This window comes from Delphinus delphis, chromosome 6 (assembly GCF_949987515.2).
Source record: "Delphinus delphis chromosome 6, mDelDel1.2, whole genome shotgun sequence".
NCBI classification, from domain to species: domain Eukaryota; kingdom Metazoa; phylum Chordata; class Mammalia; order Artiodactyla; family Delphinidae; genus Delphinus; species Delphinus delphis.
In genome coordinates, this window is record NC_082688.1 from 100,171,939 (window position 1) to 100,308,174 (window position 136,236).

A 136,236-nucleotide genomic window follows, 5' to 3' on the forward strand; every position below is an offset into this window, starting at 1 on the left:
GAGGAGAATAGTGTACCTATCACCCAGTTTCAATAATGATCTGCATTTTGCCAATCTTGTTTCACCTGTAATTCCTCACTTCTCCCCTCCCCAACATATTTTAGAGCAAATCTAAGACATCATGCCATTTCATCCATACACACTTTAGTATGAAAAAACAGATGAAAAACGTAACTACAGTAACAATAGACACACCGGAAAAGTAAGAACAGTCCTTCATATCGTCTAGTACCCAGGCTGTATTCAGATTTCCCTGATTTTATCAAATATGTCCAATAGTAAATTGGTTTGTCCAAATCTGCTCTACAAAGGCCCATCTCTTGCATTTGATTGACAAGTCTTTTCTTAGCATTAGTAGTTCTTTTGTTTTCTTGGGTTTTTTTTTTTTTTTCATGTATTAGAGTTTTGGTTTGTAAAGTTCTTTTGTGGGTGGTTTTTCCTCTTTCTTTGAGCTCACTCATCCTTGCCTGGTGTTTCTGTGCTTGCCTGCCCCAGGACACCCAGTTAAGAGCCAGGTTTTTTCTTGGCAGCTAAGAGCCATGTCGTTCCTGGGGATACCATTGACCCAGTTGGCTAGCAGGTGGCTTGCCCAAGGAATTCTTCACAAGGCAACATCTTTGGTCTTTTACCTTCCGGAAAAAGCCATAGATAGCTCCTTGGGGTGGTCAAATGTAGCTTTATTCTGTGTAACTGCATAAATGGGGACACTCCCCCTCTATCCCTAGCTTTACGTGGTTGGGCGGCTTTGATCACCTCCTCGCATGGGGCACTTTTATTCCTTTTTAATCCACGTGGACTGAAACCCCAGAAGCCTCTGCTGGTTTCCAGACCAGAACCCAGCTGGCTCGTAGCCTCAGCCACGAGCACGAGCATTCCCTGCACGGTGTTCCCCAGGCACAGTGACCATGTTTTGAGCACAGCTATGTCTTTCCCATCTACATGCTTTTATAAAACAATACCAAGTTGCTTGGAAGTCCGCTCACGTGATGTTCCACCTTAGGGAACATCAGGTACTGGGAGATCTTTTTTACTCATTCATTCATTCAACAAATGATTATTGAATGCCCACCAGGTGCCAAGCATTGTGCTTCTCTTCCTGTAACTCCTCCTGGCTTCTGCCTCTCCACGAAGCTGCAAGCGCTTCTGTGCTCCTTGGCCTCAGGGAGGTTGGTCTTTCAAAGCCTGGGCAGATACTGCCTGCTAGTCACTGACCTTCCTGAATTCTGTTCTCCTAGAGTTTGAGCACCTTTAGGAGATCCTACTAGGAGTCCCGGAGAGGAGAGGGGATCGTATTTGCAGGAGAAAGAGTAGAGGAAATTTGGGGAAACAGAAAAGAGATGGGGTCTGTGGATCCTAGCATCAGTGAGGACCCATCCCCCAAGTCATTGGCAAGACTTCAAAGGAAATGGGTTGTGTGTTTCACCGGGGGAGGCTGGATGCAGGCCCCAGGTTTCTAGTCTCAGCATAGATTCCTATGCCCCGTCCATGACACAGGAGCAGAGAGCCACCCAGAATCCACGGGACCACTATGGGCTTAGACAGTGAGGGTCTTAGAGGCAACCACTTCCAGTAGGTTCCATGTGAAAGTAACCAGAGTGAAAAAAATCTCAACTGGTTATAGTTCTTAAACACAGACAAGACAGAGCAGCCAGAAAAGAGCCAGAGGGGGCTTCCCTGGTGGCGCAGTGGTTGAGAGTCCGCCTGCCGATGCAGGGGACACGGGTTCGAGCCCCAGTCTGGGAAGATCCCACATGCCGCGGACTGGCTGGACCTGTGAGCCATGGCCGCTGAGCCTGCGCGTCCAGAGCCTGTGCTCCTCAACGGGAGAGGCCACAACAGTGAGAGGCCCAAGTACCGCAAAAAAAAAAAGAAAAGAAAAAGAAAAGAGCCAGAGGAAGAGCATCGTAGGCAGAGGGAACAGCCATTGCCAAGCTCTTGAGTCAGGAGAGAACTTGTAATGGAGGAACAGAAAGGAGGCCAGCATGGCTGGGATGTAATGGACAAGGAGAAGGGTACCCGGTAGTGAGGTGAAGTTATGCTAAGGTGAGGCATTTCAAGCACCCAGGGCACAAAGCTTAAGGCGGCACTTGCTCTCAGGTTCATGGCTCCCTGCCTCAGCCTAGTCCAGGCCTGGAGAAGGGCAGATCACTTAGAGCCTGGTAATAAGTTATTTTAATACATTGGGGAGCCATTCAAGGATTTTATGCGGTGGAGAGAATGATGTGATTAGGTTCACCTTTTGACAGATCACTCTGGTAACTTGTTATGGGAGAGCTTCAAGACAATCCCACAAAAGGGGACTGAGGACCATGGCCCTGTCATTACCAAGTCTTAATATTCATTTTTCCTCCTGTCCCTCAGACCCCATTGTGGCAACAGGCTCTGATGTGTGGTGGTGCTTGGGCCTGGGGAAGAGAGATCTGGCTTTGGAGGTGGGTGTGTAAACATCTGCAAAGTCACGTCAGGTAAGGATCCCTGGCAGGAGCTTGGGGGCTGAGATGAGGACAGGCCTGAGCCCCGCAGCTCACGGGCCAGACCTCCCCGCAATCCCAAACCCCATCTGAATTCCTGTTACTCTGGCCCTTTAAGAAAGGAGCTAGAACTCAGGCTAGCCTGAGGCTATGGTCTCCTGGGAACCAAAGGACAACAAAGGCATCAGAGATTTGGGGGATAAGGACAGATGCCAATCTGGTAGAGCAGGACTGGGAGTGGATTTCTCATTTCTTTCTTCCTCTGGCCCCGCCATCACCTCTTCCAGCCCTGGCTCTTCTCCACACATTCTTGCTTACAGGAGTTTCTTAGTTGATTCTCTTGAATTTTTAGGTGAAAAAAAAAAAAATCAAATATTCTGCAAACAGTGATACTTTGGTCTCATCAAATTTCCAAACTTTCCAGTTTTTCTTTCATTCTTTCACCAAGTTGCTTTGGTGCTTGCATCTGCAAGCCACTTGAATTTTTTCTTTGTATTCTACCTATATAGAGTTTTTTTTTTTTCAATGCCCAGAGAAAATAATTTTACCACCATCTGTATCAGGCATCTAGCTATCTAGCTATCTATTTCTGGAATTCAGTAAACTAATCTGTAGATTCACATTTTTCTTTGTTTCAAAAAAATTTTGTTGCATTTTTTTTTCTGTTCCAATAGCTTTGTTTCCTTCCTCAGGTTTATTAATTAACCATGTGTTGCATCTACAATGCAGATTTCTGTATTTATATTTTCTGTAACTGTTTTAATCTCTCTGGTTTTTCTTGGAACTCCATGTAGTTTTGTGTAGAGTTTTCTATGTCTGAGACTGGCTTTTAATTCATAAAAGATTTCTTATAGTTATTTAGATTTTAAGTTGTATTAGTTTATGAAAGTAACATTGAAATATCTAGCTTTCATTAAGTTTTAAAATTTAATTTATAAATATTGTCATGTTATTAATGTATCTAATATACTTTCTAGAAAATGAAAACAACTTTGATTAACTCAAAATGACAGAACAAATTTATTTCTCTTATACATCTGGTTCCACTTTTACTCATATTTATGAAGTTATTAAACATTTAATTTGCATTTTATAAATTCGATATATTTGATTTTCCATTTTCATTAGTTGCAAACATCTCTTTAAATTTTTATTTTTTTGGCCACGCCACGTGGCTTGCGGGATCTTAATTCCCTGACCAGGGATTGAACCCAGGCCACGGCAGTGAAAGGACCGAGTCCTAACCACTGGACTGCCAGGGAATTCCCTAATTACAAATGCTTATTGAGCAGGTTGTAGAGTCACCTGCAATTATAAGAAATAATACAGGGAGATCCCATGTACCCTTTATCTAGTTTCATTCAATGGCAACAATTATTGTACAATATCACAACCAGAGTACTGACATTGATAAAATCTACCTATCTTATTCAATTTTCTCAATTTTACTTATACTGGTGTGTGTGTATTTAGTTATATATAACGGTATTATATGTGTAGGTTCTCATGTCCAACACCACAGTCAAGATGTAGAACACAAGGATTCCTCTTACAGTTCTTTTTAGTTACACTCATCTCCCTCCCACCTCCTCTCCCCTCTTCACCTTTTGTTCCCCACTTCAACTGCTAATTTGTTCTCTGTTTCTAAAATTGTGTCATTTCAAAAAGTTTATATAAATGAAATAGACTAAGTAACATTTTAGGATTAGATTTTTTTTTCTTTTTTTTTTTTTGCGGTACGCGGGCCTCTCACTGTTGTGGCCTCTCCCGTTGCGGAGCACAGGCTCTGGACGCGCAGGCTCAGCGGCCATGGCTCACAGGCCCAGCCACTCTGCGGCATGTGGGATCTTCCCATACTGGGGCACGAACCCGTGTCCCCTGCATTGGCAGGCAGACTCTCAACCACTGTGCCACCAGGGAAGCCCTAAATTGAATATTCTTAAACTTAACCTTAAACCTGGAGAGACCAGTTGGCTAGCTCATGCAAGCTGAGGTTACTGGTAGACAGTTTAATACCTGTAATACCATCTCAGGTTGCTTAGAGTGAGGAGATGTGAAATTGGGACGTAGACTCCAGAGCTGTGGGTGACCCCGGTGATCCTACCCATAGCAAGGAAAGGCGCACTGGATGGTAATTTAGGGTCACTATGGTAGCAGGGGACTCTAGGTCCTTCCCTTCAGATGGGACTGTTTGCAACCCCCTGTCCCCTGCATGCAGTCCTTTCATCGTCACTCAATCATTCCTCCTGTTTCAGGTAACACTACAGCACACACACAGCATGCGTTTCTAACTGATGGGATTCGTCTAGTTTGTTTAATGCCTGACTTCTGTGTCTGGCTATTGGCCACAGCATCAATTCTCATGACATTCTAAAGATGGAAGATCTTAGTCGGGGGTGTTCAGGAGCATGGACGTGACAGTCAGGCTACATCTGGATTAGAGTGAGTTCCAACTCTGCACGTAGTAGCTGGTTCCTTGGCTAAACCTCAGGTTATTCCCCTGCAATAAGGGTAACCATCTCCATCTGAAGGGGCTGCTGCAAAAATTAAATTCATGCCATTTATATGGCAAACTTTGTGTAAAGAGTAGTTATCTTCATTTTCATAAGGCTTTACTCTTTGTCACTGATTCATTTTCAACTTTGTTGACTCCAGTGTTTGCTGCTTCTGTGATGAACATGATTGCCTCTTTTATGTCTTTCTATCCCTCTGACAGTTCACTTTCATGTCATTGTTGGTTTATCCATTGTGACATGGAAATCAGGCTTTCTTTGATTTCCCTGGGAATGTGAAGTAGTTATTAACTGAAATTTCTTCTCTTTTCTCAAGAGAACTTTCCAATATACCCTTATCCTCTTTTTCCTATTATGCTTTCTTTGTTGTTGTTTGTTTTTGCTGTAGAAATTCTGCATATCCTGCTGCTTTTTGTTCTGTTTGTTTATCTCTGACTGGGACCCATTCAACGCTCACCTGGTATTTGTCCCCAAAGCCTGTGGGTGGATGTGCCTTGATTTCCTTCCCCATTTATCTTGGCATCTCTTGGTAACCTCCACCCACAAGTGGAGGCCTTCGTGCTGATACTTTTTTTTCTGTTCAGCCTCCAAGTTATCTGAAGAGGGTGTGGTGGAAACTGGGTTCATGGGCAGCTTTCCTCTGACAGCTTTGTTTCTGAGTCTCTCTGAATGTGCTGAAGTCCTCTCTCACGGCCCAGCTCTCAAGGCTTGTGTCCTGGGTTTTTGGTTGGTTCCTTCATTTTGGGGAGAGATGGCCACTCTGCTGAGAAAGTTGGGCCTTTGTTTTCTAAGTAGAAGCATATCCTTCCAGGTCATGTGTGGTCCATGGCTGCTTGGTGGTCTTGCCTCTCAGCCTCACCCTAACCCTAACCGCCCATCATGGAAGCCTGGTCAGATAAATGGTACCATTGTGTGCCCCCTCGGCGTTCTCTCAGGCTTAATTCCACTTCAGTTAAGCCAGTGTGGAGTGTGGGTGGGGCTGGTGGAGTCAGAATCCAAATGGGTGTCCCTATTCTTCCTGCTGCCTTTTGCCCTCTACACCCCCAGGGGCCGGATGCCCCTCCAGGCCGGAGGCTGGGGCAGGGGACCTGTTAGGCCTTCAGAATCTCTTCTTACAACCAGGGCTGAAAAGGAGACTCATGACTCACCTCCCTGAGTTCTCTTTGCACTTGGTGTTGTCTTTATTCTAGATCCTTTTTATTCTTTTTTTTTTTTTTTGCCGTACGCGGGCCTCTCACTGCTGTGGCCTCTCCCGTTGCGGAGCACAGGCTCCGGACGCACAGGCCCAGCGGCCATGGCTCACGGGCCCAGCCGCTCCGCGTCATGTGGGATCTTCCCGGACCGGGGCACGAACCCGCATCCCCTGCATCGGCAGGCGGAATCTCAACCACTGCGCCACCAGGGAAGCCCAAGATCCTTTTTATTCTTGAAAAACTATCCAGAAAGATAGTTTTTGTAAATGTGATATAATACCACCATCTTTTTAAAGAAATACTCTGGAAAAAACTGTAAGAGAGCAAAATGCATCTTAATTTTTCTTCATTTTTCTGTTCCCAGCTTTTCCTACCTGGCCTTTTGAGGGACACTCTCCCTGTGGCCTTGCCCATAGCCTACTGCAGGGCCCACTCAGACTGTCCCACCCCTGTACTAAAACCTGGGTCTTCAATGCTGTTAACTCAGGGGCCCGCTTGATTCAGGATGATAAAAGGCTTACATTTCAGCACCTTTCAGGGAAGAGGAGGATTTCAACCCTGGTCTCCTAGATTATAATAGCCCATCCTACACTGTCTGATGGGAAGTATTTCAAATCGTATTTAAGGTGGTGGGTGCTGGAGTCATTTTTAGATGTAGCAAGGTAGTATAATTTGATGGCCTGCAAATCACAATTCTAGTGTCTACCCCGCCCTGTTACCCAAAGGCTAGTACACCTTGTCAGTGACCCTTTGGTGTGAGTTGGACCTCTTTGCAGGTTCCATAAATAAGGGTCAAGGAAGGGCAGCGGTGGTCAAAGGGTGATGAAATTCTTGGTGTCCAGAAACTTCCTATTTATTCCTCTTTTACGTTCCTAGGGAGGGGAACAATGAACCGGAAAATCTGGTATCCCCACGACCTAGCATATAGGAGCCACCTCAAAGTATTTGCCAAATTTAATTGATCCTAGGAGACAGTGTGCTCTCCGGGGCAAACCAATCAAGAACACGCCTCTGTCGTTGCTGCCATGCCTCCTCCGGGCCGCATGGTGGCGCTGCGCCTCCGCCGAGGTCCGCGGCGCGGACTCCAGGGCGCGCAGGCTTCTGGGGACCCTCAGAGCTGCGGCGGCGACGCGCTGGGCGCCTGCGGTGAGTGCGGCCGGCGGGCCTGGGGGCGGGTCGCCCCGCTTGCTGGCTCGCGGCAGGCCTAGCGCTACCGCCGGGCCTCTCGCTTACGGGCCGGGGAGTGTCGATCGCGTCGGCTGAGCAGGCCCGAGGCGGCGGCGCGCGAGCCCGGGGACAGCGAAAGCGAGCGCAGCTGGGGCCGGGAGACCCCTAGCTGCCCCACTACTGCCCTGCCTGGCGACCCTCGCCACGTCCCTTCCCCGCCTCGGAGCCCGGCTCCTCTCCGATAGGAGAGGCCTTGGCCTTGGTCTAGGGTGGGCCCGGGAGGCGCTCTGATCGCGGCCGTGTCCGTTGCCCCGCAGGTTCTCCCACCTGTCACCCTGGCCCTTCTCTGCTTGGACGGCGTCTTCCTCTCCTCAGCCGAGAATGACTTCGTGCACCGCATCCAGGAGGAGCTGGACCGCTTCCTGCTGCAGAAGCAGCTGTCAAAGTAAGCTGGTGTGATGGTGGCGTCGGGCCCTGGGCTGCTGAAAAGGTCAGGGTTCGCCCAGAGCCTCCTGTGCCCCTTTGCCCAGTGGTGCATCCAAAGTAACGGGCTCGCAGCTGGCTCTGACCTTGGCCTTTAGGTTTAATAATCTGCTCTCAGGCCTCTCCCAGCTGCATCTTTCTTTTTTAAAAAATTTTTAATTATCTATTTTATACATATTAGTGTATATATGTCAATCCCAATCTCCCAGTTCGTATCCCGCGCCCCCCCCCCGGTGTCTCTACATGTGTGTTCGTTCTCTACATGTGTGTCTTTATTTCTGCCTTGCAAACTGGTTCATCTGTACCATTTTTCTAGATTACACATATATACATTAATATACGATATTTGTTTTTCTCTTTCTGACTTAATTCACTCTGTATGACAGTCTCTAGATCCATCCACGCCTCTACAAATGACCCAATTTCACTCCTTTTATGGCTGAGTAATATTCCATTGTATATATGTATCACATCTTCTTTATCCATTCGTCTGTTGATGGGCATTTAGGTTGCTTCCATGACCTGGTAAATGGTGCTGCAATGAACATTGGGGTGCATGTGTCTTTTTGAATTATGGTTTTCTCAGGGTATATGCCCAGTAGTGGGATTGCTGGGTCATATGGTAATTCTATTTTTAGTTTTTTAAGGACCCTCCATACCGTTCTCCATAGTGACTGTGTCAATTTACATTCCCACCAACAGTGCAAGAGGGTTCCCTTCTTGCCACACCCTCTCCAGCATTTATTGTCTGTAGATTTTCTGATGATACCCATTCTAACTGGTGTGAGGTGATACCTCATTGTAGTTTTGATTTGCATTTCTCTAATAATTAGTGATGTTGAGCAGCTTTTCATGTGCCTCTTGGCCATCTGTATGTCTCGGAGAAATGCCTATTTAGTTCTTCTGCCCATTTTTGGATTGGGTTGTTTGTTTTTTTAATATTGAGCTGCATGAGCTGTTTATATATTTTGGAGATTAATCCTTTGTCCGTTGATTCATTTGCAAATATTTTCTCCCATTCTGAGGGTTGTCTTTTCGCCTTGTTTACGGCTTCCTTTGCTTTGCAAAAGCTTTTAAGTTTCATTAGGTCCCATATGTTTATTATTGTTTTTATTTCCATTACTCTAGGAGATGGGTCAGAAAAGATCTTGCTGTGATTTATGTCAAAGAGTGTTCTTCCTATGTTTTCTTCTAAGAGTTTTATAGTGTCTGGTCTTACATTTAGGTCTTTAATCAATTTTGAGTTTATTTTTGTGTATGGTGTTAGGGAGTGTTCTAATTTCATTCTTTTACGTGTAGCTGTCCAGTTTTCCCAGCACCACTTATTGAAGAGACTGTCTTTTCTCCATTGTATATCCTTGCCTCCTTTGTCATAGGTTAGTTGACCATAGGTGTGTGGGTTTATCTCTGGGCTTTCTATCCTGTTCCATTGATTTATATTTCTGTTTTTGTGCCAAGACAGTAATATTGTCTTGATTACTGTAGCTTTGTAGTATAGTCTGAAGCCAGCTGCACCGTTCACTTGTAACCCTGAGCATCACCCGAGACCGAAGGGGCCCAGCACTGGAAGGGGAGTGGGGCCAGTAGCTCCCTGTCGTAACCTCTATCGGCAGGTCCTTTGCAGTCAGCCTGGGACCCGAGGGGGCAGAGGGAGCCTAGTGTTTAAGCCACAGTTAAACCGGGAGTGGACTCGGTGGGGCTCAGGCCGGGGGGCTGCACCTGGAGCCCCTGCTCAGCACCCCTTCCCGTTGCTCCCCAGGGTCCTTCTCTTCCCCCCACTCTCCAGTCGCCTCCGGTACTTGATCCACAGGACAGCAGAGAATTTTGATCTTTTGAGCAGCTTCTCTGTTGGGGAGGGCTGGAGGAGGAGGACGGTCATCTGTCACGTGGACATCAGGTGTGTATCCTGCCTCCTTGGAGGCCCCTCAGCAGCTGTTTGAGCGGGGGGCGGGCGTTGGGGGCTGGTCGGTTGAGCTGGTCAGTGTCTAAGAGGGAACCAGGGCCGGGAGGCCCCAGGCCACCACCTGTGTCCCCAGCCTCAGGGGCTTAGAGTCAGTGCTGCTTTCTGCTCCAGCAGCGGAGTAGATGTGCATTGTCTGTGGAATTCCTTTAGCAAATTCAGCTTATGCACGCTGGGCCAAAAGAGAGAAAGAGAGCGTGGTTTAAACAGCGAAGGTGTCTGCCCAGCGTTGCTCTCAGTGAGCTTGTGCCCCGCAGAGGCCACGGAACGTGCGAGTACATCTGGGCTTTCACTCACCTGTTTCCACGTGCCTCTTGCAGGATCTTATCATGATGACTATGATCCTAGCTTTGAAAGTTACATATTTTTTTAATAACGCAGTTCCTAAATGCTAGTACGCACCTTACCCTGTGAGTAAGCGAAGACTCGGCGCTCTCATATTCGGTTTATAACACTGGAGGGAGAGCTGACTGCTTCGGGCCTGTTCAGGGCATCCAGCCTCCACTCTGATGCCTTGTTAAGGTGTTCTTGAGGGTCATTTTGGCTTTGGTTTTTGCCCAAGGCTGACTTGAGAGCCTCGTGCCTGAATGGCAGGTCGCTCCAGTAAACCATTTTCCTTGGGGCCCAAACACCGCCCTGATCACCGCCTGCTCCTGCTGCAGGTTACCCGGTTCAGATGGGCTCTCTGGCCCCTGCCGCCCTCCTGCTTCCCACCCTAGCAAGTACCGAGGTCCGAGGTCCACCTCAAGCCAGGGAGCGGCTGCTGGTCCCCGAGGAGCGCGGGCCGGCCGGTGGCATCGTGGACGCAAGCCGGACCAGGCTTTGTATGTGCCCCGGGCGCTGCGCAGGCGAGAAGAATGGGCGCCCCTCCCGGCCCCAGGGCTTCAGGGAGATGCTCCAGCTGGCGGGCTCCCAGAAGAGCCCGATGATATCCGTGCCGGGGACCCCACCTCCGATCAGGAACTTCCTGTGTTGGCGACTCAGGCAGCAGAGGTCCGAAAAGGCCGTAGCAAAAGTGAGAATGAGTCACTGCCAGACCCAGTGGCCACTGAGTCCCCAGGGCCAGAGGATCACTCAGGGACGGGAGACAGGTCGGAGTCGGACACACAGCCTGGGCCCGGTCTGCAGCCAGACTTGGAAGACGGGAGTGGGAGTGAGCTGGAGAGGAGCCTGGTGGCAGAGAAGGAAGAGGACGAGGTGGAAGAGGAGGGGCCGGGCAGCTGCTCCGAGGAGGACGATTACAGTGAGCTGCTGCAGGAGGTGATGAGGCTCTTAAGCCCGGAAAAGGGAGGGCGGAAGTGAGGTGGGTGTAGTCGAGGGTGGATGGGGGCCGAGGGTCATGGTGTGGAGGGGTGGGGGGGGGGGGCGGGTGCTGGCTGAGCAGGCCTGGGTGTTGGGTGATAGGGGTCCCTTAGGAGATGTGCGGGGAGGGACCCAGGGGCCTTGCCCACAGGAGTCAGGACTGACATGCAGAGGGCAGGAGGCTCAGGGTCTGGGATCAGGGGTGTGGAATTCGGTCCCAGCTCAATCATGTAGGTGCTATTCGACTGTGGGCAAGTCATTTGGCTTTTCTTAGTCTCAGTTTCCTCATCTGAAAAAATAGCAGGTAATGATACACACTGCCCAAGGTAACATAGATGTGCACATGTTACAGAATGTACTGCAGATGTTGGTCATGAAAATCACTCTTCTGCCTGAAGCTTTGTCTTACAGATCTTGTACCCTTGGAACTGTGTGTCATGTGTCCGCCCCTGAGCCTGGCCGCGGTGTCAGTTGGGAGGGCGGGCATCCTGTATCGCTATTTTACAGATGAAGGATGGACGCCAGAAAGCCTTGCTTATTATCACATCATTAATGAGAGAAGGAAAGATCCTGGGCCTGCCCAGCTCTGTGATTCACTGATGGCAACTTGGGGCAAAATTACTTAATTCGTTGACTCAGCTTACCCATCTGTAAAGTGGGCCTATAGAATAGGGTTTTCGGGATTCTGTGAAACATGATGTGTGTCCGTGCCAGTCACCCAGTGGGGACTCCCCTAAAACTCACGCTTCTCCATCTTCTGGCCCAGTCTGCCATCCTGCTGTCTTTCCCAGACCCCTACCCGGGGTGCTCACCTCCCTATCTACCCAGAAGCCTGCAGGACTCTCAGCGTGTGATTTTGAGAGCAGTCATTTGGAGTCATGTGTGTCAGAGCTCCCCTCGCTAAAGGGTCTGATCTCTCCCAGATAACGGACAACCTGACCGAGAAGGAGATTCAAGTAGAGAAGATCCACATGGACACGTCCTCCTTCGCAGAGGAGCTGCCTGGAGAGAAGGATTTTGCCCACGTGGTGGAGATCTATGACTTTGAGCCGGCGCTCAAGACCGAGGACCTGCTGGCAGCCTTTTCCGAGTTCCAGTGAGAGGCTTCGGGGAGGTGGGGAGGAGGGGGTGCCCAACTTCTGGAGAGGAGCCAGGACAGCCCTTTGTTGTGGGGGACAGTTGCCTGCCCCTCCCCCGGTGCCCAGTGATCTAGAAGGAAAGGCAGAAAGTGGACGTGGTTGCTCTGGGCTCCATCCTCCTGGGCAGTTGGCTTGCTGGCCATGACTTTGTGGAGGAGGAGAGCTGAGGTTTCGGTTGCAGACACTCTCCAGAGGCCCGAGACCTGGTCCTGCTGGCACTGGGCAGCAGATCTCCGTCCCGGTCCCCCCACACCCACGTGGTGGCCAGGACCCAGCGGGCCCCCTGCCTCCCCTGCTCCACGAGCAGCCACCCGTCGGTCAGTCAGCAGGATGGGGCCATTTCCAGGCAGGAACTATTCCTGGGGTGAACTGGGCTTGAGCGGCCCTGGGGCAGGGTCTGGTGGAGATGGGAGATGGGGATATAGTGAGAGAAAGATTTCTCTTGTTTCCCCGAATTCCTTGGATCCAAATCCAATCTCTTCTCCTTTTTTCTTTTTCTTTCTCCAAATGCTCATTTTCTTTTCTCCAGTCCCCCTTCTCTTTTCCTCCTTAGGCTTTAAAAACATCCCTTTCTTCAGGGCCCCCTTTCTGACTGCGTCCCGCACAGCCTCCCCTTCCCTCCCCAAGCCTGAGCTGGTGGACAGCTCGAGGGGCTCATCAGCTCTCCACCCCTGAGGGCGGAGCCAGACCGGGGCCACTGGTGGTTTCCTTGGCCGGCGTGGCGGTGCCACGGAGAAGCCGTGGGCCCTGGGACTGCTCTGGCTTCCCACGGGACCCAGACTCAGGGGTGCTTTCCTGAGCAGCAGAAAGAAAGTCGAACAGGGGCACTTGCATTGACACGCTTGTATTAGGTCCTGTGCCCACCACACAAACCCTTTGCCTCCAGCCTCGGACCCCATGCCCTTGGCCTGGCGTGACGGCACCCGTGAGGAGCCCCCTTCGCCCTTGGCATTGTGTTCTACGAGCTTTGCATCCTGGCTTCCTCAGTTCTAGGAGTGGGGGCCCATCCGACCACGGGGCTGGTGTCTCTTTCTGAGGCGGACTGTCTGGTCTTCAGAGGAAGTCTGCGCCCGACGGCCGTCTCCTTCCCAGAGGAGACGGAACTAGTCTTGGGCTCAGAGTGTTTGAGGGTTGGAGGTGGGAGGGCACTTCCTGTAGCAGGAGGGCTTTTGCCCATTTGCTCGCCTCATCACTCTGTCTCTTCCCTGGCAGAGACAAGGGGTTCAAGATCCAGTGGGTGGACGACACACACGCGCTCGGGGTCTTTCCCTGCCTGGTTTCAGGTGAGGCGGGCCCTCCTCTGATTGCCGTTGGGGAGGGCGGGAGCCTAGGTTTCCCTAGGTGGGGATCCCCCAGGTCAGGGTGCAGGCTACCCTGAGCCGGCGGACTGGCAGGGTGTCTCCCAGACCCTCCAGAAGTCCTGGGGGGCAGAGCAGGAGCCGGGCCAGGAAGCTCACGGCCTCGCCTGTTCATCTTTGTGCCTTCAGTTCGGAGGTTTCAGATTCAGGTGACCTTTACTGAGCATGTAGGGCCAAGCCCTACGGACTAACACATACTAAATGAAAGCATATGAAGGCGCCATGTTTTATTTTTATAAATTTATTTATTTTATTTTAGGCTGTGTTGGGTCTTCATTGCTGTGTGCGGGCTTTCTCTAGTTGCGGTGAGCGGGGGCTGCTCTTCGTTGCCGTGCGTGGGCTCTAGGCGCGTGGGCTTCAGTAGTTGTGGCGAGCAGGCTCAGTAGCTGTGGCTCGCAGGCTCTAGAGCGCAGGCTCAGTAGTTGTGGCACACGGGCTTAGTTGCTCCGCGGCATGTGGGATCTTCACGGACCAGGGCTCGAACCCGTGTCCACTGCCTTGGCAGGAGGATTCTTAACCACTGCGCCACCAGGGAAGTCCCGAAGGTGCCATTTTTATAGGTCAAAAGCATTCAAATACGGCAATTTCATACGGTTTGAGCAGATGCGTCTCATTCCGTTTTCATTACAGCGCCAAGAAGTAGGTCAGGTGACCCCTATTTCACAGATGGGGAGACTGAGTTCCCTGGATGTCAGTGTGTGGTCAGGGTTACTAAGACTCTTGGCGTCAGAGCTGGGGAGGCCAGCCAGCCTCCTGGCTGTAGCCCCGGACGGTGCCCGTCCTCCGTCTTGGCCACTTTCCGGAGCTGCCCCTGCCACGCCACTGCTCAGTTGGGGTGTATTTGTAAAGAGTTGGTACCCCGCCGCCCTTGGCTGGGTTCTCACAACAACAGCTTCTGAACACAGAGCTGGGAGTGACCATGGCCGGGGTGGGCCCAGTTCTCAGGAGAGCCTGGGGTTTCAGGGAAGGGGGGCAGTGTCTAGGGAGCAAGAGGACTGGGGCGAGGTAGGGGCGTCAACCCCAGGGAGGGAGCCACTGAAAGGGGGGGGGGCAGGGGGAGGCCCAGAGGCTTTCTGGTCCGCGGAAAGGAGGAACAGTGGGCTAGGCGTGGCCACGGCTGCCTTCCGGGCTCCACCAAGCTGTGGGGCACGGGCGGCCACGTCCTGGCCCCAGTTTCCTCATCCCTACGGCGGCTTGGACCCGAAGCCCCTCCCAGCTCTGACCTGCTGTGTCTGTTAAGTGGCCTGAGTGCTCCAAGACCTGGCACAGCTTGGGGCAGTGAGGGCACGTGCCCTGGGAGGGTCTCGAGTCGGGGAAGGGTGGCGTTTGTTTTAAGCTCCCGGGCTTTGGAAGGCGGGGGCCTGCGCCTCCTGACGTCAGAACTGTAGGCTCCCGCGGCTCCCGACCAGCCGGGGCAGGAACGTAGAAGCTGGGCTCCGAGCGGGCTGTGCACCTGAGAGCGTGGGTGGCCCCGTGCAGGTCTGCGGGCTCGGGGGGCGAGGCCAGCTCATGGGGCAGCCCTGTCCCTGAGCTCTGAATGGGTGTACAGAGCAGCTGCGTGGGCCTCGGGGTGACACTCGTGCTCCTGGGTCCTGCGGAGGCCTCAGCAGGAGGAAGAGGGCATGGCTCCAGATCTGTTGTCTTTCCACAGCTGCTGAGGCCCTGACCAGGGATTTCTCCACACTCAAGATCCGGCCCCTGACGCAGGGAACCAAGCAGTCCAAGCTGAAGGCCCTGCAGAGGCCAAGTAAGGGAGCCTGTGGTCTGGGTGGGAGGGCTGTGCGCGTGTTCGGTTGGGCGGGGCGGGCCCTTCCCTCCGATTCCCTCCCCTCTTCAGTTCTCTGCTTTAGGGCTCCTGGGCTGCAGTGGCCAGTGGGGTGCTTCTCCCCACCCCAGGGGGGCCCCTCAGCAGTGCTGTCTGCCAGCTGCTCTGTCCCGGGCTTGCCCTCCGCTCACACCTCTTGTGCTGTGGCTCAGGGGGAAGCTTGGTCTTTCTGTGCGGCCGTGGAAGCCGTGTTTTGCTGTAGGGTAAAAAGCTTGGGCTTCCGTGTGATCCTGGCTCTGGTAACTTCTGTAAGTTGGCCTTGAGCAAGTCACCTAACGTCTGCGACATAAGCACTGGGGTGAATAAGAAAGCCTGGCACACGTGCCCGCAGCGGTGAGGGGCACACAGGAGATGCCGTATAAGTGACATCTCCTCCCCTTTCCTCTCCTCCTTCCAGAAGCGCGAGGGGCGCCTTAGAGGCCGGTTTTCCATGGCTGCAAAGCAGTGGCTGCAAAACTGGCCTGGGAGAAGCCTGCCGAGGCCGTCCACATTCTTGTGGGTTACGTGGGCTTTGTCCCAGACTCCTTGGGGACAATAAACATCCTGTCTGTTGACCCAAGAGCTCCAGGTGTCCCATCCTGATTTGCTTTCCCTAGGGGTAGACAGGATTAACACTGCCGCCACAGAGAAACAGGAAGGGCGCAGAGAGGTGATAGGATTAGTCAGGACCCCACAGGGGGCCTGGAGCCCTAGGCGGCCCCCTCTCACCAGCATCTGGTCCTGCTCTAATGGCCTCTGAGGCCGCTGTGTTGCTGGGAGGAGAGGCCATAGCCTTGAATTCAAGTCCGCACCCCATGGGGCTTTCCTTTTAGAGCTTCTGCGTCTGGCAAAGGAGAGACCACAGACAAACACAGCCGTGGCCCGGAGGCTGGTGGCCCGGGCCCTGGGGCTCCAACACAGAAAGAAAGAGCGGCCCGCCGTGGAGCCTTCCCCGACCCTGAGGCCCTGAGAGGCCCAGGCGGCTTGGATTGGCGCCCCCCGACCCCCTCGTCAGCTGGGGCCCCAACACCGCAAGCCTTTACACGCACCAGAGCAGCCCTGAGCCATCCTTGGGGCGTCACTGTGGGGCATGGGGGGCTTTACCTTGATCTAGTTCCAGAAGTTGAGAAAAAAATAAAAATGTAAGAATTGTTAACGTGATTGCTTCAAAATGGGATGGTCTGCCGCTGGACACTAGGGGGCGCTGTTCGCTTCCCATTTGAGACCTGCTCTCCTCACTCTAGTTGACTGGGCTCGAGGATCCAGCTGGGCCTCGAAGGCATTTTTGCGCAGAGCCTGCCCAGCTTGGGGGTGCAGGTTACACCTGTTGTGTGACACATGCCCAGTCTCCCCCAGAGCAGCTGTGGGCTATTGGCAGTGCTGCGGGCACCCCCCCTTTGGACTGGTCCCAGTGTTACCAGTGGTGTGGGTTACACGGGTGGGGGTGGGGGGGTGTCCTTGCGGAAATAAACACGAACAAGCCAAGAGGCGAAATCTGAAATGCCCGCCGAGGTCTCTCCCCTCCCTGGAACGGCGGGGAGGGCAGCTTTGTGCGGACAAGGCCCCAGCACACTCATCTTTCCGGTTTGGGCAGAGTTGGTGCCGAGCGGTCCTGCCTGGCGCGCTGAGGTCATCGTGGACCCCTCGATTTGCTGGGCCACAGCGTGCTATGACACAAGGGGGAGCTCTGCGCCTGGGGGGAGAGTGGCTGGCTCGGGGTCCACCCTTACTGTACCCCGGGGACCCATGATCTACTTGACTCCCCCTCCCCCAGAGCCTGAGACTTAAGTCTAGGTGTCCCATCTGGTCCTCACACAACCACCGTGGCCCTGACACATTTCACTAAAACACAAGAGCTGAAGAAAGGCTGAGGCCTCTGTTTCTGTGGATTTTCCTGACCTCCTTAGACCGCGGCTCTCGGCAGGAGTTGCCCTTCCTCTGTGGTGTGCGTTGAACGAGGCCCCTGAGGCCACGCCGGACGGGAGGGGCCCAGGAACTCAACGTCCCTGCAGGAGAGCACATGTCAGGGTGCCAAGCTCCCTGACTGCCGACTAGGGAAAGGAGCTCTGCTGCTCAGGGGCTGCGTGCAGAGGCCCAAATGAAATACACATGCAGGTCATAAATCTTTTATTCCAAGTTTCAAGTATGTGTAAGTGTCTGTGGTGACACATGGCGATCGGTAAGTGTCCTCATCACCCAGGACCCTGGTTATAGCACCGTTGAATCAGTTACAGAACTGGAAGGACAGAAAGAGAAGTCACTTACACAGGCGGGCTGCTTTTCTTCTGAGCTATACTTTCAAAGGCCCAGATGCCCAATATGAAATGCCACTAAATTTGTGTTTCAAAGTCTGTGAAAATAGAATATAATAATAGTATCTTGAAAAATAAGAGGACACGGGGGTGTGTGGGGGAGAGAAGTACCAGCTCTGAGCTCACTGAATCAGAAGATGTGTGGCAGCATTACTTATATGTGTGGATAGAATAGAGGCAGTTTGTTTAATTGGAAGAGAAGTCTAGCTACTCCAGTTGGCTGGAAACGACCTAAGAGGAGGAGAAATGGGATTCATCCAGACCTCCTCGGGTTGATCACTCACGTTGCCAGCATGTAACTTGAGAAGAAAATGGCCCCATGTTATCTGTGGTGAGCCAGGCAGGTGGTGAGACTCGGAGTGGACTGTGCTTAGGATGGGACAAGCTGGTGACAACCTGTGCGCTGGGGTCCTGGACAGGATGGCTCTCCGTTGGCACTGCTCCCACAGCCCCGTGGACAAGCCCCAGCCCCAGAGGCCTTCCCAGCCTGCAGGTGTCAGGAACACGCCTTCCTCGCCTTCCTCCTGAGCCTGGCCGGGGCTGCAGGGGGTCAAGACAGGCGGGCCGGGCTGGATGAAGGGGAGCAGGGCGAGGCTGTCGGTCGTTGGGGAAGATGCACTGTGGCCCAAAGGCAGGAGGTGACCATGTCACTGCTTTACCGCGTGGAGAGCTGGTTATTTATGAGTCCACTGAAGTGTTCAAACTTTTTTTCTGTCTCTTCACTGAAGGAACCACCTGAAGGGTGGGCATCAGGGAGACAAGAGTTTGGCAAACCGGATGCACAGGTCACAGGGTCCCTGGGCCACCACCCTCCTCGGGCGGCCACCTCTATGTGACACCCCCAGGGCAGCGACAGGTGCTGGCCATCTCTAGGGCCAGGCCCATGTCAGCTGCTCTGTCAAAGTCGAGTGAAGGAGCGACTAAATCTAGTGCTTTTCGTTTTCTCCTCCACCGAGAGCGAGGCCATCACTTTTCCCGCTCAGCCTCCCCTTTTGGAACCCAGGTTGTATAACGCGAGGAAAAGCTTCTTTACTGGCAACCAGAAGCCACAGTGGTTGACTAGCTTCTAGCTCTCGACAGGAAAACGATACAGAGCCTGCAAATTGCTGGTGCCCCCATTTTTGAGGTCTCATGCGTAATGAGGTGGTAGCCTCAGCTCCAGCCCTGAAATAGCTTTGGGGTCTATGCTGGGCCGGCCCGGTTTCTGCCCCGTCCTTTCTCCTTAGCCGGAGCTGGCTATGAAAACCCGGTCTCCATCCAGGCCTGTGGTGTCTACAGTGTCCTTCCTGCGTGTGGAAACGTGAGGCTGGCCCCATTCCCTGAAGTCTTCACCCAAGTTAGGAAGCTGCTCTGGCTCCTGGAGAAAGTGGGGCAGCTCTTGCCTGTCTCCTGGAGTTGGGCTGCGGCGTGGGGGGCCTGGCGGGCCTGAGGCGCTGTGCTCCCCAGGGGGGCCCGGGGGCCTTACCTATGTGGCAGTTGTACATCCAGATGCGGTGGCCGTCATAGCGGGTCCTGCACTTCATGATGTTATTGGTGTAGTCGGACTCCGCCACCTCGTAGTTGGGGTTGATGACGACCTGGGGGAGAGTCTGGTTGGAGGGGGTCCCGCCCCGGCCACCCTCCGTCCCAGGCCCAGCTGAGATGCTGAGACCAGGCCTGCCCCCTGCAAGCATGGCCGGTGCTGTGTTCCAGAAGCAGCCCGGTGGGCGCAGAGCTGGTCGGAGATGAGGTCGGGGGGAGGGGGGCGCGCAGAGGAGGGTGAGGCCTGGAGGAGTGAGACCTCCGCGCACCTCTGTCTGTCTCAGTGTAATTCACACACACACACACACACACACACACACACAGTCATACCCCATCCTGGGTGCGCTGGGAGGTCTGGTACAGAGGCAGGAGCTGGGGCCTGGGGAGGCCACGGAACGGCTGTTGAAGGCGCCAGAAGGGAGCCGGGGAGTAGGATGTGCTGGGAGGGGTGGGGGCAAGGCCCGGGCGCTGTGGGGAGTTGGAGGGGGGCTGCCCTGGGTGCTGGAGACGACACTGCTCCCGGCGGTGTGACATTGGACATGTCCCTTCTGCTCTCCAGGCCTCGGTTTGCTCTAGGGGACCCCCAAGCCCTTCCCGCTCACCAGTGCAGGGCCTGGGCTCTCGGGGAGACTGGGCCTGCTTGTCCCCCTTCCTCTGCATCATCCGAGGAAAGAGGGCACAGCCCAAAGGAGCAGGGGCAGGAAGACCGTCATTTTGAGGGGGCTTCTGAGAGCGGACAGAAAAGGGGGATTTGGGGTGAGGAACCCAGAGGAGAAAGGGGAGGGAGGGGGAGGGGGAGGGGAGGGACAGAAGCTGGGCCTGGGGCTGTGGGCGAAGGTATGGAGGACACAATGGAGGCTTTTCCCGAGGGCCCTGCCACATGTGGAAGGGCTGAGAGCCCAGGGAGACAAGGGGGGCAGTGCTGCCCTAGGTCAGTGTGATGGGGGAGGGGTAGCCTGCTAGTTAAGGCACATTCTGTAGGTTTGGGGCCCTCAGGACCTTTCCCTCCAGAAGGGCCTGGATGTGACCCTTTAGTAGGCTGGTTGGGCCCTGCCAGAGCTGCTGTGGGAAACGGGCCAGTGGGAGCCCCCAGCCCTGCATCCTGGCCAGTGCAGGCCATGCTGGGGGCCCCAGGCTACCACCGTGACTCTGTGTCTCTAGGTAAGGCTGGTCAATGTCCCGCTCTGGGGTGACCTTACTTTTCTTTGATCTCTTTTCTACCGGACAACCTTAGCTGTCCCCTGCCCCAGCCCATGTCCAGGATGGACAAACCCCCTGCACCAAGGCCCAGGCAGCCCCTTGCCCATGGACAGCCATGCCCTGAGGGAGCCCACCCAGGTGTCCCTGTGGGGTGACCGTGTGGGTAGTAGGGGCTATCAGAGCCTGCTTGACCCACTTGGGTGCACAGTCCCATCAGACTCTCAGATATATGGTTTCCAATCTCGTGGGGATCACTGGCTTTAGTTCCTTAGACAAAGGACCTGCTGTGGTTTACAACAGCGAAGATGTGGAAGCAACCTAAGTGTTCATCAACAGGTGACTGGATAGAGACGTGGTACATATATACACAATGGACTACTACTCTGCCGGAAAAAAGAATGACATTTTGCAACTTTCCACAACATGGATGGACTTGGTGGGTATTATGCTTAGTGACATAAGTCAGAGAAAGAAAAATACTGCATGTTATCACTTCTATGTAGAATCTAAAAAAATAAAACAAACTAGTGAACATAACAAAAAAGAAAGACCCACAGATACAGAGAGGAAGCTAATGGTTACCAGTGGGGAGAGGGAAGGGGCCAGGCGGGGGTACAAACTACTGTGTAGGAAATAAATAAGCTACAAGGAAGGATACATTGTACAGCTCGGGGAATCGAGCCAATATTTTCTAATAACTATAAATGGAGTATAAGCTAGAAAAATATTGAATCACTATGTTGGACACCTGAAACTAATGTAATACGGTAAATCAACTATACCTCAATTTTTAAAAACTTGAAAAAAAAACCCACAAACAAATGAAAAATAAATAAATTGGCAGTGGCCGTGGCAACCTTATATTGAAAAAAAAAGATCTGCTGTGGATCCAGGAACCTAGTAACCTAGTAACGCATTGAGCCCTGCCTCTGAGACTCTGCGTACAGGCCCCTCCGGATGGAACGCCACCTCCTCCCCGGCCTGGCTTTCTCCTGCCGGGAGAGTACTGGTGCCTGCACTTGGGTCCACGTGGGAATGGAGAGAACCGGTGACTCAGGCCGGGGCTCTCACACGGCTAAAGCTCCACATCTATCACAAGGGACAGTCTTTTCCATGAACAAGCCCCTAATGAGTTAATTTGCTACTTGTCTAGTTTAGGAGTCGAGAACACAGCATACGGAGTCATGTGACCTGGGTTGGCCTGGCTGTGAAATGTGAGTAATGGTAACACTCATCCCTGGGGGATTACATGAGACCATGGGTTCACAGGGTGTAGGCAGGTTCTGGCCCATCACCGATCTTCAAGGAGCCGCAGTTATTAAATAGACGTTGTCAGAATACACGATGCTACACGTCCCCCAGGCAAAGGGACAGCAGACCTCAAGCATACACCACCACGCATGGAGTACGTGCACAGACACAGATATTCAGTTTTTTAAATAGAAAGCACTCTGCTCTTCGGTCGGTCCTCTCCAAGTCTGCGGTTCTGGGCTTGTGGGTGGAAAAACGCTTGGCTGTCTGATTTTCAGTCTCTGAAATTGACCAGGGAAACTTTCAAAACCCCTCTGTGGTCACTTCCCTGCAGGTGTTGGTTCCTCCCAGGACTGTCTATAGGGTGGGGACCGTGACTGGGCCCTGCGCTGGTTGAATGCCCCCTTAGGAAAGCTTTCAATACAGCTTTCTGGTCGCCCACTTGCCACCCAACCATCAAGCTTGAAAGCAAGACGGGTGGGGATGTGGGAAAAATGAGAAGGCGAAACGAAGCCTCCACAGGCAGGAGTGCATCTGTGCCCCAGAAGGGGAGATGGTGGGGATACAGTGCCCCTTGGCCCCTCCACCAGTCAGGGCCCTGGCTGGAGCCTGCAGCTATATGCGGGAAGGTGGGAGGCCAAGCCCTCTTAGTTCCTCCTCAGGGCGGGCCTTCCCCCTGGACAGCGCATGTGGAAGTCCCGGGAAGTCTCCACTCAAACAGTCACTGGAAAGGCTATCTCTAGTCCCTAACAGCCTACCATTATAGATTCATTTCTTTGCATTGAAAATTGCCCCCTCTGCAGATCCTCTCCTATGGGGCAAACGTTTCTGGGAGAGGCAAGTCACAAACACTTGGGAGTGAATGGCTCTTTGTGCGACTGCTTTTAGCCTTAACAGCACAGAGCAAGGCAGGGTGAGGGCGCTGGGAGAGATGGGGTGGAGGTGAAAGTACAGCTCCAAAGGACACAAGAGGTGTAGGTCACCTTAGAGTCTGTGCACAAATTCCCGGCCTGAGGACCAAATCTGGCCTTCAGATGCATCTTGATTTGCAAGCACCAGGTGTCAACAATTGATGTCTCAGGAGGTCTGCAGTTCCCCACCGGTCTGCATATCTCACATACCTAGGTTACCTGGGTGACAGCGACAGCCTCCGGGCGTAGGACTCTGTGCACTTTAGATGGCCTGGCCTCCATGCGTTTTCTGCCTGGGCACCATCAGAAGGAGGCTACCCACCCACTTGCTAAGGCAGAGACACCTCCTCCCATCAGCGGGGGCCCGGAGCCCCTTCTCATGCCCCTCACCTGGAACAGGTAGTCTCCAGGGGGCACGTCGGTGATGTCGACCCACTGGCAGTCGATATCATGGCGGTACATGTCCCAGCAGCCCATGGTGATGCCCTGCTCGCCGAAGTTGGCACACTCATAACTCTTCTGGATGTCTGAAGGCAGGGGCAGAGGGAAGCCCAGTCACCACGCACCCATGACCCCTCTGCCGGAAGAGGCTTCCTCTGCCATCTGTGCCACCCTGCCCACAAAGGGCCCCGAGCAGCCCTGCTGGGTGGGTGACATCCCCAGACCCCACCCTCAGCATCTCTCTGTTCTCCCAGGCCGACAACCTTGGCTTCACCTGGGCTCGGCAGCCCATCCCTTCCGTGCTCTCCATTTGATGGAATCCCTCCCTCTTTCCCTACCCACAACCCACTGCTCCCTCCTCCACGAAGCCTTCCCTGGCCACTCTGGCCCACCTCGGCCTCTCCAAGGACTATCAGCCTAGGCATGAAGCGTGTGCTTATCTGGGTACGTTTTTGGTGTTTATTGTTGAGCTTGATGCTGGGGTCATCTTGTCTCCCTCTGGGGAATCTGCACTTGGATGTGGACTCAGGTCTGGCTTGTTTCTCTGACCCTTCCTGGGTCAGTCCATTGTCTGGCGTATGGTAGGTGCTCAAAACCCATCTGCTGTGTGATTTCCTGGTATGTCAGGGGCCACGTCAACCACTGACAATTCGCACCCATTTACCGAGAGGCTGCCTCATCTGGGCGCTACTCTAAGCTCCGGCCATGCTGACAAGGGTCATCGAGTCTCCCCTGGGAGAGCCTGGTCAGGCCAGGATGGCAGGTGCGCGCACAGGTGGTCACGGTGCAGGCGTGGCAGCTGACTAGGGGTGTGAGCGCGGTGGAGAGGGTCTGGGAACCTCAGAGTGAGGGTTTAACTTGAACCTGGAGGTAAGAACCAGTGTGGCGGGGCACTTGTGTTGGGACCCAGGGAGAAAAGGCTGTAGCAGCCAGAGTGGGAGGGGACTGCGTGTCAGGTTCAAGGGTTTGGGCCTTACCCGGGAGGCCACGTGGACCCACCAGTGCCCGTCAGCATAACTCTGGGGACCCAGATGCCTTTACAGCCAGGCTTTGCCTAACCCCCAGCCCCAGGCTATAGTCATGGGATCCCCACTGAGGAAGGTCGCGGGGAGAGTCAGCAGTGGCCAGGGTGACACAGAGACCTGTGCCCGGCCTCGGCTTCCAGCCGGGTGAGTGCACGTGAGTCCCTCCGAAACTTCCCAGCACCATCTTGCCCCGCCAGAGATACCTCCTTCACATTCTGTGTCCTCCAAGCAGAAGCTGGCCTTGTGGCCCTCTGCCACCTTGGTACCATTGAGGTTTAGCAGGTCGTAGTGGGTGAACACCTCCATGCTGTGGTAGTGCCTGGGGGCGAGAGAGGGGGCCTGGATGTCAGTCTCTGGAGTGACGGCCGCCTGCAAGCGATGGCCCAGCTGGCGATTTCCCACTGGGGGCACCATGGGCAGAGCAGTGTGGTCCAAAGTGGCGGCCAGTGGGAGAGGAGTGGGCAGCAACAGGGCATTAGGAAAGGGGGGGTGGAGCTAATAACCATGGTGCTTATGTGGGCTCTGGAGGGACACAGCCCCCTCACCTCCCCAGGCCTCAGTTCTCTCATCACCTAAGTGGGAATAATGACACACGTAATGCACAGGATGTCGTGGAGAATAGTAAGATGAACTGATGAGCAGAGGGCCCGGCATCAATAATAAGCTCAATAAATTAGGACATTTTCAGTAAATGTGTGTAACATCTTCCGGGGTGCTAAAGTGGCTATCACAGCCCATGCCTGCTTGAGACATTTTCTGCAGACAAATGCAAGTCACTCTTCCCTGTCTTTTGAAAACCTTTAAGGTGGGAGTGTGGTCGGGAGGGAGGGAGGGAGACTGCAGAGGGGGAGGAGGGGTGGGAAGGGCAGGGGCTGATGAGTGGGACCCACGCGTGCCCTGAACCAGGCGGCGGAGGCCGAAGTCTGTGCTCCTGGCATCGAGTAAATAAAAAAGGAGGCGAAAAGAGGGCTCTTAGGCCCTGTGGGAGGGAGAGGATGGCAGGCACACCCTGCGGGCCCTGGAAAGGAGTAGAGGGGGAGAGAGTCTGTACACCCCCGTGGCTCTTCCCTCGGCTGAGTGTTTACCTAATGGTGTGCCAATCGGTCACTTGGCAGGAATTGAGAACAGATGCGGATTCTTGGAAAGGCCTGTGTTTGGTGCAGAATAAACAAGGGAAACAGCTGCCGCATGTTGCCCTGGGGCCTTCCTAAAGCTCTCGGTGGCCAGGCCCGTCCTAAGCTGCTACACATGTATCACAAGCGGCTGCAACGCACTTATCTCTGTCATTACAGGGACATTTGGAAAATGGGGAAAAACGGAGGAACAAGGTACCAAGGCTTGGGGAACAGAATCACATGTTTCATTTCCATGCGAGCCGAGTTCCCTCTGCAGGAAAGAGGGAATGATAGCACGATCCCCCATCAGGGGTTCTGTGAGGATGCCGTAGGAGAAATCACAGAAATACCTAACACGGGGCTTGGAACAGAGCAGCACTTGGTATCTGTCAACCCTCTGCTTACTACCACTACTCCCAGGAGTGATGGAGTCGTGTTTAATTACTGCCACCACCATTACCATGGCTACGATTATCGCCAGGCCCGGACAGCAGCTTCCCCGCCTCCCGGGCCCTCAGGTGGTCGGCTTCAGGCTCCCCCCGCTGGATCGGGAGCAGAAGAGGACAGAGGGAAGAGGGGAATTAAAAGGATAGGTTTTCAGGGGCTTCCCTGGTGGCACAGTGGTTGAGAGTCTGCCTGCCGATGCAGGGGACACGGGTTCGTGCCCCGGTCCGGGAAGATCCCACATGCCGCGGAGCGGCTGGACCTGTGAGCCATGGCCGCTGAGCCTGCGCGTCCGGAGCCTGTGCTCCGCAACGGGAGAGGCCACAACAGTGGCCGCAGAAAAAAAAAAAAAAAAAAGGACAGGTTTTCAGAGAGGAAATCAGAGGCTCTTTTCCCTTCTTCCTGTGTTGGGCTTGTGCTAAAAAAAAATGTCAGAAGTTCCTAAGTTGGGCTTTTCCCAGGTCACTCATGTTTCTGGGTAAAAGAATGCTGAGCCAGGGGCCCACAGGGAACGGTCACAAGGATGCATTTTGTGGCAGTTGAAGGGATGACTCTGAAAGAGTCTATTTTGGCTTCTTGAAAGAGCAAGGTGAGACATGAGGTCTGACTCATCGCCTAAAACATGTCTGCCTCTTTCAGAGACGGGTTTATGTTGTCATGTTTGCTGGCTGGAAAGACTGAAGAGGAATAGGTTTACGTTCCGTTGTCTAAACAAAATTCAGACAGAGTCCACAGATGGACTCTTGTAAGGCTGACCTTCTCCCGCTCCCCTGGCTTCCTGCAGACTCGATTTAAGAGTCGTCTTCCTCAGCTCCTCAGTTTTTCCCCTGTGGATATCGGGAGGGAAGCAGCTGGTTTGGAGCCTCCCCATGCTAGCTAGCTGAGGTCCGGGAGCCTCTGTGCTTTACCGCTGGGGCAAATGTGGACATCAGCCCCGGGGCCACGTTTCCCTCCCAGCTGGTTGGCTGTGGAGCCCAGGGGCACCCACCTTCCACCACCCACACACACATCCCAGGGGGTATGGATCGTGGCTGCTGGGAAGGTGATCAGGAGAAATTTCCTCTTTTCAGGCTGAGTGTCCTGAACTTTGGAAGTCTAAGAGGGGGCCTGATCCATGGGATAAAGATAGGGAAACTCCGATTTGCAAAGAAATTCCAGAAGTCTAAGGAGGGAGAGAACACCTGACACTAGAGGGAGGTCATCGTAATCTGGATGAGAGGAAGGACAGCTTTCTACCGTGAGACTGCAGATCACGTATTCTAGGACACTGTACTAGCCGAGGCAGGAGGTGCTGGGTGGACACGTGGATGACACAGCTAGTCCAGAGCAAGAAGGGAGGTTTGGGTATATTCTGTTACCCTAGGTCATCTCGGGCCCAAACAAAACTTTCGATCTGAGCATCAGTGTGCGTTGTAGGGATGTTTCACTCTTTTTCGTTTCCCACACCAGCCACGCGTCTTCCGGTGCCTCCAGGATGGAGAGTCGTGGCCGGCACTCAGTCATGGTTGGGAAAAGGCTCCCATCCCCATTTCAGAGAAATCTGGGGGTGTGTTCCAGCCTCAGGAGGTGTGGCCACAAAGGGCAGGGTCCCTTCTGCTTGCTCTGCCCCGCCCTCCTCATGTGCTAGGCAGCCCCTGGCTGGAACAAAGCCCCACGGGCTGGATGAGGGCCTAAAATTGGCTCACAGAGGCCGCACCGAATCTGTGGGGCTCTGACCTGATACGGGGGCTGCTCCGCACACGGTAGGGGGTGGGGCAGAATGAAGGAAAGTCCCCCCTTTGTACCCGGGCCATCCCTGACCGGAGGGCTGGCACCTGTGCTGGCTGTCACCTCCCTGCCACTCCAGCTCCCAGCTCCTCTCCCGGGCTTCCCCAAGATGTGAGGGGCAGGGAGACTGAGCCCTGGGACAGAGCAGGGGCTGAGAGCCAGGAGACGCCGGGTTGCTCTGTGCCCAGCTGTCAAAGCTGTAACATCGTGTGCCAGGGGAGCAGGTGTGGTCCCACTCCCTGAGACACAAGAAGCAGGACGGGGACCCCCATCCCGGGCCCAGAAGGGAGAGAATACCTGACACTAGAGGGCTTGTGCTAAAAAAAATCATCAACCAAGGGCCAGGTATATGAGAGAGAATGGTGCAGGGCGTTTCCCTCTAGGTCTGGCTGGGGAGGAGACTCCTAAGGGGGCCGTTCTTTGTTTCATCTTAGGGCTGTCAAAGAACATAGCTCTGTTCCTCATCATCGTATCAAGTAAACTGGGAGCTATCGTTTTCCCCATACACACTACTCTGAGCCAGGGTTCTTTTTTTTTTTTTTTTTTTTTCTTTTGCGGTACGCGGGCCTCTCACTGTTGTGGCCTCTCCCGTTGCGGAGCACAGCCTCTGGACGCGCAGGCTCAGCGGCTATGGCTCACGGGCCCAGCCGCTCCGCGGCATGTGGGATCTTCCCAGACCGGGGCACGAACCCGTGTCCCCTGCATCGGCAGGCGGACTCTCAACCACTGTGCCACCAGGGAAGCCCTGAGCCAGGGTTCTTAATTCTGGCTCCACAGATGGGCTTCAGCATCTGTAAATCTGCTGAAATAGGACATTAAATCGAGAAATAATTTTTTTGAGTGGAGGACGGGCCAGCTTTCATCACACTCCCAAAGAGACCCAACGGAGATTCGGGCCAGGATTCCTGTTGAAAGGTCCTCCCTGCAGCTCTGGAGGCCAGGGGTGGAGAGTTTCTTAAACCCTCTGGGGTCCTTATGGTCAGAGGTTCTCAGCCATGGTCCAGGAGGTCCAGGCCTGAAGGAACATATGCTTAGCCAGTATGTTCTTTCCCACCCGTCCCTCCCAAACCATTGATTGCAACATCTATAAACAAAGAAAGAAAACAGAACACAGGAAAAGCTGGGGTAGGGGTGGGGAGGACGGGGTCAGCGTTCCTGGAGCACCAGATGAGAAGAAACACTTCCATGACGTCGCCACGTGTATTCTTAGGGAAAAGACCATTCCTTGGAGGGCAAGCCTAGGTCACAGGGAGACTCCTACCATGTGATGTCTGGGGGGAGTGCCACATGCAGGGCAGAGATGCAATTACCCTCTACTTGTAGGCCCACAGGGCAGCACTTCCGCCATGTATTCTCTGAAGGAAATCAGGCACCCATATGTCATGGATTTAATTTTACTCTCTGACTTCCTCCCTGCAGAAGACCTCCATGCTTCCATATAAAGATCAAAACTTTTTTGGCTAATTAGGACTTTTAGGACATACGGATAGTAATTACAGTTGACCATTGAACAATGCCGAGGTTAGGGGCACGGGGCCCCTGTGAAGTTGAAAATCCAAGTACTGCTATCACTGCCTCAGAAACAAAGGAGTTGATAAATGACTCACCCGAGGGCAGGAAGCTGAAACCGTTTGGATAGATTCGGGACTCAAGCTCTAATTCTTTTGATTCCACGTATTGTAATCTCTAATCAGACATAAACTTTTCCCCACACTGAGTTAATTTAAAAGCTGTATAGGGTTTCCCTGGTGGCGCAGTGGTTAAGAAACTGCTTGCCAACTCAGGGGACACGGGTTCGAGCCCGGTTCGGGAAGATCCCACATGTCGTGTAGCAACTAAGCCCATGCGCCACAACTACTGAGCCTGTGCTCTAGAGCCCGTGAGCCACAACTACCGAGCCCGCGTGCCACAACTACTGAAGCCCACGCACCTAGAGCCCGTGCTCTGCAATAAGAGAAGCCACCGCAGTGGCTTGCCTGCACACCGCAACGAAGAGTAGCCCCTGCTCGCCGCAACTAGAGAAAGCCCATGTGCAGCAACGAAGACCCAACGCAGCCCAAAATAAATAAATTAAATAAATTATTTTAAAAAAGCTGTATAATGAAAATGCATATAGTGAGGTACAATATGTATCGAAAACAATCCACGTGTAAGTGGACCCGTGCAGTTCAAACCCGTGTTGTTCAAGGGTCAACTATAAAGGAATATCAGCTCCCCTGAGTCCTACCATACTCCTTTTATTTATTTATTTATTTGGCTGTGCCTGGTCTTAGTTGTGGCGTCCGGGATCTTTAGTTGTGACATGCATGTGGGATCTTCCCCGACCAGGGATTGAACCCGGGCCCCCAGCATTGGGAGCACAGAGTCTTGGCTACTGGACCACCAGGGAAGCCCTCCACAGTCCTTTCTTTTGAAATGGGTTAAACAACTCTATCCCCAAACAGATTCGAATGTGACTAGGCCATAAGTTATGACATGAAAAAGCCGCACAACACAGATTTCTGATGAAGATTGGGCGGAGGTACCAGGCAGAACGCAGGCTTGGGAGTCAGAGAGGCCCCGAGTCGGGGTCCCTGCTCCACGACTTCACCTGGGGCTAGTCCCATGAACGCAGAGCCGCCGTTTCCAGACTCAGGAAAACGAGGGTCCCCTGCTCTGGCACTTAGAAGGGGCTCAGTAGATGTTAGTTCATACGTCCCTAACTGTGATCACATCTTAGAGCTGGAAGGATGCCTGGTGGTCAGCCAGACCGGGGCCTCTCAGACTGCTGTGCACACAGTCCCCTGGTGACCTGTTAACACGCAGATTCTGCTGTGAGTCAGCCAAGGACACTGGATTCAGCACTGACTGCAGAGGCTGCCAGCCCGCCGGCCCCGCTCTGAGAAGCAGGGACCTGGTGCACAAGCTCCTGATTCTGAGCACAGAGACCACACTCCCCGTGCCCAAGTCTGTGGCCCCTCACGGTGGGGGGCGGGGCGTGGCTGCCGGGTTGAATGGCAGGGGTCTCCCTCCCTTCATTTTCAAAACTGTACTCACTCTGCTCCCTCTACCTGCCCAGCTCAGGTCTGAGCAGGAAAATGAGAACCATTACTGGCAGCCGGTTCAGGATGAGGGTAGGAATCAAGGCAAAGGGACAGAAAGAAGGGGGAAGGCAGGGAGATGAACAGGGAGGCTTCTGTTGGCTCCAGCTAGGGCTGGCTCTGGGATTGCACTCTGTTCTTGTCCACGATTTACAGAGCACTGGGAACAGAGCCACAGACTGAGGGCTGGAAGGGGTATTAGCAGTCCCGGCTGACGTGGCCCAGCTGGCCTGAAATCATGCAACTGGTTAGAGGCACAGCTGGGTCGAGAGACCATGCCTCATGACTCCTGGCCTAGAACTCCTGTCTCCACACCCACCGCCTTCGTAGAGATGTTTAAAACTTATACTGGTACTTAAAGTACACTCCTAAACGAATTCAGAATCCAACAACTGCAAAACCCCAAGCACCCTGCAGAGCGCGAACTTGCTGTGGACACACTTGAAAACTGTCGACTGAGGGTCAATGGAGGGGCACGGGGTTCTCAAAACAAAGTTTGTCTCCAAACGGTAGAGACTTTGGAGCCGAGAGAGAGCGGACTCGGGGAAGAGGAGGTGGGCCAGGGCCCCCCGGGAAGAGAGAATGGCATCTGCAAATGTGGGAGGCCAGGGAGCCATCCCTCCACCTGGGGAGAACCCCACCCCCGGGACCGTGTGGCCTCTCGGCTCTCCCTAAGTGACCCTGTGATTCTGAACCCCATCTGGGTGCCTCGGGCTGGCGCAGCCTATGGCGCTGGCAGGGAGGGTTCACCTGTGGCAGTCATGCCAGATCCACGCGTGGCGGCCGTTCTTGGGTCGGAAGTCAGACTGGCCATTGTTGTGGATCTGGGAGGAGAAGCGCAAGAGCCGCCGGTAGCCCGTGGTGGGGTTGGTGTTGGCGGCCGAGGCCGCGAGGCAGTTCTCCTCCATGGCGCACTGAAGCATGAACATGGGCCGGTCCTCCAGGTAGGTGCTCTGCTGCACGATCTCTGCGTTGAGGACCAGGTCGGGGGCAGCTGGGAAGGCAGACACAGGATTCAGACAAGGTCAGAGACCCCTCACCCCTTCCTGAGTAGGTTCCGTCTGATTCCTGAGCTGGCACTAGCCTCCATCCCTGCTCGAGCCTCACTGTCTAGAACTGGCTCCTGGTGTCCCCCCTCCAGGTCACCTTCCTTGTGGATCGCTGCCCCCAATTCCTCTCCCCCTTCTCTGAGAGTCCTCCTGGATGCCTCTGCAGATCCCAGTGCATGTACGCAAAATATGGACAGTTGTTCAACGTGGGTAATGGGTGCACGAGGCTTCGTTATATTATCTTCTCTCCTTTTGAGTGGCTTGAGATTTTCCATAATAAAAAGCCTTACAAAAACAATGAAATGGTGCTATGCAGAGAGGGAACACTCTTAATACCTGGGTCTGATTCTTCTGGGAATGATACAAATGTATTTTCCACCATGTGTAATACTGTATGTAGATTTATAGTCTGCTAATACTGTTTCCCTTAAAACAGAACTTGACATATTCCTTTGTTAATAAATATCCATTACCACATCCATTTCACGGCTCCATAATATTTATTCATAACCCTATCCCGTACTTTTAGACACAAGGGTTGCCTGAAACCTTCCAGTTAAAGATGAAGCTGTGATAAACATCCTGTAGCAAATCTGTGTATGTAACTTTATTTCTTTAGAACATATTTCTATAAATGAACCTGCTGGGGGGCAGGGTTGCATACTTTCCAGGCTCTGATGTATATCAGGTTCTACCAGTTTCCACTCGCACTCGTTGCTCTACATGAGAGTTCTCCCCCAGGTACCTCTTTTAAAACAAGCTTGGGGACTTCCCTGGTGGCGCAATGGTTAAGAATCCACCTGCCAATGCAGGGGACACGGGTTTGATCCCTGGTCTGGGAAGATCCCACACACCGCAGAGCAACTAAGCCCGTGTGCCACAACTACTGAGCCTGAGCTCTAGAGCCTGCGAGCCACAACTACTGAGACGGTGCGCCACAACTACTGAAGCCCGCGCGCCTAGAGCCCGTGCTCCGCAACAAGAGAAGCCACTGCAATGAGAAGCCCACGCACCGCAACGAACAGTAGCTGCCGCTCGCCGCGACTAGAGAAAGCCCGCGTGCAGCAACGAAGACCCAATGCAGCCAAAAATAATTTAATTAATTAAAAAACAAAACAAAACAAGCCTGACTTACTCAATTAGTGCGTTGCACATAGCAGGTGTTACAAAAAAAAATCACCAATGGCTATAATCTATGTTTGCTAAACAATTGTATTAGAAGGATTAGCTTCTTTACCAAAGGATTAACTGAATTTTTCCTTTAAAAGTGAGACTGTATTGACCAAAGGATTAACTGTAAGTTTCCCTTTAAAAGTGAGATTGCATTGAACATTTCTATGTACTTCAGTTCACAAAAATGTTGTATGTGAACCATTTACAGGACCCATCCATCTTTTATTTCCTGACAGGTTGCTTGTAAATTTCTGAAGTGGGTGTCATCTGTGAGCTTGGCTGCGCTCAAGTTCACCAATGCCCGGACCACTCCTCGCTTGTCTGCATCTCCTTCCCATGGTCCCCAGGCTGCACGTGGAGCCCAGTAGATTCTCAGTGATGGGGCCCCGCCGCCTCTAGAGAGCAAACCTACCTGCAGGGACTGGGTGTGGAACTGCAAGGGAGTGAAAGGGCACTCAAATGGGATGAGGGGTAGGGAGGCTCCCATCTGCTGAGAACGATTTCCTCTTGGAGGGCACAGACTGGGATGCAGCATTGCGGGCCCTGTGTCCTGGGCACACCTTTTTTTTTTTTTTTTTGCGGTACGCGGGCCTCTCCCTGTTGTGGCCTCTCCCGTTGCGGAGCACAGGCTCCGGACGCGCAGGCTCAGCGGCCATGGCTCACAGGCCCAGCCGCTCTGCGGCATGTGGGATCTTCACGGACCGGGGCACGAACCCGTGTCCCCTGCATCGGCAGGCGGACTCTCAACCACTGCACCACCAGGGAAGCCCGACACCTTTTCTGAGGGTGTTGTGGTCTCTTATTCATTGTCTGCACACTAGTCAGTACTCACTGGACAGCCCCTCAGCTTCCCTCTGAGCTGGGCAGAGGGGTCTCCACCGGCCCCTCCTCTTTCCGAGAGGAGGCCGGCCCTCCCTCCAGCTCAGGAGTCTTAAGGTAACATGGTCTAACTTAGCGGGTAGCTGGCTTTCAGCACCTGCCATGGAATGGGGCCTTGACCTCCCTAACGCCCAAAACATCCCCCAGAAGCTCACCCGAGGCGCGCGCTCATCCACCCGTCTATCAAGTATTACAGCGAGCACTGCGCTCGCCTCTCTGGACAGTGCTAACAAGGAAGATCTTAGATGATGGCAGCAGAGACAGACAGAGCACATATTAATTACTTCATTATAATTGTGACCAGAGCTCGAAGGAGAAATACGCGGCGTTTTGGGAATTATAGCAGGGGACCCAATATGGGGAGGGGTCAGGAAAGACTTCCTTGGAGGCCGTTGCATTTTAGTTGTTCCATGGAGGATGAGCAGAGGTTAGAGGGAACTGCTCTAAGACGCTAATCTCAGTAGCACATGCCAGGCCCCTGAGGCACGAAGGAGGACCAAGGCCTGCGTGTACTGAGGAGGGGTGGGCAGGGAAGGCGGCTTGATTGAGGCTGGACAACACGTGCCTGTGCAAGACCCTGCGTTCACTTAAGTCGGTGGGAAAGCTTGGACGGGGCTGGAACATGAGGCAGCACAAGCGGGGGACAAGCACTGACCCTGGCTTCAGGGAAGGGAAGCAATGGGAGGTCCCAGGGAGGAGCCTCTGTGGCAACACGGTGTACAGGATGGACAGTGGGATGCAAGAAGGTAAAGGGAGTTGAGAAACTCTGGAAAGGTAAAAATCCAGATGGCTCAACTCTGGGGGGTATGATGAGGAAGACAGAGTGATATCAGGGAGAACTTCCAGGTTTAGGCTGTAGTTGCTTGGATGAGAAAAAGTAATTACAAAGGGTTGCCTGAAGAATATACTTTCTCTTTCTGAATAAAGTATTAAGCCAGATCAGTGTTCCTGGCCCCAATAACTTTTGCCCCTCTGCAGACTCTGACTGATACCTTCAGTCCAAGCTGAGGGGTTCTCTGAGCAATAGCCCCATGAAAGTCAATTTTTGCCTGCCGTGAGGATGTGGCGGGCATTGTTGATCTCATAACTCTCAGTCTCATAATGAGAAGTTCCTTTTGATCTCAGTATCTAGAATAGTGGACTTCTCTTTGACTCATGGGTTTGTTTCTATTGCATACTGTGAATTATATTAATGACCAGGTTTCCCTCTTCCCTTTGGCTGCTAGGAAGCTCACTGTATAATTACAATAGTAAATGTATATGAGTCTATAGCAGTAAATGTATAGGACTGTATAGTACATATTTTTTATTAACCTCTCTCGGCACCATTTTGAGCCACTACCTTTTTGCCAATACCTACTTTTTTAAAAATCTGCTTTAATCTTATGCTACCTTGAATTTTATTTAGGTTTACATTATCTTAATTTCCTTTTGGAAAAAATGATATATTATAAACATAAATAAATCATTAAGCTAAGAAAAGTCTCCTGATGAGGGTGAGACCCCTTTGCTTGGATGCTCTCCCCTTGGAGGGCTGGTAAGGGTGGTCACTTCACTCTCTCCTCTCAGACAGGATGCGACAGCTTATGACGTCTGCCCAGAGAAGCTCGCACTGGAGTTGAGAGTCCTGCCTTACAAGGGTTAGGAGATGTTGAGTGGGTCTAACAGGGGTTGATGGGAGAAGTGACTGAGTTCAAGTTTCATCTTCTCCCTAGTTCTCCGTGATGGTTAACAACAGTGCATCACTGTTTCTTAAGTGCTTGCATTTGTTGTCACAACAACAATCTAATTTCCAGTTTCTAGGAAAAGCAACAAAGACTGTGGATGACAGCCGTTAACTAACTTTGCCAAGATCAGCTAATAGTGGCAGGCAGGGTCTGGTCTGGAGTTCTCTGGCCAGACTCCAGGCCTCTCCTACCTCCCAGATTCACAAGGGAATCATATGATAAGGCAAGGACGGGGGGGATCCAGAGAATAACATGCCTGCAGCGCTGTCAATGGGTCCTCTCAGCATGGAAGGGAACATACTGAGATGGTCATTCTGAATCCTGGCTGGGGTGGGGGAGGGGTGGGGGAGGAGTGGGATGGGCTTCCCTTCTACATTGTCAAGGTCTCTAGGATTCCCAGGGAGTCACCAGGAGGCTGAATCACCCCCAGGGTGTGAAAACAGGCAGGAAATGATCTTTCTTTTTCTTTTGGCCACACCGCACACAGCATGTGGGATCTTAGTTCCCTGACCAGGGATCGAACCCGTGCCCCTTGCATTGGGAGCATGGAGTCTTAACCACTGAACCGCCAGGGAAGTCCTAGGAAATTATGTGTGGAGCAGGGCGGAAGGAAGGAAGCTGACACTCATCGAGCACTTAGCGTGTGCTTCACCTGTTAACCCAGAAGCATGTTCCCCAGAAGAACAAGTTCTTAGTCACTAAATTCGCCTAAGGCCACTTAAATAATCTACAATGACCCGGCCTTTGAACCCAAGGCTCCCAGACTCCCAAGTCCTCCCTCCTGCCTTCCTCTCCACTGTCATCGGGCAAGATTCCAGGGTGCGGGTAGTTCCTCTTGACCCCGACTCTTCCACTTAACACGAATCCATCTCTGCTTTCCTCTTTTGCTCGGCTCATAACAGATGCCTCAGAGCCTTGCAAGGAATCATCAGTGAGACTCTGATCCCCTACTGGAGCCTGGCAGGGAGGGTGGGCTATGACACCCAGGAGCTCTCACTTTCTGAGCAGGCAACTCCAGCCCCGTGCTGTACCCCGCCCTCGGGGCAGGCCACGTCCTCTCCATCGTGGCGGCAGTGCGCCAGGGACAGCTCCGTTCCTGAGCACTTCACTCCGCTCATGACCACCTTGTTGGCGTTGATATTTCCGTGCCAATACCAGGTCTCCTGGATGAATCAACAACAACAACAAAATGGGCGGTACGTCACCTAGAATTGTCATTTTCCCATATTCTATCAAATTTCAGCCTCACAAAAGTCCCAAGCCTTTACGATCCCATTATTCAGTGGAGACAGCCAAGGCACAAAGAGTCACTTACCCAAGTCATGCAGGCTGTTGGTGGCGGTGCGAGTGAGACCCTCACACTGGATTCTGCTCCTCCCCCCTTCTGGAAAGCACGGCTAAGGGTCTGTTCAATGCTGTGTATCAGGAATGGCAGCTCATGCTGCCCACTCCCTCTCCCTGAGCCCGGGGCAGACATTACTAATCAATCACAGCACTCTCCTCTAAGCCTGACTGTGCTCTCAGAATCCTTCTCAACACAGCTCCAGGAATACACTACCAATTGATCAGAATTGGCAGGAGAGAAGAAATCTATTCACATACGTCAATAGTTCCACGTTCATAAATCTCATTGGTTCTGTTTCTCTAAAGAACCTGACTACACACCCTTATCCTCTAGAGAGAAAACTGGGGCCTCAGGAAGGGATAGGGCTTGCAATCAGGGGCAGATTTGGGACTGATATCAGGGGCAGGCCCGTTCACAGCCTCAGCTGTGAGGCCCAGGTGTCTTAGGAACGAGCCGACGGGGAACAAAAACAGTTGGACAGCCACTCTGTTGTAATGGGCACTGTTTTTCGACTCTCCTTGAAGAACCGGAGAGCACCCTAGCTTGTCATAAGCAGTATTAGCAGAAACATTACATGGCCCTGCGAAGCCAGGCTCCCAGAGGGCCCTGGGTACCAGAGGCCTGCCCCTTCTGGATGCCCAGCACCTGCCCTGGGCCCTGGGCAGCCCCCAGCAGGCAGTCAGGCTCAGCAAGGCTGCCCGAGTTCTCCCACGTCCCTTCCTAAGAAACCCCTTTCCCGAGCAGGCCACCTGGGCACAGAGGCTGAAATCAGGGTTAGCAAAGCAGGATGGGGGAGCTTCAGACATTTTCTTGTTCTGGGAGAAGCTGAAGGAGAGTGTTTAGAGCCAGGATATTGAGGACCTGGGACTCTTCATTCCATGTCACGGGGAGGCATAGAAGGGTGGCCGCTTTGCCCCAGATCACTGTGCAGCCGGCTGGTAGGGCTCCGGTTGGGAACAGACCCGGGGCCTCCTGGCTCCTGCTTCTCCGGCCCCCAGCCTCTTTCTGACAATGTTCTCCCATAGGATAGGGTCCAGAAAGCAATGATTTTGTCTTTCTTCTGACAGGGGGCAGGAGCTTAACTGCCCTCAGCTGAGTCCCTCTCTTTAAGGAAGGGCCGGTGGGGAGGAGGGTGCAGTGGCTGTGAAAGGGCCCTGGACAAGGCTTGGGGATTTACCAGCCAACCAAGGAGAGGATGCCTGGACGTCGACACCGTGGGGAAGCATGTTCTGGGTGAGCTAAGGCGTCTGGGGTGTTGGGCTGGGCGGTCTTCACTGCCCCACAGGACTGAGTGGCTTCTGTCTGCAAAAGGCACATCGGGATGGCCCGGGAGGAGCCCTTGGCATAGTGTGAATCCCGGCACACAGAGCTGAGACCGTGAAACCAGAGTCCAGAGAGCACATGACCCACCCAAGGACTCAGGACTGTGGAGAGCAGCGTGGGAGCCGGGATAAGGCTCTTCCTCTGAGTCCATGGCTCTCTGTCTCCTGGGGCTCATGGAAGATGGGGACTGACGAGAGATGGGCAGGATCAGACTGGATGGAGGGTTCAAGGCCCTCAAGGATTTCTCACCTGGAAGGCGTTGCTGGCAAACCCCAGGCCCAGCTGCCGGCAGACCACCATGGCCTCCACGATGCCCCAGTTCTCGCCGCACACTGTCCCCCACACGAGGGACCCGTTCCTCTCCACCAGCACCTCCACTCGGCCCTCATAGGGGTTTCGGCCCCCGTTCAGGCGCAGCTGTGGAGAGAAAGGGAGGCAAGATCGCCACGAGGGGAAGGCAGGCTGATGCCCCTCCGTACTGCCCTCAGTCCCCATTTCCCCAAGGCAGGGGGTCCTGCCTGCGACACAGATCCCGCAGCATCGCTGAGAGCCTACTGTGTGCCGCAGGCATCGTGCCCAGCATGGTCTTCTGTATTCGGCCCCCCTCCCCCACCGCACCGCAGGCATCCTGGGGCCCTAGAAGCCTGTGCAGCTGGGGAGGCCCACGGATCCCTCTGAACAGCACAGCAGAATCTGCTTCTGCTGCCCATGTGCCCACCAGGGGGGCTGCTCTTAGATCAGACACTTGGAAGGTTGCCGCCAGAGGCCTTAAAACGGTAGAATCCCCTGACTCTTTCCTGGACCCTTTTCTCCTCGCCACACCTCCTGCCCCCGGGTTCCAGATCCTGAGGCCATCTCCTCCCACGGCGTCCCCCGCTGTCCTCCCCCGCAGAACTCTCTTCTGAGACCCATACAGCCAGCTGCCTGTCCCACCGGGCACCTCGGAGACCCCAGATCTAACTTGTCCTCTTTTCTCTCTCCACCTAAAGCTGTGCTCTACCTCCCCCTCGTTCCCTATTTCAGCTAAAGCCACTACCGTCTGTCCCAGGGGCAGCACACCGTGTAGCGTGAAAGCAGGCATCACAATAGGTAAATGATAGGACACAGCTGTGTGCCCATAGAACCCTATATACACAAATAGGCAGAGGGATGGGTTTGGACTGCAAGCTGCAGTTTGCCGATCCCGAACCTATTCCGTTAGACAAGCCAGAAACCTGGGTGCAATCCTCAGCATCGCCTTCTCCCTCATCCCCCCACATCCCGTCAGAATCTTCCTCCGTAGATTTTATCTCCCAAGTCTCTCTCTGACATGCCCTCCTCCCTCCAGCTCCATCCATCCTTACCCTCTCGTCCCAGGCACCATCACCTCTCACCTGAACCAGCCCTCCCCACCTCCTGTTGCCTCTCCTCTTGCCTTCACTGACCCATTCTCCACGCGGAGGCCAGAGTGACGTTTGAAAAACACCCAAGCGCATTCCTCCCCTAGAACACGTCCATGGTTTCCCATTGCTCCACTACTCCCCTCTGCATCTTAATCACGTGTCTCTCTCCTCCCTGTTCTCCGACCTCCAAGGGCACGGCCTTCTTTCAGTTTCCATGGCTACCTAACTTTCTTGACCATGTCACACCGTAAGTCTCATTTCACACTGAAGCCTATTATATACAGAAGCCCTTTGGCCTGGCTGGTCCCACTCATCTTTCCAATCCTAGACCCAAGGGCGCTTCCCTCCGGTGGGGGTCAGTGCCCACTTACACAGTCTATCACTCCCTCTACATCTCCTTCCTAGCATTCTTGACAATTATAGTCAAGCTAATTCACAATTTAACGTCTGTCTCCTCTGCTAGATTTTAAGTGCCAAAGAGCAGAGCTGTATTTGTCTGGTTTACTGGACGATCAATAACTAAGACAGCACCTCCCACATGTTAGGTATATGCCAAGACTATTTTTGGAATGGATGAATACACGATCAGTCTTACGGAGTGAAAGCGTGGACCAACTTAAGTGAGCCCAAGCAGGGAGATCTGGAATTTGGGGAAGGGTTCTGAAACTGTAGCCTTTCATCCAGATACCTTACCCTGCTTTCCTTTATGCTTCTAACAATTCATTCCTTTGAGATAAGGTATAACACTTCCAGGAATCCTCAACTGTTTGTTTACCCGTCCTTAGCAACGGCACGACACCTCAGTCACAGGTCTCACAGGTCGTAATTCTTACGGACTTGGGGGCTGGGAGGGTCACCGAGGTCAGCCGACAGACAGACAAGCCGAGGGCAGACATGATACTCGATCTACCTGCCACGGTTGTTGAGCGGATGCATAAATGAGGTAGTTCATGTAAAGTGCTCAAACAGGGCCTGGCACCAAGTGAGTGCCAAGAACTATCAGACATCCTCACAGCAATGATCATCGTTAGGGTGGGAGTCCCAGCAGAAAGCAAGCCTCTCTTCAGGGGAGCTAGAAGAGGTCAGAGCAGGCAGGAAGGGGGCTGGCCTTCGGGAGGCAGACATTTGTCTTCCTGGGTAGCTCTGGGCTGAAGGAAACCCCGATGAAGCTGGACACTGGACACTGGATATGCATTGTACATCAGCCATGACTAACACATCTTTGGATCTATGTAAAAACACAAACAGATGATGGGAAGAGCCATCAAGAAAGTCCTAGAAGAAGGGCTTCCCTGGTGGCGCAGCGGTTGAGGGTCCGCCTGCCGATGCAGGGGACACGGGTTCGTGCCCCGGTCCGGGAAGATCCCACATGCCGCGGAGCGGCTGGGCCCGTGAGCCATGGCCGCTGAGCCTGCGCGCCCGGAGGCTGTGCTCCGCAACGGGAGAGGCCACAACAGTGAGAGGCCCGCATTAAAAAAAAAAAAAAAAAGGAAGTCCTAGAAGGGCCTGAAGTTCAGCAGGGGGCAAGTCACCCAGCTCCAACATGCAGGGGAAGGCCAGCAGCCCTTGGGCAGGGTGCGCCTTCAACCCATCCGGGATATCTCTAGAGGTAATTTCAAGCCATCCCCTCTGCTTATTTGAGTCCTAATACAGGCCTGTATTGTACCATATACTTCCTTTATGTGCTAACTGAACTCTGCCAGTAATGCTGGCACCTTCTGAGAGATGAAATGAATTGTGCGTAGTTCACAGGATCCATTCATTCATCCGGTATTTATTGAGCGTTTACTATATGACAGGCCCAGTGCTTAGTGCTGGGAAATTCACAGGCAGACTTTCAGAGCGCTTATCGTGTCTCTAGAGGCCCTGTGCAAGCCCTTTATGGACATTCGGTCCTCACAGCACCCCTAGGAGGCAGCAGTACCATGTCATCCAAATTTCACAGATAAGAAAGGAGAGTCTCAGATACAGTGTCTCTTAACCATCATGCTAGACCACCTCCAAACCATGCACGTAAGCCCCCTTCTCCAGGGGTGCCTTTGTCCCAAAGCAGGGACCACCAAGCCAGAACTGGGGACCGACTCACAGTCAGGACGGAGAATGGAGCACTGCTGCTGGGAGGTTGGGGCTCTGAAGCCTGGGCTTATGTTCTGAGGCTTTTCCTGTCCACTGGGGTCAGACTGAGCCCTGAGGTTTAGGATACTCACTAAGGCACCCAATTTTGTGCCTTGTGCAAACCATCTCCGGTCGCCTCTGAGTCGCTACAGCCTTGGCAAGGAGCGGTCTGCCAGCCCCCCACGCGTGTCCCCTCTCCCCACCCGCCTGGCGCCCTGAGTCTCCGGCCTCCTGGCCCGAGGACACTCTGTGTCCTGGATAGACAGACAGTGGGGACTGTGATGGCGACTGCAGGCCTCTCCTCTCGGCCTCAGGCTGAGCCCTCTAACAGCTTGTGTCCTGATTGAGGAGCCTTGAGCCTCCCTTCTCTTTGGGAGGTCCAAGTCCTTTCCCCTTTCCCTCGGTGTGCTTTCTAGAATCTCACCGCCGAGCCTGGTGACGCTGCAGGCCGGCACATGGATGCACCCTGGGGAGGTGGAGGCCGTGAGTGAGGACCCCTCCCGTGGGCCAGGTTGGCACTGAAGTTCGGAACGCCAGTGGGCAGTGATGATTAAAAGCAGAATGACGATCGGTTCAAGATGTCGGAGTAGAAGGACGTGCTCTCACTCCCTCTCGTGAGAGCACCGGAATCACAACTAACTGCTGAACAATCATCGACAGGAAGACACTGGAACTCACCAAAAAAGATACCCCATATCCAAAGACAAAGGAGAAGCCACAGTGAGATGGTAGGAGGGGCACAATCACAATAAAATCAAATCCCATAACTGCTGGGTGGGTGACTCACAAACTGGAGAACAATTCCACAGAAGTCCACCCACTGGAGTGAAGGTTCTGAGCCCAATGTCAGGCTTCCCAACCCGGGCGTCCGGCAATGGGAGGAGGAATTCCTAGGGATTCAGACTTCAAAGTCTAGTGGGACTTGATTGCAGGACTTTGACAGGACTGGGGGAAACAGAGACTTCACTCTTGGAGGGCACACACAAAGCAGTGTGTGCATCGGGACCCAGGGGAAGGAGCAGTGACCCCATAGGAGACTGAACCAGACCTACCTGCTAGTGTTGGAGGGTCTCCTACAGAGGCGGTGTCGGGGGGCGGGGTGGCTGTGTCTCACTCTGAGGACAAGGACACTGCCAGCAGAAGATTTGGGAAGTACTCCTTGGCGTGAGTCCTCCCAGAGTCCACCATTAGCCCCACCAAAGAGCTGTGTAGGCTCCAGTGTTGGGTCACCTCAGGCCAAACAACCAACAGGGAGGGAACCCAGCGCCACCCATTAGCAGACAAGTGGATTAAAGTTTTACTGAGCTCTGCCCACCACAGCAACAGCCAGCTCTACCCACCACCAGTCCCTCCCATCAGGAAACTTGCACAAGCCTCTTAGACAGCCTCATCCACCAGACGGCAGACAGTAGAAACAAGAACTACAATCCTGCAGCCTGTGGAACAAAAACCACATTCACAGAAAGACAGACAAGATGAAAAGGCAGAGGGCTATGTACCAGATGAAGGAACAAGATAAAACCCCAGAAAAACAACTAAATGAAGCGGAGACAGGAAACCTTACAGAAAAAGAATTCAGAATAATGGTAGTGAAGATGATCCAGGACCTTGGAAAAAGAATGGAGGCAAAGATCGAGAAGATGCAAGAAATGTTTAACAAAGAACTAGAAGAATTATAAAACAAACAAACAGAGATGAACAATACAATAACAAATGAAAAATACACTAGAAGGAATCAACAGTAGAATAACTGAGGCAGAAGAACGGGTAAGTGACCTGGAGACAGAATGGTGGAATTCACTGCCGCGGAACAGAATTAAAAAAAAGAAATGAAGACAGCCTAAGAGACCTCTGGGACAACACTAAACACAATGACATTCACATTATAGGGGTCCCAGAAGGAGAAGAGAGAGAGAAAGGACCCGAGAAAATATTTGAAGAGATTATAGCCGAAAACTTCCCTACATTGGGAAAGGAAATAGCCACCCAAGTCCAGGAAGCACAGAGAGTCCCAGGCAGGATAAACCCAAGGAGAAACACGCCGAGACACATAGTAATCAAATTGACAGAAATTAAAGACAAAGAAAAATTATTGAAAGCAACAAGGGAAAAACAACAAATAACATACAAGGGAACTTCCTTAAGGTTAACAGCTAATTTCTCAGCAGAAACTCTACAAGCCATAAGGGAGTGGCATGATATATTTAAAGTGATGAAAGGGAAGAATCTATAACCAAGATTACTCTACCCCACAAGGATCTCATTTAGATTCGACGGAGAAATCAAAAGCTTTACAGACAAGAAAAAGCTAAGAGAATTAAGCACCACCAAACGAGCTCTTCAACAAATCAAAAGGAACTTCACTAAGTGGGAAACACAAGAGAAGAAAAGGACCTACAAAAACAAACCCACTGAGCCTGCGCGTCTGGAGCCTGTGCTCCGCAACGGGGGAGGCCGCAGTAGTGAGAGGCCCGCGCACCGCGATGAAGAGTGGCCCCCACTTGCCGCAACTGGAGAAAGCCCTCGCACGGAAATGAAGACCCAACACAGCCATAAATAAATAATTGTTATGGGTTTGCTTTTTTTTTTTTAATTTTAAGGAAATGGTAATAGGAACATACATATCGATAATTACCTTAAACATGAAAGGATTCAATGCTCCAACCAAAAGACACAGGCTCGCTCAATGGATACAAGAACAAGACCCATCTATGTGCTGTCTACTGAAGAGACCCACTTCAGACCTAGGGACACATAGAGTCTGAAAGTGAGGGGATGGAAGAAGACATTCTTTGCAAATGGTAATCAAAAGAAAGCTGGAGCAGCAATACTCATATCAGTTAAAATAGACTTTAAAATAAAGAATGTTACAAGAGACAAGGAAGGACACTACACAGATCAAGGGATCAAGCCAAGAAGAAGATATAACAATTATAAATATATATGCGCCCAACATAGGAGCACCTCAGTACATAAGGCAACTGCTAACAGCTCTAAAAGAGGAAATCAACAGTAACACAATAATCGTGGGGACTTTAACACCTCACTTACACCAATGGACAGATCATCCAAACAGAAAATTAATAAGGAAACACAAGCTTTAAATGACACAATAAACCAGACAGATTTAATTGATATTTATAGGACATTCCATCCAAAAACAGCAGATTACACTTTCTTCAAAAGTGTGCACAGAACATTCTCCAGGATAGATCACATCTTGGGTCACAAATCAAGCCTCAGTAAATTTAAGAAAACTGAAATCATATCAAGCATCTTTTCTGACCACAACGCTTTGAGATTAGAAATCAATTACAGGGAAAAAAAAAGGTAAAATACACAAACACATGGAGGCTAAACAATACGTTACTAAATAACCAAGAGATCACTGAAGAAATCAAAGAGGAAATCAAAAAATACCTAGAGACAAATGACAATGAAAACAGGACTATCCAAAACCTATGGGATGCAGCAAAAGCAGTTCTAAGAGGGAAGTTTATAGCTATACAAGCCTACCTCAAGAAACAAGAAAAATCTCAAACAATCTAACCTTACACCTAAAGGAACTAGAGAAAGAAGAACAAACAAAATCCAAAGTTAGTAGAAGGAAAGTAATCATGAAGATCAGAGCAGAAATAAATGAAATAGAAACAAAGAAAACAATAACAAAGATCAATAAAACTAAAAGCTGGTTCTTTGAGAAGGTAAACAAAATAAATAAACCATTAGCCAGACTCATCAAGAAAAAGAGGGAGAAGACTCAAATCAATGAAAAAGGAGAAGTTACAACAGACACCGCAGAAATACAAAGCATCCTAAGAGACTGCTACAAGCAACCCTATGCCAATAAAATGGACACCCTGGGAGAAATAGACAAACTCTTAGAAAGGTATAACCTTCCAAGACTGAACCAGGAAGAAACAGAAAATATGAACTGATCAATCACAAGTAATGAAATTGAAACCGTGATTAAAATTCTTCCAGCAAACAAAACTCCAGGATCAGATGGCTTCACAGGTGAATTCCATCAAACATTTAGAGAAGAGCTAACACCCATCCTTCTCAAATGCTTTCAAAAAATTGCAGAGGAAGGAAAACTCCCAAACGCATTATGTGAGGCCACCATCACCCTGATACCAAAACCAGACAAAGATACTACAAAAAAAGAAAATTACAGACCAATATCACTGATGAACAAAGATGCAAAAATCCTCACCAAAATACTAGCAAACAGAATCCAACAACACATTAAAAGAATCATACACCATGATCAAGTGGGATTTATCCCAGGGATGCAAGGATTCTTTAATATATGCAAATCAATCAATGTGATACACCATATTAACAAATGGAAGAATAAAAACCATATGATCATCTCAGTAGATGCAGAAAAAGCTTTTGACAAAATTCAACACCCATTTATGATAAAAACTCTCCAGAAAGTAGGCATAGAGGGAACCCACCTCAACATAATAAAGGCCATATATGACAAACACAGCAAACACCATTCTCAATGGTGAAAAACTGGAAGCATTTCCTCGAAGATCAGGAATGAGACAAGGATGTCCACGCTCACCACTGTTATTCAACATAGTTTTGGAAGTCCCAGCCACAGCAATCAGAGAAGGAAAGAAATAAAAGGAATACAAATTGGAAAAGAAGAAGTAAAGCTGTCACTGTGTGCAGATGACATGATACTATATAGAGAGAATCCTAAAGATGCCACCAGAAAACTACTAGAGCTAATCAATGAATCTGGTAAAGTTGCAGGATACAAAATTAATGCACAGAAATCTCTTGCATTCCTATACACTAATGATGAAAAATCTGAAAGAGAAATTAAGGAAACACTCCCATTTACAACTGCAACAAAAAGAATAAAATACCTAGGAATAAACCTACCTAGGGAGACAAAAGACTTGTATGCAGAAAACTATAAGACACTGATGAAAGAAATTAAAGATGATATAAACAGATGGAGAGATATACCATGTTCCTGGATTGGAAGAATCAATATTGTGAAAATGACTATACTATCCAAAGCAATCTACAGATTCAATGCAATCCCTATCAAATTACCAATGACATTTTTTACAGAACTAGAACAAAAAATCTTAAAATTTGTATGGAGACACAAAAGACCCCGAATAGCCAAAGCAGTCTTGAGGGAAAAAAACGGAGCTGGAGGAATCAGACTCCCTGACTTCAGACTATACTACAAAGCTACAGTAATCAAGACAATATGGTATTGGCACAAAAACAGAAATATAGATCAATGGAACAGGATAGAAAGCTCAGAGATAAACCCACACACCTATGGTCAACTAATCTATGACAAAGGAGGCAAGGATATACAATGGAGAAAAGACAGTCTCTTCAATAAGTGGTGTTAGGAAAATTGGGCAGCTACACGTAAAAGAATGAAATTAGAACACTCCCTAACACCATACACAGAAATAAACTCAAAATGGATTAGAGACCTAAATGTAAGACCAGACACTATAAAACTCTTAGAGGAAAACATAGGAAGAACATTCTTTGACGTAAATCACAGAAAGATCTTTTTTGACCCACCTCCTAGAGTAATGGAAGTAAAAATAAACAAATGGGACCTAATGAAACTTAAAAGTTTTGCAAAGGAAAGGAAACTGTAAACAAGGTGAAAAGACAACCCTCAGAATGGAAGAAAATATTTGCAAACGAATCAATGGACAAAGGATTAATCTCCAAAATATATAAACAGGTCATGCAGCTCAATATTAAAAAACAAGCAACCCAATCCAAAAATGGGCAGAAGACCTAAATAGACATTTCTCCAAAGAAGACATACAGATGGCCAAGAAGCACATGAAAAGCTGCTCAACATCACTAATTATTAGAGAAATGCAAATCAAAACTACAATGAGGTGTCACCTCACACCATTTATTATGGGCATCGTCAGAAAATCTACAAACAACAAATGCTGGAGATGGTGTGGAGAAAAGGGAACCCTCTTGCACTGTTGGTGCAAATGTAAATTGATACAGCCACTATGGAGAACAGTATGGAGGATCATTAGAAAACTAAAAATAGAATTACCATATGACCCAGCAATCCCACTACTGGGCATATACCCAGGGAAAACCATAATTCAAAAAGACACATGCACCCCCATGTTCACTGCAGCAGTATTTACAATAGCCAGGTCATGGAAGCAACCTACATGCCCATCGACAGATGAATGGATAAAGAAGATGTGGTACATATCTACAATGGAATATTACACAGCCATAAAAAGGAACGAAATTGGGGCATCTGTAGAGACGTGGATGGATCTAGAGACTGTCATACAGAGTGAATTAAGTCAGAAAGAGAAAAAGAAATATCGTGTACTAACGCATATATGTGGAACTTAGAAAAATGGTACAGATGAACCAGTTTGCAGGGCAGAAATAGAGGCACAGATGTAGAGAACAAACGTATGGACACCAAGGGGAGGAAGTGGTGGGGGTGGGGTGGGGAGATTGGGACTGAAATATATACACTAATATGTATAAAATGGGTAACTAATAAGAACCCGCTGTACAAAAAAAAATAATTTAAAAAAAAAGCAGAATAAGTTTTGATTGGGTTTATCATTATTTTTTATCTCCCTACAGACTGTGCCCTGTGTTACTAACTGCACTGGGGGCTGATAGCTACCTCCGCTACCCCCTTCATAGGCCACTGCCCCCCCAAACTGACTTCATTTTGTTGCCCCAAGGTCAGTGAAAGATGAAGATGGGGGAGCCTAAAGAACCCACAGTTCACACTTTGTCCCACTACCAGAGAGCAGTGGGGCCCCAAGATTAAGTCTCAGTGTGAAGGCTCCTGTCTCAAGGGCTCTCTCTGGGAGGGTCCCTGTCCTTTGTCCAACACTGCCTGTGCAGCCAGAGTTTGTTGGCTGTGTGTTCTTGTCCTAGGTTTTAGGGCCAACAGAAGTCTGAGAGGCTCTTGCTAAAGAATGTGGCTGCACAGTTACTCCAGGGCAAGGAAAACTTGGAGTCACCAGTGGCGAGCTGGGGCCTCTCCTTGAAGCACTTCCAAAAGCTCCAAGCTGTGGCCGTGCGTCCAAGGCTAAGCAAGCCTGGAGCAGCCTCCGTAACAGGGAGCAGGGTTCCATCACCCCGGGAGGAATCCAGGCACCTCAAGATGCATTGGAGGCCTTTTCTCATTTTCTAGAAAACTGTGGAGGGAACAAAAGAGGCCAGCCATGAAGTTCAAATTCAGCCCAGGACACAACTCTCTATTTCCAGGGCCCCTGTCCTGGGTGTCCCATTCTGGAAGCAGCCTGGCTCAATGCTCTGACTCTACCAGCATTGGTGGAACCCCAAGAGGCCTCGGGGTCAGCCAGGAGCCTCTGGCCTGCACCCTCTCCACCTCATTACCTTTCAAGGATGCCAGGAGAGGTCAATCCTCCTCCACTGTTTTTTTTAAAAACAACCCAAGGTATTTCTTTTTTCCTATTCCTTTGATTCTCGGTGGCAGCAGTATGGGGTTTGAAAGAAGGGAGCAAAGTGCAGGCACCTGAAGTTTTCTGAGCGTGAATAGGGAAAACAAAACACCCACTTCCAGCCAGTGGGGCATGGTGAGGCCGCCCTGTGTTTTGATAACGTTGTGGTTCACCAGTCCCACACCTATTTTTGGAGGTGGCGGGTAGGAAGTGAGGTAACGCAACCCAGATGTTAACATGAAAGCAAGCACGGGCATTCTCCAACTCACATTCCACATGTGGGCTTGGTCCTGCTACCCAGTCAGGGCCAGGCTCACAGTTCAGAAGGGAACTGAGGTCAGCAAAGGTGCCAGGGCCCCTGCGTGGATTAGCTCGCCTGGTAAACCCACCTGCCAGTCCCAGAGCCTCCCTGCCTTGGCGTCTCACCCCAGCAATGAAAGAAACGCAGCTCTGCTGTGGCTGGATGGACAAAACCACCCGGTTCCAAGTCTCTGAGTTTTATTAGTCATTCAATAGAGAAGTCAATTTCCTAATGAACTGCGGGCTGGAAGGGAAGCTAGGAATCACCTCTCTCACCTCTTTATTTTCTGAGGAGAAACTGAACCCTTAAAGAGATTAATTAAGGAATCAGCTAGTGCGTGATTGTCATGAACTGACTTGTGTCACCCCCCAAATTCATATGCTGAAGCCCTAACCCCCACGTTAGTCCAAATGTGACTCACTTGGAGGTAGGGCCTTTCAAGAGGTAACTAAGGTTAAATGAGATCATATGGATGGGCCCTAATCCAATAGGACTGGTTTCCTTAGACGAGAAAGAGTCACCAGGGTTGTGTGTGCACGGAGGAAAGGCCATGTGAGGACACAGTGAGAAGGCGGCCATCTGCAAGCCAAGGGGAGAGGCCTCAAGAGAAACCAACCCTGCCAACACCTTGATCTTGGACTTCCAGCCTCCAGACTATAAGAATATCAATTTTCATTGTTTAAGCCACCCAGTCTGTGGTATTTTGCTATGGCAGCCCCAGAAAGCTAACACAGTGATAAAGCTTGGGAGTCTCGATTTTTCTGCTCAGCGGCGTTACCAATGCCCTTGGGAGCCCCAAGGCAGGCCCTGCAGAAGCCTGGCACACTGCCATGGGAGACGGCCCATACAGCCCACGGGGATTTCTTTCAGAGGTGACATCCTTCTTTTCCTTCCCGGGGGATAGAAATGGCAGATCCAGGTGTACAACTCTCCCATGCCCTGTGCTTGGGCACTGGGCTCGTCTTTTAGAGGCTGGAGGGCCCACGAAAGGGTGAGGGCTGTTTGTGCTGCGAGTGTGGTGCCCCACTGGCATGACTGGCCACATGGGCAAGCTCAGCGCCACCCACCATAAAACCCTTCTGGAAAACTTCACTTTCTTTGGCCTAGGTCTTTCCTTTGCGTTGCAAACCCCATTCCACCCAAGTCCGATCTGTCTGAAGAGGACGGTGCCCCAGCATACGGGGACTCTTGGCACGTCAGCTTTTATGGCTCTGTTACGGCCTTCCTGGAACGCTGCTCAGCAATTACAGAGGGCGAGCCCTCCCTGCAGCTGTGGGGCTGTGGCCCACGCTCCCGCTTACCCCCAAGCAAATGCCTGGCTTGGCTGGGTTCACATTTTTGGCCCCATTGGGCGGTGAACTGTTGTGGCTGACCAATCCAGTAGTGCCTTTGACATGCTGGTGCCAAGGTCAAGAATCACCGTCAGAGCAGGCACCTGGCTGGGGAGCCACTCTGTACCCTGATGTGTCTGCATTTGCTCATTAAAAAAATAAGCCTTCAAGAAGTTCTTCCAATGAGCCAGCCCTGTACCAAATTCATGGTTTAGTGAAGAGCATTAAATAGGGTTTACCAGGCCTTTTTGTAGGATTGGATAGACGACCTCCTGGCAAAGAGGAGTTCATCCTGTTGGCTACCCCTGTGGGAAAGGTCACCCACACGAGGGGACACGATGCAGGTTTTTAGAGACGCCATCTCAGGAAGGGAGGGATGTGTCTCGGACATAACGCTGTAAAGGTTCCCTTTTCTTTCCCTCTGGAAGCCAACATACAGTCTTCGGTCCCCAGATACTATCTGTGTTGTGCTTAGATCTGTGTGATTCGCGGACCTGCTGTAATGTGGTTCCTCTGGGTTCTTGGAAAGGGCTTTTGCCAAGGGCACCACAGGTGCTGTACACCTTGAATCCCTCGCAGGAAGGATTGAGTTACAGTCACCCTGTATGTCCAGCCCCAGTGCAGGGCGTGGCGCACAGTGGATCCCCAGCATCTGCCAGTAAGGCCCGTAGAGCTCATCCACGTGTCTCTTCATTTCGCTCCTCCTCTCACTGTTGGAGACGGTCACCAACAGTGAGAGCAGCAGAGCCTGACAACTTTCTGAGCTCATCATCAGAGCACCCTTCTACCACCTGTTGGAAAGCTTTAGCCTGAGGCCATCTGGTCTACATTTTCTGGGGCTTCAGTGACCAAAATATAACAGAGTTCGCTCTGGGAGTCCAGGCTCCTTACCCTTTTCTGGAAGCCCATGGCGGGGATGTTACATCTCACACCAGCATCTTCTTCATGGTTGCAGCCCTGAGACTCAGCATTGAACTTGCAGTCTATGATGGACTTCTCATTCCCGGTGCACTCGATTTCATTGAGGTGGATGGGTCCTATCCCTGGGGATGGAAAATGCACATAGGCTATGAAAGCTTCTAGGATGGGAAAGAAAGTTCCAGACAATAAGAACATGCCTCTCCCATCCTCAAAATCCTCCCAACCACCTCCTATAATCAGCTCGATGACCCAGGCCTCTTCTACCTGGAGAGAATTTTTTCTTGTCTTGGGAATCATTTCTTCCATGAGAAGAAACAAAAGTTGCTACTAGCTTGTGTGACCCTGACCAACTCACTCAGCCTCTCTGAATATCGTTTTCTCACTGAAATAAAGGGGTTGGACTAGAGGACAACATTCCATGCACTGATGAATCCGAAAGGGGTGACTGTCACTGTGTAGTCAGGCTCCCCGCAGGAAAGAGATGGCATTCTCAAATTGGATGATCTGAGTTAGAGAAAGAGATTTTAAAAATAAAGTTATGGACAGAGCGTGGGGAAATCACAGTGGACAGTCCAGTACTTGTGGGCTAATAATCCTGGGGTACAGAGGCCACCCCCAGGCCTGCAGGAGTAAAAGGAGGTGCCAATATCTGTCCCAGGAGAGCAAAAAAGCCATGTGGGGAGGCCACCTTTGAAGAGCCGTTACCCTCCGTGGAGGGACACAGTGGCCCACAAGGAGAGTAAAGACCTGACCCCTCCACTCTCCCCACCTCCAGTCTCCCCCAGGGCTCTCAGCTGGCCACACCCAAGCCTGCCTCCCAGGACCCTGGACCATGTGGGCAAGGCAGAGAGTGGAGCCGTAAGGGCAGACGGAAGACATTCAGCAAGGACCTCTAGTGTGCACGCGGGAAGCTTCCCTTACAGGCACCGGGGTCACAGGGGGAGCCTCCCACTGCTGGGGAGAGGAAATTCTGTCTGTCCGGCATTCAGCTCAGCTCAGCTCACAGATCCACCTCTCCTCTGTCTAGCCCATCAAGATGGATCCAAGTCCAGTTCTTTCCGGGAGCTCCTGACTGCCTGGAAGCCCACCTTGGACCCTGTCTTGCCCTGCATTCTCCTCTCTCTCCTGGTCCTTGCCACCCTCCTCTGGTTCGGGTCGGTCCCTCAGCACCCAAACGTGCTAAAATCTCCCATCTTTACAACGACCCTCCCCTGATCCTACACCTCCCTCTGGCCTGTCACGTTCCTTCCCTTCAGGGAGAACTTCTTGAAAGACTCATCTGCTTTTGTCCTTTCTCATTCCAGCAGGAGGGCCTTCTCCAGCCTGTTTTTCCGCCAGCACCTCCCCATCTCAGGAAGTGGTACCTCCATGCACCTGGCCGTTCTCAGCAGAACCCAGAGGCACCGTCTCCTCCTCCTTTATCACAGACAAGCAATCCTTCACCATGTTCTGTTCGCTCCCCGCAAATCTCAGTGCTTTCCATTTCTGCCACCACGACACTAGTCCAACCCTGTCATCTCCCAGTAGGATGAATGAAATAGCCTGTAGTCTCCCTCCGGCTTTCTTAGTCCAAAATATTTGCCACGCACAGCCCAAGAGATCTTGAATCATGTCACCCCCTGTCTTAAACCCCTGTGATGGCTTCTCACTGCACTTCAGGGTAAAATCCACAGTCCCCAAATGGTCCGACCAGAGATAGGCCTCCACTTAGCATTCCAGCTTTGCCTGCTCCTCCCTAGCTCGGCCACACCAGCCTCCCTTTGGCTGTTCCATTGAGCCAAGCATTTCCCTCCGCCTGGACCTTCTTCCTCCTCAGCAGCAAACTCCTGCTCATCCTTCAGGGCTCAGCTTTGATGCCACTTTGACGGCACAACCTTTCTGAGCCGCATCTAAGCTGGGTCCCCTCGGGTAGCCTCCACTGAGCACTCTGCTTCGCACTGCACTCAAGCGCCTCCCTGTTCAATGTCTGTCTGCTTCCCCACTGGGTTGGAGGCCCCACGAGGGCAGGCACTATGTCTGTGTGCCTTGTGAATTCCCAACAAGAGCCTGGCAAACAGGAAGTGTTGCAAGCAGCATCTGAATGGATGTCCTTGGCTTCACTAAGTCCCTGCTGACGTCAGCCTCTGTGCCAGGTGCTGGGGACCCACAGAGGAATTAAGGCAGGCCCTGCCGTGACAAGCTCACGGTTAGTGCCTGGGGGAGGCAGACACTTACACAAAGACTTGTAATATCATGTGGTAAATGATAAAGATGGAGGTGACTTCGGGTGCTTTGGAGTCCAAAGGAGGGACCCCCGGCTCTTGGTTTCTGGAGACACCTGGTATCTAGGCTCACTGAGCCCCAAAATTAAATTCCAGGAGCAACCCACTGTGACAGGTAAGAGCCAAGTTTCCATTTCCTTGGAAATTCATAAATGATGAAGCTTCCAATTCCTTGGAATTTTATAAAATTTATAAAAACACATCGGTCACTGTGGCTGGAAATACCAAGGACTCTGAGCGGAAAGGCTATGCAAAATACAGATCCCCAACAGAGACTCTGAAGCAAGCAGAGCCTCAGCTCATGAATTAAGATGGGCTCAGAAACACAGAGCAACCTTGGATTTGAGTATCCAGTTAGAACAGTGGCTTGTTTGATGATTGTGAGGAGAGTGATGATGGTGATAATGGCAATGATGACAGTGATGATGGTACTGGCGGTAATGATGACGGTGTTGGTGGTGGTGGTGATGATGGTGGTGATGGTGATGATGATGATGGTGATGGTGGTGATGGTGATGATGATGATGATGGTGATGGTGATGATGATGATGATGGTGATGGTGGTGATGGTGATGATGGTGATGGTAGTGATGGTGGTGATGGTGATGATGATGGTGGTGATGATGATGACTCCATGTCCAACCTGCTAGAACGATGTTATGGACTTGGGACCCACAACTCTGCAGGTTGCCGTCAGATCTTGAAGATCACAGTAGAATAGACTAGGACAACGCACAGCCTTTTGCATGTTATAAAGGTAAGCATTGTTTCCAGAGACTTGTTTCGGCTTTACTTGCATGTGCTGGCAGTATTTCTGATGGGCGGTTTCAAGCAAAAGGGTTTGAAAGGCACTGCTCTGGAGCTGCCCCATCCAGCGCAGCAGCTGCCACCTTGCCGAGCCCTTGGAATGTGGTCAGTCCAGACCAAGATGGGCCGTAAGTGCAAAACGCATCCTACATTTCAGAGAGTCAGTACCCTACCTGTGAACTATCTCATCAAGAGCATTTATATTGATTACATGTTGAAATCATAATGTTTTGGAAATATTATATATAATATTAAGGAAAATAGATTATTAAAATGAATTTCATCTGTTTCTTTTTTTTTTTTTTGCAGTACGCGGGCCCCTCACCGCTGTGGCCTCTCCCATTGCGGAGCACAGGCTCCAGACTGCAGGCTCAGCGGCCATGGCTCACGGGCCCAGCCGCTCCGCGGCATGTGGGATCTTCCCGGACCGGGGCATGAACCCGCGTCCCCTGCATCGGCAGGCGGACTCCCAACCACTGCGCCACCAGGGAAGCCCCATCTGTTTCTTTTTATTTGTTCTTTACATGGCTACTAGAAAATGTTAACATCACATATGTGGCTCACATTATATGTCTGTTGGACAGCGTGGGTCTGGAGTGTTGGAATTTCTTTACCAAGTGTTTGTTCAGCTCACCCTACTTATGCAACTGGAACTAATTCATTCATTCCTTCCTTTTTTTTTTTGGCCACACCGCGAGGCTTGTGGGATCCTTTAGTTCCCCGACCAGGGATCCAACCCGTGGCCCCTGCAGTGGAAGCGCGGAGTCCTAACCACTGGACTGCTAGGGAATTCCCTCATTCATTCATTCCTGATAAAATGAATGTCCCCAGAAGATTATGAGCCAGGCATGGTGGGAGCCAGTTGTGTGAACAGACAGCTGGAGTTCAGATGTGTACAGGGGATCTCAGAACACAAAGCACAGTGCCTGACTCTGACCTAACATCCATGCTGGTGATAAGAACAGGTCTCAGAATCCCAGGAGGCTGGACAGACAGAACCTCAGACACCGTGAATCCAGGGAAGGATCTGAGACCCAGAAGGTTGCTCAAGCTCACCGAGCATGTAGGTGGCAGGGCCAGGACCAGGACTCAGACTGCCCGCCCCTCAGCACTTGCCCTTTCACTACCCTCGCTGTGGGTGTGGTAACTTGGTCCACCAGCTAGAGGCAGGGCTGAGGATGGACCCTGACTGTTCTGTGGCTTGACATCAAATGTGGACTTTTCCCTTTCTGCCTACCAGAGTTGACCTGCCCAATGTGGCAGGAGATGATAAATCATCCAATGGTTCTTTCAAGGACAGCACTGAAAATGCCAAATGTCTCTTTCTCCCAGAGTCCCGTGGGCCCTGGGAAAATTCTGGCTGCTCTGGGCAGTGAAATAATTAGGTCAAATAGCACACACCCATGATAAATGGAATGTTTATGTCATCTGGGGCTTGTTTCCTCCTCAGAATGAGTGGTCTTTGTCCTGCAGGCCTGGGGAGACCACAAACCAACACATTACCTAATTAGTACAATGGACTGTGGGAATATTCGAGATTCAAGGGAACCGCAAAGAGCTCACCACGACAGGGGAGGAGAAAGATTGTCACCGGGTCACTGACGGCTGGCACGAAGCAACGTTCTAGTCCACCCTAGACCCTCAAACTTCAGTAGACCCCAGGAAGCTTGCAGGGATTGGAGGTAGAGATGCTCTGAATGTGAGCAGGCTGAGACAGGTGGGTAGAAGGGAGAAGCGCACATCTGAGAGTTAGAGGACTCGAGTTTCAATCTTTCTCTGCCACTAACTACAGGTGTGACCTCAGGCTCGCTCTCCAGAGCCTCAGATTCCTCATCTGTTGTACGAGATGACCTCTGAGTTCTTCTGTAGCAGCGCCATCTATGATTCCAAGACTGTCTCTAGGGTCCACTGGGCTGTTATTTCCTCCAGGTTGTGGCCAATGACCTCACCATACTCCTTTCTGTGGGGTGATGGTGTTATTCCTGACAGTGTGGAGACATCCTCTCCTCACGGGATAGGACAGCCCACCCTCGTCTGCAGCCCACTCTCCTCCCTCCCCACCCCCTGCCAACCACGGCAGCCCCTGGTCTGCAGCAGCCTCCCTGGGGGTCAACACTGAAAAGACTCCTGCAGATGACTGGTTTCCTTTGCTCAACACACAAAGTCCCCCTGGGTGGGGTGAGGTGGGGCGCTGGACGCTCGCTGGGCTGCAGAGTCTGTTTGGGGCAAAGACTCCACCCTCTGCAGGACCAGGGCTGGCACAGGGCAGTGGTCTTCATGGGGGTCGGGAGGGGAAGTTATCTGTTGTGTTGCCATGTCATGTTGACAACATTCCTCTCAACAGGGTGACCTGCTTGAAAGCCTCCTATACTCTTGTTCTTTGCTCAAAGGAAAGATTTGTTTGAGACACTTAATAAAAACCAGGCCCCTTCTTTTGTTAGCATCTCATGACATTGGGAGCAGGGCATCCTGTTCCCAGTCTCTGGCGGCAGGGAGAGAATGTTTGTGGTGCTAACTCAGGGTGGAAAAGTAAGATGACATGCAGGATTCTTTTGTGCCCGGGGTGGTCCATAGCCTCATGAATTCTGAGGTCTTCTCCTGGGGGAAGGACCTGGAAATTCCAGCTTTTTCAGCGGGGCTGTGGGGAGTATTGGGTTAGGAGTTGGGTAGACCTCCATTAGAATATTCACTGGGTGCTAATATGCTGTCTCATCTTGGTCGTTTACTTCCTTCTCTGGGTCTCAGCTTCCAAATCCATAAAATGGGCACTCAATATTCCCTAAGGCCCTTCCAGCTCCAACTGCCTGGGGAGAGGCCTGGGATTGTCTAACAGAGCAGCAGCTGCTGGCGGGAGGAGGCAAAGCAGGAAGAGCCTGGAAAGAATGAGGCCAGCCAGCCCCCACTGGGCTCCCCATGTGACACTTTCCGTGAAGAGAGCCCACAGAACGTCCTCCCCACGCCTTACCTTGCCCCAGCCGGGAGCCTGTGATGGCCTCTTTGGCGCTCCCGAAGCCCAGCTCTCTGCAGACCACGCTGGCGGACACCAGGTCCCACTTGTCGTCGCAGACGGTACCCCATTCTCCGTTCTTGAGCACCTCCACGCGGCCCTCCCCGACATTGGCACCTCCTCTCAACCGCACCAGGGGTTGCTGAAGAGACACATGGTCCTGCTGAGCGCAGCTCACTCCCCTCCTTTCCCAACCCCTCCCCACTCCCGGGACCCAGGCTAGGAGCTGACAGTGCTCGATCTGCGTGTGTGCCCGCGGAGGGGTGGAGGCGCGCATGCTCACTCTGCGTGGTCGGCTCGGCGGTGCGCTCCCTTTGCAGCCTTCTCGTGGACCTTTCGTCCTGGGCCACTGGGAAGCCCATCAGGGACCCTCATCAGCTGATCACCCCACCCCATACTTGCTCGACGACCTTAACACCAACACTTCCCTCCACCCCCTCACTCCAGAAGCTCAAGCTTCAGAGCTACAGAAAGAACCTCCTACCCCCAAAGTCTGCAGACTCCAAATGGATCATAATTCTATCCTGCTTGTAACAGCGTGCTGTGGTCTAGCCCCGGGGGAGATTCCAGGGCGCTAAACGGACCAACCACAAGGATCCTGCTCTGCAGGCGGATGAGAGGCAGGAGAGAGAAGACGGAGAGTGAGCGGGCGGGGCCCCACTGAGGCGGCCAAGACTTGGGGATGGGCCGTGGCAAGGGGGTGGGGAGCCTCCCACTGGTGACGTCCCACATCGGTCCTGCAGCTGGGCTCGTGACCAGTCATCACTCCGGCTCCGCCACTCCGATTCTACTCCACGTCTAGATCAGCCCAACTCTTCAGAAGATGCAGCCCCACCAGATATGCAGAGAGTAGGTGGTTATAGTTTAGTTATGCCTACTTGCTCACTGACAGCCTGGAAGCCTTAGCACCTTATGGGGCTTATTTAATTGCACAGGAGTAAGACCTACTCTCCAGCAGCATCTTAATCCCGTTGGATTACACCTTACAAGATGGGAGACGGGTCATTTGACTCCATCTGCCCACATATCCTGCTTTGCATCCGTTTCTGTGCATGTGTGTGTGTGTGTGTGTGTGCGTGTGCGTGTGCGTGTGTGTGTGTGTGTGTGCTGGGGTGGGGAACTCAGAAGGCTGTGAGGCTCTGAGTTATTGCTGATGCCATTTGATTCAATACAGAAGGAGTAAGGGGTGACTGTGCAGCCCTTCTATGTGTGTTGGATCAGACCAGAGTCATTGTTCTACTCTGGCCTGTGCAGTCCACAGCCCCGGACTCCCTTCATCGCACCCACTGATGGTCTGGACGAGGCAGCCCTGGCTGGAGGTGGTGTTTTCAAGCATTAACATACAGCAGTCATCTCGAGGGCCAAGGCATCAAACAAGAGCCTGTGTCTCCAACCTCCAGCCAAGGTCCCCACCCAGATTTACAGACCTCAGGGACAGACCCTGGCACTAGAGGGAGAAGAAAAGAGGGACAGGGAGGGGTGCAAAACCCACACTGGCTTCGAAAAACTTTAGTCTAGCTTTAGAAAACAAGACAAATACAACTGCTGGCCCCAGCCCCTGACTGTTGCAGAACTGTGACCTCTCCCTTCCCCCATTTCCTTTCCTAAGCTCTCTAGCTGGATGTCAGGGTCCCCCTCCCATGGAGCGGGCCATCCGTGACTCAGGCGTAAGGCAGAGTCCCAGATAACCTTACCCTATCTGGCAGAGGCCAGGATGAGTCAGCTGGCCCTGGAGGAAAGAAAGAAACCAAGGGAAAATGTGATGTAAGCCTTTCTTGCTCTTTTTTTTGGAACTGGTTTGGTATGAGTTTGATTCCTTTGCTTTCAACCACACAGTAAGAGGAATTCCAAAACAGTAGGACTTGGTATTCTGGATGACACATGAGGAAAGCTCAGGGGCTCAGGCTGAGGCTGTAGAAAGGATGTGGCTGTCAAAGCACGTGGCAGTGGGAGGGAAGTGAGGGGCTGCAGGCATGCCTCTGTGGCCTGGCTGCACACGTGTGATGTGTGGTCAGGTCTCTGCAGTTTGGAGGCCCTGGTGGGGACGGAGGGGGGACGGGGCTGGCTTCCGGACGGAAGTGCCAGGAAGACACCCCAAAGAGTTCCCACACCCTCCGGTTGATGCCTGGGCTCGCTGTGTTCACTCCGCTCCTTTTGTTTAAGGGTTCTTCTTTTGTCCAAATATGCCACCCCAGCCTGGGAGGGGGCACCCAGTGTGGCTTATTGGCTCCTGCCCGGGTTTCTGGATCCCACTGGAAGAGTGTTATCAGCCCCTGTCCAAGAGCAGGTCATTAGATGTTGATGGACAGGAGAGATTGGAGAGGGCAGGGGGGTAGATAGCGGGAGAGACATTGAGAAGGGACAGTAGACACGGAATGAGGCTGCCTCGGCTTGGGGAGGGGTTGCTACTCCTGCCTTCCACTCCATCCCCCCTACCTGGACCCACCTGACACACCATCTGCCCCCTTCAGAGTTTACTCTCTCGTCTTACCCCTAATGTGGTCGGAGCTGACTTGGAACCTGTCCTGGCCCAGGGGACCGATTGCCAAGTAATTCGGTTTCGTCTGATACAGGGAATCAATCCCTACTAAATGATTAGCTCTCTTTCCTAACCATCCCTCTGCTCTTTCCAGGTGCTCTTCCCACCCACCGGCCCGTATTAGCAGTTTTCAGAGTATGCAAATCACAGAGACACTTTGTGGATATATGAAAAGAGGAACGTAGGAAATAGAAAAGCTGCCTAATGATTGTCAGGGGAAGACAGAATAGTGCACTTTCTCGTCTTCAGAGGATGTGTCAAGCCTGCCAATGGTTGGGCTAGTTCGCTTGTCCTAAGGAATCAGCCAGTTGAAGCGGGGATGTAATTGATGTGAACAGACGTACACTGACATCTCTTGAATACACCCACACGCACACACACTGGCTGGTTCACAAACGTATAACGTGATAACGGGTACAGATAACACAGACGTGGGGATGGCACGTTTCCATTTACTATCACGGTGACAGCTTTTAAAAATGGTGACCCTTCCTGTTGCAGAATAAGCCAAAGCTCGTTGGAAAGTTGCTGATTTCAAGTGCTTTTGACGGTTGGATCGTTTTTCCAAAGGCTCCAGGATGCTTGATTCCTCTGGGAATTGTGCAGGAGCCCCAGGTGGCCACCCCCACCCTTCATGCGGTCCACACGGAGCCTGTGACGTCAGTAATGAGTCATGTTCCTCTCCAGTGTATCTGTCCCCCACAAAGGGGACGCTGGCCTCAGAACAGAGCAGTAGTGGAAGGACAGATAGGGGTGTTAATGATTAGGGGCAGGGGCTCAGCTTCTTGTCACACCCTAGAGGTGGCATCTATCGGAGAGGCTGGCCCTGACGGGTGTCCTCTGCCTTCCTGCCCTCTAGAAAAGTGGTCTTCGTTTCCTTGCTGTCTCTTGGGGGTCCCTCTCTGCTCCCTTAACCACCAGACCTCCCCCTCAGGTGCCAAGTGGCCAAATCACCTGCCCCATCCTCACCTCTGGCTTGTAGGCTTTCCGGAATCTTGAGGGTCCATCAGGGCTGAAGACCTGGCCAGGCACACAACTCACCACGGCCGGCAGCCCGTTCTCACAGGTGACATTCTTGACGGGGTCCAGCGACACCTGAGGACCCAGCCTGCAGCTGGAGATGTGGGCCTCCGTGCCTGTGCAGTCCATGGAGAACGGCCAATAGCGCTGCTTCTTGCGGGCGGCAAACATTCTGCAGAAGGTAAGACAGGGCAGGTGACCAAGGCATCATGGTGCCCACCCCTCCCTTCTTCCACAACTGGGCATTGGACCAGCCATTGTGCCAGCTGCTGGGGATCTGGTGGTGGAACCAGAGAGGCATGGTCCCTGCTCTTGGGATTCAGTCCTACTCCAGACAGAGCTCTGCAGGGTGCACCTGCCAGCACTCACTGAACACTTGGTCATGCTGGGCCCGCGCTGGGCACTGCGGAGCAGGACCCGGAAGGGCAGTGGTGGCCTCCTGCCCACAGGAAGCTCACATTCTAGAAGACAAGGGACTAACCGAGTGTAGTGAGATAATACTAAGGTCTACAAATACAAAATGCAGAAAGGGATCTAAGAGAGACAAATACAATGGAATATTAGCCATAAAAAAAGAATGACATATTGCCATTTGCAGCAACATGGATGGACCTAGAGATTACCATACTAAGTGAAGTAAGTCAGAAAGAGAAAGACAAGATGTTATGGAAAAACCCAAACGAAATTTTTGGCCAACCCAATATTATATGGTATCACTTATATGTGGAATCTAAACAAATAATACAAATGAACTCATATACAAAACAGAAACAGACTCAACGGACATAGAAAACAAACTTATGGTTACCAAAGGGGCAAGGGGGGAGGGATAAATTACGATTTGGGATTAACAGATACACACGACTATATATAAAGTAGATAAAAAACAAGGACCTACTGTATAGCACAGGGAACTATATTCAGTATGCTGTCATAACCTATAATGGAAAATAATCTTCAGTTTTATATGTATATATGAAGAAAAGAAAAGTTATATATAAATATATATAAAAGAATATATATATAACTGAACCACTTCGTTGTACACCTGAAACTAACACAATATTGTGAATCAACTATACGTCAATAGATGAATAAATAAATAAATAAATAAAAGAGATGGGACCCCTGGTCCCAGGAAACCCCTCAGTCCTGGGCAATCAGAAGGGTTGGTCACCCAAATTCTTCAGATATCTTCAGCATGCTGTCTTGTTGTCCCCTGCCTTTATTTCCCTTTGTCAATTAGCAGGACAATTTGCGTGTAAAACTCTCTCCCACTGATAGAAAAAATTAAAGATGTGACTCCAACGAGAAGCAATGAGAAGAGACTTAAATTACCCCCTCTGCTGAATCAAAGTAGACTTGGTTTCGTCATGGAAATTATAATGGTGATGAAACGCAGCCACAGACCACATCAAATCTTCACCCAGTTTGATCTGCTCTTCTTTTTCTAGTTTCTTAGAGTGAAAGCTGATGTCATTGATTTGATACCTTTCTTCTTTTCCAGTACAGGAGTATACATTTCCCTCTAAGTACTACTTTAGCTATATTCCACATATTTTGAGATACTGTGTTTTCATTTTAATTCAGGCCAAAATACTTTTTAATTTACCTTTTGATTACCTTTAGGACAGAAGGGTTATTTAGAACTGGGCATACAGTTTCCAGTACTTGGGAATTTTCTAGATATCTTTCTGTTATTGATTTCTAACATAATTCCATCATGTTCACAGAATACGCTTTGTATGACTTGAATCATTTTAAATTTATTGAGACATAATTTATGGTCCAGGCTTATTTTATGCTCCAGCTAGGCCATGTTTTGTTTGAATGTGTACTTGAAAAAATTTTGCATAGTGCTGTTGTTGAGTGGAGTGTTGTCTGAAAGCCAAATAGGTCAAATTGGGTGATAGCGTTGTTTAGGTCTTCTATATCCTTACTTGTTCTATACATTATTGAGAGAGTAGAACTGAAATCACCAGCTATGATTGTGGGTTTGTCTATTTCTCCTTGCAGTTCTGTCGGTTTCTACTTCGTGTATTTTGAAGAGCTGTTATTTGGTGCATAAACATTTCAGATTGTTATGTCCTCTTGATGAGTTAACCCCTTTATCATTATTAAATTACCATCTATAGCCTTTAAAAAAAAATTCTTCACCCAGGAGTCAGTGAGGCTGAGGTTGTCTCCATAGCATATCCTAGGTAAGCTCTTAGCCTGCGTTGTGTGTTTTTATGGTTTTGTTTTTTGGAAGGCAGAATACGGATCAAGGTGAGTCAAAGTTTTTTCTAAAATGATAACCAACCAGTAGGTAATGAATTGCTTAACAGAAAGGTCACTGTGCCTCAGTTTCCCCATCTCCAGATCAGATGTAGCAGAGGGATCTACTTCATCAGATTGTTAGGATAGTTAAATGAGTTAATTCTTATAAAGCACTTAACCACAGTGCCCAGCACTTGGAAGGGCTGCCTAAGTGTCTATCAAATAAATAAATAAAAACTGTACCGGTTAAAGGAAAAAAAGAAAGATGAGAGAAGAGAGATGGTGGACGACTTCAAGGAAGAGTAGGTTTGAACTGGGCCTTGAATGATGGCGGGATTCGAAAAGGAGGAGGGTGGGGAGGACACCCTGTCCTCTCATGCTGTCCCAGGTCTTGGGGTCTATATGCTCATCCTTGATTGGCAGAATCCAGTGAGATGCCAGGGAGAGCTGGACAGCATCACTGCCGGACTGCTCAGAGGAGGGGCCGTCCAGGGCAAGTTGGCCCCAGATGGGCAGAAGCAGGGTCCTGTCCCTGCTGGTCCAGCAGCCCTGGAAGTTTCTGCTTTGTTTCAGAGTGAATGGGATATGAACAAAGAGGAAGGAAAAACCCTACAGATGCTGCTGATATCTTTCCTTAATCAAAAATTGCTACTGGTAGTAATTCTACTGTACCTGTGGGTGCAATGACACAGAATCTTTGAAAAAAAAAAAAAGGACTGTCTTGGGAGTTCCTTGGCGGTCCAGTAGTTAGGACTCGGTGCTTTCACTGCCGTGGCCCAGGTTCAATCCCTGGTTAGGGAACTAAGATCCCACAAGCCACGCGGAGAGGCCCCCGTCACCCAATTTTATTTTTTTGAAAGAAGGACTGTCTTGGAAAATTCAGGATGTGTGCTCAACATAGCTACAGACAGAGCACAGGACTACATAGGAGGACTGTTAATAATTCCAAGAGCCACTGCCCCTCCCCACTCCCTGGAAGGGCCCTGCACTTGAGGACACAGCCTCCAGCTTCTTTCCCATGACACTCCCACATCAGACTGGAGAACGCACTCGGTGGCAGGGGTGGGGGGCGGTTACAGCTTGCTATGACACCCCTACCATTGGGTGAGCAAATACACCCAGGGGATGTCAGCTGCACAAGGAGTGGTCAGATCCCACTGGACTGGAACATCTTCTAGCTCCCAGATTTCCATGACCACAAGCTTCTCCCAGGAACAGATGTACTGAGCTCTTAATATAGAGCGAAGCACCCTCGGCAGACACAGAGCTGCTCCTTCCTCCCCAGACAGCCCCACTGCCCTCTTACATCAGCTCACAGGAACTTGCCCGTGATCCTCCACAGGCTTCCACCACCAGAGCCCACCCCGCCCCCATGATTCACTCCCACAGGCCCCCCGGGATGCAGAGATACGGGGATGCAGATATGAGGCGCTGGGGAGGATGCGTGGACAGCCCGCTCCAGGCCTGCTGATTGGTGAGCGACTGGAGTTACAGGACAGCCGTTGGCCAAGCGGGAAGCCTACTTAAGAAAGAGGTATCTAGCCCGATGGCTGGGTGGCTAGAAGAACACTGAGCTGAACTGATTCAACTAAAAAATGAGAAGTCCTCCTGGCTCTCCTCCAGCCAAGGAGGAAGCCAGACTTCGTAGGAATTCTGCCTGCTATGTGATTATGTCTATTCCAATTGTGCATTTTGGACCTAGGGAAATAACCACCGGATGGGTTCAGGGGCCCACTGGGCTCACTATGAGTGGACCTGAGGCCAAACTCCATTGATCACCCGACGTCCATACTCTGACTGTGGGCCCCAGGGATGTTTGGGCCCCTGGAATCAGTGTCAGTTCAGAGCCCGTGTCCGGTGGTTCCTGAAGGTTCTGATTATTTCCTTGTGCCCAACATACAGTGATCTCCTTTGGAGAAGGCTGGGCCAATGATTAACAGTATACATTTTTGGCAGCATGCCACAGTCCTTCTTCAAGGGGACCTGGCCTCCTCTTCATTCAAGGGCTTCTGGGTCTGTAAACTGGCTCAAGTCTGGATATTGTTTGAGAGGCCAGGCCTGCTTTTATGATTCAGGTTAGAGTTTTGTTCTCTTGACCTAGAACTCTTCTGCTCTGACACATCAAGAATGGAGTAGGGACTTCCCTGGCGTTCTAGTGGTTAGGACTCCGTGCTCTCACTGCCGAGGGCCAGGATTCAATCCCTGGCCGGGGAACTCAAATTCCACAAGACTCACGGTGTGCCCCCCGCCCAAAAAACGGAATTGAGGAGGCTTCCTATTTCACTTCTAGGAACACCACGATCCAGCCAACTAGATCAACTGGTCAATACCACAGGTCTGCAGGAGTCAGATCTGCTGGTCATTCAGTAGCCACGCCCACCTTGCCTTTGGCGTTGAATGCTGTCACTTGGCCCCTGCCGCCCCTGATCCAATTACCCGCATTGCGTTTAGGTTTCCCAACCTGCGGTGACTGCAGCTCCCACCCTGAGGTCTGGCTTACAGAGAAGAGCAATCAGGGAGCTCTTAAGAACGCCAGGGTTCCCCTCACACACTTATTCCTCACGGTCATGGTGAGAAGTCTGTCTTCTGGACTCTCTGGGAGAGTAGGTCTTAGATGACAAATCCACTCCAACATTCCAGTCTCCCCAAGCCTCTGAACCCCTTTCTCTACGTGAAACCAAAGTGGATCCGGCATTTCTATAATCTGCTGTGGAGGGCCTCCTTTTGGTCCCTGTTTCAGCCAACTCACCAAAGTCTTAGAGCTCTTCCTAACTCACAAGATGCAACATTAGATGCAGAATCTCTGCTCAGTAAGCTCGTATCCATAAATCAACATCAATATTGCGATCCTGCTTTAAGAAAAAGAAAATGACTACAAAATGTTCCTGGCCCCGGGGATGGGGCCCTGAAGCTTCAACTTTATCAATTTTGAGGTATATGCACAGCTTCCCAGTCCAGCATAGGAGTCAGCCCATGGCAAAGCAGCCCTTGGTGAGAGCCCCTGACTTCACTCTGGGGAGAGCCTGTGAGTGCAGAGGCCTCTGGGGGACCTGCAGGCAACCCCGCCAGACTCTTCTGACTTGGCCGGGGGTGTCGAGGCTGGATGGCCAGCAGAGGTTCTGATGAAGAGCTGCAGTCCCGGCCTTGGGGATAATTCTAAGGCCACCAGACCTGCAGGTTAGCAGAGGAAGGCAGGGTGGAGAGGCCATACATGCTGCCCAGGTGAATTTCCAAGGCTGCAAAGTCCCTTAGGGGCCTGGTGGATGCCTGGAGACTACTAACCCCACCCCAGATAGAATTACTTTGAAAACAATTTCCTTCCTGGGGTGAAGGGCCTCCCTGGGAGACCACATGACCTGCCTTGGGGGTGTGGTCAGCAACAGCAGCGACAGACAGGCTGCTGCAGAAAAGGTGAAAGGGAGGTGGGGAAAGATGCTACCAGAAGGCCCAGATGCAGGGACCATGCAGGGTGTGGCCCCTACTCTGGCTCCCAGGCCTCTGTTGTCCTCAGTCTCTGAGCAGGGCTCACAGATACCCCTGTCTCCAGGCCAGTGATGCCCCAGTTCTCAGACTTACCAGCCAGCCGGTGGTGGCGGCCTGTGCAGTGTGACCCCGCCTCTAGGGTGGAGCAAAGCAGAAGCAGGTCTGAGGGTGGAGGTAGCAGTGTGGAGAGCTCTCCCTGGAGCAGACCTGCCCGGGCTGCCCTGCATCTCTGGCAGGAGTGGCTTTGTGACCCCCGACCCCACTGCCCTTCAGGCCTGGGTCTCCTCCTGTGCAGCCTGAGGGCTTGGGCCGGGTGACCTCTGAGGACCCCACATGCCCTGGGAGGCACCGCTTTTCGCTAACAGCTTCCTCCCACCAGCTACCATCTCAATCCCTAACAGCACCACCGAAGCACGGAAACTCTCCCCAACACGCTTCTCTCTTTTGGGGCCCAAATGTCAGCTGCGTCCCAGGGACTAACATACCACATCAGATATCTACAAGCTGAGACGGAGAAGGTTTCAGCCTAGCCGCCCTCCCATCCCCCCAGCCCCGCCCCTCTACACCATCTCCAGTGAGAGCGCTGGACCAGGAGCTAGTTTCCAGTGTCTGCTAATCATCTCCCATCTCAGCTGAGAGTACAGCTCACCTCCCACCACCTTGGATGCCTCCCAGACTTAGCAGCCTTTTTCCTGCCCGCATTTGAAAAAGCAAAGCCACAGACACACTGTAGGAGGAACAGGGAGGGGGTTTTCAAACCCAGCTCGTGAGAGGATCATGTGAGGCCCAGCTGCCAAAACAGACCTGAGATCTGAGATCCTTCCTCAAAAGCCAGAAGAGGACTCCGGTCCATCCGCAGTTCAGGAGGTAGCTTTCAAATGCCCTCTGAACAAGCCACGTGCTGCCTGGCCTCAGGCACCCCATCCTGCTCCGGGCAGGGCTCATGGCAGCCTTCCGGCTCCCGGGACTGGACTCAGACCTATGACAGGCTGGGCGCTCTGGTGTGTCCAGCAGGTAGGAGGCCTGTCAGGGGAGGGGATTTGCTTTTCTTGGCTCCAATGGGAAGGAAAAGCTGAGAAAGTGTCTCCAGGGAAGGAGCTGGCCAGCTGAAGGGACTTCTCCAAACTGTTTAGAAGATGGGGACCACCCTGCATGCCCCCATCCCACCCTGTGCAAACAGGAAGGTCTGGGCCATGTCTGAGGGCCGCCGGGGGTAGGAATCACCACCATGCTTACCTGCCCAGCCGGGCAGCTTGCCTCCAAGCACTCACCCTCCTGGTGGACCGGGGGCTCTGACCGGAGGCAGCCAGGACGAGCCCAGGGAGGGATGCAGCCTACACTGACCCTAGGGATCTGGAAGAAGAGCTGGGGCTGGGACCCCTGTCTGCCGGCTTGGAAGCCACCTCTCTCCTTGGCTTGAAAGGAAAGAGGTAGTGAGTCTGCACTCTTGAGGAGTGTGGACCCTGTCGCTGGAGACCTGGGTTTGGATCCTGGATCTGCCACTTCCTAGGGTTTTTTTTTTTGTTTTTTGTTTTTTTTGGCCACGCCGCACGGCACGTGGGATCTTAGTTCCCGGACCAGGGATCGAATCCATGCCCCCTGCAGTGGAAGTGCCGTCTTAACCGCTGGACCGCCAGGGAAGTCCCAGCCACTTCCGAGATTTATCACCCCTCTCTGACTTCATTCCCTTGACTCTGAAATAGATCCCTGCTTCCTAGTGTTGTGAAGCTTAAGAGACTAAACACAGAGCTGCCTGGCATGTAGTAAGCACTCAGCAAAGCCGATTATTATCCTTATTAGAGGAACTAGGAAGACCCCACGACCAGCCAATACACCAGCCTGTCCTGAGCTGAAAACCCCTCCCTGGACACCCCCTCAGGCAAATTACTCTAAGTCTCCTTATGAGCCACTCTTTTTCCCCCTGGGAGATATTAACTTTGGAAATCCTAACAGCATTGCAAGATTTACTTGGGATGGATAGAACCGAATCAAATCGATCGGTTTCTCAATTTCCTAACAGTTGTTGCAAGGCCCAGATTGCTCAGAATAATCACCTGCTGGGGAGACAGCAGCGGCCCAGGCCACTGCAGAGCTAACTCTACAACAAGGCAGGGCCAGAGCCCAGCCAGCTGCACTCCCCGCAGCCTCCTTACTTGTACACTTTGGCGTTGTAGCTCTTCTCCCCGGGGAAGCCAAACATGCCGCAGACCACGCGGGAGTTCTTGGCTGTCCAGTGCCTGTCGCAGATCTGCTTCCACGTCTTGCCCTCCTTCACCTCCACGTAGCCCTCCGTCACTGGGGTGCGCCTGCGGTAGGCGGAGAGGATGGCTCGGATCCGGATGTCCTCCACCTGGATATTCATGTTCTGGGAGGGAGGAGGCGTGGAAGGAGAGGGGTTACTTTCCTGGTCTGGCCGTGGAGAGGTGACGGCAGACCGGGCGCTCTGCTGGCCCCCCTGCCTCTCCCCTCGGGCCCTCGGGGGTCCCTGGGTGCTCTCCGCGAGCACACAGCACGTGTGCGTGGGAGACAGTCTGGCTGAGGGGACTGGAGGAGGGGAGCAGGTGTGACCTGGGCAATCAGAGACTCAGAGGACCCCAACGCTCCTCCTCTGTCTTATCAAAAACAGCAGAGGGCAGCAGCCTCCTGCAGGGGTCTCAAAACGAGAGCAGAAGAGAGACCGTGTTCCTTGAATTTCATGCTCTATAGTAAAGATAACTTGGATGCTTGCATTGTACTCCAAAGCATATGTATGCATGCGTGGGAGTGAGTGTGTGTGTCTCCCCACTAATCCTTCAGTAAAACTGAAGTTTCAGGCAAATGAGACTCAGATACACTGAGGCTGGTGGGGCCATCTTGCACACTACCTCATAGCCCCCAGGTTGGCAATCTTTAGGGCGAAAATCCCAGGAGAGAAGGGGAGGGCGGCTGCGGGTCGAGGGTGGGCTCCCCTCCCCAACCCCTGACACTGAGCTGCAGTGTCCCTGCCCCAAGCCCACACCCGAGCCCCGGGGATTTGGTTGGATAGGGGGCCCCCGAGAAGCCAGGGTGGGTGGAGGAACGCGGGCCTACCTGGGATTTCCAGTGATACCTCTTTTATGTTTTTCCAAGGCTCACGCAATCTGCCCCCAAACACTATGGGATCTCCAGAATCTCTCACTTCCAGCCCCTCTTCTTTCTGCCCCAACAGAATGAGGTCGTTACAGCTATTGTCATCCCCATTTTCCAGATAAGAAAATTGGCTGACTCCAGGGATCTCCCCAAGACCACGTAGAGGCAGGGAGCACCCGAGGTGCAGCGTGAGATGCTCTGTGAGCTGGGCCAGGTGGGGCCGGGCAGGGGTGCTGGCAGAGAGGAACCCGGCGACCCGAGTGCCCAAACGCCCCGTCCAGCCAGGATGCAAATGAACCAGGAGTTTGAACAGGACCATTATTTGGGTGCCCAGGGATTCAGGTCTCCTTGCCACTGGCTTCAGGGTGCAAAGCCAGGCCCTGCTTCCCCAGTCCTGCGAGGCAGCAGAAAGTATGTGGGCCAGGAGTGGTGGCATTTGGCCCTGGTTCCTTTCCATGCAGAGCGGAAGGAAAGCCGCCAGTGGCAGGATTATGTTTGCCTGCCTGCATCCTGGATCCTTTACAGCCCCCATTCAGGCCACAGGACCCGTGCCACCAAGACACATGGATGTGGGTGAGCAAGAAAGGGCCTGAGGTCTACACTGGCCCGTGGGCCAGCTCCCTCCTCTGTCCTCCCACCTCGGGAGGCCAGGCTGGAATTCCAGCATGTAAGGAACACGTGACGCCCAGAAGGAAAGTTACCACCGTGGCATCAGCCCTGCGGCTTCACGGGGCAAGCAGGCTAGGCTGACTTTATTAAATTCACAGATCCTCCCCCGCCCCTGCCGTCCTCCACTTCCCCCCACCCCTGGCCTCTCTCCCCACCACCACCCCGCCCCCATAGAGCAGAAGCGCAGCCTCACTAAGGGGAGATATGGAGTGTGAACCCAGAGGGAGGAAGCCCTGGGGGCGGGGCGGGGCGGGGGGACGGGTGGCGCTCAGCAGACCCTTGTCTTGATTCAGGTCAGCATCCCCTCAGCAGAAGTATGACTGGTGGGCAAGCCCGGTGGGCAAGCCCGGTGGGCTCTCGGATGTGGGAAATGAGGCTCAAAGAAGAGAAAGCGCTAGAACTGATGTCACTGTCCTTGTTCTCCCACTGACTCACTGCATGTGAGTGTGTGTGTATGAGTGTGTGTGTCTGAGTGTCACGAGTATGTCTGTGTGTGTGTGTCTCTGCACGTGTCTGTGTCTGTCTATGTGTCTCTGTGGGAGTGCACTGCTCGTGTGTGTCCGTGTGCAGGATGATGTGCAAGTGACAGGGCTGTGTGTCTCTGCGTTGTGTGGAGTGTATGTCTGTGCATCTATGTGGCGGAGGAGGATGCAGAGAGTTTTCCTCCAAAGCCCTGGGAGAGCAGTCAGGCAAGCATCACATTTGCCATTCCTTCTCCTCTTCTCCCTCCACAGAACCAATTCCTTCCCATCCTCTTGGGCTCAAATCCACCTCATTCATTCATTCATTCCAGAAAATACGGTCTCTCACCTCCACGGGCCCTGCCAGCCTCCTCCTTACACCCCAATCCTGGGGCCCTCTGCTCTGAATCATAACGACTATGAGGGCTCTCATTTATCAAATACGAGCCAATTACACGTCAGACCCCGCACTCAGAACTTTACATTCATTTCCTTCCTCAATTCCCATGGCAACCGGTGAGAGGGCCAATGGTATGCCCGTGCTACAGGTGAAAAACGAGGAAACTTGGTGAGGTTTTGCACCTTCTCCAAGTTCACAGAGCCAAGAAGCAGATAAACAAGGATGAAAACCAAATTCTGACTCCAAGCCCGTGCCCCAGGCTCGTAACCCCGGGCCTCTGTACGGTCCTCACCCTCCCGCCCTCGCCCCATCCCTTGCCCGGTATTGAGTTGATCCACACGGGGCAGGGCCTGGGGCTCAGCCTTCTAGGGGGGCTCCCTTTGGGCTCTGCCCATTCGAAGTTGATATGTGAAGTCCACCCTGCGACCCGCCCGGAGGAGCCGTGAGTCAGGCAAGAGTGTACGTGAGGGGAGAGAGCCACCTCCCAGCTGCCCTTGGACTCAGGCCAGGGGGTGGCAGGGAAACCCTCCATGGCACACATTCAGGGGTTGCTGCTGGCTAAGGAGCTCACTTGGACTGCTCAGAGACCTCTGTGTAGGAAAACACACACGTATACACAGAACGGCCCTCCTGACCTCACTGCTGTGGAATCCCTTCCATAACCGCAAGTCTTAGGACTTTTTTTTTCCCCAGAAGTTCAACTTCAGAAGAGAAGTGAAGATTTGAAACACTAAAACATATACACGTTTTTCTTTTCTAACAAAAGTCTCTCTACACTTGTGAGTTTTACCTGAAGCCCAATAGCCCAGAAGCCAGCAATGCACCTGGCACTTTTTAAAATTCAAATGAAAGTCTGAATGCTGGTCCTCTTGCCTGAGGCAATAGTTCACTGGGCTCTCCAAAAGGCTTCCCTCCAAGGAATTCACAGAACCTTCCGGGCTTGTCCTACGCAAAACTCATCCTATCCCCCGGGAGTGAGGCTTCCAAAGGGGAAAATAAAGGTGCCCTGAGGCCATGCCCTGCCCTGCCTTAACTAGTGGGGTGGTGGAAAGAAGGGCTAGTGAAGAAGCACCAGGGCTGCGCTCCCAGTCTTGTGCTTGAATGGCATTTCACATTTGCCGCATCTGTGAATGAACTGCAAATTCCACAATGTGACAGCCTGGGGCTGTCGCCAATGAGGAAAAATCACCAGTTTTGAAAGTCTAGTTGGAGATTGCATCAGAGAAAGACACAGGGGGAGGCGAGGCAAGCAGCCCAGCCTCTAAGAACGCACTTCACAATTTCTCTGAAAGTCAGCACGAAGCTCGTGGCCTCCCGGGGAGGGCACATTTGCAAGGGTCAGATCTTAGCCCAACTCTCCCCCTTCCTTTCCTCTAGAAGTCGTAATTTAATTACATAATTAATTACACAATTTATCAGCTCAGGCCTTCCCACCTGAGAAGTCATCCTTGGAGTGGTGTCAGGTGGGAGCACCACGATGGAGATATACTAGTCCGCCGTCATCCCAACTAGAGCACGCGACTGGGTAGCGCTGCACAATCGCTGCTCACTTAGCAAGCTCCTTCCCTCTACAGCTAACAGGTTCCTGCATCTTGCTCTCAAAGCCCTTAGCTCTCTTTATCTGGCTATTTTTAGAAACTGGCCTTCCAGATAGAGATCCGTTTCCCCAGGTGCCATCTTGGCACCTTCCTCAGCACCTCAAACCAAACACACCCAGGATGCCCTGGGTCTTTCCTTCCTGCAGGCTGGAAGGTGACGCCCTTGCAGCCCTCAAGCCTCGCATGCCTTCTGCTCCCTCTCTCTTCCTCACTCTTATGGCCCATTCTGCCCCAGAAGTGCTTCTCCTACCCTTCAGTCACCTTCTCATTCCCACTTCTACTGTGCAGGCAGGTATGTAGTGGAAGTAAGAGAAGAGCGTCACAATTCTGTCATTTCACGGGACCCTGTATGTCTCCCCGGTCCGGATGAATGGCTGACCCAGTCCATCTCACACACGGCTGGCATATCCACCCAGCTGACCGCTGTGCGTTCGTGGGTTTGGCTCAAAACCTTCCCGTGGCTCTCCCAGGGCTTATGCTCCTAGTCAAGAGCCTTCCTGACGGGACCCACCTCATCCCCTCCGTGCCCTTTCTCCAGTCTCAAGGTGCCAGGCTGACATCACTTTTTTAACCCCAGCATCAAGTTGCTCCCCGCAATCCTTTTTTCCTTCCTCTCTACCGGTCAGAATCCTCCTGACCTTCGGGAACAGTCTGGTTCATTCAATCGCTTGAAAAATACCTGTGGAGGGCTGTGACGTCCCAGGACGTCCCTCCCCCAAATATCTCATCCACATAGATTCGACTCCTTTATTCCTCTAGCATTTGCTTCCTGGGTCCCTCAATTCATTCTTGGCCTTTACTGACTGCCTTGTACCATCTGTCTTTTCATCGTGCCACCTCATCGGACTGTGAGTCTCTCAAGGACAGAATTGTGCTTTATTCATTCTTGTATTCCCCATGGCAACGAGTGCCAGACACGAGACATCGTGGGTCCTCACATATTCTTGGAACAAACTAATAATCATTTAAAAAAATCCAGTTACGGGAATTCAGCTTAACTAGAAACGTTGGGCTCTCCAGCCAAAAATGTAATAAAGACTCCCTTTATTCTGGGTTTAGTGCAAAATAAACAGAGAGGCTTGCCTTTTTTCACAGCATAAGCGCTACTTGTGTGATTTACCGATGGACAAGGAGATTGTCTGCACTTTATCCATGCGACCTCTTGTCATCTGAGCTGTTTAACACCCTCCCCTTTCCCCTTGAAATCTGAGGCTAATAAATAGTTATAAACTGAATTAAAAGCTGATCTGACCCTCAGTACACATTTAGATGGTTTAGCTATGTGGGTATCACAGTACAAGACATGTTGTACTGGAAGAAGCTGGCTACACTGTAATTATCCCCTTTTGATGATCAAATCGGAAATTCACAGCCTAAGAAACTGCTAGCCAGTGATTCCTACCGGCTACATAGATGAAAGGGAAGCGGGAAGGCAGTGCAGCGATCTCTGTGGCTCAGCTCTTTGTGATGGAGACCAGTCTGGGCGGAGGGGGTCGGGGTGGGAATGGCTTGAGAACTGAGGTCATGCTGAGGCACCAGAGGAAAAAGCCGGCAGTCAGTCTGGGCCCTCCTCCTACAAACCAAGAGCTTTGCAATGCTGCTGGAGAATCCAATGCTCTGTGTTTCATTTTCCAACCTGAAAGCAGTGGGGCGGGTAACAGAGGCTGCTTCTTTGGAGAACAGTCAAGACCTGCTGTCTGCAGGAAGCTGGAAGGACACCTGCGCCCGCAACCAGCCCCTCTGGCCCATCAGGGGTGCTGAGGCCACAAACCAGGCAGTCCGTGGGCCTGGCCAAACGGTCCACCACGCTCCCAGGTAGGGGACCTGACCTGTTGCTTCTCCTCCCAGCAACCATCACCAGGGTGACAAAGTAATGACTTGGGAAATCGTCTTTCTCCACTGTGGGATAGCAAATCTGGGGAGGGCAAGACTGTCCTTTCAGTTCATTGATCCCTTGATTCCCAGGGCCCAGCATAGCGTCTGCTGCCCGATTAAAATGTAGTGGATGAACGAACGAACGGACACGGCATCCAGCTGCCTTGGCAACAGCCTCACGGGGATGGGGCCGGGGGGAGGCGTCGTCGCTGACCCCTCCAGCATGGCTGAGGTGACTCGAATGAACCACCTGGGCCCTTTGCCACCACCTTCACCCCAGTCACCTCAGGAGCCCCACCCTACAGAACCGATCTGCCCAACCAGGGCAGAGAGGGGCTTTCCCCGGCCCAGCTCAAGCCCCTACTTCTTCCACAGAGCCTCCCTCCCACTGATCTCAAGCCATTTATTTATTTCTTCTATAACCTCTCCCTTTCCAAGCTGCCACAGAATTTGCCATCCAGTCCACACTGTTCAATGTTGGAGTACATACCGCCATTTATTTATTTCTTCTATAACAAATTACAAGGCTACTTATTCGTCGATTTCATCTAATGAGTGGGTATAACATTACTTATCTCTTTCAACTCGCAAACAATTATAATATTTATAATTTTCAGAGGGTTGTGTGTACAGCACGCCGGCCAGGGATAGGGTTCCCAGATCTGCCAGGATGTGCACAATTTCAAATATTCTGTTCTGTTAGCTGCATAAACGCCCTTTTGCTTTTCAGATGCAGTGACCTATTTTTCGTTGGGAAAACAGGTCACCCTAGAACTACTTCTCTTGTTCCCCTTGTGGTTGGTGGCTGGTGAGCCCAGACCACATAGAGGCTCTCAATAAACAGAATCATGGAATGTAAGCACCAGACAGGATCTAATACCTCTTCCTGCCCAAGCTCTCCGTAGGCTGGGAGAGAAAACCCAGGAGAGCTACATGCGATGGCCCAGCTCGACAGTTCGGCAAGTCTGGGGATTGAGACGCTGGGGGCTCCCATTGTGGCCCTTTACTCCCTTGCTAAAGGGTCCGACACAAACTGCCCACTTGCTACCATCTCTCCTCCTGCCACAGAGGGAAGCCGGCCAGCTACCTTGTGGCCTTTGGGGGAAGCAGGGCTATATTTAGCTTGGAGGGACCGCTGCCTTCTGAACTCCACAGAGATGAAAACAGACCCCCTTTCTTTAAACCACCCAGTGTAACCTGCTGCACGTCCTCTTGGGGGCGGGGGGTGTGTGTGTGTGGAGAAACTCCTGGCCGGGAAGTGTTTGGACCTTTCTAGAGTTAATTACTCCCTTTCAGGCGCCATGCCTCCACCCCTAAGAGCCCCCTCCCCAGATGCTGGGGAGATAAGGCTGCTGCTGAGGGGAAAAGCTTGAAGCATTTAGCAGCTAACTGTGGCTCATAAAAACCTGCACTTCTGGAATTTAGAAAATTCACAACAGCCTCCATCCCTGTGGTTAAGAGAAGAAAGAGCTTTTTCAGGTCTCAGCACCCCTCCAGAAGGAGGTGAGAGAGCAGAGGAGAGGGGTACCGGATTCTCCCCACCGTTGGAAGTGAATACCCTTCTCCTGGCTCCATCCTCATCCTCTCACTCCTGGCCCCTCCAGACTGCCTGGGCTGCCGGCTGTCACAAAGGAGAAATTGGGGCTCCGGGGCCACTCGGGGGATAGGCCACCCCTAAATCTCACAGCCGGGGCATTTCCAATCAACTCTGGGAACGTTAACTGCTTTTGCAAAAGAGCCTTTAAAATAATGGGCAGAGAAAAAGGTGGGGTGAGAAGGTGAGGAAAGGAAAAACCCGTTATGTTCCCTGACCTAACAGTCCACGGGCCTCAGCCACGAGCCTTTCTGTGAGCACATGACTTAGCAATGTGCAAAAGAGCCAGTGCAGAGAGGGCTGTGCACAAGGGCATCTGGATTTGTCATCTCTCCTTATCTAATGCTTTCTCCAACTTGTCCACCGCCGCAGACAGGAAACAAAGTCTCTTGATTTAAGAGCCTCTGAACTCTAGGGAGTTTCGGTTGGAGCTCTGTTTTCCAGGTTTAAAAAAGATATATTCACTTGAAACTAACAGTATTTTACATTTTATTATTTGCTCCTGTTTCCCTCTTTTGAAGAAGGTTTTGAGAACTGGCCCAAGACTCATTTTCCTGCAGAAAATGCTGTTTTACAGTGAGGTGCCCAGAGACCCCAGAAGGGTCAGTCCCTCTGGACATGCAGCTTCAAGTCTCAGCCTCCAAGGGGACCCAGACTCAGGGGTCCTGCCTTCCACTCTGGGGTCTAAAACTTAGACCACAGAGAAGGGGAGAAAGGAGACCCTGCTCGGTTAATTTTCTGGATGAAATGAACCCAGGTTGGTGAATCAGTGGTAAGGAGAATCTCTTGTAACACTTTATAGTCTGCAAAGCACTTTTCCAGAAATCATCTGATTTTCCCCCTTACAGAAGGAGTGTGTGCCGTGCCATTCTGATGGAGAAACCACTGCCCCTCTGGATTACAGACTTCGTAGCTGGAAGGGATTGAATTCAACCCACTCATCTTAAAGAAAAGAGTGGACTCGCTCTGTGCTCTGGCCAACAGGGAGCTCAGGGGCCCAACCTGTGAACTCTCCTTAGGTGGGGTCATCCATCTGAAGAAGAGGCACTTTTTCCCTCCTCTAGGAGGGAATTTATGAAGTGTCAAGGGGCCCCTGAGGATGCCCCAAGCAGATGTAGGAATCCACAGAAGCAGAGTTAGCTCATCGAGTGAAATTCCATCATTCAGGCCCCAGGGTTTAGTGACTCATGCCTCTGGCATCCCGGAGTGGGATGAACTTGGTCTAGACTGATGCAGTTTTCTTCCACTCTCTGCTTGGGGAATTCCAGTGTGCTCCGGAGAAGGAACAGGCCTGTGAGGGTCATCTATAATGGTCTGTGATCTGTTCCCAGTCTCCAGGCGTCAACGAGGGTGCATAGTATAGAACCCGGCTTCACCCTTTCAAAATAAGGGTGAGAAGAGATGGGGTGTCTTCGTGACCTTCACTAGCGTAATTGTTTATATCTGGGGTCACAAGATACAGAGAAGGTATTACCTGACACTTCACTCTTGGCTGCTTTTAAATTTATGGGCCCCCAACCAGGGGAAGTTGAGAGGAGTGGGGCTTTAATTTTCACTTTGATGTGGAAGAGTGCAGGTGAGAAGTGTCTGCTTTCAAGGCCAAAGTCATGACGGGCCAGAGAAGCGGTAGAGAGAGATCCAGAGCACACACACTAGCTGGCATCCCTTCTGTGTGTGTGTGTGTGTTTGTGTGTGTGTAAGATGCATGACCCCAATTCACACAATGGTGGGCACTGCCAATAGCCAGCTAGTGTGCACCCCCTGTGTGGGCTGGGTGCGTTTTCACAGATGCAGAGAAACAAGGGATCTTAGAACTTGGTAATCACCTCGTCCTGTGTCCTTCCCATGTAGGGATCTGGCCGTGATATTCCTGGCAGGAGGTCATCCAGTTCCTGCTTGAGCTACTCCAGTGACAAGGAGCTCACCTCTAACAGGTAAGCCCCATCCCCTGTGTTGTAGAGTCTTCAGACTGTGTTGAAATGTGCAGCCCCATCACTCAGCCTTAAAGAGTTTTCACACGGAACTGAAATCTACACCCCAATCCCTCCCCATCCATCTTAGTTCTGGAAGTTAGCATTAATCACACTCTTCTCCATGGTAGCACTTCAATAGTTGAAGAGGACGGACATGTCTCCCCCCACCCCATATCTCTTTTCTTGACACAGTATCTTCATTTCTTCATATGATGCGGTTTCCAGACCTGTCTCCACTCGGCTTGTCCCTCCTCCGGGAGACACAGTTAAGAGGTGACCCCAGAACTGCACTTAGTTCTTGGTCCAAAAAGCAAGGAGTTTAGGGAAATAAGTCTTCCCCCAGTGTATCAGTTTACATTCACTCTTCTAGCAGCCATACCATACCTTTGGCTTGTACTGAGCTTTTAGGCAACCGGTTCCCTTCAGGGATCTTTTAAATATAATCGGTGCTTTCAGTCACTTTCCCTGGCTTTTACTCTTTAGCTATTCCCTGCTCCCGCCCCCCGCCCCCCGTGAACCTTGATATAGGACCTTATATTCATCCCTAACATGTTCCAGTTTGGGTCTATTATTTCAACCTCCTGAGGTTTTTCTGAATCTCACTCCATGATGTTTTATCCCAGCAATCCCTCCTAGTTTTTGTGTCTCCTATAAATATTATCAGTATACATTTTAATCTCCACGCAAATTTCTGATACATGGTGGAAAGGCAGAGAGGAGCCCTGGGCTACACCAGTAGAGACCATCCACTGTGTTCACGCTAATTATTCAGCAGTTCTGGGTATCATGAGTCACGACTCCCCGCTAGCTGCATGTCCACCAAACCTACATGTCTTCCTCTGGTCCACACACATCTAACAGGGGACATTTCTCTAGCCAAGACGAGTGACTGCATGACTTAAGCTACGGACACAGCTATTACACGAGGTATTTCAGAGAAGCGTCTCACATCCCACAAATATTCCTGGTAGGTGGTCTGGGTGGCTCCCTACCCATTGGGCCAACCCTGCCCGTACACATGAGCTTGAGCCACAAATTCCTGGATGGCAGAATCTTCTGGTAACTCTTCGAGGTTCTCATCAGACACCCTGAGATCCAGGCCTGTTGATGACCTGCTTTTAGCAGATATCAAAGGGCAAAGATTACAGGGGACTACTCGTCAACTGAAAATTTCCACAGCATCCCTGGCTAGACAGGAAAGCTTCTAGTAGATCTGGTCCACGGTAACCAGTCTGATTCGTATAACAGCAAGAGGGAGGCCTTCTAGGAAAATACAAAGCTTAGAGGTTGCAGAAGTTATCCAGCCCTTTAAACCAGACTCCCCTCAGCTAGCCCTCTCTGGGCTACTGTCAACTCATTTAGGACCTAGGCTCCTTGCCTTGGAAAGATCTTCCAACTTTCCCCGAGGCATGCATCTTGTCTTCTTGTGTTATAAGGGCTGGACGACAAGGGTCATGTTTACTTTCCCCGGTGGCGTCCCAGACCATGACGTGTGTACAGCAGGCCTCCAACAAATGTAGGTAGATACTAAGCTTTCCTATCACAGAATCTCAGCCCTTCCAGAATAAGAAAGTTCTCGCCAACGTATTTTTTCCCAGTCATTTCTCAGCCTATTCCACCCAATTAAGGTTCTGCTTTCTCTATGACCCATCTTATTTCCCCCTTAAATGCTAAGCAGTAGAACTGGCCCATAGAGCTATTCCATAAACATTTCTCTGTTGAAGTGCCCTTCACAGAGTCCTTTGCCAGAACGATTATCTTTCTTTTTCTAGTGACAGATGAGCCTTCTCATTTTCCCAATCCAAAACCCACAAACATTTTGGCCCACTCTCCTTTGATTCAAGCTATCAGTGGCTTTCTTATGCCCAGAAGCCTGGATCTTTGCTTGACAATCCATGTGGATTACCCTGAGGTTGTAGGATGAGCAAAAGCCCATTAACAATGTCACACATTTGGCCTTGAACCAAGGCCAGCAGGTTGCCGAAGCTGTTGGTTTCAAGCAGGAGCCTAAAGAAGTCTCTTTCTACGGTCTGCTGGCCGTTTCAGAACTTCGGAAATGTAACGGTCAGTTCATTAGAAAGAAACATCTCAGTCATTGGTGATAGATATGGACTAATATTTATTTGTAGTTGATCAATACTGGGATTCCAAAATTTAGAGATCCCTGATTTAACTTGTTCAGTAGAATTATAATACTGTTAGATCCAATTACTACTAAAAAATTTCTGGGGACCACCCCCCGCCAAAAAAAACCCTCAAAGATGTCACACATAAGTTCACTGTCCTATTAGGCAGGGCAATACTATGAAGGAATGATTTGCTTCTCCGCATTTCTCATCACTGTTTAGTTTGATATTTTATCCTAGGATATTCTTTTTTTTTTTTTTTTGCGGTACGCGGGCCTCTCACTGCTGTGGCCTCTCCCGTTGCGGAGCACAGGCTCCGGACGCGCAGGCTCAGCGGCCATGGCTCACGGGCCCAGCCGCTCCGTGGCATGTGGGATCCTCCCGGACCGGGGCGCGAACCCGTGTCCCCTGCATCGGCAGGCGGACTCTCAACCACTGCGCCACCAGGGAAGCCCTATCCTAGGATATTCTTCACCCAAGTGGATAATGATCTTTGGTTTTCATTTCTGGGAAGAAGAAAATTTGGGAATTGGAGATATTGCTCCCGTTAGGTACCCAGCATTATTTTTATTGGATATGATGGTGAATTAGATGTAAGCCCTGCCCTTTGGAGCTTCCAACATTGGAAAGATGAGATACATATGAGTGGGTGCTAATTATTTCATATGAGGTTATAAAGAATGGCGATGGAAAATGTGAAACTGGACTGGATAAGTCCACCCTCCAAATAATAAACTTCATGGTAAAGCAAAGTTGTCATCAGGAACTGGAAGACTAAATAAAGTACATCAACTCTGCAACCATCTCTTCTAGTTATCCCAAATAAAACAGCAGCATTTGAAGAGTGTGGTCTCATGCTGCCAGCTGAGAGAAGGCTGGGAATCCTTTTCCACACTATTATGCAGGCTTGGACCAGTTCCCAGCATACTCAGTGTGCTCCTGGAGCATATGAGAAAGACTGGGACAGACTGAGTCATGGGAGGAAAATGTAAAGACCACAGTCTGGGGAGAACTTCCTCCGGAGACCAAATAGGGCAATTTCAAGAGTCACCTCTCCTCAGCATTAGTCCTGAGGTCAGCTGGCGGCTAAAGCACAGTGAAGGCTCCTTGGCCTGGATTCATGGCAGATCCAACATCCCCTTGGGGGTTGGAGTCCCCTCGAGGAGGGAGCCTTGGCTGCCTCATCTTCCTGTCCTAAGCCCCACATATGTTGCACACAAGACGACTGCATTATATGTTTGTTCATTTTGTTCTCTGGCTGGAGAACTTGTTGAAAAGATCAATCTGAAATTTAGCCATAAATGTAGAAGGGTCACGAGCCCTTTTGCCATTCCCAAATGCTGACTTGGGTCAGGCTGGCAACATCAGAATCACCTGAGAGAGCTTAAAAATAATAACCTGGTCCCATAGTGGGAGACTCTCATTCAGGAGGTCTGGGATGAGGTGCCAGTGCATTTTAAAAGTGATTCTGGAGACTTCCATGGTGGCGTAGTGGTTAAGAATCCGCCTGCAAACGCAGGGGACACAGGTTTGTTCCCTGGTCCAGGAAGATCCCACATGCCGCAGAGCAACTAAGCCCGTGTGCCACGAGTACTGAAGCCCGCGCGCCTAGAGCCCATGCTCCGCAACAAGTGAAGCCACTGCGATGAGAAGTCTGTGCACCGCAACAAAGAGTAGCCCCTACTCACTGCAACTAGAGAAAAGCCCGCGCACAGCAACAAAGACCCACACAGCCATAAATAAATGTATTTAAAATAAAATAAAAGTAATTCTGATCCCCAGCTAGATCTGGGACAACTGTCCTAGGGCAGCCAGTCCCCAGGATGACCCCAAATGACCAATACCCTCTGTAGTCACACCCTTGGGTAATCTCCTCCCACACTGTATACTGTTTGTCTGAGTGACCAATAGAATACAGCAGAAATGATGGCCCATCACTTCCGAGATCAGGTTATGAAAGACGCAGCTTCCCTGTTTTGCTCCCCCTCTCTTTCTCTTTTGAGTCACTCACTCTAGAGAAAGACAACTGCCATGTCTTAAGGACACTCAAGCAGCCTATCGGGAGGTTGTGTGGAGAGGACCAGAGGCCTCCAGCTGACAGCCAGAAGGAAGCAAAAACCTGCCGACAACCACAGGAGTCAACTTGGGAGAGGAGTCCCCAGCTCCAGTTGACAACATGACTGCAACCTCGTAAGATGTTCTGAGCAGAGTGAACTGGCTGACCACTCCTGGATTCCTGACCCTCAGAAGCTATTCAAGACAATCCATGTTTGTTGCAAAATATGAGGGGGGTGGGATAATTTGTTACACTGCCGCTGCTAGCTGATACACCTTCCTAGTCCAAAGGGCAAGCTCCCGTACATAGCACAGACCTTTCTAGCTTCATTTCACACTATTTCCACATTCATAATTACAGTCTTGAGTGGTACCGACCTGCTCATCCCCAGTTCACACCTCCGTGCCTTTGTGTCTTTGTCCAAGTCGTTCTCTGTGTCTGGAATGCCCTTTCCCCACTGATAGCAGCCTCTTCTCCAGAAATCCTTCCTCAACTGCCCTGGCACCAAATGAAATTGGTTTAGGTCCCCCCACCTGCCACAAAAGTGATCACACACACTTCTCAGAATCATAGGTGAGAAGTGAGATACATGGAAGAAGGAAAACATTCACATGAAGGAGTCATCAAGAGCACATGAACTTGTCAGACAGAGAAAGACAAATACCATATGATATCACTTATATGTGGAATCTAAAATATGACACAATGGACCTACCTACGAAACAGAAACAGACTCACAGACTTGTGGTTGCCAAGGGAGAGGGAGGGTGAGGGAGGGATGGAGTGGGAGTTTGGGATTAGCAGATGCAAACTGTTACATATGGGATGGATAAGCGACAAGGTCCTACTGTAGAGCACAGGGAACTATATTCAATATCCTGTGATAAACCATATGGAAAAGAATATACAAAAGAATGTATATATGTATAACTGAATCACTTTGCTGTACAGCAGGAATTAACACAACACTGTAAAATCAACTACACTTCAATTTTAAAAAAAAAGAGCACATGACTTGCCTCTATGTTGTTGATCAGCGAATTGTCAAACTTGAACCCAGGAATTCTTTTGTCACTGCACACCACACCCACATCTTCCGTGTGCTTGCAATCAGTGACACCCCAGCCATTGGAGGAGCAGGCTGCGAGGGTCCCCTCATTGCCGGTGCAGTAGACGTTGTCCAACCAGATGGGCCCTGAGGAAGCAGAGAAGAGAGAAGCCAAACTCCACGTCAGAGTAGGTTTGAGTCTTTGGGGGCACCAAGGGCGTACACAGAAAGAGAGTTTTTCCCTAATTTTGGCAGCTGTGGGTGGTCATCAGTTGGTCAGTGTGTTGAGATATTGCATACAGTTCTAGACCATCTGGATTCCCTTGCCAGAGGGATGTGATTTAGGGATGTGGCAGATTGAACATGATTAGAATAGAAATCAGATTTAAGCCCAGAAGGCACGTGGTATAATGGGAAGAACAGGGACTTTGGATACTAAGCTGTTTGATAGGAATTCTGGCTCAGCCACTTAGCTGTATGATCCTGATCAAAGCTCCCTTTTCTCATCGGTAAAGTGGGGATAATAAGGACACTCGAATGACAGGGGCGTGTGCAGATTAGAGATAATGCATGCCATGTGCCTAATTTATCATTGGTCCATAGTTACTCAAAAAATGGTAACGATGGGGCTTCCCTGGTGGCGCAGTGGTTGGGAGTCCGCCTGCCGATGCAGGGGACGTGGGTTCGCGCCCCGGTCCGGAAGGATCCCACGTGCCGCGGAGCGGCTGGGCCCGTGGGCCATGGCCGCTGAGCCTGCGCGTCCGGAGCCCGTGCTCTGCAGTGGGAGAGGGCACAGAGGTGAGAGGCCTACGTACCGAAAAACAAAAAATTATAATAATAATATAGGACGCTTGTGAGACATACAAGCAGGTGGGCAAGGGAGTGCTGCCCCAAGAGCTGGGTGAACTACATTTTTATAATCAAAGGAGAAGTGGGGAGGGGTAGAAGACCACCTTCTTCCTCATTCTCGAGTAGACATCAGGCTTCCATCATCATTCCCTCCTCCACGTCGGGCGGGGGGGAGTTTTTTGTCCCTTTGTGGCCCAACCAGGACTGTCATGGCGCTATGGAAATTAGCAAAACAGGTGGCAATCCATGCTAAAATAAGGTAACTCATCTCAGGTTTCAGTATCATGAGGGTCTTCTACTTTGGAATGTCATCTTTCTCCTGTATTTTTGTTTTTAGTGCGTGCAGAGGAACAAGTCCTAGGAACTGTTAACTTACTGACCTCAGTGGCAGGATACAGGGGTCATTTTCCTACCATTGTTTTATTGTCTTGAGGCCTGTCTCGTGCTTCTGTTGCATGGTTTTATTGCTAAGCAAGCTTGCTTTCTTGAGTGATCATTAACTTACAGGGGTCTCCCAAAGTTCCCTCTCTGTCCATGATCTCTTAGTGGGATTTTTAAACTATTGGATTATCTTACCCTATTCCTATCAAAATGGTGTAGCCCCTATAGAACACAGTATGGTGGTTCCTCAAAAAATTAAAAATAAAATTACCATATGACCCAGCAATTCCCACTTCTGGGTATATACCCAAAAGAATTGAAAGCAGGGTCTCAAAGAGATATCAGTACACCCATATGCATTACAGCATCATTCACAACAGCCAGAATGTAGAAGCAACCTAGGTGTCCATTGACTAATTGTGGTCTATACATACACTGGAATATTATTCAGCCTTAAAAAGGAATGGCATTCTGACACATGCTACAACATGGAGGAACCCTGAGTTCATCATGCGAAGTGAAATAGTCCCGAAAAGGCAAAAACTGTATGAATCCACATATATAAAGTACTGAGAGTAGTCAAAATCATAGAGACGGAGAGTAGAACGGTGTTTACCAGGGGCTGGGGGAGGGGGAGTTGGGGAGCGGTTATTTAATGGGTATAGAGTTTTAGATCTGCAAGATGAAACGCGTTCTGGAGATGGGCTGCACAACACTGTGAATGTACTTAACATTACTGAACTGTACCCTGAAAAATGGTTAAGACGGTACGTTTCATGTTCCGTGCATTTTACCACAATTAAAATTTTTTTAAATGTTAAGTGCTAGAGGGTTTTCAAGTAGTGAGTTTTACTAGTATTACTACGCAATGAAAGGAAACAAAGTCAAAGCTCCCCTTTTTCTCAGGACTCCAGGAGGACTCTAGTACTGCGGTCCCCAACCTTTTTGGCCCCAGGGACTGGTTTCGTGGAAGACAAGTTTTCTGGGGCGGGGGGAGGGGGGGATGGTTCAGGCGGTAATGCGAGCGCTGGGGAGCGGCAGACGAAGCTTCATTCGCTCACCTCCTGCTGTGCGGCCCAGTTCCTAAGAGGCCACGGACCAGTACCAGTGCACGGCCTGGGGGTTGGGGACCCCTGCTCTATAGTATAATGGGGTCAGAAAACCTGGGTTCAAATTCTCTCTGACTCAGGCTTGGGCAGCACGTGACTGGGTCAACTGCTTCACCAAAGCCCATTCTCAAGCGAAAATAATGATACCAACAAACAGGTCGCCATGGAGCTTCAATGAGATAACATATGTGCCTGGTATGTGTTCACCCTCCCTTTCTCCTTCCTCCTTCCAGTAAGTCAGAAAAACAATGCATTCTGTTGTTTCCATGATGCGAGGAAAAAGCAGATAAAAAACACTCCCATTGTAAAGATGAGAAAACCAAGGAGAATCTGAGGTTCTTCAAGGTCAGAGGGGACCCGGGACCAGTCTCCTGACTTCGAGGCCCCGCTGAGACATGTCTGCTGCGACAGATGGCTGCTCAGGCCTCAAAGGAGATCACCTCACGCATACTGAGGGGAACAAAGGGCTTATTGAAAACATCTGGGCTGAGGTTTTCCAACTGGTTTCTCAGTTTGGCCTCGTTTCCAAGCCATCAAGCTCCACTGAAACATATGCTCCCTAATCGATTGCTGTTTCAACAACAAACCAATGTTTGTCTTGCTAAGTACTAGCAACGGAAAAGACCCTCCACGTGTGAAGCGGGGCCTCTTCTTTGGAACATTCTGTAGCAAAGCTGCTGAATGGACAGAGACGGTGAAAAGAAACAGAGCCCTCATTCCCTCTGCAGTGAGAGAAACCACCCCGGCTAAGGAGATGGGAAACAGGACAGCACACAGCTAAAAGCAGCAGGAAGCGCTGCAAAACAGATGCCCCAGGGCCTGCTTTACTTTTTGATAAGGAAGATTTGAAATTAGCACCCTGGAGCGCTAATGGGAACTATTATCCCAAAGAGTTGCTTTCCTAAGAAGCTTCAATTCACCCCCAATAATTCTACCCTCTAGGCATTCCCACCAGTTACCTTCTTAGATAGTGGCAATGTACATTTCTACTTAGCCCCAGATGCAGGCATGATAAACTCATTTGGCCTGATTTCATGATATTTTTTTTTCCTGTATGCTTAATGCCTAACAACTAGACGGTTCTGATTCCAAAGCAACCAGCTCTTGTTCTGCTATTGGAATGCGGGGTGCTTCCGGGCACAGTTCAGTACGTGCCATCTCAGAGCTGCTAGGAAAGTGGCACTAGGGACACAGATGGGGCTCAAACTTTGGATGCAAAATGCCAATCCGAAGCAAAACTCCATTTTACTCTTTCCACTCATTTCATCTAAGAAATCCTTCTCCTGATGAAAGGAGAAGAGACGTACAAACAAGTTAACAGATCATTTGGAGGATAAACATCATAAATAAAATTCTGTTTGAATGCCAGTCCTCCCCAGGGCTGTTGGGGCAGTGGAAATCATTCAACTTAGGCGCTTCAGGACCCCACTGTGATCATCTGCTGGCTTCGTCACTCTGATCTGAAGAACGAGGGAGTGAGGGGGAATCACATCTAACCTCAGATCTGAAGACAGGCAAAGGAGAGCAACCATCTGAGGTTCGGGTGCCTGTGAGGCCATCCAGAAGGTGAGAAATGGGGCAGCTGTCCCCTCTAGAACGTTCTAAAAGGGCCCATGATTTCTCTGAGCTCAGAGATGTTTTGGGAGAAAAAATCTATTGAAAGGCTAGGCTGGAAAACCTAGAAGGTCCACGGATGTTCTCCCCAGCTTCATCACTACAGCCTGAACTTCAAAGGAGTTGATGACGGTGGCACTCCTGGGCGGGTGGCCTCTCACAGGTTCACCTACAGTGTTTCCAGTTCATCCACAGAGCCGACTAAACCCCATCGGAGCACACCCCAGGGCACTGGTCACTATGCTAACTGTTTTTAATATTCTTCAAAGTCAATCTGAATCAGCATTGGTGGTGTCGTCGTGAGCATAGCTGCCTTCCAAATCAAACTGAATCAGTTGATGAATATTTACTGAGTGACCCCCTTGTACCCAGTGTTAAAAATCCTAAACTGACGCTGATGAGATTCAAATACATTTTACATTTAAAGGGTCTCTCATGAAAAACCAAGTACCGCTTTACATAGACAGCATAATCCTTAAAGTCCTAGAGACATGACAGTTAAAATTTTTAGCATCAGTTTCTCCCTTCCTCTCTTTGGTACTTTTTCTTTCCTAAGTCTCGATGGTCTCAATAGCCCCAGAGAGGACGCTTCCAATACTCTAAGTTACTATACCTCCTCCCTCCAATGACTCTCCTCCACCCTACATCAGCCAGCATCCCATGGTCACAGCTTAGACCTTGACATTACAAACAATTGCACTCCCTCCCCAATCGCCATTTCAACACTTCTGCTGTGCATCTGCACCTACAACTCCATCTTTCTAGCACACCCATTCTAGCACTGCACTCTCAACCCACAACCCATCGATCCTAGCAGCTTCCCCCAGTCCTTCAATGGCTCCATGGAGTACCTTCCTACTTACCCAGTCTGGACTTCATGGACTGCGATTTTAATCGTTCCCTTGAAACTTCCCTCTACTCCTGTGAACTTTTCTCCCTTCGTCATCCTTGGATGGCAAAGTTTGAGCCAGGCTAACTCACCTCTCCAGCCCCCCCATGGCTGCTCCTGAGCAGGGGAACATGGGATGGGGAAAAACCATATCCACCTTACCTGATGACAGGTAAATTTTGTTTGGGTAGAAAGAAAATAAAGATGTCACTAGAAAAACCCCAAAGTCATTGGAAAACACTTGTTATAAAATAATTAGGCTTAGAGAGCCTGGAATAGAAAACATAAATCTGATGTTACCCCCAGAACACTCAGCTAGCAGAAAAAAGGAAGATGTGAAAGGATGGAGAAGTGTCCAGAGTTTTTGTAACAAAGACAGCAAATGGGTTTTCAAACAGCGTATGCTAACTCATCTGTGCTGCTTTCACTCATATCATAGTAAGGAACCCAGAGCCAGCTTCAGAGAACATTTTACTTTAACTGCCGTGTCTTGATCCGGTTATTCCAAAAAGACGTATTCAATTACACAGAGGTGAGACATGTATGAGGCGCTATTTCCTTCTCCTATAATTTCTAGAATAACCAAAAGCAAGGGTTGGAAGGGACCATAACAATGATCTATTTCAGTGACTCCCACACTTGGCTACATGTGCAACCACTTGGGAGGCTTCCAGAAGTTACAGAGTCCTAGATTCCAGCGCAGACCTTAATTCTGAACATCATGGGATAGCACCCCAGGGGATGCTATGCCGTTGGTGTGGCACTAATGCGTTTATCCAGGATGAGAGTTTGGGCACCTCTGATTGATTCCAGCAGCCAGGCCCACGCTGACACCTGTGCAGCTGCTTGGCCAGGTGGAAGAGCTGCTTTTGCTTTACTAACCCAAGGAGGGGCACTCCAGCTGGAGATTTTATTTTATTTATTTATTTATTTGCTTATTTATGGCTGCGTTGGGTCTTTGTTGCTGCGCACAGGCTTTCTCTAGTTGCGGCGAACGGGGGCTACTCTTCATTGGGGTGTGTGGGCTTCTCATTGTGGTGGCTTCTCTTGTTGCGGAGCACGGGCTCTAGGCACCAGGGCTTCAGCAGTTATGGCATGCGTGATTCAGTTGTTGTGGCTCGCGGGGTCTAGAGTGCAGGCTCAGTAGCTGTTGCACACGAGCTCAGTTGCTCTGCAGCATATGGGATCTTCCCGGACCAGGGATCGAACCCATGTCCCCTGCACTGGCAGGCAGATTCTTAACCACTGCATCACCAGGGAAGTCCAGGTTTTATTTTTAAATAATGTCCTTGACCCTTATCTACTTTCTTATTTAAGACCACAGACTACGACAGCTTCAAGAATTCTTAGAGAGCCTAACTTTCAGATTAGGAAACTGAGGGCAAGGAGGATAAATGTCTTCCCACAAAGCATATAGATAGTTAGGTCGACACAGGACTAAGCCCAAGGTTCTGGGCTCTAACACCTGCCCTCCCTCAAAATTACCCACCCCCCCCAATTTTTTTTCAGTGTATTGACTTAAAAAGGGAGGAAAGAAGAAGCCAATCAAAGTGAAAAACCCAAAGCAACTCGGTTCCTGTCCTGGCCAAGCCCAGAACAGCGTGTTGGTATTAAAAGTGTGAACTCTACCGGGACAGGAGGGTGGAAGAGTCAGGGGACACTAGCCTATGGGCAGCCTTTGTGACAAAGAGCAAAAGGCACTCCTTCCAAGGGGGCGGAAGAAAGGCACCATCTCCCCCTGGCTGACGCAGCCCCAGGCAGGGCACAGGGCTCAAGAGCTAACCACAGACTGACTTCAGCCGCTCCCTAGGGTCACTAACCAGCCTGGTTTCCCAGGACCAGGAGTTTCCCAGGCTGCCAGGCTTTGTGCGCTAAAACCAGGAAAGTCCTGGGCAACGCAGGACCGGTGGTCACCGTCCCCCTCCCTGGCACCCCCCCGCTCCCACCTTCCAGCACAGACACGGAGGCTGCCCAGATGGCGTATTATCAGGAATTGCTACTTGACAGTAACTGCAGCTCCGTTTGCCAGGCTATCCCCCTAGAAGCCTGTGCCCGGGCTCTCCAGGTGACCCCAGTGCTCGGTTCCCAAGCGCAGAGCGGTTTACCTTCCCCTTTGCCGTAGGAAGAGCTGGGGGTCCAGGACTTGGCCTCCACGTAGCCCAGCTCCCGGCAGACGACGTGGGCAGCGTGGATGGAGAAGTCATCGTCACACACGGTGCCCCACCGGCCGTCGTAGTACACCTCCACCCGGCCCTCGCTGTGCTTCCTCTTCTGGCCCGCCAGGCGCAGCTGGATCTTGACCACGTCGGAGGGCACCTGAGGCCGGTGGTACTCCGGGGCGGGCTGCTGGAAGTACTCGGGGTAGTGGGGCCAGCTCTCGTACTGCGCCAGGCTCAGGGCGGGCAGGAGGGCGAGCACAGACAGACAGCCGCAAAGGCAGGAGCCTCCGGGTCTCTCCATCCCTGTCCTCGGGCTGGAAGACCTGATGGAGGGGGACACTTGGCGCTCAGGAGGGATGGGCGGGAGTTTCCTGGAAGAGAGGAGAGGTTCGGGTTACAGACATCTGGAAAACGGCCAGTGATTTCGTACTCTTTTGCTTAGGATTGAAAGCTCATTCCGGATTCCAACCTCTTCTCTTCTCCCATCTTATGCTTCAGCTAGACAGGACTGGGAAGTCCTATTTCTTTGCCCACCACCTTCCCAGATCTTTGAAATGCTTTCTTCCAGGATGAGTCCTGGCAGGAAACAGAGCACACTTAGACTTCATTTGAGTAGAGTCTTTTGGTTTGTTTTGTTTTGTTAAATATTTATTTATTTATTTAGCTGTGCTGGGTCTTAGTTGTGGCACATGGGATCTAGGCTGCAGTACGTGGGGTCTTTAGTTGCGGCATGTGGGATCTAGTTTCCTGACCAGGGATTGAACCCGGGCCTCCTGCACTGGGAGCGGGGAGTCTTAGCCACTGTACCACCAGGGAAGTCCCCATTTGAGTAGAGTTTTTTTAAAAAGACTAGGTACATTAATGGATAAAGAAGATGTGGTACATATATACAATGGAGTATTACTCAGCCATAAAAAATAACGGAATAATGCCATTTGCAGCAACATGGATGGACCTAGAGATTGCCCTCTGGTGGGCTACTGAAGCAGCCCCCAGGGACTTCCTTCCAAGGCGGGCTTATTATCTAGACCTTCTCCTCACCCCTCCCAGACACCTTCATATCCCCAAAGAGGTTACAAACGGCTTAAGGGCAGGACTTGTTTCTCATCCTTCTTTGGCTCCTCCAGAGTGAGCACGGTAGGTTGGAAGACATGTTTATGGAATGAAAAGGTGATTTGGTTCCAGGTACCGAGTGGCTGGAGAAACGCAGATGTGACAGCGTATGTTGAAGAGGGCTCGGGTACTCCCAGGTAAGGTGGCCTTCCTCCCTCTGGATGTTAGCTGACCTGGATGGAAACGGCATCTTCTGGGTGCTGAGAATAACACTACGAGGCTTTGAGTCTCCATCTTTACTTACTCACGGGCACATACCTGAACCTTCCTATAGCTCTGCTTTCAGGCTCCAGGCCTCCAGACACCCCGACATGCTGCCCACCCACACCCCAGATCTCATTATGTTTTATACTCTGGACCTCAAGATGGCTGAGACCACTAAACGAGGAGGTCAGAGGTAGAGTCCCTTAAACAGCTCTCATGCAGGGCCTGTCCTTAGCTGAACGGTGGAGTAGACCCAGAGAGCAGTCCTGAGGCGCTGCTCTAGCACTTGGGGAAGCCGAGGATGCCCAGGAGACAATTCCATCCCTTTACATAGCTTACGTCCCTGAGGGCTGCTGGGGGCTGAGTCCAGCCCGCTCTGTGCACAGAAGGGAGGCATAAAGCTCTTTGTACCAAACAGGAGAGGGGCTGAGTGGCCCATCATCAGGCAAGGGAGAGCAGGACAGCAGAGTGAGGGGGTGGGGGGTGATCACAGACTCTGGAGCCAGACAGTCTGGGTTTGCATTCTCATTCTGATACTGACTAGCTGTGTGACCTTGGGCAAAATACTTAACTTCTCTCTGCTGTTTGATGTTTCGTAGCTATAAAATGGGTAGGATAATTATATCTAGCTCACCGAACTGTTATGAGGATTAAATGAATGGTACATAATAAGCCCTACAGGCGCATTTGCTAAATAAAAATTTTTAATTTTTATATTTTCAAGATTGTGGTCACCGTACCCAGGTGGAACCTACCTCTATGAATTCCAGGATGAGGTCCTAGAGCGGGAAATAAAAACTTAGTTCATATACCTTGATCCTTCCATAATTCAGAGAGCTAGGAAGACTGTCTTAAAGGACTGCAGGGGTATTTCCTGGAAGAGGAAGTAGACTTGGAAGATGGGGCCCCCAGAGGAAACCAGGACCAGCAGGTGAAAGCTACAACAGCGCGTCATACATTCTCTATTAACCAGGTACAGAGGGTTAGGCCAATTGTATGACTCAGTTCATGGCACACCACCAACAAGGTAGGACCAGATAAGTGCCCAGAACACCTGGGAGGGATGATCTAACTCAGAGAGAGGCAGTTCCACATCTGTCGGGATGGCCAGGCAGTGCCTGGTCCCATCCTGGGTTTGGGGGCAGAGATGCCTCAGCTTTGGGGGGCAGTCAGGACCGAGGACTTCGGAAGGCCCTCTGGTTCACTGGAGATCCAGCCATCCTCATCCTGTGACTCACAAACAAGGCCAGAAAGTTGTGGGGTTCCTGCAACGGCCCTCTTCAGACCACAGCCTGACAGGCTAGTACGTGGCTCTGAAGGCGATGAGGGGTCATCGCCTCCTCTGCCCTGGCCACGTTTCATTCCTGTCCCAGCACATTGGCATCCACGAGCTCATCTATGCCTCACTAGAATCTTGAGACATGGGTGGAGTAGCCAGAGATGAGGATTCTTACTCTACGAGGGAGAAAATCAAGAAGCAGAGAGAGAGGAATTTTCTGCTAGACTTCACCGGAATTGCACTGTTCGTGCAGGCAAAGCCAGAAGTAGTCAACCCCAAGCTACCAAAACATCCATGATCCACTATCACATATTAAAAATGTCCAAATTCCACCTGGGACACAGATGCCTTTATAAGGCGGAACATACCTACGTTCCCGGCTTCAGTTCCAACACTTCTCTCCTTGCCCTCACTCCAGCCCTTCCCGTGTCACCCATCCAATCATATCAGCCTAGAGGGGCTTAAGTTTTCCCACCTCGATCAACGTGCTCCATTCCCACACCTCCCCTTCCCTCCGAAAAGTGTACGTCACAATCCTTCCTGTTCTTCAAGGAAAGCTTCCCAGATGCTCCTAATCAGAATCAATGTCTTCTCTGATTCTCTTTAAAATAGCATCCTGCTTGTGCTCTACACCAGTGTCACATCAGGCTTTAGTGGACACTCAGTCCCAGGGGCAGAAGCCATCTCTTGTCATTTCCACACAGTACCATGTGTTTTTGGCTACGGCAGACTAGCTTGTAACAGATAAACCTTCCCACCAAGGACAACTGGAAAAGGTAGGTAAAACACGAAAAGCATGTATCTGAAGACACTGGAGAGGTATCGAGGCAGCAAGGACTCAAGAATCCAGAGAAATGGGAAGTACAGCGAGGTAAGCCTGACACTCGTGTCTGCTTTTCCCCTTAGGCCGTTTGCCAATTCCAAGGCAGTTGCCAACAGGCTGGGAAGCTAAGCAAAACTTCAGGCGTCCTCCCAGGACTCAGGACACAAACAATTGGAGTTCAGAGCCTGCCAAGGAGGAAGGGCCCTGTTAAATAGCCCCAGGCTTTCAGATAGGGATCCCTGAAGGGCTAAACTCTAGAAGTTAGGACAGAGTTACTTTCTACGTGTTAGAGAGATCTAACATCCGTATAATTGGAATTCCAAAAGAGGACAGAGAGGACGTCTGGAAGAAATATTTGAAAAGATAATGGCCAAGAATTATACGAAACTGATGAAAGATAAGAAGCCCAAGAAGTACAGTTTACAAAAAAAAAACCATACCAGGGCACATCAAGATCAGACCATGGAAAATCCAAGACAAATAGGAACACTTACAAGCAGCCGGAGTATAAAAGGAGTATTAACTTCAGAGGAGCAGCAGTAAGGGTAACAGTTGGCCTCTCAACAAAAAACAAGGAAACAAAGAAGATAATCACATGACAGTTTTGAAGGGTTGAAAAAAATAAGTCAGCCTAGAATTCTGTACCCCCTGGAGAGAATAAAGGTTTTCACAAAAGTGGAGAGAGGACTTCCCTGGTGGTGCAGTGGTTAAGAATCTGCCTGCCAATGCAGGGGACAGAGGTTCGAGCCCTGGTCCGGGAAGATCCCACATGCCACGGAGCAACTAAGCCTGTGTACCACAACTACTGAGCCTGCGCTCTAGAGCCCACGGGCCACAACTACTGATTCCACGTGCCACAACTACTGAAACCCACGCTCCTAGAGCCCATGCTCTGCAACAAGAGAAGCCACCGCAGTGAGAAGCCCGCACACCGCAACGAAGAGTAGACCCTGCTCGCCACAACTAGGGAAAGCTCACGCGCAGCAATGAAGACCCAACGCAGCCAAAGATAAATAAATAAATACATAAATTTATTTTTAAAAAAACAAAAAGTCGAGAGACTTTATCATCAGAGTTCTCCAAGATGAAAATACTAAAGGGAGTTCTTCAGACCACAGGACAAATCATCCTAGATGTGGAATGAAGGAAATGGAAGGGGGAGCTATGCAGGTAAATCTGAATGAAGATCAACTGTGTAAAATAATAATGTCTTATGGGGTTTACAATATATGTGTCATTAAAATACCATGGTGAAAATAGCACAAAAGGTAGAAGGGGATTAAATGGAAGTGTTCCAAGGTCTTTGCACTATCTGGGAAGTGATGAAAGTACTCTTTTCTATTAGACTTCAGCAAATCGTAATAGTCTTAGATGCATACTGTAGTCTTTATGTAATCAGCATAAGAAGAGAAAAAAAGTAGAATGAACATGGCAATAAAGGGGAGAAATGATGGAATTATTTTTTTTAATCCCGATTAATCCAAAATTAGAGCAATAAAGCAGAGAAAAAGTAACATAGAGGAGTTGTCACAAATAGAAAAAATAGTAAGATGGTGGATTTAAAACCAAATATATCAGTAATTTCGTTAGATGATACTGCAATGAAAAGACAAAGATTGTCATAATGGATTTAACAAAACAATATTTTCTATTTCCTATGGAAGACCAAGAGGTTTAAAGTAAAAGGATGGAAAAAGATTTACCACACACACATTCATCCAAAAAAAGTTGGTACGAAGTAAGATAAAGTCAACTTTAAGACAAAAAGTGTTACTGAAGACAAAAACTTATGATGATGGAAGAGTCAGTCCATCAGGAAGATATTAACTAACTCTTCTCAGTTTGTATACGCAGACTCCGCATGTATGAAATAAATATTGACAGAACTAATAGGAAGAAAACGACAAATCTGTAATCAGAGTGGGAGATATTACACACCGTTCATCAGGAGAAGCAGACAAAAAATCCTTGTACTAAAGAAGTGAACAATATGATAAACAAATGCGACTTAATTGACAAGTTTCTATCAACTGGACTCAGAAGACAGACTTGCTTCAAGTCCACATGCAAGATTTACCCAAATGGACCCTAACCTGGGTCATAAAGCAAGTCTCACCCCATCTAATGAAATCACACACAATGTGTTCCCTGAGTACAGTAGAATTAAGCTATGCACCAATCATAAAAGAATAACCATTAAATCCCCCAATATTTGGAAATGATGTAAAAGGAAAAAAAGTCTATTTCTGTTCATTTCCACTGAGGCCACAGGATCAAACTGATTTACTCACTCAATAAACATTCATTGAGCTCCTGGTACACATTAGACCTCATGTGGGTAAAGCAGACTTGCTCTTGCCATGGTTCTAATAGGAACTGACAGGGCATTCATGTTCTAGCTGTGGTTTGCCTACAGGAAATCAGGGAATATTCATGGATGGAACCACCTGAGCCAGGTGGCCTGACCTTGAACTCAGCAAAGTTTTTCCTCTTGTAGCCAGTGTCTATATCCTCATCTGGCAGAAATTTAAGACAGAAAGTCCATGACTTGCCAAAGGTCCCACAGAGTGACAGACCTACAACCAATACGAAGCTAACATTATAAAGTGCCTCCCCTATGCAGGCACTGTGTATGAATCATGCCTTTTTATTTTCTGTATTTCTGCCGTTTTGATATCTGGGGTCTATGCTAACTCTGGAGAACGACTACTCAGAAACTACGCTACCCACTTTCTGGTTAATTCTTAGAGATGATAAAGGACTCACCCACAAGTGTACTCTGCATGTGTAAACCAATCAGTCCAGAGCTATACCTTCCCAACTATTTCCATTCTCAGGATCTCACACTCTGGGCCACTAACCCCCTGCCCTAATCACTCTAAGACCAGGTACCAGATAAGAAGAGATGGTCCCTATGCCCTTATGCCCCAGAGAGAGGTGAAATTATTCAACTAACCAATCCTTAACCTGATTAGCCTGCTTACCGTGACAGTCATAGTAGATGCTCTTACCCACATTTTCCCCTCACTCCTGCCTCTGACCAACCCTGGTGCTTCTTCCTGTGGCCCTGCATGGTGTGCCAGGCCTCCTTGATTCTAGGGATCTGTGACTATAACCTTCTTCCTCCATGACAGTCATTTCTGTGTCTGTGTCTTTCCACACCTGATTAAAACAAATCTTGGGTACATTTTAAAACGTACACATGATTTAATGTTTAAAAACATGATTCTCAACATTCTGCTGTATTAATTCACTTAATGGGGCAAACACCATTACTATCAAGGCACAGAGAGTTTCAGCAAGTTGCCTCAGGTTGCACTGTTGGTTAAGTGGCAAGGCAGGTTCTGAACGAGGGCAGCAGGCTGACCTGTGTCCTTCATCTTCACCTCTGTGCTCTAACAGCCCCAGTCCAGCATTTTCTTACCATCTCCCAAGCTCCCCCTCACGCGAGAGCTACGGAGGCCTGCAGATTGTCTATTCACATCTCAAAAAGAAATGGAAAAAGTATGTGGTTCTGTAATTTTTTAAGAGGAAATCGTAATCTCTGGATTTGCATATCTATAAACTGCTCCGCCCAACTTCTTGGACTTTCCAATCTGTGGGAATGAATGGCTAGTGTTCAACTCTTAAATCTTTCCTACAAAAGTGCTCCTGAATTTTTTGCTTCCTTTGTGGGGCTTCTCCTACTCTCTGGGGAATTGTAAAATATTAGACCCAGATGCTTCTCTTTTCTTTTTAAAAATAACTTTCATGGTTTTTTCTTTCTTATTGCAAAAGTTATACAACTTGGTGATACAACTCTGGAGAACACAAACAAGTAAAAAGTAGAAAAGAATTTGCAATACCCCTATTGGATAGAATGATTGTCAACACTCTGGTGTACACCCCTTCCAGCCTTTTTTCTGTACATATATATTTCCTCTTAAAACGTACAATAATTTTCTACATACTCTTTTGTAAACTGCTTTTCACATTTACCAGTATATTGCAAACATCATGCCTCATTGACTTTTACAAGATTTTTATTACATAGTATCCAATCTTATGAATGCACCAGAAGATTGAATAATCTTACCAGTAAATTTTTTACTGCTGTTCACATAGCTGAAATGAATATCCTTGTAGCTAAAATTTTCCACAGTCTTGGGATAAATTCCTAAAGGCAAAATTTCTGGGTCAAAGGGCTGTTAAAAAGTGAACGCTTCTGCAAAACTATATTAACTGCCCCCAGAAGGACTGTGCTAGGGTACACGTCGGCCTGAAGTATGCAGATTTCGCCACAACCTCAAAATTCTAGCTATGACCACGCTTTCAGACCTTTCTCCATCTGATAAGGGGGGGGGGGGCAGGTTTTCTGTTTTAACCAACGTTTCTTTTGCTACTAGTGAGGTTGACCTTTCTTTTCTTCAGGCTCTATTGGCCACCTGTATTTCTTTTTTTTGGAAATTATCTCTACGTGTTTTTTTTAAATCCCCTTACTATTATATGTCTTTCCCTTATTGCATGGTAACATCCATTTTTCACATTGGCATCCATCCATCCCTCAGGAGGGAAAAATTGCCAGCGTCCAAAGCAGAGCTGCGGAGGATGGAGAGCAGAATGCCCTGCGGCTCCACCCACCGCCGAACCCCTGTCCCGCGGTGGGCTGCCACCCGCTGCAGACCAGAGGCCTCGCCCGCTCCTCCCAGGCTCCAGTTTCCTTTCTGCACTTGAACTTTCTCGGCAGGAGACTCCAGCTGCTGGGGGGCGAGGGTGGCCTGGAGGGGAATCCGTCCAGGGTGGTCCCCCTGCTTGTGGCCCCCGCTGCAGCGCGTCCCGTGACAAGACTGTTGGCAGCCTGATGACCCGGTTTAGAACCGAGCCCCACCGGGTGTCCCCAGTTGCGGGGACGGGGACCGGTGCCCCTCCCGGGAGCAGGCAAGTGGCCCCGGGCTGGCAGCCCCTTCGCGATCCGGCCGCCGCGCTCTGCGTCCCTGCTCCCCGCCCTTCCCAGCGCCGGCGGCCGCGGAGCCGGAGTGTCCTCAGGCGCAGGCGGCGGCCGCACGCGGCCCGGGGTAGGTGGCACACATGAGCCCGCGAGGGCGCTTTGCGTGATCAGGACCGGTGCTGACTCGGCCGCCTAGGCTTCCCGGCCCCGCTGCAGCCGCGCTGGAGCCGGCGCCTGAGGCCCCGCGGCCTCCCTTTGAAGCAGGCCAGGCTCCGTGGGAGCGGATGTCCCCTCTCTGCTCACATCACTCACGCGGAGCGGGTGCTGTTGGTGATGGGGGGTCTCGGCTGGGCCCTGGGCCTAGCACGGTGCCTGGCACATGTTGGGCGCTTATTAAAAACCGGTTGGACGGTAACAGGGTAGGATAACTCAAAGTAGACCCATCCTCAGGATGGTTTTAAAATAAGCTCTACTGCTTTGATCACAGGTCAAAGGGCTATTAAAAGCGAAGTGGATGGAGGAGGCCCTTGGCTCCCTCATCTTCCATTGTATGGGTCTTCTTGCCCCTCAGCAACCCTTCCTCCCGGTACCTATTGGCACGATGTTGGGTATCTTGGAGTCAGAACATAAGGGTCTGAACCCTGACTTTACCACTTCCAAGCTCTACAGATTTGGGGGTACTTTTGGAGCCTGGATTTCCTCTTCTGATCATGGAAATAACCTTCTTTGCAGGTGTATATGTGATGATTAAATGAGATAACATGGAAATCCCTAGCACACAGCATGGCTTCATTCACATTAGTTTTCTTCTTTCCCTCCTGCCACTTCTGAACCCCTGAGCCTTGTTCTCAGTAGGTACTCAGCAAATATTAATTGAATGAATAAATATAAATTCCTATTCAAATCGTTACACCTTATCAAAACGGCCTTTTCCTTCTGACCTAATTGCACAGGAAAGCGAGCTGAGAAATCCATTCCTTACTAATTTATTGTATTAAGAAATTTAAACATGAAGGAGTAGAATTGTGACTTTTCTATGAAGAGGGAACTTTTATGTTTTAGCAGGGAATTCCTAGATATGAATTTTTTTTTCAGTAAAGATCACTGTATTTGTGACTTACAATCAAGAAGAAAATCAGACAATAAACAAGAAACAAAGAGGATAAGTAAAATAATATGTTAGATAGTGACAAAAGCTTCAGAATAATGAAAAAATAGTGTAGCATAAGGGCATAAGAGAGTGCCAGGGGTAAGAAGGAGGGACGTTTTATATATTTATATATATATATATATTTTTTTTTTTTTTTTTTTTTTGCGGTACGCGGGCCTCTCACTGTTGTGGCCTCTCCTGTTGCAGAGCACAGGCTCCGGACGCACAGGCCCAGCAGCCATGGCTCATGGACCCAGCCGCTCCACGGCATGTGGGATCTTCCCGGACCGGGGCACAAACCCGCATCCCCTGCATCGGCAGGCGGACTCTCAACCGCTGTGCCACCAGGGAAGCCCAGATATGAATTTTAATAGTTGAATTTTACATATTGTACAACGTTGGAAGTAAGGGCAATAGGGTTTTGGTGAGTAGGTGGACCTTCCACATGCCCTTCGAATCTGCTGACCTGGGTACCTCTGAAATGCACTCTGTGTCGTAAAGGGGGTAGGCAGACAATGGGGTACCTTATGAGAAGTGAAGATCCCCTGGGATCATAAAATCTCACCCCAACACGGAATCAATGCTTGTGTCTAGACAAGAGTCATGGGTTATAAGGTTGGACCTAGTAGAGGCAGAGTGAGGCATGATCCCAGCCCAACACAGCTGATTTCCTGGGAGATGTGTCATCTCGTGACACACGCCAGTGTGTGCCCAAAAGGATGAGTCCCTAAACCCGGGCTGGACACTGCCTAAGGGCCCATCAAGGCCCAAGGCAGTGAGCACTGCTGCTACTCAGAGGGGAGAATGGGGGCCCTGCAGAGTCTGCAGGGTCCACAGGGCAAACCCACAGGGAACAGGGATTCCTCAAGTCCCACTTCCTCTGAGAAGCCCGATCCAGCGACCTCTGCCCTCTCGGCTCCCTTCCGACAACGCCTCCAGCTGTGCTCAGGAGGCTACAGGAACTGGTCATCTCCTGCTCCAGGTGTACAGGCAGCCCCGGCATAGTCCACTGCCCCTCCGAGGCCATTTCCAAAGAGACACCGGCCGCAGGAGGGCAGAAGGAAGGCTTGCGGCTTAAGAGGCTCCATCTTTCAGCAGAACAGTATCTTAGAAGGTGCTGGCAGGCAAATGTGCTTTACTTTTGGGGGCCTGGTAGTTTTATGATGCGAGGACTGTGGTGAGCCCTTCCACGTAATTCCCCCCACCTAGGACGTATAGACTTTCTTATTCTATACCTAATTTATGTATTCAATCCCCCTCCCCTCCCCCATTCTAAAAGGATGACCTCTGCTTTTATGCCACAGCCTGGATACCACATGAGCTGGCAATGAAGGTGGGATCCTGCTAATGAGAAAGTTAGATTTTTAAAAAATCCTATATTTATTGATTACTCATTCTGTATCAATGACTGTGTGAAAAGTGCTTTACAGGTATGAACTCATTTAATCCTCTAGTCTAGACTAGCGTTTCCCAATAGAAACATAATTCAAACCACATAGGTAATTTAAACTTTTCTGAGAGCCACATTAAAAAAGTAAAATGAAATGGGAGAAACTAAGGCTAAAGATATATTTTGTTTAACCCAATATATCCCATATATTATCATTTCCGTATGTAATCGATGTAAAATTATTAATGAGATAGTTTGCATCCTTGTACTAAATCTTTGCACTCTGGGGTGTACTTTACACTGACAGCACATCGCAATTTGGACTAACACATTTCAAGTGCTCAGTGGTCCCCTGGGGTCGTGGCTGCTGTACTGGATGGTAACAGCTCCAGGCAACCCTCTGAGGGAGGTACTGTCAGCATCTGTATTTCCCTGAGGGAAACCCAAGGGACAGAAAAGCTATAGCTCAAAAGTAATCAAGCTGGGATTTGCACCCAGGCAGTCAGATACCAGAACTGCTACCTTTACTGACTAATTGTTCTTATCTCTGTCGCTGAGCAAGCGCATTCTGGTATATCAAGCACTGCCCAGGACCAATTTCCTTGAGAAAACTGCTTTGGGTCAAAGGATTTGAGTTCCATTAAGAAATGTACTAGGATCCAAAAGATTAAAAACAAAAGCAAAGAAAAGCTTGAATTTTAATTTAAAAAAAAACCCAAACAAACAGAAATGTGCTATGTCTCTTACCTTTTCTGGTGCCTATTCATAAACAAATATGGTAAATTCTCCCTCTATTCTTCTGGACATTGGATGACATTTGGATTGATGGAAGTCCCATTTCCCCTCTTCACACCTGCTCTATCAGTTCTCAGTCAGAGATTTTGATTTCACTAAAGAAATCAACAATTCTGGTGGAGACATCTAACTGATATCATAGTTGGGAGAGTTTTTAGACGATGGGGAGATCTATCCTCAGTTTTCACCCTATGAACACCTCCAAGGTCATCAACAGCCCAAGAGTCTACGCCAGTGAGGGTGCATCACCATCCAGCACAGAAACCCTAGGAACATCCTCTACCCTGAACACAAGCCACTGGGTCAGCAGAACATTTCTGTAGCGGGTTCACACATACCAAACGAAGCCCAGGTTTCACCAACCCTCTGCAGGCATGCAAAGTTCCACAAGAGGATGACCGATCTCGCAGAGTCTTCTGTTAAAACTGCATGTCAGTGAAGTCCAGGAAGAACTGCGGCAGATGGACTTACTTCTTCACATGGTTTAGCTGAGCAGTGGGTCATGATTACAGGGGTCAAGCCAAGATGCCCAAGGACCTCAGTATTTGACTAACAAGAATAAGAGTGCTAGAAGGAATCAGCTGTGACCATGGCTTATCAGAAAGTGGTAAGTTATCTCTCCCGATACGTTCTCACTGGGCTCTTGGCTAAGCAGTTGAGGACATTCTTACGTTCAATTCAATCCATTTAAGGATACGAGTTCACACAGTTGATACTAGTGTAAGCTTTGCCGACAAGAAGCCCTGTGACACCCAGGGGGTGTCTGGGAGACATGGGGAAAGAATTCCTTCACGTCCCCAGGACTTAAATCCCAGGCATTCCTGAAAACCATCAGCCAGAATCAGCTCACCTTCCCCAAGGGCCTCGAGCACCCCTTACATTCAGCGTCCCCTTCAGACAGCTTGCACATTCATCCTCCACAAAGAACGGGCTGCACGTGCCATCGCCTCCCACTGCCACTAAGCAGCGTGGCCCAGGGGTTTAGAGTCACACAGAACTAGGTTCAGATCCCTCTTCTATCACCTCTTAGCTCTGTGACCTCAGGCACACTTAGATTTTCTAAGTCTCAGTATTTCATCTGTAAAATGGAAACGATATGTACTCAAAAGCAACTTTTTAAAGGAAGAAACAAGAAACACCTTCATTTCAGGACTCTTTCAAAAATCAGAGATCATGTTTCTTAAGTCCCTGAACCATAGTAGGTGGTCCCCCCCCAAATCAGGTAAAATATTTGGGGTCCAACAGGTGCTGCCTGGTAGATTTGAGTCACGCTGTTCAAGTGCCAACTACAGTTCCGGTTGACGCTAAGTTGTATAATGTAAGTGGTTGTATTTAATTTTCTACTTCAGATTTCCCCAAGTGTTATTTGGGGAACTGGGAACTCCCGAGGATGACCTTAGGCAGTTCTTCCTGGATCCAGCTCTTGCAAGAACTTACTTGAAGACTAGAGATAGACATTTGCTCCAAAGAATATACGATATTGGAGAAAAGTTTAGTTACCTAAATCAAAAAGCATGTTCACATGTGCTATGTAAACTCTGTAGGTGCTAAATTGGGCCAAGTTCCATGGGAGGGTGGGCTCCAGGGAGTCTGTGATGCCTGCAGATAAGACTTTTAAGCAGGGCTGATGTCAATTTTCTTGGTCTTGCTGGGAGTTGGGGCTGAGGGTGTGGTCAGAGGGAGAGAAAGAGTTCTAAGCCTGTATCTTGCTCAAGTTTCTCAGTTCATCATGAACAGTGCTCCTTCAATTGTCTGATAAACCTCACTTGTTGGAGGACATCTTTAACTCCAAAATATATGTCACCCCTGGAACTTTCCAGTATGTTCTAGAAACACTGATTTTTATATTTTATTGAAATATAGTTGACTTACAATGTTGTGTTAATTTCTGCTGTATAGCAAAGTGACTCAGTTATACACACACATACACATTCTTTTTTATATTATTTGCCATTATGGTTTATCCCAAGATATTAAATATAGTTCCCTGTGCTATACCGTAGGACCTTGTTGTTTATCCACTCTATATGTAATAGTTTGCATCTATTAACACCAAACTCCCACTCCATCCTTCCCCCATCCCCTCTCCCCCTTGGTGACCATAAGTCTGTAGAAACACTGATTTCTATGATTCCAGGCATGGCACTGATAATGGATGACTATTTGAAAATACTTTACTTAATTTTGACCCAACAGGGCTCCAAAAGGAAAAGGAGAAAATCTATAACTAGAATTTCCAGGGCCCTTTTCTTTTTAATTTTTTTAATATTTTGCCTTCTTTTCTTTTTTAATAAATTTACTTATTTATTTTTGGCTGCGTTGGGTCTTCGTTGCTGTGCACGGGTGTTCTCTAGTTGCGGCGAGTGGGGGCTACTCTTCGTTGCGGTGCGCAGGCTTCCCACTGTGGTGGCTTCTCTTGTTGCGGAGCACGGGCTCTAGGCACGCGGGCTTTGGTAGTTGTGGCATACGGGCTCAGTAGTTGTGGCTCACGGGCTCTAGAGCACAGGCTCAGTAGTTGTGGCACACGGGCTTAGTTGCTCCGCGGCATGTGGGATCTTCCCGGACCAAGGCTCGAAGCCATGTCCCCTGCATTGGCAGGCGGATTCCTAACCACTGCGCCACCAGGGAAGTCCCCAGGGCCCTTTTCTTAAGCTGCTCTTTTGACAGCTGAATTATTCTGTTTGGGAAAGAATATCAAAGGCCTACTCCAAAAACATCTCTCGGTCTCAAGATTTCCTTGGGGCTACTCAAATGTTTCTCTTCCCCCCAAAGCAATCCCATTCGAATGACGTCATCGTCTACCTGAGAAAAGGCATTCTGTGTTGTACAACTTGCCGGTGCAACAATATTTTCTGAAAAGCCAAGTGGCTTTGGACTACCCCAATGCATTCTTAAAGAATACGACAGACCTCGGCCTCTTACCACTGACACCTGAGTGTCAAAAAATGCCCAATATGACCAACTATTTCCTAGTCAATAACAAAGACATGCATAAGTGGGGGAAAACACATTGTAAAAATTCTACACTATTTGTGCATTTAGCGCTTTTAGCAAAAAGCACTGCTCTGACCAAAAGTTGATCTCCTTACCTCCTCCCATCCACCCACCAACATGACTGTCTGGGGCACAGAACCTCCTAAAACGGGTCTCCCTCAGGCTCCAGCTTTGCGTGACTGGCCTCACCCTTTCTGAGGGCCCTGGTAGGTAGGGAAATGATTCCTTCCGCCCAGCACTTGCTCCACATCTTGTGCTCTGGAGCCCCCAGTCACTGGCCTGCTGACCCAAATGAGAAACATAGCATCAGCAACCATGTGGCTCCCCAGCCAGGAGCAGTGGTCCTGGCTGCAAAAGCCACTTGCTTAGTGTCATAGAACAGTGGAGCGTAGAACTCGGCTGGATTCTTTCACCCAGACAGAATGGTCCCCTTGATGTCTCTGCCAGATGTCAGCATTCAGCTACGGGGTCAGGGGAGGGATGGGGGCTCTCTCCTCCATCAGACCCGCCCCCTGCCGCCTGCCAGGGGATTCCTGCTCGGCCAGCAGGAGTGATGAATGGTCCTCATTCACGGCCCAGAGCACACGGGAGAGGCTACCCCAGCTGTGGTCGGATGCTGCTTCTGGCCGCACACGGAACACATTCCTTTGTGGAGGAAGGCTGTCTTGGGTGGATGGGTTTGGTGCTCAGAGAATGAGGGAAGCGGGTGGAGACAAGGGGGCCCTTCTGAACCACCTCAGACAAGAATGCAGACTCTGACACCATGCTTGGCCAGGGCTGGTCCATTTGACCCCTGGCCAAAGATTCCACCTTGGTCCTGTCTATTTCTGGCCACAGAGTGGGAATGTTCAGGGCATGGTGAAATGGCCAGAGGTAGGCATACAAAACTGAATTTTTTTCAGCCTCCAGAAAGAGACCTTTGTCAGGCATAATTTTTTGTGACCGATTGGGGTTCCCCACAGTCCATCACTGCCTCTGGGTGGAATCTCATTCTGACCAGGCTGTTTCCTGGGGAGGATGAAGGTACAATTTCAAACACTTTAAAATGTGCCACTGGAGACTCTCAGATTGAATGGGAAAGCAAAAGCCAAATAAATATATAGTGTCTATAAGAGACACATCTTTTTTTTAAAAATTTTATTTATTTTAAATTTATTTTTGGCTGTGTTGGGTCTTCGTTGCTGCACGCGGGCTTTCTCTAGTTGCAGTGAGCGGGGGCTACTCTTTGTTGCAGTGCATGGGCTTCTCATTGCGGTGGCTTCTCTTGTTGCGGAGCACGGGCTCTAGGCACGCGGGCTTCAGTGGTTGTGGCATACGGGCTCAGTAGTTGTGACTCGTGGGCTCCAGAGCGCAGGCTCAGTAGTTGTGGTGCACAGGCTTCGTTGCTCCGCAGTATGTGGGATCTTCCCGGACCAGGGCTCGAACCCGTGTCCCCTGCATTGGCAGGTAGATTCTTAACCACTACGCCACCAGGGAAGTCCCCAGGGCCCCCAAGAGACATATCTTATCTCTATAGCTTGTAGCCCATAAAGAAGGGGCAGGGGAAATCCAAAATCAGTGCTACTGCTTGAAGGTAGAGGAAGCAGAGTGAGGTGGATATGCCCATCGGGTTCAAATTAGCCACCCCCCCAAGCCCTAAAAAAAATGCAGCTATGGTTTGACCACAGGATAACATATAGTAATGGAAAGAACATGGTGCTGGCATCTGAGAGTGGTCCCAGGTTCAAATCTGCCTTCTGCAAATACAGAAGGGTCTTAGGGTTTTACAGCAGTGGTCCCCAACATTTTTGGCACCAGGCACCGGTTTCATGGAAGACAATTTTTCCACAGACTGGGGGTGGGGGGGATGATTTCAGGAGGATTCAAGCACATTACATTTATTGTGCACTTTATTTCTATTATTATTACATTGTAATATATAATGAAATAATTATACATCTCACCATAATGCAGAATCAGTGGGAGCCCTGAGCTCGTTTTCACTTGCCACTCACTGATAGGGTTTTGATGTGAGTCTGCAAGCAACTGATTTATTATGGTCTCTGTGCAGTCAGACCTCTCTGCTAATGATAATGTGTATTTGCGGCCGCTCCCCAGCTCTAGCATCACTGCCTCTGCTCCACCTCAGATCATCAGGCATTAGATTCTCATGAGGAGCACGCAACTTAGATCCCTCGCATGTACCGTTCATGGTAGGGCTCGTGCTCCTATGAGAATCTAATGCCACCACTGATCTGACAGGAGGCGGAGCTCAGGCGGTAATGCGAGCCATGGGGAGCGGCTGTAAATACAGATGAAGCTTCTCTCACTCGCCTGCTGTGCGGCCTGGTTCCTAACAGGTACCAGTCGGTGGCCCAGGGGGTGGGGACCCCAGTTTTGGTGGGTTCCATAAAATATATCAAGTGCCCAGGACAGTCAGTGACTGGCTCAGCCGTGTTCAATGAGTGGTAACTATTATAGTTATAAAATCCACAACAACCTGGAAAAATTCCAGGAGGAGTGTCACTTAACCCATCAACCACTCTTTTTTTTTTTTGGCCACACCAGGAGTCTTGTGGGATCCCCAACCAGGGATCGAACCCTAGGCCCCCTGCAATGGAAGCCTGGAGTCCTAACCACTGGCCCACCAGGGAATTCCCACCCATCGACCACTCTTAACACGGCATTTGGGTAACAGGTTTTAACCATCCTCCCACCCCTCCCTGACCCCCAACACATACGCAGTCTCAGACACACTGTTTCTCAGAGCTATCCGTCAGTAGCCAAATTGGTCCAAATTTCTGTGCCACTTTGAAGGTGATATTAAAATTCATAAAAGGCAGGCAGGGGAGGAGAACAGAATTCGGGGCCAGAATGATGTGCAAATTTTTCAAGTAATCCAATCATTGCATTGTCTTATTTCCAGGGGAGGAACTGTAGCTGGGGATGGGGTCACTGCATGCAAATCTCTGGAGGGGGGTGTTGAGGGCTGGTCCAGGCACAGACACTGAGGTAGAGAGGGGCTCAGACAGTTGGGGGTAAGAGAAGCATACGGCGGGGGGGAAGTGGGGGGAGTCCTGGGATGGAGGCAATGTACAAACCAGCTTTTCTTTAAATTTTTTTTTGGCTACGCAGCGTGTCTTGTGGGATCTTAGTTCCCAAACCAGGGATTGAACCTGCAGAGTGGAAGCACAGAATCCTAACCACTGGGACACCAGGGAATTCCCCAAACTAGCCATTCTAAGAGATGGATCCTCAAAACGGCCAAGGAGCTCAGTTCTTAAGTGACATCCTCCCCAAGCCCTCCCTATTTAGCTTCCTTCATGCCTCAGGGAGCGCTAGTCACAGCAGGACTCAACCATGGCTTTAGACACCTTCTGCATCTCCAGAAGCTTCCAGGCCAAGCTCCCTTCCAAGCAATGCAACCTGAACCAACAGGCCTGAGCCCCTTCAATGAGAAATAGACCCCAGGGCCCAGTGAAGGAAGGAGCAGCTGGTACAGAGGCCATGGCCACATCTTTGGCTTGTCTAGAAATGTCTGGTGACCCAGGGGAGGGGGCAGGAGTGCTATACTAAAGTTTGTTAAGAGCCTATGATCTGGGATTCAGCTGTCCATAGAAGCATTGGAAGCCCTTCCAGAAGCCCAGTGAGTGACAGCAGCAGGTAACAACTGTCACCTCACCAAAACTGGCCAGGCTCAGCTCACGATGCCAGCTGGTACTGTGTCAAGATACTGACATCCAGGGGCTTCCCTGGTGGCGCAGTGGTTAAGAATCCGCCTGCCAATGCAGGGGACACGGGTTCGAGCCCCGGTCCGGGAAGATCCCACATGCCGCGGAGCGGCTGGGCCCGTCAGCCATGGCTGCTGAGCCTGCGCTCTAGAACCTTCAAGCCACAACTGCTGAGCCCGTGTGCCACAACTACTGAAGCCGGCGCGCCTAGAGCCCGTGCTCCACAACAAGAGAAGCCACCACAATGAGAAGCCCACGCACCGTAACGAAGAATAGCCCCTGCTCGCTGCAACTAGAGAAAGCCCGCGCGCAGCAAGACCCAACACAGCCAAAAGTAAAAAAAAATAAATAAATTTTTAAAAAAAGATACTGACATCCACAGAGTAGTGGCATATACACAGAGAGCTTCAAGTTCTTGCTTTTACTGAGGAGGCAGACTTTCTCAGCTACGTTTGGAGCTGACCCATGTCACTGGTGCTGATCACAAGCCTTTTCTGGACCTCCTTCTAGAATGATTCTAATATTTTATTGCATCTCCAAACACGGCATGGCTCCCACTGGCAATTACAGGGTGCCTCCACTTTCCTTATCATGACATCCACTAGCTTCAACTCTGTGTTTAAGCATCTACTCATATGTATATATAAAAAATCCTAAGGAATATATTAAAAGACTATTAGAACTGATAAAAGAATTCAGCAAGGTTATAGGATGCCAGATCAATATACAAAGATTAACTGTGTGGACACACCTTCAAAGAACAATCCAAAAATTAAATTAAGAAAATAATGCCATTCACAGTAGCATCAAAAAGAATAAAATACTTAGGAATAAACTTAACAAAAGACATGCAAAATTTATACTCAGTGAATGATAACACATTGTTGAAAGAAATTAAAGAGGATTTAAATAAATTTTTCAAATTCCATGTTCATGGATTGGAAGACTTAATATTGTTAAGATGAGAATACAAATTGATCTACAGATTCATCACAATCCTTACCAGAATCCCAACTGACCTTTCCTTGGAAATTGACAAGCTGATTCTAAAAGTCATACGGAATTGTAAGGGACCCAGAACAGCCAAGACAACTCTGAGAAAGGAGAACAAAGTGGGAGGACTCACACTTCCCGATTTCAAAAGGTGCTACAAAGCAATGGTAATCAAGACAGGGTGATACTGGCGCAAAGATACAGGCATATAGATCAATGGACTAGAACTGAGAGTCCAGTGATAAACTCATATATCTACGATCAATTGATTTGGACAAGGGTACCAAGACCATTCAATGGGGAAAGAATAGTCTTTTCAAAAAATAATGCTGGAGTAACTGCATAGCCACATGTAAAAGAAAGAAGTTGGACCCTTACCTCCCACCATTTACAAAAATTAATTCAAAATGGACCAAAGACCTAAATATAAAAGCTGAAATTTGAAAACTCTTAGAATAAAACACAGCAGTAAATATTCATGACGTTGGGTTTGGCAATGGCTTCTAAGATACGACACCAAAAGCATAGGTAACAAATTGAAAAATACCTATATTGGACTTCATAAAAATTACAAACTTTTTTGCATCAAAAGACACTATCAAGATGCTTCATGAACTAGAGCAGCAGCAGTGGGGGTAGCAGAAAGGGTGTAGTGATCAATTATTTTTTTTATTTTGTTTGCATATCTGTCTCTCTCCTAAGACTGTGAATCCCTTGGAGGGCAGATACGTCTCTGGATCCCCTGAGCCCAGCACAGAATAAATGTTGAGTAAATGTGATGTGAACCGAGAAAAAAAAAATATCAAGAAAGTGAAACGACAACCCACAGATGGGACCAAATATTTGTAAATCGTATATCTGACAAAGGTCTAGTATCCAGGATATATAAAAACCCTTAAAATTCAATAACAAAAGACAAGCAGTCCAATTTAAAAATGGGCATAGGACTTGAATAGACATTTCCCCAAAGAAGACATACAAATAACTGACAAGCGCATGAAAACATGATTGAAATCATTAGTCATTAGGGAAATGCAAATTAAAACCACAATGAGATACCTCTTCACACACACTAGGGTGGCTATAATTTGTTTTTTGAAGTGGGGAAAAGTAGGCTTTGGTGAAGATGTGGAGAAATTGGCAGCCTCATACAGTGCTGGATGGAATATAAAATGGTGCAGCCACTGTGGAAAATAGTTTGGCAGTTCCTCAAAATGTTAAACAAAGTATTATCATATGATCCAGCAATTCCACTCCTACTTATATACCCAAACGGATTGAAACCAAATGTTCAACCAGAAATTTGTACACAAGTATTCATAACAGTGCTGTTCATTATCACCAAAAGGTAGAAACAACCCAGATGTCCACCAACAGTGAACAGATAAACAAAACGTGGTGTATCCTCACAATGGAGTATTATTGGGTCATAAAAAGGAATGCAGTGTGGATACATACCACTACATGGGTGAAACTTCAAAACATCATATGAATTAAAGAAGCGAGACAAAAAAGACCATATATCACATAATTCCTTTATATAAAATAGTCAGGGCTTCCCTGGTGGCGCAGTGGTTGAGAGTCCGCCTGCCGATGCAGGGGACACGGGTTCGTGCCCCGGTCCGGGAAGATCCCACATGCCGCGGAGCGGCTGGGCCCGTGGGCCATGGCCGCTGAGCGTGCGCGTCCGGAGCCTGTGCTCCGCAACGGGAGAGGCCACAACAGTGAGAGGCCCGCGTACCGCAAAAAAAAAAAAAAAATCCAGAATTGGCAATGTAGAGACAGAAAGTAGATGAGTGTCTGTTTAGTGGTGGGAGTAGGGGGAGGGGAGGAGGAAGAGGCAATGGCTGAAGTATACAGGCTTTTCTTTGTGATGGTTGCACATATCTGTGAATATACCAACATCCATTGAATTGAACACTTTAAATGGGTGAACTGTATAGTATGTGAATTATATCTCAAGCTATTAAAAAATAATCTATTTAACTGACACTTCAGTTTAGTAGTATCTACTTACTAAGCATCTGTTACATGGCAAGCATTGTATTAGGCACTGAAATTCAAAGATGAATCTGACATGGGTTCTGCCCTCTAGGAGTTCACGGTATATTTAGAGATGTAAAAAGAGTACAGAAATAGGTACAGAAATAGAACTGGGAAGGCAGTGGTTACAATTAGAGATGAGGAACATTTAGGGAGTTGACACCTGGGCAGGTTTCGAAGGGAAGTAGGAGTTTGACAGGTCGCTCGTGGGGAAGGGAGATCATTCCAGGCAGGTCTGAAATAACACAGGATGTTCTGAGACCCGTGTGGGGTTCAGAGTTGCAAGATGCAAAGTGGAAGGGCTGGCAGAGTGGGTGGGGTGAGGAGAGGTGGAAGAGGTGAGCTTGGAGAAGCAAGCTTAGGGCCATGAGGAGACTTGAATATCATGCCAACAAATGTTGAGTTTTCCTTTTGGGGATGTGGAGCGACGATAGGTAAGTGGGAGGGCAAGGGGGGCAGATTTGTGATTGAAAGTAGGAGTCAGTGAACTACAGCCCTTGGGCCAAATCTGTGAAGTTTTTAGAAATAAACTTTTATTGGAACACAGCCATGCTCATTTCTTGTTGTCTGTGGCTGCTTTCCCACTAAAACAGCCAAGTTGTGGCAAAGATCGTACGGACCCATTAAGTCTGAAATATTGGCTATCTGGCTCTTAGAGAAAAAGTTTACCAACCTCTGCTCTAGAAAGATCCCTGTGCCTATTGGATAAAGGATGGCTTCCCACGGGTTAAGACCAAGGGAAAAGAGTCCAGTTAGGAAACTGGCAACTCTCCAGGCAAAGAAGATGCTGGGGTACCATGACGTTGCAACATCACGACGTTGGGATAACAGATGACATAGGGGGTTGATAGTGGGGTGGGGAGGTGGGTGTGGCTTTGAGAGCCTCCTGAAGAAAAAACACCTGGGGAATATCAATTTAAGAAAATTAACAGTGAAAAGGATAAGAGAACTCATGGCGTTTCACGGACGTCTGAATTTTAGTTTTTTCTTCTTAAATCATTAAAATGGTCCCTAAACCTCACGTTTAGTTGAGTGCTCTCAGACAGACCATCTGAACTCAAGGCAGCTTACAAGTTTTTTAAAAATTATTCTTACAATTTGGTTATGGGCATACTGGAGCAATTCCAGATCACCTGATGGGCTGTCTTCCCCGCTTCGTGTGTTGCTAGAAGCCCAAACTCCACACCACATTCTTTGGCTCTGCTCTGAGGCTGCTGTTGGCACCAGGTAGGCACCATGGAGTTGGTTGCCAGGCATCAGAATATCATTCTTGACTGATGAGTTATTTTTAAATGCACAAGTCAAATATCATGTCTTACTCCTTTTTGTCTCTTACAGAGACTGGCAGAGTGTCTGGCAACTAGAAAGTCACTCATAAATCATTTTAGTTAAGAGAGAGCACCAGGTGGGAAGGGAAGGAGGAAGGAAGGAAAGGAGAGCAGGAAGGCAGGACGTGGCCACAGAAGTTCTCATTCATGGCTTGAAACTTGTGATCCAGGGAGTTCCCTGGTGGCTTAGTGGTTAGGATTCCAGGCTCTCACTGCCATGGCCCAGGTTCAATCCCTAGTCGGGGAACTGAGATCCCACAAGCCGTGTGGCAAGGCCAAAAGAAAAAAAAAAGAAAAAAAGAAAGAAACTCATGATCCAGCAGAAGCTGACCAAAGAGTAGGAGTTCTCCAGGTGGATGCAAACCTCTTCAGCCCAGGGAGAGCCTGGAAGAATAATACTTAGTGGTGATGTCCTAATATAGCTGCAACTGCAAATCGCAAATATGTTGTATTATCTTCCCTAAACATTTTAAGGAAAGAGGTTGCTTAAATCTCACAACTAATCCTGCTGCCTCTCAGATTATAAATTGTGTTTTTCAAAAATCTCTTCTAAACCATCTCACGGTAGACAAAGTGAACATCCACTCCCAAGACCCTGACGTGTAATGGAAGCAGCCCCATGCGGGCATGAAATGTATTTGGAATCTCCTGCTTTGCCTTTAATTCCGTGCCCTCTGGGTAATGTCCTATTCTTGATCTAGGTGCTTGTTACAAGGGTATGTTCATCTTGTAAAAGTTCATTCAGAACAGGTATTTGTACATCTACATTCATAGCAGCGTATTTCCGACAGCCAAAAGTGGAAGCAACCCAAGTGGACAGATGAACGAATAAACAAAATGTGGTACATACACACGATGGGATATCACTCAGCCTTAAAAAGGAAGGAAATTCAGGCACATGCTACAACACGGACAAAGTTGAAGACGACATGTTACGCGCAATAAGCGAGTCACAAAAAGACAGTGTATGATTCCCTTTATGTGAGGTATTTAGAGTTATCAAAATCATTGAGACAGAAAGTAGAATGGGGCTTGCCAAGGTGGTGGGAGAATGGAGGGTCAGCGTTCAGTGGGTGCAGAGTTTCATTTTTGGAAGATGAAAAAATCCTGGAACAGACGGTAGTGATGGTTGCACAACAGTGTGAACGTATGTAACACCACTGAACTGTGCACTTAAAAACGGTTAAAACGGTGAGTGTTATGTTATGTATAGTTCACCACCATAAAACGAAATGAAAGTTCATCCAGTGTCGTATACTTAGGCTTGGTGCTATTTTACTTACGTCTGTTATTCTGGGGAGACGGGTCCTTTAAAAAGGTACTTTACTCAAATTTATATTTGTGTTTGTTTTAGAAGAGTTTTATATCTGTGTTTAGGAAACTATCCGCCTTACTAGGTCATGAGTCATGCAGGCACTCTGGAAAGCTGTGCTATGTTTATCTCGGGACATCCGTAGCGCCCCAGGGACGAGGCTGGAGGTGGGGGGTGTTCATGGACCCAAGTTCAAGAAGAACAAAGAAACGGAGCAAATGAGAGCTGTTCGCAAGTCGTCGACAAAAGTTATCTTCTCATAAGGCATACGCTGTATAGGAAAGTGGCATTATTTTTTCAGAAGATGCTCTTAGCATCATGTTGGCGACGCATCAGAAAAGACATATGGGAGCCATTGCCATGGGACAGCCCTGGGTACCACTGTGTCTGCCTGTCTATCAAGTTCCGACACGAAAAAACTAAAAAGAAAATGTATCATCATTTGCGTACAATATTGTAATACTATAGGTGTTTCAAGTGAAGGGATCAAAAAGCCTTGGGCAAGGAGAACTTATTAACTGTGATCCTAATCACATCCTCATCATCTGCTGACGTCATTCTCACTCTACACCCATATGTACCACACACACTTACCTGGGTATACTCCTTCTGCCAAGGGAAGTGCAAAAGGGTTTTTAAAAGTCTGGATGGACATCTTATCCGAACTGTCACCATCATGCTTTATCACCCTCGAGCAAGTGCCTATTCTGAAAGGCTGGTTCTGGTGCCTAAAGACATCTCTGATGCTGGTGGTGGGGGAAGATGGGCCAGCACACCTGGCTGGGCTGTGCTCCTGGCGGGTCACACACACTTCCTGCAGGAGGACAGCTCGAATGACTAGGATGAGAAGGTCTGAAGACTCGCTTCAACCTAGACAGGGCAGAGACTTAGGAGGTAAGGAGTGCATTGTTGCGGATCTGTCTCTCTGGGCATCGAGTTGGCTTTCCTTTTGCTGGCCCACGATTGCCAGTCCTGCTGGTTCTATGGATCTGGAGCAGGACAGGCTGTGGCTACTTCATCTGAGGCCTCATGGCCCCCGGGTCTGGAGTACAGGAGGGACTGTGTGACACTGACATGCAGACTGACCACAATGCCCTTCTCCAGAGGGAAATGAATAAGTCATTACAAGCTGTCCTTCTGAACCCAGGCAACCCCAGGAGAGGGAAACTATACCTCCTAAAGCTCCCAAAACTGTAAAAGGAAGAAAACCACAGCAGCTGCTGACATGGAATCACCTCGAAATTCTACCCCCATAGAGACAGCCTGTTAGCTGAGGGGGAAGAGAATTCATGGATGCCAGAGGATGGTGTGGTTAAAGGGTAATGCTTTGTCCCTTTGGAGCTCCTACGGTTGAATAATGGGTTTGGAGCAACCAGTTTCTCTCTCCCTAACTGGCTGTTTTGTGGAAGGTCTGTTCATTCGATGTCTATTTCAGGGCAATGAACATGAGAGCAGAAAAATCTAGGCATCAAGAAATAAGAGATTCCTTTTTCCCACACAGCCAGCCAAGAAAGGAGAATTCCAATTCATGAGTCTCATTAATAAGATGTAAAAATGACTTCGTTATCACCCCTTTCCAAAGCAAATAAACACAAGTAGTAAAAATGCTAAAAGTAAAAAGTTCTGGTGTCCTATATCCTCATCAGACAACGGCAGAATAAACAAAGCTGTCCATAAATGAAGAACCTCAGAGGGGAGCCTCTCCTCTGCCATAGAATTTCGGCTGCCTCCAACTAAAGATGCCAGCTGCCAGAATACTTGGGCAATGATCAGCGAGGGGTAATTGTTCTCCGTGAGATTTCTTTCTGAGCCCTTTGTCTCTTGCAGGAATTCCAACTCCAGTCATTTCGCTCACCCTACTTTCAGAACTAGGAGCCAGAGAATGGAGAAGGATGACGGCTCCTACCTCAGAGAGGGCCACCCTGAGTTCTCGAGAGGTGAGTTGCTTTCCTACAGTTTTACAAGAAGCTGGGAAATAAGCCCAGGCTTCCTGACTTTGCAGCTGATTTACCTCCTACACCAAATGGCCAAGTACTCAGTATTTACACTGGGATTTCTGATAGCAGGTGTATAGGACGTGGTAAGCCCAGGATGAAGCCAGAGCCGGGATGAACGCGTCAGAGCACAACTTATGTTCCTTGAGCAGCGCTGAGAAACAGAACCACCACTGCCCAGGACTAAGGATGCTGGGTCAAGTCCTGGCTAGGCCAGTCACCAACTGTGCCATCTGGACAGCTTATCTGTTGGCCAGTCTACTCAACTATAGCGTGCATTCAACAAAACCCACCTCGCTCTTTAGTGGGAAGTTGTAAGAATCAAATAACACGGTGGACAGAAAAGTGGTTTGCAAAGAATAACATACGATGAGCATGAATTATACAAATCAACAGAACTCCGGTCAACTGTAAAAAGACATTTGGGGGAAAATTGGGGGAAAAAATTTGAATTTTTCTGGACTAGGTATTAGATGATACCAAAGAATGATTGTTAATTTTCTTAAGTATATTAACGGCATAATGGTTATTTAATATTTTTAGAGGTCACGCTGAAATATGTAAGAATGAAATGATTTTATGTCTCGGATTTGCTTTAAAATACTTCCCTGAAAAAGAAATAAGAAAGGGGTAGATGAAGCAAGTGTGGCAAAATGTCAATAACTGTTGAAGCTGAGTGAGACGTATATGGGGGCCTTCTCCCTACTATTGTTTATATTTGAAATGTTTCCGAAGAAAAAAATGATGTTTAAATAAACAGTGTAGAATTTTCTAGGACACTAGAAAGCTTCACTAATGGTCACCACCAGCAGCACAGAAAATCTGCCTCATTCACAAGGCCCCTTGTACACTGGTCAGCCAGGGGTCAGAGGACAAGAATTTGGGAAAAGGCCAGGAGAGGCCAGACAAGGAGCCGAGCTGTAAAGGAGATAGATGAAAACATTTTCGTAGCCTCTCCCGTCTGCCATGCACCAAAATGTCAGCCAACCGGTAACATCAAGTGGATGCTTTGTCTTCAGGCTTAAGTTTCCTATTCAACTTTGCCACTTATTGGCTAAGTGGCCTTAGACCAAATCACTTTTTAGCACAAAGTCACGGAGAGGCACACACATGGGTTTGATGCTCACTCCAGGGACAGATACTAGGGACCAGGAAGGGGAACAGGACAAAGGGGGAGCGGGCGAGAGATGAATAATTTAGCTAAGGGAGAGTCCAGGGAGTCAGTCGTTCATCTGGGAACTGACCAGGGAAATGAGCACTTCAACTCCGTCCTAAGCCCCATCCCCGACCATTAAGTACACAATACACCATAAATAACGAAATAATTCCACCAAGGGTGACGAACAGCCTTTTGGGGGTCAGGGACAGACAGGCTAGCGGCGGGGTAGGAGCGGGGCCTGGAGGAGGGGACACGGATTCGAGTCTCCACTTCAGCGCTTTTCCCTTTCCGCAAAAAGAATCCCTTGGACTGATTTGAAGATCTCCGCAGTTCCAAGACTTCAGGGGACGAAATTAATTTGGGGCATGTTTCTGACTTTCATTCCTCTCTCTCCTCTCATCCGGACTCGAGGTTTCCTAGCCAGGAGAAGTTCAGTCCCCTCCCCAGTGGTGTTTCGCAGCGACCCCTCGCCCCACCCTCGCTGATTTTTGGTGGTCTTTCCCGGGGCTGGGTGAGGGATGACGAAGTAGGAATCTCGCCTGTTTCTTCCAATCATTTCTATTCCGGTGCTGATTTACAGCGACACCTCTGGCAGGCAGCTACTCCAGAGAGCTCCAGATGGGGGGTTGGCTGGGCGGCGGGTTGGGGGGGGGCGGGGGCGGCGGAAGCGCGGTGTTCAAAGCGCCTGCGTAAAAGTTGCGGGCACTGAGGGCAGAAGGAGTATCAGCGTTAAGGCCAGGATTAGCCCCGGGGCGATCCTGCGTAGACCATCCGTGGGTTAGCTTGTGCTGGCTCTTTCCTACTCCAGGGCCTCCCCTTGATAATTGGCGGGAGAGGTTTCCTGGTACCCTGACCAGCCAGGAGTGAATACCTCAGGTGCGGACCGCGCCTCTCCGTCCACGGGACTCAGGGCTTTCCTTCGTTCACTAGCCCTCACTCCCCACCCCCACCCCCCAGCCCCGTGCGCTCCACATCCCCAAAGCCACAGCTCCGGAGACACCCCAGTGCGCCCCCGTCCCCCGCGCGCTCCGCATCCTCAAAAGCCAGAACTCCTGGCACCAGCGCAGCCCCCGGTGTCCGTGGCTCCACGGTGCACCCTCCTAGGCACCTAGCACGCACCGGGTCTCGTCTGACTCTGTCCTGTCTGGTCGCAGGCGCCCCTGGCGAGCCAGGAACCGAGCGCCCAGCTCTCGGGGGCGCCCCTGCTGCGTGAGCTCTCCGGATTCAGGCGAGGTGGGGCTGGGTGGGTCCGCCCGAGTCGGGAGCGGGACCCGTTAGCCTGCACGTCCTCGCGTCTCCGAGCAAGGAGCCTTCGCTCTGTGTGCCGCCTCTCAGCTCCCGGGAACCCCAAGCACTGCTGAGAGGCGGCCCGCGGGGAGCGGCGCCTGGAGACCCCACCGGGACCCCCGCTTTCCCGCGAACCGCCGTGGGGAGAGGGAGGCGCAGGCAGCGCTCTTACTTGTCAGCAGGGGTGCGCACTCGTTCGGCTGGGGCCAGGCTCTCCACGACGGCCCCTCTCTGCGCCCGTCGCCGCGGAGCCCCTTTCCCGAGCTGAGGGGGCGAGCCGACTTCTCCGGCCGTTGGAGAAACCGACCTCCAAGTTTAGGAAGCCGCGGGCTGGTGTCGCTCTCCAACCCTTTTCCCGGTACTTTTAACCAGCTTCGGACCGCAAACCCCTCCCCGGACCCACCCCCTTCCCTGAAGGCGGCCACCGCAGCAGGCGCGGCCTCCTGCCCCTTTTGTTGTAATTCGAGAGCCGCAGCTCCCCTGGCCTGAGGGGCTGTGCGGGGGAGGCTGCGTGCCAGCGGCGCAGCCCTTCCCAGGCTTTTCTCGCCCAGGTTTCCGGAGCCTGAGAAGCCAGGGAGAGGGCTTTTCCTCTGGGAGATTCCTCTACACGCCCCCACCCGCCATCCCGCCCCCCCGCCGAGCTCCCGGAATTTAACCCTTCGGTGTTCTTATCCACCAGCCATAGGGCTCGTGCCTAACCCATCTCCGTATCCAGAAAGCCCAGCACTGACTGGCACGTAGTAGACGCTCAATAAAAACTGATGACTGAAAGAGTTCAGATACTTTCATCTACCTCTCCTGGGTTTCTCCTTTACGGGCAAAGCATTTTCCGGAGGTGACTACAAACAGCCCCCTTTCTTCCAGCAGATCGAGCCTCTCTCTCCTCTGAGAATCCGTTTTCTCCTTTGTAAATTAAAGGCTTTGGATTCAGTGACCTCTAAGGTCCTTCCCCACCTGGCAGGGCCAGGGTTAGCAAGCCCTGCGATCAGGGGCCTGAACCCGATACAGCTAAGGGTGCATGTCGTGCAGAAGGACATTCCATGCCTGGCTCTGAGGCTCACACTGGGGGCAAAGTGAGGGGGTCATGCGGGCTGGGGGAGCCCTCTAAGGAGATTCCCAGGGCTTCCTAAGCAAGAGCAAGGTCTGGCTGGGCAGCGTGGTGATCCTCCTCGGGGTCCGTCCTCAGTGCCCTCCTCCCACTCTGCTCCCTTCCAACAAACCAGCAGCTCCAGCCCTGATAGGTGGGGACTCCCAGTCTCAGCCTCCAGCTCAGACTTGTCTCCAAATCTGTGGGCTTGTAAATCCATTGGTCTCTAGGACATTCCCATAGCCACAGCTAACCTAGCGAGCCCCAAACTTGGCACCCCAACCCCTGGGACCCCTCTTCAGCCCTCTTCCCTACCGTCCACACTGAATCAATCCCCTGGTCTGGTGGGCAGTGGAGGGAAGGGCCAGGAGGGAGATGGGTGTGATTCTAAAAGGGCAACAGGAGGGACCCCTGTGGTGTGGAACTGTTCAGTATCTTGACTGTGATGGTGGATACAAGAAGCTACACAGGTGGTACAATTGTATAGAACTTAATATACACAAGCACACTCACACTACACACACACAAAGTAAAACTGAGGAAATCTGAATAAGATCAGAGGATTGCATCGATGTCTCCTTGTGATGTTGTCCTAGAGTTTTGCAAAATGTTGTGGGAAACTGTGCAAAGTGAATGAGGGCTCTCTCTGTATTAGTATTTACAATGACATGTGAACCTACAGTTACCTCAATAAAAATTTCAACTGAAAATAAAAGCTCAAAGTAACTCCAGGGCCCTCAGGATGTGGCCTGAACCGCTTGATACAGCTGACAGGGCCCCCCTCAAGGGCATTTCCAGCCTGCCCGTCTCCCAGCCACACTCTCCCCTCACCCCCATAGATCTTACTAACTGTTCTCCATGACTGTTTCACACCCCAGGGCCTTTGCACATGCCATTCCCTTGCCTGTCTGCTCAGCAACACCTAGTTCTTTGAGATCTCACTTAGCTATCGCAGTGAGCACCCTACGCAGTGCCTGCACACAGCAGATGCTCAATAAATACCAGTGGAACTGAGCTCTCTCCTCTTCCCCCCACACTTTCTCTGATCCCTCTTCTTCTAATCCTACCCTTCCTGTAAAGAATTAACCAATAAGGTATAAAATGAAACACTTTATACATGCTGTTTGGCCTGATTATGAAAATAATGCAACCTCCCTGTGGAACATTCAGAAAATATGAGAAAGTATAATGAAAAAAACTTTCACCCTGGTGTCCTCTCACCCACAGAGAAACGTTTAACATTTTGGACTATTTCTTTCATCATATCTTTTAAAACCAAATTGTGCACAGAATTTTTGTGTCCAGCTTTTTTTTTTTAAACGATATTGTTTTGTGCACATTTTTCAATGTCCTTCTAAATGGCTTTAGACTATTTCAGTCCCTAAAGCGACCACGTTCCATAGTGTCATTTCTCTACTCTTAGACATCAAGGTGTTTACGATTGTTACTAGCGTAAATTACACCAAGACAATATTGAGCAGCTACTATGCGGTTCCTGCTAATTGTTACGAATGAGAAAGCCGAGGCTCAGAGAGGCTAGGTGATTTCCCCAGAGTCACAGAGCTGATAAGTGGTCAGGCTGGGATCACCAAAGGGTACATGACCCCTCTTGCAAGTTTAAGTGGCTGCACACCGGAGGCTTCAACAAGTCCGCTTGTGCTTCACTCACCAACCCACATTCCCAAGAGAAAGTGAGTGTTTGAATCTTGCACAGAGTAGCTCACTGATGCACTTCTGTTGAATTGGACCAGAGACCTGGGAGGCCACTTCAGGAAGGTAGTAGACCCTGGCTCTAGATGAAATATGAAGACTATATGCTTTATGGCTCTAAGTCTGTATGTGCCACCCTCATGTCCCAGGCTCTGTGCTGCCCCACAGGCAGGGCCACCCAACAGATTCTGAGTGCGTTTCTGCAGTCAGAGGACCTGGGTTCCAATCCTGACTCCACCACTTCCTGCCCTGGACGGGTGACTCCTTTGCTTCACTTGCCTCATCTGTAGGAAACACTTCACTCAAAACCTCCTAGAGGAATGAAAGGGCTGGATGCACAGTGGGTGCAAAACAGTCCCTGCCGCGTGACGCTGCAGCACATGTCGCTGTGCACTCCTGCCGCGCTGCAAGGCTGCGGGTGGGAGGGCACCGCACTGCGCAGACTCCCTGCCTGAGCCAAGCTGGGAGGCAGCGCCCTCCTGCCCGACCCCACCCCACAGGGGCCACGGGAATCACGTTCCCAGGGCGCGATGATGAGTCCAAGGGCGTGGACTGTTTTCTCTTTTATTCTTGGCTCTCGAGTTTTGTTGCCAAATCACCTTCCTAACTGTCTGGGCGTGTCCCATCCCGGAAGCACAGCCTGAGACTCAGTGGAGGCCCGGCTGATGTGCTGGTCAGTGCGGGGAGGCTGGCAAGACACACACACCGATACATAGAAACAATGAAATATGGGATTCAGGAGGTGGCAAACGCTCCGGAGAAAACCGAAGCTGAGTAAGGAGGAGAGAATGTGAGGGAAGCACGGGGGCGGGGGGGAGGGGGGCCAGGGGGCCCCAGGAAGACCCCGCCCTGCGAGGTGGCACAGGCAGAGATTCAGAGGAGGGAACGAGGAGCCCTGTGGGGTGGAAAACTCGCATTCCTCTGGGCTCAATAGCACTTAACTTGCCTCATTCCTGCACTGTGCATCACTTCCTATTTGTGTTATAGTTATTTGTATATTCCATTTATCTCTCTTAGAAAACTATTACAGGCACAGATACCTTGTGCACGGATACCACGGGTCCGTGTCCCCTTAACCTCTGTGGTCAGCAGCGCGTATCACGGGCCATCACTCTCTGTTAAAGTGAATCAGATTGAACCGAAACCACTTGAAAGCCTGTAAGGCATGATTAAAGTAGAAATCATTTTAGTGGATATTATTCACGATTACCCATACTAGGAAGAATGGAGAAACCAGTAGTTTAAATCTACAGAACTGCAGAGGCTCCACCTTGCCTGTTTGTTAAGTCAAAAGGGAAACCAGCGATCAATCAGGCAAACACTGGTCCAGCCGTTTGGGAAAGTGATTTGGAATGTGTGTCAATGGGTCTGGACCTGGCCCTTCAGGAGGAGATCGTGGCTAAAGTAGTCAGGTTGGTCAAATATTTCACGTATTCCGGTGGTCCTATCTTGGCCAGCTATCTATCAGGCCCTACTATCTGGCTTTCTCACATTCGGAAATCTGCAGTGTTCCATCACAACCACTTTTGTTTTATTTTATTTTTTAAAATTAAGGTGTGGTATAGGAAATTCCCTGGCGGTCCAGTGGTTAGGACTCTGCGCTTTCACTGCCAAGGGCACAGGTTTGATCCCTGGTCGGCGAACTAAGATCCCCGCAAGCCCCCATGGCATGGCTGAAAAATAAGTAAATAAATTAGTTAATTAATTAAGGTATGGTTGATGTACAATATTATATAGGTTTCAGGTGTACAACATAGTGACTCACAATTTTTAAAGATTATACTCCACCTATAGTTAGTATAAAAGACTGGCTCTATTCCCTGTGTTGTACAATATATCCTTGTAGCTTATTTATTTTATACGTAGTGGTTTGTACCTCTTAACCCCTTACCCCTATCTTGCCCCTCCCCCCTTTCCTCTCCCCACTGGTAACCACTAGTTTGCTCTCTGTATCTGTGAGTCTGCTTCTGTTTTGTTATATTCACTAGTTTGTTTTATTTTTTAGATTCCGCATATAAGTGATATCACACAGTATTTGTTTTTCTCTGTCTGACTTATTTCACTAAGCATAATACCTTCCAAGTTTATCCTTGTTGTTGCAAATGGCAAAATTTTGTTCTATATTTTGGTTGAGTAGTATTCCATTATATGTAGTAGTATTCCATATATATATATATATAGAGAGAGAGAGAGAGAGAGAGAGAGAGAGACAGAGACAGAGACAGAGAGAGACAGAGAGAGAGAGAGAGAGAGAGAGGGAGGGAGAGATTTATTTATATATGCCACATCTTCTCTATCCATTCATCTGCTGATGGACACTTAGGTTGCTTCCATATCTTGGCAATTGTAAATAATGCTGCTATGAACATTGGGGTGCATGTGTCTTTTTAAATTAGTGTTTTTGTTTTCTTCAGATATATACCCAGGAGTGGAATTGCTGGATCATACAGTAGTTCTATTTTTAGTTTTTGGAGGAACCTCCATACTGTTTTCCACAGTGGTTGTACCAATTTACATTCCCATCCACAGCGCACAAGGGCTCCCTTTTCTCCGCATCCTAGCCAGTATTTGTTATTTTTGTTTTTTTTGATGATAGCCACTCTGACAGGTGATATCTCATTGTGGTTTTGATTTGCATTTCCCTGATGATTAGGGATGTTGAGTATCTTTTCATGTGCCTGTCGGCCATCTGTATGTCTTCTTTGGAAAAAAGAAGACTCTTCAGGTCTTCTGATCATTTTTTAATCGGGTTGTTTGTTTGATTTTGAGTTTGTATGAGCTGTTTATATGTTTTGGATATTCATTCTTTATCAGCCATATTATTTGCAAATATTTTCTCCCATTCAGTAGGTTGTCTTTCAGTTTTGTGGGTGGTTTCCTTTGCTCTACAAAAGATTTTAAGTTTAATTAGGTCCCATTTATTTATTTTTTTGCCTTTGTTTCCTTTGCCTTAGGAGAGAGATCCAAAGAAATATTGCTACTATTTATGTCAGAGAGTGTTCCACGTCTGTTGTCTTCTAGGAGTTTAATGGTTTATGGTCTCACATTAAGGTCTTTAATCAATTTTGAGTTTATTTTTGTATATGGTATGAGAAAATGTTCGAATTTCATTCTTTTACATGTAGTTGTCCAGTTTTCCCAGCATCATTTGTTGAAGAGACTGTCTTTTATCCGTTGTATATTCTTGCCTCCTTTGTCATAGATTAATTGACCATAAGTGCATGGGTTTATTTCTAGGCTGTCTATTCTGTTCCACTGATCTGTGCATCACCACCACTTTGAACGAATGTGGACACTTTATAGGCAAGAAGGTAGGGAACACCTTCTGCTTCCTCTTAGGAGGCAGCGCCCCCTAGTGGTTCACATCTCGCACCGCCTTGAGCATTTGCACTCTCCAGCGCCAAGTTGTAAACCCAAAGGGTTTTAGAGAACATCTGGCCCAAGCACCTTGATTTCAGACATGGAACCAAAAACCCAGAGAGCTGTCAATGGGATCACCGCCCCTCGGCAGGTTAGCAGCAGCGCTGAAACGGGATCCAGATTGAGGTCTTCTGAGCCCTAGAGTCACACATCTGCTCAGAAAGCACAATTGTCAGGAGTGGCTGGGATAACTCTGCCTTTTCTCCAGGGTGCACATATTCACATATTCTGGTGGTCCTGTGTTGGCTGGGTATCTATCAGACCCTCCTGTCCTGGCTTTCTCAGATCCAGACATCCGTAGTTTTCTATCCATATACTGGTTTTATATTTTAAAAGTATAATTTCATTCATATAATCTATTTTCTAGGATGAATAATCATTCTTTGTCCAGGTGGAAGTGGCAAGAGAAAGACGCAGACCTGGGAAACCAGCTTAATCCTTGTTCAGGGAGGAGCCCGGGACACCTGGGAACAGGTGGGGTAGGGCTGGGCATAGACTGGACCCTGGGAATTTGGCAAAGCCACAGAATATGGGGTGACAGGTTCTCCCACGTTATAATTTTGCTGCCCTCCTCACTTCCCACATGCCCCCTCCACCCGAAAGTCTCCTACTGAGAGAAGATGGAGACTTTCACCTCACACAGTCATTTAGAGGAAAAAAAAAGTTAAAAAAAAAAATTGGTCCAAATCTCATTCCAGACACCTGGCTTCTCTGCCAGCTCAGACCACTTTGTCTCAAAAATGCAGCTAAAACAGGGAGGGGAAGGGCCAGACAGAAATGGGAGCTCTTCTGCCCCACGATGGGCTGGCATCTGGCAGGGCCCCTCCTCCGGCCGCAGCCCAGCAAAGCCCTGCTGGCTCCCGGAGAGCTCAGAGTGGCCTGCCCAGGTTGCTCAGGGTTGGCTGAGGACACAGCCTGACTCCGTTCCATTCCAGCCACTGGCATTTTATAAGGCTCCTGCATGTCCAGACCCAGTTCAGCACCCCAGGGGAGGGAGAGGAGGTGAGAATCCTGCTGTCGCCAGCCCCTACCCCTGGGGAGAAGGTCCCCAAGAGCCCGCAAGGGCAGTTGCGTGTTTGAAATATCTAGGGAGGATGGGAAGTCATGGTTCAGAAAAAAGGCCCAAACCCCAAGGGCTAGCTTGTCACCACGATGGCAGGAACACTGCTGCAGACTGAACTACCTCCCCCTAAATTCATATGTTGAAGCCTAACCCCCAGTATGATGGTATTTGGAGACGGGCTTTGGGAGGTGATGAGGGTTCAATGAGGCCACAAGGGCGGAGCCCTCAGGGTGGGGTTCATGGCTTGATGAGAAAAGGAAGACCAAAGCCCTCTCTTTTTCTCCTGCCACCGAGTTAAGGACAGCAAGAAGGCTGCCGTCTGCTAGCCAGGAAGGGGGTTCTCACCAGGAACTGAATCTGCCAGCACCTTGAGCTTGGACTTTCAGCCTCCAGAACTCTGAGAGGTAAATACCTGTCGTTTAAGACCCCAGTCTGTGGTATTTTGTTACAGAAGCCCGAGATGACTAAGACAGCCTCCTGGCTGCAGCTGGCATTGGTAACACCGTGACCCTGGGGGTTTTGTCTCCATCTTCTCTGACGCACAGTTACATTCCGCGTGTTACTCTGAGCCCCCGCTGCCCTCCCACCAAAGGGATCTGCCCAGTAAATCGAGGCACCCTAAAGATGTGGGAAGAGTGTTGTGTCTCCCCAACACCACCTTCCCCAGGTCACTGCCCTACCTTTCCTCCAGGTGACACCCATCCCCCAATTGGCCACTAGTGCTCTAGGCTAGCTGTGTTTCTCAGAGTGTGGGCTGGGGACCCCTGGGGGTTCCCAAGACCCTTTCAGGGGGTCCACGAGGTCAAACTATTTTCATAATCAAACTAAGATCTTATTTTCCTTTTTGTTCGTATTCTCTGGAGCTGGCGATGTGCCAGCAGCAGCCAAAGCACTTCCTCCAGGCTGATGGACGTGTAGGGCGGAGAGCTCCTGGACCCCAGCCTCAGGTTTTCTCCTCAGGAAACGAGGGGTTGAATTAGATAACAAAGGCTACTTGTTCTTTTTTCTCTGAATCTTGGTGGAGGAGCAACACAAGGAAAATCAGTGCAGTCAGAGGCCCGTCTCCTGCTACTGCCCTCCTTGGTTGCTAAGAGACCATAGCAGAGATGCTTAAGCCAGCGCAGCACCAGTCTTTGAACATGGCCCCTCACTCCTTGCAGTTTCTACCTTGGGAATTGGAATTATTTTCCTTTAAAGGATCCCTCGAGCTCCTGAGCTGTTGGAAGAAAAGAAACATAAAAAAGAAAGATAAAAAAGAAAATGCAGCTCCCTATGGCTCGATATAAATAATTGATGGCCATTCAGTCTCATTCTCCTAGTTTTTCCTTATTAGTCCAATATCTATCTGCCTACCTATATATCTATTTACCTATCTATCATCTGAAAACTTTTCAAATTATGGAATATAACCTAGTTAAGAATTTATATTTTATACACAAAAGTACATAAAATATAAATAGCGAGCCTCTCACTGTTGCGGCCTCTCCCGTTGTGGAGCACAGGCTTCGGACGCGCAGGCTCAGCGGCCATGGTTCACGGGCCCAGCCGCTCCGCGGCATGTGGGATCCTCCCGGACCGGGGCATGAACCCGTGTCCCCTGCATCGGCAGGCGGACTCTCAACCACTGCGCCACCAGGGAAACCCCCCCCACACCTTTTTTTTTAATGGTAATGACTTGCCTGCCTGTCTCTCTCCAACCTCTTAATGCTTAATGTCCTTGGAGGGCTCCAGGGCTAAGATTTGGGGGATCCCATCCAGGCTCCTCGCCTTAACTACTTCTATATGCTGCCCATTCTAGAATGTATATCAGTAGCCTGGCCCTCTCCAAAACTCATCAGACTCCTGTGTACAACTCACCACTGGGTATCCAAGTGACACCTCAACTGGGTTGTGTCCCAAACTATGCTCCTGATCGTCTCCCCAAATCTGCCCATGTCTCTTTTCCTTTTAACCCCCAAATTCACTCCAAGTCCTGTTTGCCTTCTCTGGATCTCCAGAAACTGATCACTCTTCACCTCCTCTACTTGTCACCTCTCATTTAGACGATTGAAATAGCCCAGCTGATCACTTTGCTGCTGCCTTGGCCCCAACAGTCAATTTTTGAGCCCACAGGCCAAGTAATGCTTTTAAAATATCATTCAGATCCTGTCACTCCTCTGTTCAGCATCTTGCACTGGCTTCCCGTCGCCTCGAGGGTGAAAGCCAAAGTTCTTACCACAGCCCAGGAGCTGAGGCACACAGAGCTTATTTGGCAGAGACTTAAACATCCATACTCCCTTTCTCAAATTAACAGAAACCATCCTTTTTAAGTGGTAGAACGCTACCTGGTGAAAATACTACATTTCCCACCTTCCTTTGCAGATAAGCACAGCCACACAACTAAGTTCTGGCCAATGAGATGAAAGCAGAAGTTTGCAAGGCATTTCCTTTGGAAGTCTCCTTAAAAGGAAAGGAGAGTGTCCCTCTTCATTTTCTCCATTCTGCAGCTTGGGATCTGGATGTGAAGGCTGGAGCTCTAGCAACCATTTTGGATCATAGAGATGAGGGCCACACTCTAGGAATGGTGGAGGAGAGAACCTGAAGGAAGCAACCTAGGCTGCTCACCTCTAAACTGCTTTTAAATGTGAGAGAAAATCACTTCGATTTTGTTTGAGCAAAGATTTGGGGGGTGTCTGTTAGTGGTAGCTGTATTGGGTCGTTGCTGATACAAGTAACCTATTCAAAGTCAAATAGCTCAGAAATGGCTGAGTCAGAATAAACCTTGTGGTTTAAGTCTGGAGCCTGGGGTCTTTACCACTCTTCCGCCCTCTGGTGAGCACTTGAGAAACATGAGATGATATCATTATCATCATCATTACAGAGTAGCAGAGAAGGCTCCTTCTTAGGTTACCATATGTTAATTGGTCATAAAATCAATTTAGTGTGTCATAACTATCATTAAAAAAAAAGAAATCCAGTAGAATGAAACAGAAAATACTAGGGTGACAACTCTAAGACATTGATGAAAGAAACTGAAAATGACACAAATAAATGGAAAGATATTCCATGGTCATGAATTGAAGAATTAATATTGTTACAATTTCCATACTACCCAAAGCAATCTACAGATTCAATGCAATCCCTATCAAAATTCCAATGGAATTTTTCACAGAGACAGGACAATCCTAAAATTTGTGTTGAACCACAACAAACCCCCAATAGCCAAAGCAATCTTGAGAAAGAATAACAAAGCTGGAGTCATCATGTTCCTTAATTTAAAACCACAAATCTATAAGAATCAAAACAGTATGGTACTGGCATAAAAACGGACCCTCTGCTCACCAACCCTATGCCTCTCTGACCTTGTCTCCCCTTTGATCTCTCTGCTCCAGTCCCACTGCTGTTCCTCAAATGCCCCAGGCCTGCTCCTGCCCCAGGGCCTTTGCACAGGTTTCCTTGTGCTAGAACTGTCTTTCCCTGGGTCTCCTTGCCTCCTTTTAGACTTTGCTCCAATGCCATCTTCTCTGGGAGAACTTTCTTGACTGTAATATTTTCACTTCCATCCCCCACCCCTCTGGCATTTCCTATACACCTTCTCCATGTTATATTTCTACATTTAGCCTTTAAACCTTGGAGCATACTGTGGTACGTTATTCATTTGTTTTCTTCTCCATTGGAATGTAAGCTCCACAGCAGCAGAGCTTGCTTTTTTATTTTCCTTGTTTTCTTTCCACTGCTATTTCAATACATTTGTTTAATAAATATTTGTGGAATGAATGGCTGGATTTCTCTGAGGCCAGGGAGTCCTGAGAGCAGACACAAAGCTGACCCTGCTGTCCCGCATGGCTCCCCAACCCAGCATTGTCTCTTACCGTCAGTTCCTGACTTCTCTCCTTTTGGAAAATCAGAAGTTCATACCTCTCTCAGTTTTCATATTTTTACAAACACATTCACTTGTTCCCTACAAAGTCAGGGAAAGTTCTGTCAGTTTAATTGAGGAGCAGAGAGAGTAGAGAGAGTACAGATGCTATGCAGGGATTGGCTGTATTGAGGTAACTGCAGATTTTTTTTTTTTTTTTTTTTTCAGAGTCTGTGTGTCAGGGGTTGTTTAATAAAGAATTTGTCTGGTCTTTGTCCCTGGTTCTGGACAGGAAGCCTCTAAACCCTTGGAATCTCCCCAGTGATAGGAGTGTCTTTGTTGTTTATAGTCGGTCCCTCGGCCACACCTGAGTTTATGCTAATAAAATAACTCATGGTTTGCCCCTGGCTAGTTTCAGGATGGCGGCTGGCCATGCCAGAAAGACCAGTTATGTGATTAGAAGATTGGGGCTTGGGGCTACACGATATCAGTCTGACTGCCCAACCTCTGGAGAAAGGGGCTAGAGATTGAATCCGATTATGTAGCCAAGGATTCAACCAATCATGCTGATGTAATGAAACCCTGATAAAACCTCTGGACACCAAGACTTGGTGGTACTTCCTGGTTAGTGATGCACATCTAGTTGCCTGGAGGGTGGTGTGTCCTGAGGACAGGAAAGCTGCTTGTTTAGGACCTTCCCAGACATTGCCTTATATGTTTCTTCATTTGTCTGGTCCTGATTTGTATCCTTTATAATAAAACTGTAACTGTAAGTATTGTGCTTTCCTTAGTTCTTTGAGTCATTCCAGAGAATTATTGAACCTGAGGGTATTGTGAGAAGCCCAGAATTTGTAGCCAGTTGGTCAGAAATGCAAGGGCCTGGGGACTTCAGAACTTGCACCTGGTGTTTGAAGTGAGGGTAGTCTTGTGAGGGGGACTGTGCCCTCAACCTGTGAAGTGTGGCCTAATTCTGGGGAGGTAGAATCAGAATTGCATTGCAGGGACTTCCCTGGTGGTCCAGTGGTTAGGACTCCACACTTCCACTGCGGGGGGCATGGGTTCGATCCCTGGTCGGGTAACTAAGATCCCGCATACCAAGTGGCGTGGCCAAAAACGAAAACAAAATTTTTTTTAATTAAAAAGAATTGCATTGCAAGGGGGAAACTCTATAGTCATCAGTGCTCTTTTAATTACAAGTGGAAATTGCAAGCTCATCCACTCGAGCTCTCTTAGGCACAAAAGGAAGCATCATGGCTCATGAAATGGGGGGAGTCCAAGGGTAGAGTGAATTGAAGCCCGGATGGATCCAGGGACCCAGATGGTCAGGCAGGCCTCCTTCTCACTGAAGCTCTTCTCTACAGCCTTAGTGGGGAGCCTGGCCCTGCTGACTCCTTTGGATTTCTGGCTTCCAGAACACTGAGGCCAACAAAAAAATGTCTGTTGTTTTAAGCTACCCAAATGTGTGGTAATTTGCCATGGCAGCCACAGGAAACTAATCTACCTGCGATTCCAATGTGTTGGTTTGAAGTGGATTTCTCACTACCTGCCACTCATGCCTCACCACCCCAGCTTAGGACCCATGTGTGAGGGTGAGGGGTGAGTCTGTCCTGCTAGACCTCAGCTCTCCAGGCCTCAGGCCACCCTCTGCTCTGGTGAGCGAGCAGTGGAAACTCCCAGAGGTGGGGCCCGGGGAGACACAGGTGTGTTATCCAGGGAGCACCTCTGGTTTCCCACTAACAGTGGACTTAGATCTCTCTCACTTTGTACAATTCACGTGACCTTTCTGGACTTACACTGATAAAATGACTACTTTTAGCTTGTGATTCTGTTGCAAAGGATACGTTGCTTCTTCAGACGGGCAGTTCAGGTCCTGAGAGAGAAACAGAGAGCGAGAGCGAGGAGAGAAATGAGGGTTAGGGCAGCCACCAGGTGGCGACATCTCTTTCTGCAGCTGGACAGCAGGTGGACTTCAGTTCCTGCACTGGAGGAATGCCCCAGACCTGCCCATGGGGCCCCTGATCGAGCTCTCAGGGGAAGCTATCGAGATAGGATGACCGAGGCTGCGCCTGGAAACTTATATCCAAGAAAAATGATGAGTCTGATACTTGATTGGTGATTATTATATGGAGACAGAGGGTGATAAGAAAGAAGTCTAGAATGACATGCAGGTTTCTGGTCTGAGTTACCAGGTAGTGCTCAGAGGAAGGAGGTCTGGGAAGGATGCTATGCGGCATCTAAGTAACAGCTGCTAGGAAGCAGAAATAATGGTAACTCTCGAGCAGAAGGAAATGAAAGGCGGAGGATGGTATCTGGAGGCCGGATGACCCTCCCTAATATGAGGCCCAGCATAGTGTAGTGGTCTAGAGGAGGGCTTGGAAGACACTGCCCATGGGATTGGCCTGCCACCCACCTTCTGTAAAGAAAAATTGTTTTATCGGAACAAAGCCACACCTATACATTTACGTGTTGTCTATGACACATGTCACACTACAAAAGCAGAGTGAAGTCAGTTTCGGACAGAAGTCATATGGGCTGTGAAGCTAAAATATTTCCTATCTGGCCCTTTGGAGAACAATTCTGCTGATTCCTGGTCTAGAGCAGCACTGCTTAACTTTCAGTGTGAATTCGGACTGACCTGGAGGTGGTGTGAGATGAAGAGTCCGCTTCAGGAGGTCTGAGACCAGTCCTGAGATTCAGAGCTTCTATCGGGCCCCGGTCCTACCGAGGCTGCTGGTCCGGGGACCATGCTTTGAGAAGCAAGGACTTAGAGCAGCGCTGTCCAATGGAAATAAAACGTGAGCACGCAAGTAATGTGCAAGTTTCTAGTGTCCACATCAAAGAGGTAAAAAGAAACATGTGACATGAATCTACTATTTTATTTAACTCAGTATAGCCCAAATATATTATGTCTTATGTAACCAATACAGATTGAGATATTTTCTTTATTTTGCGGGGCATACAAAGTCTTTGAAATCTGGTGTGTACTTTGCAGCCTATCTCACTTAGGACTGGCCACATTTCCTGTGGCCGGCAGCTGCCGTACCGGACAGCCAGCTCTGGAGTAGACTGGAGCCAGGCTGCCCGACGCCAAGTCCCAGCCCCACCACTGACTCGCTGTGTAGCTGTGGGCAAGTGATATCACCTCTCCATGTGTGTTTCCCCACCCTATAAAGTGAGAATAATAAATGCATCTCTTCAGGATTACGTGAGGTGATGAAGTGCAGCCTGTCTGGCATATCATCATCTGATGCTATTAGGATGATTCTGTCCAGTAAAGGAAGTCCTTTGAGCCCGGTTTCCCTCCCCCATGCCCCAGGGACAGAGGGTAGAGTTAAGCATACACACTCCTCAGTTCTTAGCCCATTGTTACCCCTTCCTGCAGAGATCTTCTTTTCCTTCATCCCACAAATGTTTATTGAGCCTTTTTTGTGTATCAGACCCTGTGCCGGACACTGGGGATCCAACACTGAAAGAAACACACGAGACCCTCCTGCCCCTGTGGATTACATTCCGGCAAAGACCTCACAAAGAATATAATGAATAAAGAATAAGCTGGGAGGTAGTACCTCGGGGAGAAATTAGAGCAGGGTGAGGGGCACGGAGAGTGCTGAGGAGGGGTAGAAGTGTCAGCTTTAAGTAGGTGGCCAGGTGGGCATCCATGGGACAGAAGTCAGGGAAGGTCCTGAGGCCGGTGGGGCTGGAGCAGTGAGTGGGGAGAGAAATAGATGTGGTGAGAGAGGTGTGGAGTCGGCGGAGGCATATTGCGTAGGGCCTTCCAGGCCATTTTACACACTTTGGTTCTTCCTTGGAGTGAAATAGCCAACTGGATGGGTTTTGCCAAACAAAGGTCATGATATGAATTGCGTTTTTCACAGCTGTCGTGTTGAAGAGGGATGGGTAGGGATGGGGCAAGAACGATCCGTGCGGGCCGGAGCTGAGGCTTCACTGGGATGTGAGAACCGGGGCAGACCTGGGCAAGTGGGTGTGGTTGGCCAGCCTAAAACCAGAAGACCAGTTTTTCTTTTTTTAATTTTTATTTTCGATTGGAACGTAGCTGATTAGCAGTGTGGTGTTAGTTTCGGGTGTACAGCAAAGTGATTCAGTTATACCTATACCTGTATCTATTCTTTTTCAAATTCTTGTCCCATTTAGGTTGTTACAGAATATTGAGCAGAGTTCCCTGTGCTCTACAGTAGGTCCCTGTTGGTTATCCATTTTAAATACAGAAGTGTGTACATGTCAACCCCAAACTCCCTAACTATCCCTCCCCTCCACCCTTCCCCCGGTAATCATTTTTTGATTGGGTTGTGTTTTTTTGATAATGAGCCACATGAGCTGTTTGTAAATTTGGGGGATTAATCCCTCGTCGGTCTCATCATTTGCAAATATTTTCTCCCATTCTGTGGGTTGTCTTTTAGTTTTATGGTTTCCTTTACTGTGCAAAAGTTTTTGAGTTTAATTAGATACGATTTGTTTATTTTTGTTTTAATTTCCATTACTCTAGGAGATGGATCAAAAAAGATATTGCTGCAATTTATGTCAGAGTGTTCTGCCTATGTTTTCCTCTAAGAGTTTTTATAGTATCCGGTCTTACATTTAGGTCTTTAATCCATCTTGATTTTATTTTTGTGCATGGTGTTAAAGAATGTTCTAATTTCATTTTTTTTTTTACATGTAGCTGTCCGGTTTTCCCAGCACCATTTAGTGAACAGACAGTCTTTCCTCCATTGTAGAGTCTTGCCTCGCAAGGAGACCAGTTTTTTCTGTTGTCCTCCTTTCATAGCCCATCTGTGTCCCCCATCACATCCACTTCAATGTGTAATAGTCGAAACATGCACACCCTCGTTAAGACATACAGTGTTGTGGGTCTCCCATTTCCATAAATGGCATTATGCTACCAATCTCGTATCTTTCTTCAGTATTCAGCACTGTCTTTAAGATCCATCCACCCTGCTGTACTTACCTCGCGTTGCTTCTAACAGCTGCACAGTGCTCACAGCACACATCTGCCACCTTTTACTTAAATAACACTGCTGAGAGCATCCTCCTGGAGTTCCCTCGTGGGCCCAGGTAGAAATGTCTCTGGGGAACGCTGGGTCTTAGACGTGTGCACAGCTAACTTTAAAGTGCTGCCAGCTTGCTTCCCAGAGCGCCTGAAGTAGTTTCCACCACGACCAGCAATACTGAGGCGACTGTCCCCACGTCACTGCCGACACTTGAAGTTTGTCAATTCCAGGGCGCAAGGTGGCAGCTCTTTATTTCCATTTGCATATCTCTGGCTCCTTCAGTTTCTTCCTTCTTGTTAGTCATTCAGGCTCACCCTTCTGTGGATCACCCACAAACCATTTTTCTTTTTTTCTTTTTTGGCTGCACTGCTTGGCTTGCGGGATCTCAGTTCCCTGACCAGGGACTGATTGAACCGGGGGCCCCGGCAGTGAAAGAGCCTAGTCGTAACCACTGGACCGCCAGGGAACTCCTCCCATAGCCCATTTTTCTTTTGGATTTCCTCTTTCTGGCTGATTTACAAGAAACCTTGCATAACATATATTAATCCCTTTTCAATTTTAGTCACTGCAAATACCATCTTGGTCTGCCACCTGTTAGCTTTGACTGTGATGGCTGTTAACAGAAACTGTTACTTTTGATGCAGCTAAATCCATCCTTCCCCTCTCCCTGCATTTGGTGCTTTTGGGGGTGGGGTTTAAAAGGTGACTAACTTTAGGACGATTTAGAAGGAAAAAAAATTCTGAAGCTCTGCTTAGAATAAGATCATATACAGAGATTATTTCCTCCAAGCTGGGCTTGGAGAAAATCCCCATCTTGTTTTGCCTCTACACATCAATACCTAATTTGGGGC

The 136,236-nt window shown here is 49.7% G+C and overlaps 2 protein-coding genes and 1 non-coding gene across 3 annotated transcripts; 2 read left to right on the top strand and 1 right to left on the bottom strand.

Annotated features, from left to right (window-relative positions):
• The first annotated feature begins 7,064 nt into the window (after window positions 1-7,064).
• R3HCC1 (R3H domain and coiled-coil containing 1) lies at window positions 7,065-16,605 on the top strand. The gene is made up of 9 exons (XM_060015373.1): window positions 7,065-7,081; window positions 7,146-7,323; window positions 7,662-7,789; window positions 9,587-9,724; window positions 10,450-11,047; window positions 12,013-12,185; window positions 13,441-13,511; window positions 15,238-15,333; window positions 16,224-16,605. The coding sequence occupies exons 1-9, from the start codon at window positions 7,065-7,067 to the stop codon at window positions 16,358-16,360; spliced, it is 1,536 nt and encodes a 511-aa protein (XP_059871356.1). The 3' UTR covers window positions 16,361-16,605.
• Window positions 16,606-17,513: 908 nt separating this feature from the next.
• On the bottom strand, window positions 17,514-119,570 carry LOXL2 (lysyl oxidase like 2). The gene is made up of 14 exons (XM_060013567.1): window positions 119,434-119,570; window positions 90,707-91,131; window positions 83,731-83,906; window positions 69,005-69,216; window positions 61,059-61,281; window positions 57,509-57,692; window positions 51,446-51,597; window positions 38,203-38,370; window positions 36,283-36,448; window positions 31,208-31,451; window positions 24,255-24,370; window positions 22,976-23,112; window positions 19,168-19,279; window positions 17,514-18,437 (listed from the first exon to the last, which is right to left on the bottom strand). The coding sequence occupies exons 2-14, from the start codon at window positions 91,059-91,061 to the stop codon at window positions 18,358-18,360; spliced, it is 2,325 nt and encodes a 774-aa protein (XP_059869550.1). The 5' UTR covers window positions 91,062-91,131; window positions 119,434-119,570; the 3' UTR covers window positions 17,514-18,357.
• On the top strand, window positions 80,482-80,618 carry LOC132427763 (small nucleolar RNA SNORA2/SNORA34 family). Its single transcript, XR_009519971.1, has one exon. It is a non-coding gene; the product is annotated as a small nucleolar RNA SNORA2/SNORA34 family (small nucleolar RNA).
• Window positions 119,571-136,236: the final 16,666 nt, after the last annotated feature.

What these genes read in the sequence shown, in the direction of transcription:
- R3HCC1 (XM_060015373.1), top strand. An exon ending in CGACGCGCTGGGCGCCTGCG is followed by an intron (nt 7,324 to 7,661) that starts GTGAGTGCGGCC and finishes GTTGCCCCGCAG; the next exon opens with GTTCTCCCACCTGTCACCCT. An exon ending in ATCTGTCACGTGGACATCAG is followed by an intron (nt 9,725 to 10,449) that starts GTGTGTATCCTG and finishes CTCCTGCTGCAG; the next exon opens with GTTACCCGGTTCAGATGGGC.
- LOXL2 (XM_060013567.1), bottom strand. Translation starts at nt 91,061, where the DNA reads ATGGAGAGACCCGGAGGCTCCTGCCTTTGCGGCTGTCTGTCTGTGCTC. An exon ending in GGAAAGCCTACAAGCCAGAG is followed by an intron (nt 57,693 to 61,058) that starts GTGAGGATGGGG and finishes GTGTCTCTTCAG; the next exon opens with CAACCCCTGGTGCGGTTGAG. An exon ending in TGGAGTTGCCTGCTCAGAAA is followed by an intron (nt 31,452 to 36,282) that starts GTGAGAGCTCCT and finishes CTGCCTTCCCAG; the next exon opens with CTGCCCCCGACCTGGTCCTC.